This window comes from Salmo trutta, chromosome 19, assembly GCF_901001165.1.
Source record: "Salmo trutta chromosome 19, fSalTru1.1, whole genome shotgun sequence".
Classification (NCBI taxonomy): domain Eukaryota; kingdom Metazoa; phylum Chordata; class Actinopteri; order Salmoniformes; family Salmonidae; genus Salmo; species Salmo trutta.
The window spans coordinates 5,047,352-5,158,754 of NC_042975.1; the positions used below are offsets into that span (position 1 = coordinate 5,047,352).

A 111,403-nucleotide genomic window follows, 5' to 3' on the forward strand; every position below is an offset into this window, starting at 1 on the left:
ATAAATGTTTGTTTTGTTCGATAAAGTCCCTCTTTATGTCCCAAAAACTCAGTTTTGTTGGCGTGTTTTGTTCAGTAATCCACTGGCTCAAAGGCGGTCACGACATGCAGATGAAAACATCCTAATAGTACCTGTAAAGTTTGTAGAAAGTTGTCAAACGATGTTGATAATTAATCCTCAGGTTGTCTATTGTCTAAATAATTGATAATATTTCATTCGGACAATAGCGTCTTCAATAGAAAAAAAAACAACGAACGGCACGCAATCGGTCACGCGCTCAAAACAGCTCTGGTTCATTTAGAGTCCACTGAAAGAATGTTCTCATTCTTCCTCGTTTTTCAGAATACAAGCCTGAAACAATGTCTAAAGACTTTTGACATCTAGTGGAAGCCATAGGAACTGCAATTTGGGTCCTATCCAAATACATACTGTAAAGGCATTCAATAGAAAAGTACCCACATCAAAAATATCCCACTTCCTGGATGGATTTTCCTCAGGTTTTCACCTGCCATATCAGTTCTGTTATACTCACAGACATTATTTTAACAGTTTTGGAAACCTTAGAGTGTTCTCTATCCAATACTGGGCCTGAGTAACAGGCAGTTTACTTTGGGCACATTTGTCATCCAAACTTCTAAATACTGCCCCCTACCCAAGAGAGGTTATTAACATTTAGTGTTTCCTTATGTTATGGTGTGAGTATAATTTTCATGGGCACACAAATAAAAAATGTATGTGATTACAAAATCGAATGCTTCTAACTGATATTTTCTTAACTTTATATTTTAAACCAAAATGGATAGTCATTAACGTGGTTCTTCAATAATTCTGTATAATACTTTTTGGGTGCGCATTTGTCCAGCTGTTTTAATTACGCTGTGATATTTTCACATATCAAATGTATTTTCTGAATGACAGTCAAGTGACAAACAGCTATTGTGATACAGCACTCGATACAACAGCCAAAGTGCAGGGAAAATATTGTTTGCGAGGAATGTCCATAATGTTTTGTTGTCTCCTTCGTTAACCCGATGAAGACCATTGTGCCGTGGTCCATATTAGATCTAACATCCCTAGCAGATGATTGGTGTTGATCATCTGTCTGCTTGATTTACAGCAGGGTCACGTTAGATTGAACAGAGAACGAGTCAAGGTAATGAGTTAAAGTTTTATTGGACAGAGTCGACTGTGAGCAATTGTGTATCATAGACTATTGCTTATGGAAGCATGGCCTTAACTACATATGAGGACACAGAGGTCCGTGTACTTTTTGGCTAATTGATACTTCTTATTACATGACAAGATAAAAAAAATTAGTAAAGGGTTGTTCCTCTTTATTTGATTTGAATCTGAAATCAAACAATTCGTTGGGTTTCTGAGTGGCGCAGCAGTATAAGGCACTGCATCTCAGTGCTAGAGGTGTCATTACAGATCCTGGGCTGTATTTATTTGTACTTTTTTATTTAACCTTTATTTAACTAGGCAAGTCAGTTAAGAACAAATTCTTGTTTACAATGACGGCCTAGGAACAGTGTGTTAACTGCCTTGTTCAGGGGCAGAACGCCAGATTTTTTTACCTTGTCAGCTCGGGGATTCGATCGAGCAACCTTTCGGTTACTGGCCTACCAAAAGGCTAAAGGCCTCCTGCGGGGATGGGGGCTGGATTACATTTTTGTATATATAGGACAAAACACACATCACTACAAGAGAGACAACACTACATAAAGAGAGGCCTAAGACAACAACATAGCAAGGCAGCAACACAGCATGGTAGCAACATAATAACATGGTAGCAACACAATTTGGCAGCAGCACAAAACATGGTACAAACATTATTGGGCACAGACAACAGCACAAAGGGCAAGAAGTTAGAGACAACAATACATCACACAAAGCAGCTACAACTGTCAGTAAGAGTGTCTATGATTGTGTCTTTGAATGAAGAGATTGAGATAAAACTGTCTAGTTTGAGTGTTTGTATCACAACCGGCCGTGATCGGGAGTCCCATAGGGCGGTACACAATTGGCCCAGCTTCGTCAGAGTTAGGGCAGGGTTTGGCCGGGGTAGGGCGTCATTGTAAATAAGAATTTGTCCTTAACTGACTTGCCTGGTTAAATAAAATTAAACGTTTTTGTTTTTTGTCTAAAGGATATATTGAATAATGACCTGATAATGTCAAAAGCCACACTGAAGTCTAACTGAAACAGCTCCAACAATCATCCATTTCTCTCAGCCAATTATCAGTGTAAGTGCCGTACATGTTGAATGTCCTTCCCTCTAAGCGTGCTGAAAGTCTGTTGTCAATTTGTTTACTGTAAATTAGCATTGTATAAAAAAAAATATCCAAAAGTTGACCACGGGTTGGTAACAGGCTGATTGGTCAGCTATTTGAGCCAGTAAGGGGGCTTTACTATTCTTGGGAAGTGGTATGATTTTAGCTTCCCTCCAGGCCTGAGGGCACACAGTTTCTAGTAGGCTTAAATTGAAGATGTGGCAATATCGTCCTCTATTATCCTCAGTCATTTTCCATCCAAGTTGTCAGACCCAAGTGGCTTGTCATCATTGATAGACAACAATTTTCTCACCTCTTCCACACTCACTTTACAGAATTTAAAAATGACTATTCTTGTCTTTCAATAATTTGATCAGATATAATTCTGTGTTAGCATTTGTTGCTGGCATATTATGCCTAAATTTGCTAATCTTTCCAATTAAAAAAATCAATAAAGTAGTTGGTAATATCAGTGGGTCTTGTGATGAATGAGCCATCTGATTCAATGAATGGAGACGAGTTTTTATTGAAGGTGCTTCAAAGCTTTTTACCATCATTCTTTATATCAAATATCTTGCTTTCGTAGCAGTTTATTTTTTATTGTTGAGTCACAATTTTCTCAATTTGCAATACGTTTGCCAATCGGTAATGCAGCCAGACTTATTAGCCGTTCCTTTTTGCCTCATCCCTCTTATTAACCATACAATGTTTTGAATTCCTCATCAATCTGTTGTTGAATGTAATTGTAATGTTTTTTTACATTTGTACAACTTCCTTAATATTGCTGGACCCCAGGAAGAGTAGCTGCTGCCTTGGCAGGAACTAATGGAGATCCATAATAAATACAAATACAGGGATTTAACAGTTTTTACATTTTGTAAATGGGTACCTACTGCCTAGTAACTGGAATATGCAAATTCATAAATATATCAAGTGCAGTGTCTGGTTGCTTTTCATTACACACCACAGACCAGCAAATATTCTTTACATCAACAACATAGGAATCACTACAAAACTTATTGTATGACCTCTTACACACTATATTAGGCCCAGTCTTCGGAACTTTAGTTTTCCTAGATGAACTACAGGAAATTTGGAAAGTTTTCAGACCCCTTGACTTTTTCCACATTTATGACAATTAAATAAGTATTCAGACCCTTTACTCAGTACTTTGTTGATGCACCTTAGGCAGCGATTACAGCCTCGAGTCTTCTTGGGTATGACGCTACAAGCTTGGCGCACCTGTATTTGGCAAGTTTCTCCCATTCTTTTCTGCAGATCCTCTCAAGCTCTGTCAGGCTGGATGGGGAGCGTCGCTGCACAGCTATTTTCAGGTCTCTCCAGAGATGTTCGATGGGGTTCAAGTCCGGGCTCTGGCTGGGCCACTCAAGGAGATTGAGACTTGTCCCAAAGCCACTCCTGCGTTGTCTTGGCTGTGTGCTTAGGGTCGTTGTCCTGTTGGAAGGTGAACCTTCGCCCCAGTCTGAGGTCCTGGGTGCTCTGGAGCAGGTTTTCATCAAGGATCTCCGTACTTTGCTTCGTTCATCTTTCCCTCGATCCTGACTAGTCTCCCAATCCCTGAAGCTGAAAAATATCCCCACAGCATGATTCTGCCAACACCTTTCATCACCATTGGGATGGTGCCAGCTTTTCTCCAGACGTGATGCTTGGCATTCAGGCTAAAGAGTTCAATCTTAGTTTCATCAGACCAGAGAATCTTGTTTCTCATGGTCTGAGAGTCTTTTGGTGCCTTTTGGCAAACACCAAGTGGGCTGTCATGTGTCTTTTACTGAGGAGTGGCTTCCGTCTGCCCCTTTAACCATAAAGGCCTGATTGGGGGAGTGCTGCAGAGATGGTTGTCCTTCTGGAAGATTTTTCCATCTCCACAGAGGAACTCCAGTGCGCTGTCAGAGTGACCATCAGGTTCTTTGTAACCTCCCTGACCAATGCCCTTCTCCCCTGATTGCTCAGTTTTGCTGGGCGGCCAGCTCTAAGAAGAGTCTTGGTGGTTCTAAATGTCTTCCATTTAAGAATGGAGGCAATTGCGTTCTAGTGGACCTTCAATGCTGCAACCATTTTTTGGGTACCCTCCCCCAGATACGTGCCTCGACACAATCCTGTCTCGGAGCTTTACAGACAATTCCTTCGACCTCATGGCTTGGTGTTTGCTCTGACATGCACTGTCAACTGTGGGACCTTATATAGACAGGTGTGTGCCTTTCCAAATCATGTCCAATCAATTGAATTTACCACAGGTGGACTCCAAGTTGTAGAAACATCAAGAATGATCAATCAATTTCGAGTGTCATGGCAAAGGGTCTGAATACTTAAGAGGTTTTAAGTATCGGGCCATTCTTTTCAATTTTTGCCTAAAATGACATACCCAAATCTAACTGCCTGTAGCTCAGAACATGCATATTCTTGATATCATTTGAAAGGAAACCCTTTGACGTTTGTGGAAATGTGACAATGTAGGAGAATAACACATTAGATCTGGTAAAAGGTAACGAAACAAACATGCGTTTGTCTTGTTTTTGTTTCTTTGAAATACAAGAGAAAGGCCATTATCTGAATTAGGACTCCAGGCGCAATTTAGATTTTGGCCACTAGATGGCAGCAGTGTGTGCAACGTTTTAGACTGATCCAATGAACCATTGTATTTCTGTTCAAAATGTGTCAGGTCTGCCCAAATGTGCCTAATTGGTCAATATATATATATATATATATATATATATATATTTAAGTGCATAACTGTGCACTCTCCTCAAACAATAGCATGGTATGTTTTCACTTTAATAGCTACTGTAAGTTGGACAGTGCAATTAGATTAACAAGAATTTAAGCTTTCTGTCCATATAAGACATGTCTATGTCCTGGGAAATTCTTGTTCCTTACATCTTGCTAACCACATTAGTGCACGTTAGCTCAACCGTCCCATGGGTGGGACACCGATCCTGAAGAGATCCTTAAGAGGTAATCCAATTTCAGCAGGGCCGAGCCCTCCTGTTGTTTGACCCTACATGGACTACGGCAGCGTCAGCTCCCGGTACCTGTCGCAGAACGGTCGGAAGTAGGCTTTTTATGTCCTGTACTCATGCTACAAGATATACAAGATAGCACAGGGTTTTTGCCCCAGGAACCAAGATGTTGATTACCATAGACCTGCCAATGACAACAGCTGGTTCTTTCGCCTTGAGTGGTTTCGCAAACCCCTTGTGGACCGAAGGGCGGTGGCGTCCGATGGACCCGAACTAGCTTTACTATCCATTGTGGATGATGAATGACCGGAGTCTTAGCCCCCAGGGAATAAGGCACTTGAACCTCTTGATCTAGGGCGGCAAAGCCATTTCTAGTCCGTGTCCGGCCCGGGCTTAACTTCGCCAAGGTGGGCCCCTGTTGCCAGAGGTCGCTGTTTTCGACTTCCACGGCGAGTGACATCCACCAAGTCATCCAGGAGCATCCTATTAACTCCAGTCTCCAGGGACGGGGGAGACCCCTTTGGAAAGGGATCCCTGCAGAGTTCCCGGCCAGTCAGCTGTGGAAAGCCGACACGGCAGGCAACACTTCCACCAGGTCAGAGCGGCATCCGGCTACTGGGGTAGAAAAGAAAAAAAAGTATGCGGGCATGGATTCCACAGTAGCTTGTGTAGGTTCGCTACTTGTGTGCTAAGAGTAGCCACTTCTCCGCTGTACTCCTCTGCAAAGGAGTATTAGCTCTTGATCCATTAGCCTCATTATCAATATGGGTTTAAATGAAACAAAATGTAACCTAAATTTGTATTAAGCCTTTGTGCTTCATACCAGGACTCTCCAACCTTGTAGCTTGAGAGCTACCGTCCTGTAGGATTTTGCTCCAACCCTAATCTAGAGCTCTCCAGGAACTGCACTGGAGAGCCATGCTCTAAATCAACAAATTTAGACAGGGGTTTGCACAAGAAATGCAGTCAAATATAGATCCTCACAATAATTAGTGGCCTGTAGGCCAAGTCCTCCCTGGGAGATAAATTCCGTAGCGTCAGAGGGGAACAGCCATCAACAGGAAGAAAAAAGGAATTGTGTGGTAGCTCTTACGGGACTGGCCATCTTTCCGAAACCATAGTACAATAAAAATAAAAAAAGGACTAGCATCCATTTATATTGCCATATAGTTATGCAACACTATAGCCCCACCAGGAAGCAGCTCGTCTTTATGACGCTTCAATATATTGTCCATTGGTTCATTGTCTGAATGTCCTGGACCATAGAACAATATAACGAAGTCCAACGTTATGCAATAGTGTTGCTTTCACCCAATTGAGGTGTGTCCTCATCTTATGGAGGGAAGCATCATAGCCATAGGCTTAGTTGTGTTTGTACATGATAGCGTACCTTAATATTGTGCCAATCCCAGAGCTGTCAGCTCTTCCCCTTGTCTGCTGGGCTTGATGTTTATCCTCGAAGAAGTCTTGAGCCTCCTTGACAGTGGAAAACATTGTATTCTGGTAGGTCAAGATGAATGTTGGCAGGTTTAGTTGGAATCTCATATCATTGAAGGTCACCCTGTTTCTACAGCTCAGCACTCAGCTATGTAGATGCTGATCCTCTTCCGTGTATAGGCCAGATCCTCTCATTCTGCTGCGAGATGAACAATTTGCCATTTGACTTCAAAACTGTTGATTTGTACAATCCTATACCGGGGTCCGTTGAGGTCCAGGGCCGTGCAATTTTATTCAGCGGCATGGGAAACATGGCATTCTGACAGAACTCCTGCACTCATGTTGTTGATAAAGTCATTGCTTACCTGACATCCATATAACATTCACAGGATTATTTCACATTCATGCACAAATTAACTGCAGATAAACAAAGACCAGGGTTAAAACCTATTTATTGAAGTTAAAAGAATGACTCTTTTCTATAATCACAGACAAAAACCATCATTACTCGGCAAAACCTCAAAATAAAGCAGAACACGCATGGACAAGAGAAAGGAAAACACACTGCTGCTCATGCTCCCAGGTGATATTTATTTACAACAATGTTTTGAGTCTCAGGTCTTCAGGTATCCATGTCCCAGGTGAGTCCCATATGGGCTACCACACAATTCCTTTCTTCCAGTTGATCACTTCCTGAAACAGGAGGTAAAAAAAAAATAAAATGTATAAGAGTTTAACAATATTAAGATTCAATGTATCAAAATATATGATCATATTATATAATTGTCTACCATACAGAACAAACATTTCAGTAAATCAAAGTCTAAATTACAACCCTCCACAAGCAGGGTCTGTACCATTATTTTACCGTCATGTCAATAGAATTAAAAGAGTCCTAAAAATAAAACCGAGGAACTGCAGTGAGATCTTAAGACCATCAGCAGTAATACGTCAAGTCCTATCAGTCAAGTAGTTGTGGAACCAGTTAAATGCTGCTATACCCAACCCATTACAGGAGTCTACGCAACAAAGAATGATCAACAGTATACAGCTTTAAAGAAATCAATAAAATGATCAGCACAATACGCTCTCTTATCCATAGTATTTACTATATCATTTAAAGCCAGGGCTGCTGCTGAAATTGTGCCTTGAGGATAGTAGAATAAATGGATATGTAAAAAAAATCATTGTTGTTGATCTTTACACTGGCCTCTAGTGGCAGTTCTGTGTCAAGTTACCAGAGCAAGAAAGGAAGCGCTGACCATCTTGGAAACTCCGGCCACGTGGAAGAGAATCTGAAAATGTACGAGTATTGTAAGAGTTAATTCCCATTTTATCACCTTGAACTCAGGTCAAGTCAATAACTCCCACTTGATGTGTTCAGAAAACCGAATATCACCACTAAACAATCTGACGGTAATTCCAGCTATTTTCAGTTTAGTATTTCATCATTACCACACCAGGACGCATAGAGAAACTCACAGCTTAGATAGAGAATAGTTTCATAGATTGTGAAAGTGACTACTCACATGAAGGATAGGTGGGAGCTGGGAATCAGCAAGGGGCGACCAAACAGACGAGGAAGACCGAAAGTAAATAATAATTAGTCGAAAGACATCTAGAGCCGTCCAATTAAAACATGCTCCAATGTTTCACAAAACCAAATGTCACCACTACAGGTAATTCCAGCTATTTTAAGTTTAGTATTCATCATAGCATAAACACAGGCAAGTATTCCTTTCTTCCAGCTGACCAAGCTAAGGTAGTTTGAGCCCAGAGTGAATGTCCTTACCTCAGTCTACATGTCCAGTTCAGGGAGACCTTATAGGGATGTTATTTTAAAGGGACACCACCTGAAAAAGTAGAGAATCTAAGATTACAATATGTGGAAATGTACCAATGTTATATAAGGCAAGTTCAAAGTCACTGCCAGTCATGTTCAGAAAACCGAATGTCACCACTGTACAATCTGACGGTAATTCCAGCTATTTTCAGTTTAGTATTCATCACAACAAGACTAGACAGATACCGAGATAAAATGTCAAAGTGAAGTCTAGGTGAAGTGGGTGTGGTCGTCTTGCCTTCTCAAATCTCCTAGTCATCAACTCATTGGGGCGGTGTCAATCCTGTTCAAAAAACAATCACAGGGGGGGTTATGAGAATCTATATAAACGCAATTATCTCCTGAACATGACTGAAGTTCTCTTAACACAGCTGTTGCTCAGAAGTAGTTGAAATCATCAGTTATTGCATCAAACTCTTCCTATTCAAGCTTTCATCACCGACAGCTGTGGCTATGGTGCCTCTATTCAAAATCATTGATCAGAGGACTAGATAACAATTCGTTTAAAATGATAAACAATCCTCATTCAATTTTCCATTGAATACTCAACTACACATTACAAGTCAGGCCTCAATAGCCAGTTGAATTTACCAGCCATGTGCACAGTCGGTGTATGCGCCGGTTCAATCCACACTGGCCAGGTCCAGATGGACTGGTCTCCCGAATCTAGAACTGATGTACACTTTGGTTAATGCATGAGGACTAACAGGCCTTGCATTTCAAAAAATATGAGGGCTAGCTAGCTTAGCCAACTAAACGCCTCGATTTAAGATAAGAGTTGAGCTGCGACTATGGACGGACTGGAGCTCCGACGCCACAAAATGACGTTTACAGAAAAAAACGACTTACTTCAGCGCCCCCCCAAAAAACAGGCCGCAATTACAAACGACATGTTTCTGTGTAATTTCGGGATATTCTATTGTTGCTGAAATCAGTAGTTGTTAACTTCCATTGTATGTAATGTAGGAGCTCCAGTTCGTCCACACTAGCCGTCCCTCAACTCAATCATAAAGCGTGGAGTTGAGTTTAAATCGGCTAATCGGTTAACTACGCTAATTTCCATTGCGTAAACTGGTTTTCCGTGTTTGTGGATCAGATGAATAGCAAGCAAACTAACAGATGGCTAACAGTTTAGGAATCTTCGTCTTACTAGATCACATCTACAAATTGTCAAAAATCGACCACGTTAGTTATGCATTAGCAATTAATTCAGTAACATCCACGCCAAACAGACTTACCCCCGGCATGGTTTACGTTTCTCCAGTTTCCCACGTGTATGGTTCTGCAAGGCCAAACCCTCCACAACTACCAATCTAGCTACTTGGAGCTAACGTTCATGACCAGTTCAGGAGGGTTGCAAGACTCAAGTGGCTGCAGTGTACCAATAACTAACGTTAAACACGAATGAAGCATTTCTAAGATATAACTTCGACATTGAGAAAGTCGTCATGCGTCTACAGGTCGATCACAAGACTAATCGAATGAGCGAGCATGTGGCTGGTCAGTCCATTGCGTTACATAAACTCTCTTGGTGCATTCAAGAGAACTGGGGACTTGGAAAAAACGAGCTCAGAATGTGGAGAGAAAAAAAATCTCAAAATCGTGAAGTCAGTGACCTATGGGTCAGATAAGTTGGAGTTCTAGGGTGATGGCGCTTTCAAGACAACTGGGAACTCGGAAAAAACGAGGTCAAATCACGAAGTAGAAAGAGTTCCGAGTTGGATGACCATTCAAAATGATTTTTCCCAGTCCGATGTCATTTTATCCAGAGTTCCCAGTTGTTTTGAAAGCGGCATGACGCCCGAGTTTACGACAAGTAATTCCAAGTTGGATGACCGTTCAAAACAGATTTTTCCAGTTAAGGATCGTTTTTGTTATTAGTTCCCAAATGTTTTGAACGCACTAAAGTCGGAGGTTGGAGATTCCCGAGTTCCGATCTAGGTTGAAGTTCCGAAATGTCGAGAACGCACCATTGGTCTCCGGGTATTATACTGAGAGGGCGATGACACGTTCACGTGCTAATCGAAACTCGGACATTTCTGACTTGGAAATTCGTTGAAGAAACATGAACTCCGAGTTTCCCACTTGAAAGTACGAGAATCGACTAATAGTAAGCTCCTCTAGTCTGTAGGTGAGGAAGGTGGTGAGGAAGGTAGGGAGTCTGTAGGCTGGGGAAGGTAGGGAGTCTGTAGGTGAGGAAGGTAGGGAGTCTGTAGCCTGGGGAGGAAGGTAGGGAGTCTGTAGCCTGGGGAGGAAGGTAGGGAGTCTGTAGGCTGGGGAAGGTAGGGAGTCTGTAGGTGAGGAAGGTAGGGAGTCTGTAGCCTGGGGAGGAAGGTAGGGAGTCTGTAGGTGAGGAAGGTAGGGAGTCTGTAGGCTGGGGAAGGTAGGGAGTCTAGCCTGGGGAGGAAGGTAGGGAGTCTGTAGCCTGGGGAGGAAGGTAGGGAGTCTGTAGCCTGGGGAGGAAGGTAGGGAGTGCGATGACACGAGGACATAAGAATGGCGCAAAGTACAGACCCTCATCTCCTGAGTACAAACCAAGTGGAGTTACTTCTCTTGAGAACCGTAAGGATCTCGATGTGGAGTGAGCCGGTAGTAGTGCTCTGAAGTTGAGCCTGACCAAGATGAGGTCGGCCTACCTGTGGCAACAGGTGTGGCGGAGACTTCCTAGCTTTGCCTTGACGAACAAACCAGAAATGATTATGGACCGTTAGGAGTGAGATCTTTGCAGAAAGTGCATCCATGTTTTTTTGGGGGGTCGATACATATTTTTGTGTGAAGCTGGGTGAAGAACAAACTGGGAACTGTTACATTTGTCAAAATCTCGGGAAATGGAATTGTGTTGATTTTGTTTTTGTGCATCGTCCGTCCAGAGGCAGCACGTGCTCCGCATCACGTGATCCGGGGGTCAACCTGGGTCGTGCTTTGGCTCTCCGGAACAGGGCGTCGCTCAAAATAATGATCAGTGGGGTGATAAGATGAGATAGAATATTACTGGTGTTTGTGATGCCCAGCATTTCGTGAGATGCAGAATCTGTGGAAATGGTGAGATGGAGGATACCCTGTTTGTCTCGTTGAGCTTTGATATGGAGTTTCTACCTACTATTTTTTAAATCGGGCAAGTCAGTTAAGAACAAATTCTGATTTACGATGACAGCCTACCCCCGGCCAAACCCAAATCTGGATGACGCTGGGCCAATTGTGCGCCGCCCTATGGGACTCCCAATCACGGCCGGTTGGGATACAGCCTGGAATTGAACCAGGGTCTGTAGTGATGCTTAGACCGCTGCGCCACTCGGTAGCCCTAAAAGTAACTCAGGAGATCAGAAGGGCATAGTCAGAGGGCAGTGTGAAGATGGGGTTGGGAAAGCACTTTGTGTAAACTGTGGAGGGCACACATGCAGCTGGAGATCCGAAGTGCCCTGTACGAGAGAGACAAGTTGAGATTTCCAGAGTTTGAGTGGGGAAGAAGGTTTCATATGCTGAAGCAGTAAGGACAGTAGAGGATAGCCAAAGGGTGAGGGATTCAATCTAAGGCCTGAAGAGAGAGAGCCAGAAGGGATGAGTTTTAGTAAGGTTGGATTTCTTGCGTTTATAGCCATGGTGATCAACTGCACAACTGCACTGATGGAGCGGAAATCACAGAAGATAGATGAGGTAGTTGCAGCAGCAGAGAAACATTTGGGTGTGAGATTTTAGTGCAGGTGATCTACAGGGAGTTTTGAGAGAAGGGGTTCCATCCTTCCAGGCCGACGGAGGATCATTTAGGCCCAAAGTATGGGGTGGTTGTTTTTTTGGGGGGGGATAGTGTATAACACAGGAGGTTGGTGACACCTTAATTGGGGAGAATGGGCTTGTAGTAATGACTGGAATGGAATTAGTGTAATGGTTACGAATACATCAAACATGGTTTCCAGATGTTTGATCCCATTCCATTTGCTCCGTTCCGTGTCATTATTATGAGCCGTTCTCCACTCAGCAGCCTCCTGTTGTGTATAGGTGCAGGGTTAGATGATGGTGCAATTCAAATGTTTCCCCTTTTCTTATAACTAAAATGTGCAATCCACACTCCGACCTGCGAAAGGCAGAAATAAACAACACAGCACCTCGTCTGCCGGAAATTCACACCAAAAAGAAAAAGAAAGAGAAGAGTCTCTAAGCAAATAACTTAAGTTCATTTTAACTCGGATACTCTGAGTTTCCGGTAGGACATGAACGCGGCATGAGATCATCAACGTGCGCACTTACACAGACAATAGGGCCCATTATGACGTGTCTCATTTAGTGTTCGCTGTTCTCTGCTGTAATAATCTAAGGATTTGTGTGCACGGTTACACAGATCAGAAAATAGTGTGTCTTATATATTAAATAATCTTAATATTTCTGAAACTATGGACGCCCCCGAAGAGAAAATTTGTCTTTCTGCTGCGCAAAGAAGAGCAGAAATTCGGAGGCGAAAATTGCTCATGAATTCCGAAGATAGAATGAACAGAATCGTGGGTTTCACCAAAGCTGAAGCTGAAAAGAACGGTAAGGAAAATCTAACTGATGGTAAATGGTTTGCTGGCTGATCAGACAAGCAGATTGCATTGCCTGTTAGTTTATTAGCTTGCAGCTCTACCATCGAAACTGGCAGCTAACGGTAGCTTGTTACCATCTAAATGTTAGCTGCACAGTACACACTTACTGAGCTAGCTAGGGACCATAATGGTCCAGTGAGTTGAAGAGAAACCTTGCGTCAGTGTGGAATGTACTGTAGTCATGACAATTCAGTGCCCGTCTGTAATATATAAAAAGCTTATAAATGTGCATTTATATATATATATATATATATATATATTAGTACCAGTCAAAAGTTTGGACACCTACTCATTCAAGGGTTTTTCATTATTTTACTATTTTCGACATTGTAGAATAATAGTGAAGACATCAAAATGATGAAATAACACATGGAATCGTGTAGTAACCAAAAATCAAAATATATTTGAGATTCTTCAAAGTAGCCACCCTTTGTCTTGATGAGAGCTTTGCACACTCTCAACCAGCTTCATGGTTAATTTGAGGAATTGATTTCCTTAATTCGTTTCAGCTAATCAGTTGTGTTGTGACAAGTTAGGGGTGATCACGTGCATATTATGGAAAGAACAGCTCAAATAAGCAAAGAGAAACGACAGTCCACCTTGACATGAAGGTCAGCTAATGTGGAACATTTGTGCAGTCGCAAAAACCATCAAGCGCTATGATGAAACTGGCTCTCATGAGGACTGCCACAGAAAAGGGAGACCCAGAGTTACCTCTACTGCAGAGGATAAGTTCATTAGAATTACCAGCCTTAAAAATCAGCAAGTAACTGCACCTCAGATTGCAGCCAAAATAAATGCTTCAAAGAGTTCAATTAACAGACACATCTCAACATCTACTGTAAAAACAAGACTGCGTGAATCAGGCCTTCATGGTCGAATTGCTGCAAAGAAACCACTACTAAAGGACACCAATAAGAAGAAGCAACTTGCTTGGGCCAAGAAAAACGAGCAATGGACATTAGACCGGTGGAAATCTGTCCTTTGGTCTGATGAGTCCAAATTTGAGATTTTTGGTTCCATCCGCTGTGTCTTTGTGAGACGCGGTGTGGGTGAACGGATGATCTCCGCATGTGAGTTTCCCACCGTGAAGCATGGAGGAGGAGGTGTGAAGGTGCTTTGCTGGTGACACTGTCTGTGATTTATTTCGAATTCAAGGCACACTTAACCAGCATAGCTACCACAGCATTCTGCAGCGATACGCCATTCTATCTGGTTTGCACTTAGTGGGACTATAGTTTGTTTTCCAACAGGACAATGACCCAACACACCTCCAGGCTGTGTAAGGGCTAATAGACCAAGAAGGGGAGTGCTGCATCAGATGACCTGGCCTCCACAATCACCTGACCTCAACACAATTGAGATGGTTTGGGATGAGTTGGACCGCAGAGTGAAAGAAAAGCATCCACCAAGTGCTCAGCATATGTGGGAACTCCAAGTCTGTTGGAAAAGCATTCCAGGTGAATCTAGTTGAGATAATGCCAAGAGTGTGCAAAGCTGTCAAGACGAAGGGTGTCTACTTTGAAGAATCTAAAATCATCTAAAATATAATTTGATTTCACGCTTTTTTGATTACTACATGATTCCATATGTGTTATTTAATGGTTTTGATGTCTACACTATTATTCTACAATGTAGAAAATAGTAAAAATAAAGAAACTCTTGAATAAGATTCTGGTACTGTGTATATCCATATATAGAATCTCTATGTTTGGATCTCACTTCACAGAGAAGTCAAGTTAGCCTAATCCGTTAAACTGACAATGCCGTCTCATACAGGAGCGTCAAGTCGTGTCACAGAGCCTAGGTTCCATCTGGACTTGGACAGGAACAAGCCGTGGTCAGCATCCTCATCCCCAAGACTGTCTCCATTCCTCCCAGAGGCAGTAGGCAGCAGCCACCCCTACAGCGATCTTCCAGAGAGGAAAGGGTCTCCCCTGCCAGGCAGCAGTGTGGTGCTGGGTGGGGGTGGTGTAGACAAGGATGTGACTCCAGGGGTCCGACATAGGCCACGGGGAGAGGCCCAGCTGGCAGCTGATGAGCCCAGCCATTCCGAATCCCCACGCAGAGGGTTGCAGAAGTATCTGTCCCGCTTTGATGACGCCATGAAGCTCAGAGGCCAACTCGCCAATGAGAGTCAAGCCCAGGATGCGGACGGCTCAGACCCAGAAGAGTTGGACTCCTTCAGGCTCTTCAGGCTTGTCGGCAGTGTCCTCCTCGCCATCTTTGTCAGAGGTTTTGTCTGCAAGTATCTGGTGAGTCGGATCAGAAAAAGTGTTGCATCTTCCCTTGAGGTTTTTGAATTTGTTCAATACCACTGACCTATTCCGTCTTCGATTCAGCTGCACTGATTGTGATATGAGAGTAGACCTGTAACAGTTCACTAACTAGGCTATACTCTTTTTTTTCTTTTCTTTTGCAGTCCATATTTGCACCGTTTCTCACCCTCGAACTGGCCTACATGGGGTTGTACAAGTATTTTCCAAAGGTTTGAGATACATCTACACCGTTACTATGTAGTGAATGGAGCACAGCTATAACAAATGAGTCAAGATGTATGTTGTCATATCCTGTGCAGTATTATTATACATATACGTAAACGTGTAATAACTTTCCACCAGGTTGAGAAGAAGATGCAGACCACAGTGCTGACCGCCGCCCTCCTGCTGTCTGGTATCCCTGCTGAAGTCATCAACCGCTTCATGGACACCTACAGGAAGATGGCTGACGTCTTCGCCGACCTCTGTGTCTACTTCTTCACCTTCATCCTCAGTCACGAGATCCTGCAGTTGGTTAGTTCAGAAGAGACTGATACTCCCTGATGGAATGGAGGTCGCCGTGCTATGGCGCTGTAAATGTCACCCCCTCTGGGTGACAGAGGAGGGCATGACCCCTGATAGTGATCCTTCACCCTACCTCCCGACCATGTCCCATCCTGAGTCAGTACACCCCATAGGGGAGGGTGTTCGAGGTGCAGGGTTCGCAGGTGGATAAGAGAGGATGTAAGAACTAACTGGTTGAACAAGGTAACATAACATGCATTTGTGTTCTGGCCCTCTACTATCCAGTAAAACAACACATTTCACTGCACCTAAAACAACACATTTCACTGCACCTAAAACAACACATTTCACTGCACCTAAAACAACACATTTCACTGCACCTATCTGTTGTATATTAAACATCTTACATATTAATCTTGTCCATAGGAGCTGCTTTAAGTTACTGTTTAAGTAGCTTCCTACAGTGTTTACATAAGGGGTTCAGTTACTTTGCGATTTTGTTTGTTTCAAGTGAATTGATCTATCTCGTATGGAAGACAGGAGAAGCACTTGTCTTTTTTTTTAATGTTTTTTTTTGCACCCTTTTATGCTTAAAGACATGGTTGACTTTATCTATACATGTGCAAGAGGTCAATTGTGTCATCTGAACTAGGAGAATAATTGCTTAGGATTGTCTTTTTGGAAAGTGTGTTTTGTCACTGCTATTCAGTGTTGGGCGGTGGGGTCTTATAAGCTTGTATATTATCTGTGCTGAATATCTCTGATTTGTGGAAATGTCATGTATTGTTCTCCTAGTTATCCCAGCCTCACTGATACTGTCTTTCTGTAGCATGCTACATCATCTGTTAATTAAACAAACAAACAAAAAATGATTTAACAAGGCAAGTCAGTTGAGAACAAATTCTTATTTTCAATGAAGGTCTAGGAACAGTGGGTTAACTGCCTTGTCAACTCGGGGATTCGATCTAGCAACCTTTCGGTTACTAGTCAAACACTCTAACCACTAGGCTACCTGCCTCCCCAAATCCTACATGGCATCCAAATTAATTTATTCAGTTGATGTGAGACTTTATTTTCCTTTCTTTGTATTCATTGGTGTGATCTTTGTTTGTCAGATCGACTTGATTCATTTTCATAATTTTGAAAATTATAATTTTGTTAAGGGTAAATGCTTTATTTATTGTATGTGAAATATTGAAATCAATATCAAAGATAAAGAGATGGGAATGTTGCATCTTATAGTGGTGTTTAAGTTCTGCTAACAACATGCTGTAATGAATATGCTGTGTTAAACAAATAAAACCTTGGAACATTTCACAATTGTTTCTGGTTGATTTTTAGATCAGTCATTAAACTGATCAGTCACAGATCACTGCACCTATACATAGCCCATCTATATACCTACCTCATCCCCATACTGTATTTATTTATGTATTTATCTTGCTTTACCTTTGCACCCCAGTATCTCTACTTGCACATTCATCTTCTGCACATCTATTCCAGTGTTTAATTGCTAAATTGTAATTACTTCGCCACCATGGCCTATTTATTGCCTTAACTTACCTCATTTGCACTCACTGTATATATATACTTTTTATTTTATTTTGTTCTACTGTATTATTGACTGTATGTTTTGTTTATTCCATGTGTAACTCCGTGTTGTTGTGTCTAACTGCTTTGCTTTATCTTGGCCAGGTCGCAGTTGCAAATGAGAACTTGTTCTCAACTAGCCTACCTTGTTAAATAAAGGTGAAATAATAAAATAAATAAACTCCTAGATGTAGGCAGTGACCTTGTACATTTGGGTTTATGTCAACTATGTCTTATGGTGTGTTTATGCACTAGGAGAGTAAATGCTAATATATATTTAAAAAAAAACGTTTTAGTAACAATATTTATACAATATGACGTTAAAATAATCATCCCACCACTTGAGGCGCACACATTCACTGTCGCTCCGTCATCTAAGAAGAACGGTCACTTTTTGATTACGTTCCAGGAAACGGCTAACGTGATCACGCATGAAAACAAATGCACGAAGTTTAACAATAAAATATTGATATTTAATCTCTTTGTGGACTCAACGTAAACATGGGGCGCGAGTCAAGGTAAGTGAGGAGTTTAAGGGTCTCTTGTATTATTTTTATCTGTTTTGAAGGATTAAAAAAACCGAGCTAGCTATCAAATCTGCAACGTTGATCCAACGCGCTAGCTAATAAGCTAGCTAACGTTTACAGACCATTGAATGTGATATCTAGCTAGCTGGCTAGTTAACTTAATAGCCAAAGTAAAAATACTTGATAATGCATTCACAAATGACACAACTATTTCAAATACATTGACCATGTGCTGTGCAGTTGTATATGGTGCTTTCAAGACAACTAGTAACTCGGGGGGGACGAGGTCAAATCATGACGTTCGTGATCTTCGGGTCGGGAAGTTGGAGGCCAAAGATTTGTGCATAGATGGCCGAGTTTCCGACGTGCAATTCTGAATTGGATGAGTGTTCGAAACGATTGTCCCAATCCGATTTTGCTTTTTTCCCCCTCAGAGTTCCCATTTGTCTTGAACGTAATGAAGTCGTACATTTCCGAGTCCCCAGTTGTTCCCAACGCGGCATTACTCTCTCGCACTAACGACGTTTTTAAAACACACACACACACACATATATATATATATATTTTTTTTTTATGTCAGTCGTTTTAGTTAAGTGATTGAAGTTTCTGAAGTGTTTTAAATACTTTTTGTCAATGTTTGTTAGGCATTACAGGAAACGGTCGGCATCGAGGGGTCGGTCCGGGAGTCGATCAAAGAGCCGTTCCCCGGACAAACGCTCCAAGAAGGATGATGGGGCTGCCTCACGAAACCGAGACAGGGACCGCAACAGGCGGGGAGAGAGGTCACGCAGCCGTGACCGCCGCCGATCAAGGTCCAGAGACAGGAAGCGCCCCAGGTGAGCTGTGTGTGAAAGAGTGAGTGATTGATCAAAGTCATCAGAGTAAGGGTGTGTCTTTTGAATGTGAAATAAATACCTGGTCTGATATTGTTATTGAATTGGTCTGATGTTGTTATTGAATTGGTCTGATGTTGTTATTGAATTGGATGTGATCCAGACGCTCTAGGAGTCGGGAGAAGAGGCGCTCCAGAAGCCGTGACAGGAATCGAAGGTCTAGGAGCCGAGGACGCAGATCACAATCCGCAAGTCCCAGCAAAAGCAGGAAAACTGATGAGACGTGAGTTTTCACCAAAGGGTTATATATCCCCCCCCCACCTAAATAAATCTTACTTACACCCGACCATAACTTGTTCTCCTTGGTCTGTTTTGGTTTGCCAGTCTGTCTAAAAGCAAGGAAAAAGATAACCCTGAAGCCTCTGCAGAGAAGAAGAAAATCAAAGAAGAGCAAGAGGAGGTTGTTGAGGATGTGAGTCCTATTCCGCTGTAGATGTTCAGCAATTTGGAAACGCTGACCGAAATATGACAGTTGAATATTTTGCGCATTGTTTATGCGTTGTCCCCACAGCAAGATTTTGACCAGAACAAGCTGGAGGAAGAGATGAGGAAGAGGAAGGAGCGAGTGGAGAAGTGGAGGGAGGACCAAAGGAAGAAGGCCCTAGGGAACATCGAGGAGATCAAGAGAGAGATTGAGGAGATGAAGCAGGGAAAAAAGTGGAGTTTGGAGGATGATGACGGTGAGGAACAAGTTCAGACTTCTACTTTTCATGGTTGTGTTGTGGGTTCATATGTACCTAAATGCAGTAGTTTCCACTTTCAAAGACTGATTTAGATAACTGCCAAACACAGGGTCTCACCAGACTTCTCTTCCTTTCAGATGACGATGAGGAAGGGACAGCTCCCGAGGAAGAGGCTGAAGAAGGCGAGGAGGGTAAGGGGCCGGAGGAGAAGGAGGAAAAGAAAGAGGAGGAGGAGGAAGAGGAAGAGGAGGTTACTCCCATGGAGCAGGAGGCAGAGGATGAGCTGGATACCTTAGACGCCTACATGGAGGAGGTCAAGGAGGAAGTCAAGAAGTTCAACATGGGCCCCCAGTCTAAAGGGAACGACAAGGTAAGTTAGACCATCCCCCAATAGTTTCCTTCACACATACCGTATCTAGCTCATTGGAAACATTGCTGTCAATATGTGCTGCTTTGGTTTTTTTGTGTGTGATGCAATCGCTCTTTTTTTTTTCTTTTTTTTTTGCCCTTCACACAAACAGAAGGGAGGAGTAAACGTATCCAAAGTTGTCACCGTATGCAAAACTAAGAGGGGACCAAATGTCCACAAAAAGAAGGGTGAGCTGATGGAGAATGACCAGGATGCAATGGAGGTAAGCAGTTTTTGTCCTTGTCATGCTCTCATTGTGATCGTTTGTGTAAATGTATAGGGCTCATGGGGTCAAGTGTAGTGCACTATGTAGGGAATAGGGTGCTATAGTAGTGCACTATATAGGGAATAGGGTGCCATTTTGGTACGCAGACCATCTCCCTTGGAAACTTCCAAAAGTCTCAAGAACTTTTCTCAAAGTTTTCTCACCTAAAGAGAGCCGGTTCCTACATGTTGTGTCACTGTCTTCCCAGTACTCATCAGAGGAAGAGGAAGTGGATCTGGCGACAGCCCTGACTGGCTACCAGACCAAACAGAGGAAGGTGTTGGAGCCAGTGGATCACCAGAAGATTGAGTACGAACCGTACCGCAAGGACTTCTATGTAGAGGTGCCAGAGCTGGCCAAGATGTCTCCAGAGGGTGTGTACATGTATTTATAAAAAAAAACAAAAAACACACCCCAAAAAAATCGCTTATTTTTTGAGGAAGGGTCTATTTGCAATGACTGTGATAGTGACGTTTTCCCCGTAAAACTTAGTGCAGTCAACTAACTGTAAAGCTTACCGTATACTTCCCAGTCGAAACAGTTTGCGTGTATATCATGACTACTTTTTGTGACGTTTTTCCCACTTTGGTCTTTGCAAGTTTTTTCCCGGCTGTTTGCGACGTTTTTCCCACTTTGGTCTTTGCAAGTTTTTTCCCGGCTGTTTGCGCACACAAATGTTTTTCTTGAGGCAAGTTGATGTTCGGTAGCCAAAGTCTACGCCCCTTCATCAGTGATTAGTCAACAGTACTAATCCTAGTAGGAGTGAGAACAAGAATTGTTTGTCGTTCAATGAGAGACGATTAGTTTTCATGCACATTTTGAGAAATGCTGCACCAAACCTCTTAGCTAGATGTAAAATTGCGCGACTAAGTCCTTTGCAAAAGACAAAAATGTATCACATTTCTTTATTTATCTTTGATTAATTTTGACTATTTTGAGGAAGTGTATCTGGCTATGTTGTTGCTACGGTGGCTCAAAAGGGACAAACAACACTAATATTGCAAATTATTTTCTAGTTTTTCAAGCAAAAGACTTTGAGGAGAATGAGCACAGATGGTCGCCTAGCCGAGTTCTGCCAAAAGCAAACCGAACCAATGTGTGTGGCAGGGTTTCCATTAGGAAATTGTGGCGCAGGAAATTTGACCAGCAGCATTTTAATTTACTGGACCCATAACCATTGGGTGTGTAACCTGATTAGGGCGTCCAACCACGGTGCTCAGAATGACAAATCACATTTAGATTATGGTAATTAATCTCAACAGATCATACAAATCAAGGATACAACAATTTGTGGTCCTTACTGAATTCCGATGCCCACATTTACTTTTCCTCAGCCAACAAGATGAGTAACGAACAGCAAAATTACTATCCTAAACATTCTGATCTGTTGCATCAGACTCATTTGCTTTTTAACGTTTTATTTTATTTTTATGTAGCCTATGCCTACTGGTTGTATGAATTTTGGATCTATCATCCTGCAACTGTCCCAGAGTGTGTTTTGAAACAGTTTGTTTCTTTCAAACTGACCGATAGAATAGGTAAACCATTTTTTCCTCACATTTATAAGCGCAGCAATGCGCACAAGGCACTAGGCTATGTGCGAATGTTTGTTCCATAATGCAGTTAACCAGAAAACACTGTTGTCAAAGGCGAGCGGTTTCCTGTGACAGAGATTGAAATATCAGTTTTGATATTTAGAAAGAGGGGAGCTATAATGTGCAACAACTAACATGGGTTGCTAATATAACTAGGATTGTGCGTTTTGACTACTGGACAATGAAATAAAGTTGAGATATATATATATATATATATATATATATATATATATATATATATATATATATGCCTTGTGCGCATATATATATATATATATATAGATAGATAGATAGATAAAATAATTGCCTCCACGGATAGGGTCTGATTTTGGCTACATTGAAGCAAGGTAAAACATGCCTCATAATATGTAGTAAAAACATTCAGGTTTCAAACAATTTAAAGTATGTTTTCAAAATGCGTACTGCCTCCAGCTCATTGCAAAGGGTGTGTGACGTGATGAAGCCTGCCTTCCGTTGCCGATGTATTAACTGTTTGAGATGTTGTAGTAGCAGCTCTCATGCTGTCTGACAGATATTCCTCTCAAAATCTCTGTGTGCTGTGTAAATAAGACACATAACAAATATTTACACGGGACAGTTTTTATTTATTTTATTTCACTTTTATTTAACCAGGTTGGCTAGTTGAGAACAAGTTCTCATTTTACAACTGCAACCTGGCCAAGATAAAGCAAAGCAGTGCGACACAAACAACAACACAGAGTTACACAAATGTACAGTCAATAACACAATAGAAAATAATCTATGTACAGTGTGTGCAAATGTAGAAGAGTAGGGAGGTAAGTCAAGTTTAATTCCACTTAGTTTTGCAAATTAACCTGCAGACCGATAAGCTTGACCGGTCAAATGTATTTCCATCCCAATGGGATTTTTTTTCTTCTACCGTCCGGTGCCAATTTAATTTATTGGCTAATACCGGCTCACGGAAACCTTGGTGTGGATATTTTTAGTTGTTTTTGTCTGCTAAATGACAAGTGTCAATGTTGCTCGTTGATGAGCAACTGGACCCCCCCCCCCCCCCAATTGTAGGTCCACGGATCGATCCCCCCCCACACATATACTTTTTTTTTTTTTTACAATTTAGGAACTCGATTGGGGTCTCAAGCTAATGTTGAGAGAATAGTGGAATATACAAAGTGCAATTTCAAAATGTTGTTGTGCATCAGCTGTTTTTCTCTTCTGTCAGTCACTGACAGTCACTCAATTAGCACGTTAGCAAAAAAAATATATGGTAGATTGGTAAATGAGTCTAGTGGACAGCTATCTAAACTTGTAGTAATGATGGTTGAATTTCCAGCTGGGGGTGGCATTGACTTTGTTAGTCAATTTCTCACTCGGAAATCCTATTTTTATTTGCAAATATTTCTCTACGCCCCACGGCAAAATGTGTAGAATTGCAGGAAATTAACGCAGACCTGCGAGCCACTGCAGCCCGTCATGATGAGTTCAGTTTTTGTTTTTGTGTGTCCCCCCCACCCTTATCAAAGTTGCCCATCATTGATCTAACTCGTCTCCTTTTGGTTTTGTTTGGTGAATGCATACAGAGGTGAATGTCCACAGGTTGGACCTGGAGGGAATCGCAGTCAAAGGGAAGGGTTGTCCCAAGCCCATCAAGTCATGGGTTCAGTGTGGCACGTCTATGAAGATTCTAAGTGCACTGAAGAGGTGAGTGTCACAGACAAAGTTTTACATTGTAGCAGATATATAAGTAAGTCACGTATTGGTCCAAATGAATAGGATCTTAACATACATTTTGTTATGTAATCTGCAGTCGGATGAAATCAAATGTTATTTGTCACATGCTTCGTAAACAACAGACTATAGACTAACAGTGAATTGCTTACTTATGGGTCCTTCCCGACAATGCAGAGAAACAAAAAGTAAGAAATAATATTTAAAAAAATTACATATGGAATAAATACACAATGAGTTACGATAACTTTGCCATATACACACGGGTACCAATACCGAGTCGATATGCAGGGGTACGAGGTAATTGAGGTAGATATGTACTATACATATAGGTAGGGATAAAGTGACTAAGCAACAGGATAGATGATATACAGTAACAGCAGCGTATGTGATGAGCCAAAACAGTTGGTGCAAAAAGGGTCAATGCAGATAGTCCGGGTAACTATTGGTTAACTATTTAACTAACTATCTATGGCTTGGGGGTAGTAGCTGTTCAGGGTCCTGTTGGTTCCAGACTTGGTGCATCAGTACCACTTACTGATGCACATCTTCTAGGGCCTTCCTCTAACACCGCCTGGTATAGAGGTCCTGGAACACCACCTGGTATAGAGGTCTTGGATGGCAGGGAGCTCAAGCCCAGTGATGTACTGGGCTGTATGCACTACCCTTTGTAGCGCCTTGCGGTAGGATGCCAAGCAGTAGCCATACCAAGCGGTAATGCAGCCAGTCAAGATGCTCTCAATGGTGCAGTTGTATAACTTTTTTTAAGGATCTGAGAGGCCCATGTCGAATATTTTCAGCCTCCTGAAATGAAGAGGCTCCTCTACAACCCCATCGATGTGGATGGGGGAATTCCCGGCTCTCCGTTTCCTGTAGTCCACGAACAGCTCCTTTTGTCTTGCTGATGCTGAGGGAGAGGCTATTGTTGTCCTGGCATCACACTGTCAGGTCTCTCTCCTCCTCCCTTATAGGCTGTCTCGTCGTTGTTGGTTATCAGGCCTACCACCGTCGTGTCGTCAGCAAACTTAATGATGGTGTTGGAGTCGTGCGTGGCCACGCAGTCGTGGGTGTACAGGAGGGGACTAAGCATGCACCCCTGAGGGGCCCCTGTGTTGAGGATCAGCGTGGCGGCTGTGTTGTTGTCTCCCTTACCACCTTGGGGCGGCCCGTCAGGAAGTCCAGGATCCAGTTGCAGAGGGAGATGCTTAGTCCCAGAGTCTTTTAGCTTAGTGATGAGCTTGGAGGGCACTTTGGTGTTGAACGCTGAACTGTAGTCAATGAATAGCATTCTCACATAAGTGTTCCTTTTGTCCAGGTGGGAAAGGGTAGTGTGGAGTGCAATAGAGATTGTCATCTGTTGGGGCAGTATGCGAATTGGGTCCAGGGTGTCTGGGATGATGGTGTTGATGTGAGCCATGACCAGCTTTACATCTGTAGCCATGAAATGCTTTGAGAGTGTAATGAGACGGTAGTCATTTAGGCAGGTTACTTTGGCATTCTTGGGCACATGGACTAATGTGGTCTGCATGAAACATGTAGGTATTACAGACTGGGTCAGGAAGAGCTTGATAATGTCAGTGAAGACACTTGACAGCTGGTCAGAGCATGCTCTCAGTACTCGTCCTGGTAATCTGTCTGACCCTGCGGCCTTGTGAATGTTAACCTGTTTAAAGGTCTTAGTCACATTGGCTACGGAGAGCGTGATCACACTGTCTTCCGGAACAGCTGGGGCTCTCATGGATGGTTCAGTGTTGCTAGCATTGACACAAGCATAGAAGGTATTTAGCTTGTCTTCTAGGCTTGCGTCACTGGACAGCTCGCGGCTGGGTTTCCATTTGTGATCCGTGATAGTTTGATGCTTTGCCTGTTTGATGCTTCGTCGGAGGGCTTATAGCGTCCGGATTAGTGTCCCGCTCCTTGAAAGCGGCAGCTCTAGCCTTTTAGCTCAGTGCTGATGTCGCCTGTGATTCACTTGCCGTACACTTCTAGATAGGTGTGTTTTAAGTGATGTTGTCTTCACGTCTCCAGACACAGCTATGAGAAGCCCACCCCCATCCAAGCCCAGGCCATTCCAGCCATCATGTCTGGGAGAGATCTCATTGGCATCGCTAAGACCGGCAGTGGAAAGACCATCGCCTTCCTCCTTCCTATGTACCGTCACATCATGGACCAGAGGCCCCTGGAGGAGGCTGAGGGACCCATCGGTAAGGGCCCCTTTGAATAATTTTTTTTTAACTTGTTTTCTGTCATACAACCCCATATCAATTACACCTAAATTAACCTGAACGCTGGCGTCTCTGAGTTCTATGTGTAAATCACAATTTTAATCTGCTGAGCAGAATGGTCCTATCAGACGATGTGAAAGCTGTTCAATGAAGGTGCTGTATTTTGAAAGGGCAAATAAACGACGAGAGTATGTTGTCTGAGTTCTATTTGTCTCTTCCCCATCCCATTCAGCTGTCATCATGACTCCCACTAGAGAGCTGGCTCTGCAGATCACCAAGGAGTGCAAGAAGTTCTCCAAGCCCCTGAACCTGAGGGTGGTGTGTGTATATGGAGGCACTGGGATTAGTGAACAGGTACAACCACTTCCTGTAACGCTGTAGGGTCGGGGGGTTATTGTTAACCAGTACCTCATCATGGGAGTAGTGTTACCTGGTTGTAATTACAATTTACCATGATGGGGGGGAAAAAAAGATTGTACATGGTATTTAAAGAAATCCCGGGTTGTAGGTTTTGAATAATACAGGGCTCGACATACATTTAAAAAAAAATGTTATTTAACTAGGCAGGTCAGTTAAGAACATTCTTATTTACAATGACTGCCTACCAGAAGGTAAAAGGCCTCCTGCGGCATCAGGGGCTGGGATTAAACATAAAATATAGGACAAAACACACATCACGACAAGAGAAACACCATAACACTACATAAAGAGAGACGTAAGACCATAGCGTGGCAGCAACACATGAAAACACAGCATTAATGCTTGTTCTCTTGTCTGGGACAAGTAAAAAAAAAAAAAAAAAAAAAAATGTCGGACAAGAAGAATATAGATTTAAGGTGTCTGAATGGACAATTTTTAAAAACATCACTATCAAACCCAGTTAGCCTACTCCAATCAGAATTGGATCAGAGGCGCCAACATTAGAATAATATTCAAATCTATTTTCCATGTACAAAATATATGTTAAAAGTGTAGCTTATATGCATATTGGCTACAACCTCATGTCCAAACCGATGCTGACGTGAGGGAGGCGCCATAAAATTATGCCAAACTTTGAGACTTTTTAAGTATATAAATATAAACGGTATTCATGTTTGGCTAGTTTAATGAAGGATAAGTAGCGTTAATGTCTTAAGGCTTGATTCTGTCGAACATACTGGAAGCACAGTTCGTCCAGATTAAATGGTCACAAGACCAGGAGAGTGAAGGACAGTGGCTGTTGCACATCGCACGTCACCCACCTTGAATCTGAGCAGAGGCGGTCAGCATAAAAAAAACAACAAAACGATTTAACCATAAACTTAATTGTTTAAAACCTAGACGTTTTTATCATTTTATGAAACATGTCTTTGAAACAAAGTGGCCTAGCCGAAATCTGACAATAGACATGTTGAGGGGAATTATTTTATAAACACTTAAATGCTGGTTGCCATGGCATATTCTCATGTTCTATTGGGTTTCAAATTAACATCATTTTATTGTCCAGCAACCAAATGCATATTTCTAGTCTTATTAGTAACCCATATTCCTAGTCATATTAGCAACCCGTAGTCCTGGTCTTATTAGTAACCCCTAGTCCTGGTCTTATTAGCAACCCGTGCTAGTTTATACATCTTTAGATCTCCTCTTAATTTCTAACAGGATATTTTTATCTGTCACATGAAACCCCTTGAGTGTGCTTTTGAGAACGGGAGTTTCCTGCCAGTTGCATTTAGTTTTCATTTATTTAGTTTTTTAAAACGATGAGGCTGAGGCAACAGATCATACCAGAAATAAAACTCATTTGCTTTTTAAAAATGTTTTAAAGTGAAGTGGTTGAATGAATTTTGGATATGTCGTCCCAGAACTGTCCCAGAGTCTGTTTTTGAACCGTCAACATATATATATATATATATTTTTATATCAACGGTTTCCCCTTAATTTTTGAGCCCCTGGAGGGAATTATTTTAAAAAGACATAAAAAGTATTTGGTTGTAATGTTGCTATATTTGATTGGCCACATTTGGTAGCCTATCATCCTCCAGGAGAGCCTTTTAAAGGGGCAGTGTTGTATTTTGAGAGAGGCTTGAATATGCAGAGAAGCCCAGCAGGCATAGTGTAACCTCCAATTCTGTCAGATTCTCTATGGTAAAAAGATTAGTAATACATTTTATTTTTGTAAAGTTGTTCCTTGCATCACACAAAGATTAACATGGTCTTAAAGACCATTTTGGGGGGGGAAGACAAGTGACCTTGAGCTTTTGGCCAAGTAAATATTAAAAAAAAGTAAATGTCAAGCCCTGTAATCAGTTAGGAAAAAGCAAACAGGATTGTACATTGGTTGAATATGGTTATCTTTTAAATAGTTTGTTTCTTGCTTGTGGTGCAGATTGCTGAGCTGAAGAGGGGAGCAGAGATCATTGTGTGCACACCAGGGCGAATGATTGACATGTTAGGTGCCAACAGCGGTGAGTGACACACCTTGTCTCATTGCTCTCTTGTGTTATTGTATCCCGTTAACATATAATGATAGGGATTTCTGATATGTGATAAACCTGCAGTGTGTGTGTGCAATGTCCAGTGTTATAATTATTTTGACTTAGAAATGTCACTTTCTCACCCTGAAAACACGAGCAGCGCAGGTACTGATAGAAAGTGAGATGTAAATGTCCTGCTTTGCATGAAATGTTTCCGTACGAGAGTCAAGTCAGTACCACTTTTACTAAAACTGTAAACGTTATCTGACCGCCTTGGGAATCATATCCGACCGTTTTTGAAGTGTTCCCTGAAGAATAATGATCAGCTACAAGTAGGTGAAGAGACGATACTGCCTCCGTGGGTGGTCCTCACGTTCAGAGGCGTAAGTCAAGCTTTCAACAAACCTTTATCCCAAGTCAAGTTTCCTTGTTAGTCATGTAAAAAAGTCAGACATTTCACTCATGTATGGATTTGAATAACATTTGAACCTTAAAGTGGAACATGGTTGTCCGACAAGTGTGAATATGTTTACATTCTTATTTAAAAGTCAGTGTTGTTTTTATGACTGTGTAAATGCTACATTTTAAAAATAGAAACGTGTATTGAAATGGGACAGTTTAGCGTTCTATCCTTCCGCACATGCCAGGTAATCTCTCTGTTTCGTTTTGTAGGTGAGAAGGCGGTCACATAGTGCTTGATGTGGCCTCATCTCTTTTATTGTATTGGCTGTTTTCTGACATTTTACACAGGTTCCTCGTGCCCCTGAGATGGTACGCAAGACAAGACAAATATAGAAACCTAATAATCTGGCTGCTTAAAAGTAGGCCTGAACACAATAAATGGCAGTTGTGTGAATTGAAGTGAAGTATTTAATGCCTTAGGAAAAATAAATACTTTTAATTTTTTTGTATTTTTATTTTTTTTAGGCTTGTTGAGGTAAATTTATCAGGAGGTTCAGGAACTTTGTGTGAAAGCTTTGGGTGAGCCCACTTTCCAGAGAGTAACATTGTTTTCCTGTGTCACTATACTTTCCTTGGGTGTGCAGGTCGAGTCACAAACCTGCGGCGAGCCACGTACGTGGTGGTGGACGAGGCGGATAGAATGTTCGACATGGGCTTTGAGCCACAGGTATATATAGACACGTTATTATCATTACTTTATAAATAATTAATCCAAGGGAGGTGTTCTTAAGGAAAATAGACTTGCATCAATTCGTGTTTATAGCAGCTATTTAGACGTGACCCTGGCACCAGAATAATAGGTCATATCCTCTCCTGTAATGTTCCTTCCCCCCAGGTGATGCGTATCATGGACAACGTGCGTCCAGACCGGCAGACGGTCATGTTCTCAGCCACGTTCCCGCGGGCCATGGAGGCACTGGCTAGAAGGATACTGTCCAAGCCCATCGAGGTGCAGGTGGGAGGCAGGAGCGTGGTGTGCTCTGATGTGGAGCAACATGTGGTAAGACTAGCCTTTTTTTTACATTCTCTGTGTGTCCTAAATGTTACCGTTTTATAATGCACTACTTTTGACCAAGGACCATAGAACTCTGGTCAAAGGGAGTGCACTATAAAGGGAATAGTGTGCGTCTTCCATCTCTTTAACTTTTTTTGGTGCCCTGTGGATAGGGCCAGGAGTTGTTCCTGGTCAGTCATGAGATGAGGAAAAACTCCTGTTCTACTCTGGATATTATATCATATGTAAACCATCCCGTCAGAGCAGGGTTACGCAACTGGCCGGTGATATTATTTTGCTCCTAAAGTTTTGTGAGCAAAAACATTTATTTATTTATTTTTGGACATAAGACAGTAAAAACACAAACGCAAATCGGCTCTAGATGAGTTAAAATTTTGGAACTCTGTTCCAGAGTATTCCCACGCATAATACAGATACAGTATATACTGTATGTGATCGTATACCAATGTAAGAACAGTTTGAAATGTGTGTTTTATTCAAATATTATATCTGTTTACAAATTATTTGTAATTATGTTCCGGCCCCCTGAACATCCGCTCAAGGAAAAAAAAGAAGCATTTTCCCCACTAAAGTCAGTTACGATGCCAAACTGCAGTAAAGTCAAGATCCTGGTGAGGACGACGAGCACGCTGATGAACTTCCCTGAGACGGTTTTTCGACAGTTTGTGCAGAAATTCTTTGGTGTTTCAAACCCACAGTTTCATGATGAAACCCACAGTTTCATTAGCTGTCTGTCAAGAAATTAACATTATTTTCTCTGGCAACAGCTCTGGTGGGCATTCCTGCAGTCGGTATGCCAATTGCACGCTCCCGCAAAACTTGAGATATCTGTGGCATTGTGTTTATGGGACAAAACTGCACATTTTAGAGTGGCCTTTAACTGTCCCCAGCGCAACATGCACCTGTGTAATGATCATGCTGTTTAATCAGCTTCTTGATATGCCACACCTGTCAGGTGGATGGATTATCTTGGCAAAGGAGAAATGCTCACTAACAGGGATGTAAACAAATTTGTGCACAACATTTGAGATAAATAAGCTTTTTGTGTAGTATGAACAATTTCTGGGATTTTATTTCAGCTCATGAAACATGGGACCAACACTTTACACGTTTTGCATTTTTAGAAAAAATATTTTTTGTTTGGTGCCTTCAAAAAGTATTCACACCTTTTTTTAGTTATTTCACATTTTTGTGTTAGTCTAAATTTTAAAAATGGGTTAGATTTGGGATGTTGTGGCACTGGCCTACACACAATACCCCATAATGTCAAAGTGGAATTATGTTTTTAGAAAAACAAATTCGAAATAAAAAGTGGAAATGTCTTGAGTCTGTAACTATTCACCATGAATACGAATATATCTCCTATTTTGACAATAGCACCACAATCCATCTTTTACATATTCCATATTGATAATTTGTTAAATTAGTGTTGCTGCCATTTCTCTCTTATCTAGCTGAAGTCACACAGACATCCATGTTTTTCTCCTCCTCATCATGTATTCTCTCCATCTAGCTGGTAATTGAGGAGGACCAGAAGTTCCTGAAGCTGCTAGAGATCCTTGGCCATTACCAGGAGAAGGGCTCGGTCATCATCTTTGTGGACAAACAGGAGCATGCTGACGGGCTGCTCAAAGACCTGATGAAGGCCTCCTACCCCTGCATGTCTCTGCACGGAGGTGATGTCATACAAACACACCAGTGTTCTAGCCTCACTAGTCTTGAGGCTCCACCCACAAAGAATTGGTCCTCTGGTCAAAAGTAGGGCATTAAGTAGCACCTTCAAACTCAACTCTGGTCCTTGAAGACAGTTCCAATCAGGAACTTTTTTTTAAACCTGGGACACCAGGTGTGTGACATTTTTAATTATCAGGTAGAACAGAAAAGCAGCCGGGTGCGGATCTCGTAGGGTAAGAGTTGAATACCCCTGATGTAGAGAATTGGGTGGCATTTTGGACACACATTGAGTTAGTTCAGGGTTTGAAAGTGACCGGGCTGAGCTCATCATCCCCAGCTTACAGTTGGCTCATTCATCCCCCTTCCTCTCCCCTGTAACTATTCCCCAGGTCGTTGCTGTAAATGAGAATGTGTTCTCAGTCAACTTACCTGGTAAAATAAATTGAGTTAGTCCAGGGTTTGAAAGTGACCGGGCTGAGCTCATCATGTCCTAGATCATTTTCCTTATTATATCTTCTAATTAAACCATGTTTATGGCAGATAAACATTTTGTCTCTTATCATGTTAGTTGTTTTGAACTATATCAAGCGTTTGTTTATCTCCGTCCCCTCCCTGTAGGCATTGACCAGTACGACAGAGACAGCGTCATCAATGATTTTAAGAACGGGGCGTGTCGGCTAATGGTGGCCACCTCTGTGGCAGCCAGGGGGCTGGACATCAAACAGTTGATCCTGGTCGTCAACTACAACTGTCCCAACCACTACGAGGACTATGTCCACAGGGCTGGACGTACAGGGAGAGCCGGGAACAAAGTGAGTAGTGGTCCTGTAGGATACACTAGTAGTCCATTAAACTAATTAATTGTTTCTGGTTTATCAAGAATTCCATGAATTCTGATCACTAAAATGGAACAAATCACTGGGGGAAAAATGTATTCTACAACCATATTAGGAAAAAAAGATAGATTTGATTGATTGTTATGTAGAAACCGTTAATTTAAAACTAGGGGTATAACGGTTTTGTATGTATTGCTGGTTTGGGGCCACGGTTCGGTTTAGCTACAGCGGGGAAATGTAATGCCAATAGTTACTGTAGTTTTGAGTTTAAGAAAATACATAGTGTTGGTATTTAAAACTGGATGGTTTTCAGAGATAGATGGGAGGGGTTTTAGCTGAAGGGTGAGACTATAAAAAATAAGAAAGAGCTAATGTAAAATATACCGTGTCCGTAAAATGAATAGCTGGAAGCAGAAGCCTAAGTATTGTTCTCCATTAGTTTACTCCAATTAGGGGAGAGATGGTAAGGTTAAGGGATAATAATAAAGAAGGAAAATATGTATTTATTTTTTATTTAAAAAATGGGTTATTGGAAATTATGCAGACAATTACATTGATAGAACCCACAATCAATCTAAAATATTAACTCTTGATTTTTGCCCCACCAATAAATTCCAAAGTGTTGGTATTCCTGAATTCATATTTAATCATGAGTCATATAACTCCTGATGAGAGCACTATCAGAAATAACCAGCACTTTGGATTTTCTTAAAAGGGGGAGGAAAAAAAACACTTACTCATCAACAAGAACAATAAAATAAAGTGAAATATGCTTGTAAAGTCCATTATGTAAACAATGCTCAGACATTGTATAGGCCTACACTATGTTTCCTTACAAAGAGAAAAATATTCACACTTGTGTGACTATCAAAAAAGGGCCGTGTCTGTAGCATGGTACTTCACATTTCCCAAATCAGGGGGAATTTGATGATGGGCTGTCACTGTTAACTAGCTATGTAGCCCTGTAGTTTCATCCATCTGTAGTTAGCGCAATACAGGGTGCATTGGCCAATTCGGCTTTAGCTTGCTTATTTAGAGCCGGGTACCTCCTGTTTGCTGAAATATGTCAGAGAGGTCGAAGTTCGTAACGTTGCTCGAGCACTTTCACAAGATGCTAAAACTCCCTATTCTTCTCAGCCACCGAGAATGGGTGCATATCCACGGCTATGAACATACATATACACTCTTGTAATTGATTTGGTCAGAATCAGCTACCAAGGGCAGCTTGAAGGCATATATATATATATATATATATTTTTTTTACGTCTTCTTCCGTTGGTACGAATAATGGGGTGATGTCGGCCTAAATGTGTCACCATGTTTGAGCTGTTGGCATCTGCATATGTTATTCTCGTCGAGCAGTGGTGACATATACACTCTCTGGCCATCGCCATTGTAATCTACTTGGAAAGCCAAAAATTTTCCCAAACTGGATATTTAAACGATAATGGAGAATCCTCCTGGTTTATCCAGCCCACCACTCTCCATCGTACAGAACTAGTTCCCCGCTGCGCCTTAAAAAAGAACAGTTTTGAAATGCGACAATTTAAGTCTTGATTTTTGATTACAATGTCTGCATAGGCTTTAGTAGTTTTAACGGGAATAGCCTGATATGTATTTTTATTTATTTATTTTTTTAGCTCATATTTACACGAGGCATGCATCGCCTGCGGAAGACACATTTCAGTGGAAGGCATAGGCCTTGTGTTTTTAATTGTTTACGTATGTTAAGTATTTTTTTTTCAGGGTTCACCGCGAAGACCGAACCCAGGTCCCGTAACAAAACGGTTCAGGAACAAATATGTGTACCGTTAAAACCCTAATTTTAAAACCACCCTGATTTGTTGTGTCCCAGGGCTTTGCCTACACCTTCATCACAGATGAGCAGGCACGCTACGCTGGGGACATCATCAAGGCCCTGGAGCTCTCAGGGTCCCCTGTGCCCAAGGAGCTGGAGCAGCTGTGGCTGTCCTTCAAAAACCAACGGCAAGCGGTAAGAGGAAGTAGTGCTGTTCCGGTGTTGTCATGGAAGCTACCCGGTCGTTGTATGCAGAATGTGTGCCCAGCAAAAAAAAAACTGTGCATTAGAGCTGATGATTTTCAGCGACGAATTACAATATTATATTCTGTGTCCTTAAAAAAAAAAAAATCTTCAACTCCTATTCAACAAGATTAGACCGGTTTAGTCGCTGGCTTACTTCCCATTGCTGCTAGCACTGTGTCATCAGTAGGTGAATGTAACACACCCTCTCTATAACGGCCTTTTCTTTCCCCAGGAGGGTAAAAGCATCAAGAGCAGCAGCGGGTTCTCAGGGAAGGGCTTCAAGTTTGACGAGACTGAGCATGCCCTGGCTAACGAGAGGAAGAAGCTGCAAAAGGCTGCTCTGGGTCTGCAGGACTCTGACGATGAGGATGGAGCCCTGGATGTGAGTACAGGTTCTGATCATGTGACTAGGGCCCTGGATGTGAGTACAGGTTCTGATCATGTGACTAGGGCCCTGGATGTGAGTACAGGTTCTGATCATGTGACTAGGGCCCTGGATGTGAGTACAGGTTCGGATCATGTGACTAGGGCCCTGGATGTGAGTACAGGTTCGGATCATGTGACTAGGGCCCTGGATGTGAGTACAGGTTCTGATCATGTGACTAGGGCCCTGGATGTGAGTACAGGTTCTGATCATGTGACTAGGGCCCTGGATGTGAGTACAGGTTCTGATCATGTGACTAGGGCCCTGGATGTGAGTACAGGTTCTGATCATGTGACTAGGGCCCTGGATGTGAGTACAGGTTCGGATCATGTGACTAGGGCCCTGGATGTGAGTACAGGTTCTGATCATGTGACTAGGGCCCTGGATGTGAGTACAGGTTCCACACTCTCCAAAAGCTTACAGTAGAATGCCAACTGTGGCTTGTATATAGCCTCGCTTCTGTTATTTTACTGCTGCTCTTTAATTTGTTATTTTTATTAAAACATTTTACTTAACACTTATTTTTTTTTAAACTGCATTGTTGGTTAAGGGCTTGTAGGTAACTAGGGCCCAATAGGGTTATGTAGGGAGCCATTTGGGACATACACACTCACCTGGTTCCAGACTAGGGTTATGTAGGGAACACTCACCTGGTTCCAGTCTAGGGTTATGTAGGGAACACTCACCTGGTTCCAGACTAGGGTTATAGAGGGTTATATAGGGAACACTCACCTGGTTCCAGACTAGGGTTATTGAGGGTTATATAGGGAACACTCACCTGGTTCCAGTCGAGGGTTATGTAGGGAACACTCACCTGGTTCCAGTCTAGGGTTATTGAGGGTTATGTAGGGAACACTCACCTTGTTCCAGACTAGGGTTATCGAGGGTTATATAGGGAACACTCACCTGGTTCCAGTCTAGGGTTATCGAGGGTTATGTAGGGAACACTCACCTGGTTCCAGTCTAGGGTTATGTAGGGAACACTCACCTGGTTCCAGTCTAGGGTTATAGAGGGTTATGTAGGGAACACTCACCTGGTTCCAGACTAGGGTTATAGAGGGTTATGTAGGGAACACTCACCTGGTTCCAGACTAGGGTTATGTAGGGAACACTCACTTGGTTCCAGACTAGGGTTATGTAGGGAACACTCACTTGGTTCCAGACTAGGGTTATGTAGGGAACACTCACCTGGTTCCAGACTAGGGTTATGTAGGGAACACTCACCTGGTTCCAGACTAGGGTTATAGAGGGTTATGTAGGGAACACTCACCTGGTTCCACACTAGGGTTATTGAGGGTTATGTAGTGAACACTCACCTGGTTCCAGACTCTTGATAATGTATATCGCATCCCATCAGTTGTGGTCAAACAATACATTTCTAAAACCTCATAGAATACGTACAATATTGACACAATGTCTCACCCTGTCCTTACAGATTGATGAGCAGATCGAGAGCATGTTCAACTCCAAGAAGAGGGTGAAGGATCTGTCGGCTCCAGGGGGTGGGCCACCCAGCGCTGCGGCCGTGGCGGCTGCAGCAGCAGGGGGCCTTGCCAACCTCGGTGCCCCCTCTGCTGGAAACATCCAGAAACTGGAGATGGCCAAGAGACTGGCTCTCAGGATCAACGCCCAGAAGAACTTGGGGGCTGAGGCTCAGGTTGGTCTTTGTTTCTGTGTGAGTTTTAGTAGTCTTCAACCTTCCGTTCCTGACATAATCCATTGCTCTCTCTGGACAGGATGTGATGCAACAGGCCACCAATGCCATCCTGAGAGGAGGCACCATCATGGCCCCCTCCGTCTCGGCTAAGACCATCGCCGAGCAGCTGGCTGAGAAGATCAACGCCAAGCTCAACTACATCCCTGTGGAGAAGCTGGAGGAGGAGAGGCAGGCAGCTGAACAGGCCGAGACCGTCAAGAGATACGAAGAGGAGCTGGAAATCAATGATTTCCCTCAGGTCAGTTTTTATATGGGTTTGTATCCCAAATGCCACCCTATTCCCTATATAGTGCACTACTTTTACCCTATTCCCTAATCCCTAGACAGTGCACTACTGTCTTATGGGCCCAGGTCAATAGTAGTAAAGTACATAGGGAATATGTTGTCATTTGGGACTTAACACTAGGGTGTAGGTGGAGGACTGCTCATTGAATCTCTAAATGAAAGGTATTCACCATTGCTATATGAACTATGCTTTACTTTATCATGCTGATTCTCTTTCAGTTGAACATTGGATGGTCTTTTTACAATGTCTGTTCCTTGACGGGCGGAGCTTACGGTGAAACACTAGCTGGTAGATCTTAATCGTATTCGTGACCGACCGGCTCGATTCGGTTTTATGTAGCAAAATTTGAAATTGTGTTTATTTATTATTATTATTATTATTATTATTTATTTATTTATTTTTTTTTTTAACATTAAAGTAGAGACTCAGAGTTAGAAAATGGTATATCGTACAGTTGAGGAATAAGAGGGAAGTAATTCTGCTTTGAAAGTTGATCAACTTGTTTTGGTACACCTATTGGAGAGCTCTTCTTTGTCTCCACCCATTCAGCCTTGTTCACACCCTCTATAGCCGTAGCCCCACCCATCTTTTTAAGGGTTCACATGTGAGGCTTCACAGAGTGGATACGATTTACATTTACATTTTAGTCATTTAGCAGACGCTCTTATCCAGAGCGACTTACAGTAGTGAATGCATACATTTCATACTTAAAAAAAAAAAAAGTATTTATTTTTCTTCTGTACTGGTCTCCCGTGGGAATCGAACCCACAACCCTGGCGTTGCAAACACCATGCACTACCAACTGAGCCACACGGGAGCTATGATAGTGTACTAAACAACCAAAGATTTCAAGACTAAAGGCTGGTTTATACTACATCTATTGACATGTCTGTAGACGGTTGTCGTAGTGACGTGAACATTCTGTTGTCGTCCGACATCAAACTTGTCGTTATGAAAAAACGTATAAACACAAAAACCATGCATGACATCAGCAGGCTGGCTGGTGGTCCAAAATATCATAACTGTTACATGTTAACACCAATAAACCCATCTGTTTTAAAAAAATGAATTTAGTAAATGTCAATCTAACAAACCAGGCAAGTAAATGCAACTTTCTACACAATGTTTTGGTTTGTTTCTAGCATGTTACTAACATTAAGTTAGATGGCTAGCCTGTTCAAATAATGACCATATCATAGCTGACAACATCATCTTAACTTCAGCAAATTGTTATTCATTATTACAGGAAAATAATCTCATAATGATATTTACAAGTTAATGGCGAGCTAATTACAGAAAATAGCTTACGGTTGTGAGTGTGACGAAATAAAAGCAGGGCCTAACGTTATATCCTAATTTGACTTTGGTGCAGGTCATGTTCTTCACATTACCGTCTCTGGTAAACACACCCTATATCAAATAAAATCAACGTTTTTGTCACATGCACAGGATACAGAAGGTGTGAACGGTACAGTGAAATGGTTACTTGCATAGTGGAGTCTTTTTTTTTGGTTTAGACATGTAGCTAGCTAGCTAAACAATGAACCATAATCCCAACTCATAACGTTACTACCGTGCATGAATCTGCAAGTAGCTAAAGCTAACCAACTAGTTTCAATGTTAGCTAGCTAACATTAGGCTATAACTAGCAATGCAAATGGATTTCTGAGATACAAATAATATTACTACACAGATCAAACGTGTAACATTATCTAACGAGCCAGCCAGCTAACATTAGCTAGCTAGCTAACAGTACCCTTTAACTTGCAATGTAAATGACTTTCTGACTAAATAAGAAACATAATATCTGAAAATGTAGCTAGCTAGACTCTTACCCGTGTACATGGATGAACGCTTCTTGCCCTTAATTTGAAAAGACAAGTTTTTTATACAACAGCCTTCTGTGTGTTCTCTTTTCGACTCCCTCCGCATATTTGCAATCAAACGCCAGAATTTTCCTCATACTCTGCTTCCACCGGGCACGACACTGATTTCTTCCGTGACAACAGCACTGTTGATCCGTGTTTCAGAAGACCACAATGTTTCGTTCAATGAAAACTTTTTGTTGTTGTTGTTGACAAATCAGGGATGTCCTCATCGTCTGATTCATTTTAAGAGTCAGCATAGCACGTTCGTTTTCCAGGAAGTGGAGAGAATTAGCAACACTTTTGCTGTTTTTCATGATGTCTTTCAAAAAATCTGCGTTAGAAAGGAGTATCTACACATACTGAGCAGCTCATGTTATAGACAGAAGTGTGCTATATGGCAGACCAATCCCAACTCATCTCTCGGCATGTCCAGCCCATTCATTATCTCAGCCAATCATGGCTAGCAGGAAGATTCCGGATCTTTTTCCTTGGCTAAACCAACTAGGCTTGTAATTTAACAATTTTATTCGCATTTACAGATGATATAGAAGTGTGTTAAGGCACATGAAAGTTCACATATTCCCTAAGGCATTTCTGCAACAACAAAAAAACGCATTTAGATCAACAACAAAAAAGGTTTACGTTCAAATGCCTCTTCTGTGAAGTAGTGCGTGAACATACGCGTAGTTTCCTGAAACAAGTCACATTTGTTTGACATTTGTTTGTCCTATCAACAAAGTGATTGTGGTTTAAGTAGTTTATCCCACACAAGTGGTAGGTGGAATTGACCTCACAAAGCGTCTCAGAGTAGGAGTGCTGATCTAAGATCTGTCCATATAATATTATTCATTATGATCTAAAAAAAAGGCAAAACAGATCCTAGGTCAGCACTTTTACTCCGAGACGCTTTGTGAATACGGCCTAAGCGAACAGGAAGATGTTAATGTCTGTTTCCTGTGTTCCACCAGACTGCGAGGTGGAAGGTCACGTCTAAGGAGGCCCTCCAGAGGATCGGAGAATACTCCGAGGCAGCCATTACCATCAGAGGAACCTACTTCCCTCCAGGCAAAGAGCCCAAAGAGGGAGAACGCAAGATCTACCTGGCTATTGAGAGTAAGCAGCTATTCTACTTGCAATGATCACTTCAAGTCTTCACCAATGTTGGAGAGTTGCGTGTTAGCAGTAGTGAGTGTTTTTTTGTTGTTGATGGATGTCACTTGTCGTAATATTTTTGACGTATTCGATTGACAGGTGCAAATGAGCTGGCCGTTACGAAGGCCAAGGCTGAAATCACTCGTCTCATCAAGGAGGAGCTTATCAGATTAGTAAGTTCTGTCCATAGAAATAGAATCCATATGTGTGGTTCTGTCCTCTGTCATTTCAGATCTATCCTATCTATTTATTTACTGATGCTAGGCCCTAGGGAATCATTCTATAATCGTTCGTGTCAGTCTACATGTCGGTTGCATCATTGTATGAACACCAGTAATAAACATGGAATGTTTTAAAAGTACTGAAAGTAATTAACTTAGTGGGAAAAAAAATGTATAAAAAAAAATCTCATTGCTCAATAAATGTTCTCTCTCATTTTAGCAAAACTCCTACCAACCCACCAGCAAAGGAAGATACAAGGTTTTGTAGTGACGATGAGATTGGGCTCAGAGGCATTGACTTCTTTCTCCAACATTTCCTCATATTTGTTTCAGAATGTATTAGTATATATATTTTTCACTGTAAGACCAGTGACCTCCAGAAGGGATTGTTCTCGTGAGAGTACTTTCTCTTTTAGACAAAGTTTCCTCTCTGTATTTTAAGTGGAGATTTAGTCGTGATTTTTTTTTTTTTTTTTTTTTTTTTTAGGTTTCACGGCGCAAAATGTATCTGATATCCGTTCTATAATATACCAGCTGAAATGTAACGGGCTCTCTACCGCCATGATTCAAACATTTGCTTATTTTTGTCCTTAAACATTAAGCATAAGTAGTTATAGATCCTGTGTTATTTCTGTGTGTAAAGTAATATTTTGGGTCACTGGTCTGCAGTCATCTGAACAAGTAAGGAATCACAAGTTGATTTTTTTTTTTTTAACAGCCCTTGAATGATGTCATGTGTTTTTACTTCTTTCCCTCTAATAAAACAATGTGTTGGCAAGGAGCATGTTGTCACTGGTCTGTGTTAGATAAATGATATACCAATGGTTTGTGTGTTACATCTGGATTTGATGTTCTATACATTGTAGTGACAATCCTATCGGGCTATGATTTGGGTTTTGAGTGGCTTAAAAAAAAACAGGGCATATTATATGCGAACTACAAGATGAAACCCCTTATTGACAGAATTCAAGCTTAACCATGATGACAATGGAGGTTTGTGTATGTACTGTACCCTTGGTTGCTTAATAATTACGTATAGCCTACTGTGGAAAGAACCAGCAAAACGGATTTTTTTCCTTTGGACTAAATTATTTAGTCTGCAGAAAAAGTAGTTGAAACTATTTCATGGTCCATTGATCAATTTTGCTACTTTCCAAATAGTGTTTCGGGTCTTTGGAGGAATAGTGTATGACGTAGCTTTACTGCGCATGCAAATAATAGAACAAATTGATATTGTGAGGAAATTAGGTGATATTACAATTGCGAATGTATTCAAGAACTGGCGTAAACACGATGAAAAATGTAAGTCATAATTTGCTTGGAGTTGCTGCAATTCCCTTTTGGAGTACCGCGCATGCGCAGTCTGTCCCCTGTACCTTATTAATTTTTAATGGCAATGGCTGCGTTTCTCATCTAAAACCTCTCCTGCAAAACAACAAACCTATAAATACGACCTTTCTTTACACCTCTGACAAAAGGCGTTATCGATTTAGTAATAGTAATCGATCGATTGTGATCTACGAAAAATGGATCGGCTGTAGAATTTGAAGATAGAAGATCTGTCATTTTTAACCCTTTGCATTCCATGATCCACAAACAATCGAGGTACAGTAATTGCTTTGGTTTTATGAATTACTTTAATTTGCCATGTTTTTTTTATGTTATCGAACCATCAATTTCTGAACATATTACTTGTATATGAGCGTGTGGTAAGTGATTTCCTAAATTTGTTGCGAAAACGAAAGCTTTTTTTGTGTGTGTCAGGATTGTCTGCAAAATACAACGAACAACTAACTGATTTAATATATTTCGCTGAGAAAGAGGGTAGGCATTACTAGGCAACTGTGATGTGGGAAAGGCTAGTCATTTTAACTCCCATTGTAACATTGAGTCTTTATCATGACGAGCTGCACCACCCCTGCACGTTCAACGAAGCTAGCATTGGATGTTGACAATAGACCATTACAAGAGTCAAGATATTCTATACTTTTATAGTTTTAATAATTCATTATGGGTGCAGTACAGAAGTTGTCTGTCATTTGAAGTGTTCTACACCAGCATTGATTTGTAACAGAACAGCCGAAACACAATATGCCACTACTGACTAGCCAACTAGTTTGTGGATGAGACTGGAATAGGATTCCTGTGTCTACTCTAACTTGCGTTAGCGTTAGTCCTGTAAAAAAAAGATTATTCATTACATTTGAAGTAGTTTTGCATTTTCTCAACAATACATCTCGTCTATCCCATTGTTTTCTCCAGCAGAAGATGATGCGTCAGGTGACCAACAACAATGACTATTGCATGAGTGGCAGGCCGTCATGCCTGGCAGAGGATGGCCGACACCCCACCAGTCACTTTGACCTATGCACTGCCCAATCCAACAAGTTCTACCAAGCTTCCCCACCCCCTCCCTTGCAAATGACCTTGCCCCCTCTACCCCTGCCACCCCAGAACACCCTGAAAACCATGCCCTGTCAGAGGCAGAATGGCCTCAGTGAACCTCACCCCCAAGCTGTTGGAATCACGAACAATGAAAAGCCAGAGGACTCCAAGAAAAAGAAAAATCCGGGGAGGTCTGGAAGGAGAGGAAGACCTTCGGGGACCACTAAATCAGCAGGTTACAGGACCAGCACAGGGAGGCCTCTAGGAACCACCAAGGCTGCCGGGTTCAAGACCAGCCCAGGGAGGCCCCTGGGAACGACCAAGGCAGCGGGATATAAGGTCAGCCCTGGTAGACCCCCTGGCAGTATCAAGACCCTGTCTCGCCTCAACAAACTAGGCTATGGTACGTGTAGCGCCGCAGCATTCCCCTACACTATGATGAACAAAGGCAGCCTCTGCGAACCCTCGTGCAAGGAAAAGGAGACCAACGAGTAAAGTCCTACTTTTCTCATGGCTTGTTGGAGAAATAAAAGGCCGCATGTCCTAAGTGCTGTCAAATAGAGGGGTTGTTTGTACCGTTTCCCTGGTTGAGTGTACAGATGTACTATTACTGGCATGTGCCTCCTCAGTGTGCATGCTTCTATCCAAACCGGATTTCTTTGTAATATAGAGTATAGCTTATACACTACACTGAGTGGACAAAACATAAGGAACACCTTCCTATTATTGAGTTGCCCCCCCCCCCCCCTCCCTTTTGCCCTCAGAACAGCCTCAATTCATCTGGGGCATGGACTCTACAAGGTGTCGAAAGCGTTCCACGGGGATGCTGGCCCATGTTGACTCCGATGCTTCCCACAGTTGTGTCAAGTTGGCTGGATGTCCTTTGGGTGTTGTACCATTCTTGATACACACAGGAAACTGTTGAGTGTGAAAAACAGCAGCGTTGCAGTTCTTGATACAAACCGGTGTGCCTGGCACCTACTACCATACCCCGTTCAAAGGCACTTTGTCTTGGCCTATCACCCTCTGAATGGCACACATACACAATCCATGTCTCAATTGTCTCAAGACTTTAAAATCCTTCTTTAACCCGTCTCCTCCCATTCATCTACACTGATTTGAAGTGGATTTAACAAGTGACACCAATAAGGAATCATAGCTTTCACCTGGATTCACCTGGTCAGTCTACGTCATGGAAAGAGCAGGTGTTCTTAATGTTTTGTTTATTCTCAGTGTATGTGATATAGGTATAGCTTATACATTATGTGATGAAGAAATGCGGGTGTACAGTACACTAGAGTAGTTATTGTTTGACATGAGAAAGTGAACATATTATTTCCCACTGAACTTCTTCCACAGAACTGTAATTCACCTAAGAAAATGATTCCTGTTAATCCAATCTCTATTGTTTGCAGTGTCTTTTCTCAATTAACTAATACAGTATGAATTTTATGCTGACGTTAACAGTAAAAATACAGAACTATCCCTTAATTAGGATGTTATGAGTCTACACAAATGAATTTATATTTGAATTTGAACATGGGGTATAACATTGTTGATACAAATCACAGCAGATGGTCAGTCTTTGTTGTTACTGTCAGAATGGCTACGTATTGAGGCTGTCCTACTATGAAGTCTCTGTAGATAGTTTTGTACTGTTTAAATGGCTATTGTTTTTAAATCAACAGATCCTGAAGGTGCTATGTATCTCAGAATGTATTGACATAGTTTCTATTACGGCTGCAGAGCAAACTATTGTTTCATATCAACCACTCTATTAATAGGTCCACACGTGACTAACATGGCCCGGGGGTGCGTTCAGCAGGACTTTGTTCAACGTTCAGATAGAAAAACAGCATGTAGAACAAACACGCCTCTCTGACATGTAGAATAAGGCCTTGTGTCAGCTCTATTTCTATCTGCTCGGTCCCAGAACGTTTTATTTTTATCTGCTAGGTTCCCTAACATTTTATTTCTATCTGCTAGGTTCCAGAACATTTTATTTCTATCTGCTAGGTTCCAGAACGTTTTGACTACTGAATGTGACCTGTTGCTGGTGTCACAGTGGTGTCTGTATGTGTTGGTCTAGTACTACACCAAATATGCCAGCACAATTCCTCACAGGAAGAGATCCTCCAGTCCGTTTCGTTGGGTTCCCTTCGTACTAAAACACAACATTTTACACCATTTGAATTATTATTTGCCTTATAATTTGAATATCAGACAATCAGAAACTAGTGTCTCTATAGGTGCGGAGTGTTGTTTACCTGTTACGTTTGATTTACTTTTGGAATTATTGATCATTTTTGATAGCTATGAAGAATACACATCAATATAGTACATGTCACTGTAATCCCAATTACATATGAACATTTCCATGCAGTTAAAATAATAGAGGCATACTTGCTTCATAGTTTTTTTGTGTGCTGTAATTTCTGAGGGGAACCCATGGGATGTTTTGGAGAGTCAAGGTATTTTTGAGTAGGGTATATTTTGGGGGGGCTTCTTATGGGAATGGCTGGGTTATTGTGTTTTGTAAATACCTGAAACACTTCCTCTAACTTGGTATTTTTTCCCCTGTTTTACCTCGGAGCAAGGATAGTGTCAGCTGTCCTGTGTTGTCAATTTTCAGTGCAATGTTTTGTGTTATGATTTATTCTCTATCACCATCTTGAAGAAGAATAATAATAACAACTTGTATAGTGCTTTTCAATACAAGTTACAAATTGCTTTACATCATAAAATAATACTATTCTTTCAAATATGATCATGTTTATTATTGAATTGTGTACAGCACTTGAGGCCTTCTCATTGAAGACCCACACAATAATTGATGCTTTGTCCATTGGAGAGATTAGTTGCATTTGGATGTAAAATAAATTATTCCTTTTTTATTGAATAATGATGACATAGGGTACTACTATGTTCAAATCAATCTACAGTGTTGTATCATCTTAACCAAAGAATCAGATGTTTTCTGCCTTCCAGTTTGAGATGTTTAAGTGAATGCATGCTAAAGTAGCCCATAACAACTAATCAGATCTTTTGGACAAATATAAAAATGAATCCTCTTAACATATAAAATTCTGTAACTTGTATTTTGGAGAACCCCCCCCCCCCCCCCCCCCACGTATTTAAATCTGATATATATACTACAGGTATAATCAGTACAATTGCTACTCAATTTCTGTTTGAAGTTGTATACAGTACGAACCCTGCGCATCAAAGTACATGCATTATAGTTTTTGAACACAGAAACAATAGTTGCGTAACTAGTCAAAAAGCGAAGAGCTTTTCATTTTGCATTGCAAAACATTCAAAAGCCTTTTAGGTAGTGCTTATGTAGCAATGTTTTATATTACATTCACTGTTGATTGCCATACAGTATTTCACAATATTATAATGTTCTACTGTGTTATTACATGTATTGTAACATACCATTCCCTTTACTGCGATGGGTTAGGTATTAACATTATAAAAACTAATGTTTGGTAAGAAATATAAATATATTAGTTCAAGTTCACAATGTTATTTTATGGTAAAATGGGGGGGGGGGAATTGTACATTCTGCTTTGGTGTTTTGTGAATATTCTTGTTATTCATGCATAGGTTACACCCATGTCTACATAAATGCAGGTTACATAAGAGTATACTTGATTTCTATACCAGAGTCCTCTATTTGAAATACTTGCTTCATCACTCTGCTTGAAATATGTTTGTGAACACAAAGTTTTATCCACATGGGGTATTCATTTTATTGCATTCTGTCTGCATCAAATGCAATAATGCATTGATAACATTGAGTTAGTTGCACTTCAGTTATAGGACATTTTGAACATTTATCTTGTCAACCTTAATCTTGTATATTTATCTGAACCTTTATCTTGTATCATTAGAGGCAATCATTTACTTGTAATTACTTAGGCCTATCACTGCATCCAATCAGTCCAAAATATGAAACGGACATTTTTTTTTTAGATGAAAAAAAAAACATGAATGGCTGGGAAGATTTGTTTTACCCATTTGGAAATTGATGATCATTATTAATCATTTCTATGTCAAACTGTTTACATGGGGTTCTCCTTTACTGTATTTTTTTCCCTGACACAGTTTCTGCTAGATACCCGTGGATCTGTTGCAATATCTTCTAGCAACTTATTGCGACGACAAACTTCCTTCTCAGAACGTTTTACTTCCTTCTGAGAACATTTTATTTCCTTCTCAGAACGTTTTATTTCCTTCTCAGAACGTTTTACTTCCTTCTCAGAACGTTTTATTTCCTTCTGAGAACGTTTTACTTCCTTCTCAGAACGTTTTATTTCCTTCTGAGAACGTTTTACTTCCTTCTCAGAACGTTTTATTTCCTTCTCAGAACGTTTTACTTCCTTCTCAGAACGTTTTATTTCCTTCTGAGAACGTTTTACTTCCTTCTCAGAACGTTTTATTTCCTTCTCAGAACGTTTTACTTCCTTCTCAGAACGTTTTACTTCCTTCTCAGAACGTTTTATTTCCTTCTGAGAACGTTTTACTTCCTTCTCAGAACGTTTTATTTCCTTCTGAGAACGTTTTACTTCCTTCTCAGAACGTTTTATTTCCTTCTGAGAACATTTTACTTCCTTCTCAGAACAATTTACTTCCTTCTCAGAACATTTTATTTCCTTCTGAGAACATTTTACTTCCTTCTCAGAACGTTTTACTTCCTTCTCAGAACGTTTTATTTCCTTCTGAGAACATTTAAGTATTTATTTCAATGGAATTGTAAGGCCCATGCTACGAACACATTGTAATCACTATGATAGGAATTTGTATTAATTGTTTTACTATCCCTGCATGATTGTTGAGTGTTGAAAGTTGTGTAATAAACTAATTATAAATATATTTATTGAATGATAGGCTGTCATTAGATGTATCGTGCTTCGCAATACAGCCTACATTGGGTGTGTATACTAGATTATGCTTTACAATATGATATAAACATTTCAAAATTATTCTGATTTCAAACACAGCCCAGTATTGACAAAATGTCTTCTTCCTCTGTGGTATTGACCAATTCCAAAGCATAGAAATAGAATACTTAGAACAGACATCCCCTTTCAAGTCAATGACGGCACAAGGGACTCCCTAAAAACACGGCACTTTGATTAAGCTACGACCGGAAGTGACTTTTCGTAGCATGTTAGGAGAGCATTTTCCCTAACCATTTCCCTAACCTTCACTTAATTATCCTAACCTGCTACATTAATTCTCCGAATGGGTCAACGGGCGGCCATTGTGAGAGTACCTATAGCAATGCTGGTGGATAAAGGCAGATAGTTCACTCATGCCGTTTACCATTAAAAATGGTCAGTTCCGGTCTACTTAACGGGGTGGGTCTCCCATAGACACCAATGCAATAGCAGCTGGGTCTGGTCTACTTAGTTAATTGACTTTCATTGAATCAGAAAAAAACAGTGAGTGGGTTGTCGCTTCCTGTTCTGTCGCTGCCCATACTTTTATTTTTATTTATTTTATTTCACCTTTATTTAACCAGGTAGGCAAGTTGAGAACAAGTTCTCATTTACAATTACGACCTGGCCAAGATAAAGCAAAGCAGTTCGACACATACAGCAACACAGAGTTACACATGGAGTAAAACAAACATACAGTCAATAATACAGTAGAAAAATAAGTCTATATACAATGTGAGCAAATGAGGTGAGATAAGGGAGGTAAAAGCAAAAAAAGGCCATGGTGGCAAAGTAAATACAATATAGCAAGTAAAACACTGGAATGGTAGATTTGTAGTGGAAGAAAGTGCAAAGCAGAAATAGAAATAATGGGGTGCAAAGGAGCAAAATAAATAAATAAATAAAATACAGTAGGGGAAGAGGTAGTTGTTTGGGCTAAATTATAGATGGGCTATGTACAGGTGCAGTGATCTGTGAGCTGCTCTGACAGCTGGTGCTTAAAGCAGGTGAGGGAGATAAGTGTTTCCAGTTCCAGAGATTTTTGTCGTTCCAGTCATTGGCAGCAGAGAACTGGAAGGAGAGACGGCCAAAGGAGGAATTGGCTTTGGGGGTGACCAAAGACCATGGTGCTTGCCTACGGAGCTGTGAGGGGAACGGCACCTCCATACCTTCAGGCTCTGATCAGGCCCTACACCCAAACAAGGGCACTGCGTTCATCCACCTCTGGCCTGCTGGCCCCCCTACCTCTGAGGAAGCACGGTTCCCGCTCAGCCCAGTCCAAACTGTTCGCTGCTCTGGCACCCCAATGGTGGAACAAGCTCCCTCACGACGCCAGGACAGCGGAGTCAATCACCACCTTCCGGAGACACCTGAAACCCCACCTCTTTAAGGAATACCTGGGATAGGATAAAGTAATCCTTCTAACCCCCCCCCCCCCCTTAAAAGATTTAGATGCACTATTGTAAAGTGGTTGTTCCACTGGATATCATAAGGTGAATGCACCAATTTGTAAGTCGCTCTGGATAAGAGCGTCTGCTAAATGACTTAAATGTAAATGCAAAGAGATATACCTGCTGGAGTGCTTGCTACGGGTCGGTGCTGCTATGGTGACCACTGAGCTGAGAGATAAGGGGGGACTTTACCTAGCAGGGTCTTGTAGATGACCTGGAGCCAGTAGGTTTACGAGCAAAGCACGATGTAAAAGCAGGAAGTGTACCCATCAATCTGTGCTGTGATTTTTTGAAACAACTCAACTGACATTGCAAAAAAATACATTCCGTTGCATAAGCCACATCAGTTAGCATCATTTAAATGAACATTCTACATTACCATGGAAATTATTGCATTACAATACCAAGCAGACATTGTGAATAGACCCATGAGTTTAACAGTCAAATTGCCAGGGTTAGAGGTTCCAAGGCCATTCTATTCATTCTATTTCTATGGTCCGACGATGGCATGATAACGAATGCATCGCTATATATTTCCCGTTATGGTGTGTAGCGCCACTGATGCCATCTCCATTTTGAAGTAGTCCATTTTCTTCACAATTGGCTGATCCCTCCTGATGACCGAGTTGGACATGACTCTATCAGGTTGGATCAGCAAATGAAGTTGGGAGTCCCACCCAGTTGACGACATTTCATGGTGGAAGCCCTCAATGGCGCTGCCCGTGTTAATACCACAGATAGAACAATCAGGGTTAGTTTTAAAAAGTATTTGCTAATACCACACCCAATACGGTATTTTGGCCACTAGAGGCCTTTTTCATTCTCTGTGAGTCAGAAACATACAGTCATTTGTCAGAACTTGTCATTGGCAATATTCGAGAGCATCAAACCCGTGATGAAACATGGGAAAATTGTGACTGACTGATCTACAAATCATATTGAGTAATTATTTACGATGCAAGGTGATTTGCAGATCAGTCAGTCTCGACTCGCCTTTCAAATCGGCTACAATATCAAACGTGCACAATCTCTATGTATTGACCCGGACGTTTTTACAGTAGTGCATCGCTTGACATTCCGACAGCGACTCACAACATTAGTTCCACTTATTATAAATGCCCGTAACTTATATATATTGTTGTAGCTAATAGTAATTATGTCCAGAATATCAAATAGGCTCATGTTGACATGTATTGTATGGTTTACGATTTATGTTTCTGAAATAAAGAAAGCATCGTCAGTAACAGCTCAAGGTAAGAGAAGGGGACGCCAGCGGTTAGGTAGTGTTAGCTGATGTAGCTAGTTAGCGAGCAAGCTATAACGTTAACTGTTTAGTTTCAACTATAAAGCCAGCAAAGTTGACAGGTGACAGGCTAACTATCTTACTACTTGCTCTTGTGTAAAGGAGTCCAAAATGTTACCTGGTCACATAACTCTAGCTATATTTTTGTTTGTTACATAGTTAGGTACATGTTTACCCCCCAGTATCTTGTGCAGGTCAAAAATGTTCTAACGTTAGTTGGTTGTCAGAGAGGGAGAGGCGAAACATATTCCAAAATGTCTGGTCGTATTTGACAAGCAAGCACATGCAAGCTGGATCAGTGGTATATATGTGTATGATGGCTCTTATTCGTTCTACCTCGTCTACCGTGATGGTGTATTCATCTGTTTTAATAGCCTAATTATTAGAACCAACTGAACACATCTAGTAGGTTGATTTCATAATGTTGTTTCTACAGTTACAACTTCTGAAATAATGTAATAATATTTACCTGTTTTATTTACAGAGAATGATGAAATACCAGAATTCAAGTTCTCTGAGGACATGGGCTCTGATATGGAAAATATTCCCAAATTTGTGGGAATGGAGGACCTTGAGTCTCAGCCAAAGAGGCAGTACAAGACTGCAGAGATCGCAGACGCGGTAATGGGAACCGAACTACCTGTCGACCCAGCAGGAATCGAGTCACTGATCCCCAAGAATGTGAAAGACTTTCAGACGGGGTTCTCGCCACTCTGTGACGATGAGGCAAAATGTCCCTCACCTTTGACCCAAGAGGAGTCCAAGAATGCAGAACCCATGGAACCAGTCATTTTGGGGATGGTCCACGTAGACGCCATGGCAAATGAAGAACCGAACTCCACAGAAACTACAAAGACTTACAAAGTCAATTGTGATAAAAGGAACATAACAGGGATGGACAACTTCACAGTGCAGGTCCTAAATGCCTCACAGGTAATCATATATCTGGGTTTGTTTAACTATATGGAAGTGTGCCTGAAATAGTAGGTCCCACTGCCTTGATACTCCCTAGACCGGGGTGTCTGAAACACAGTCCCGCGGTGTCTGAAACACAGTCCCGGGGTGTCTGAAACACACTCCCGGGGTGTCTGAAACACACTCCCGCGGTGTCTGAAACACAGTCCCGCGGTGTCTGAAACACACTCCCGGGGTGTCTGAAACACACTCCCGGGGTGTCTGAAACACACTCCCGGGGTGTCTGAAACACACTCCCGGGGTGTCTGAAACACAGTCCCGGGGTGTCTGAAACACAGTCCCGGGGTGTCTGAAACACACTCCCGGGGTGTCTGAAACACACTCCCGGGGTGTCTGAAACACAGTCCCGGGGTGTCTGAAACACACTCCCGGGGTGTCTGAAACACAGTCCTGGGGTGTCTGAAACACACTCCCGGGGTGCAACAGTTTGTGTAGGTTTTTGTTCTAGCTAAGCTTGATTTAACTAATCATGGTGTGGTCCAGACTGGAACAAAGGCCTGGCACGCACTGCAGCCATTCAGGATCTGGTAGAGACACCCCTGCCGTAGACCTCAAAGATAACTTATCTATGTCCAATGGGATTCCCCCCCCCCCCCCCCCTACAGGACTTGATGGAGTTCCTGAATGTAAACGGCACAGAGTGCTCTCTGGTATTGTTCTTCACTACCTGGTGCCAGTTCTCTGCCAATCTGGCACCTCACTTCAACGCATTGCCCCGTGTCTTCCCTGGCATGCACTTCTTGGCACTGGACGCCTCCCAGCATAGCAGGTAAACTACCAAAGTACTTTACACCGGTGCAGGGCTCTCCAACCCTGTTCCTGGAGCGCTAGTCCTGTAGGTTTTCACTCCAACCTTAAACTAGCCCACCTGATTCTAACAATTTAGCAGGCTGATAAACTGAACCAGGTTAGTTACAGCTGGGGTTGGAGCAAAAACCCTACAGGAGGGTAGCTCTGCACCAGTGTATCAATATGTCTTCATTTGTATCCAACACAATGAGAAAGGTCACGTTCGTTTTCTGTCGGTGTGTTGAGCGTAACAACAACATGTTTTCTTTCTGTAACGCGTTTCTCTCCAGTCTCTCCACAAGGTTTGGAACTGTAGCAGTTCCCAACATCCTCCTGTTTCAAGGTGTGAAACCAATGGCCAGATTCAATCAGACTGACAGAACCCTGGAGACTCTGGTGTCTTTCATAGCTAATCAGACAGGTATGTAAACCAAGGCAACGAGGCATCAGTCCCCGATCATTTAGTATTGGATGTATAATATTTCAAAATTAAAGACAGTGCAGGATAAGACCTATATAGTAGGCGGTGTTAGAGGAAGGCCCAAAAAATTGTCAAAGACTCCAGTCACCCAAGTCATAGACTGTTCTCTCTGCTTCTGCACGACAAGCAGTACCGAGTGCCAAGTCTAGGTCCAAAAGTCTCATTAACAGCTTTTACCCCCAAGCCATAAGACTGTTGAACAATTAATCAAATGGCCACCCGGACTATTTACATTTACCCCCCCCCCCCCCCTTTGTTTTTACACTGCTGCTACTCACTGTTTATTATCGATGCTTAGTCACTTTACCCCTACATGTACAAATTACCTTCGCTAACCTGTACCCTCGAACATTGACTCGGTACCGGTACCCGCTGTATATATAGCCTCGTTATTGTTTTGTAACCTTAATGTGTTTTAATTTAATTTTTTACTTTAGTTTATTTTGCAAATATTTTTTTAACTCTGTATTTCTTGAACTACATTGTTGGTTAAGGGCTTGTAAGTAAGCATTTCACGGTGAGGTCTACACCTGTTGTATTCGGCGGATGTGACAAATACAATTTGATTTGGTGTTGTAAGCCGTAAAGCCCCCATGCAGTCTTTGTAATTTTATTTTATAAATCATTGCTAATGAATCATTGTTTTATTTAATGAAAATAACTCCAAAATATATTTTATCATTTATTTTAATCAGCCAAATTTGGCCCTTGTGAAATGCTCAGTCTGATTGTGTGGGCGTTGGGAAACACATTTGAAGGTATTTACAGCCCTGATCGGCTGATAGGATTGTCTAGAGCCCACCCCTTACCCAGATGAACAGTCATTGGTCTATTATAATCAACCACATTGTGACATCATGATGTGGGCCAAAAGTTCCATCCCACCTGAACAGTCTGAAATTCCAGGCATTTTCAAACAGCTTTTACACAAAAAGGAAATTATCATAATTTTCACAATTTTAGAGTGCTATTTCGACCTCCATAAATCAAATCACAGTGTGGAAATATCATAAAAAAAACAGGAAAATCTAGTTTTTAACTGCACTGCCCATCTAAACTTGGGGACTCATCTGCTTGTTCTTGTCACTGATGTGAAATCGCTAGCTAGTTAGCGGCGTGCGAGCTAATAGCGCTTCAAGCGGTGATGTCACTCGCTCTGAGACCTTGAAGTAGTTGCTCCCCTTGCTCTGCAAGGGCCGTGGATTTTGTGGAGCGATTGGTAACGATGCTTCGTGGGTGTCAGTTGTTGATGTGTGCAGAGGGTCCCTGGTTCGAGCCCAGATAGGGGTGAGGAGAGGGATGGAAGCTATACTGTTACATTCTCATAAATGTACTTCCAATATTTGAAAGACAGGTCATTGGAATTCATTAAAACTGTTTTTCAATCTGTCTCTTGAGGTTTCGAAGTGAGCCCAGATCAGAATGTAACAGAGGAGGATTTATCTGGACCTCTTCCCAATGTCCCAGTGAAGAGTATTGATTGGCTGCTGGTGTTCTCCATCTTGTTCATCTCCGGCTTTACCACCTATGCCATCCTACGGACTGACAGCATCCGCTGGCTCATCCCAGGCCAAGAGCATGAGCACCAGGACTAATATACAACCCAGAGACTGTAAGCCCTGTGAATAAAGTTCCTCTCAACGTGAGAGTTGTTGGACATAAGTGTGGTAAATCTGGACATGTATTCAGAAAGTGTCTCAGATAAGGAGCGCTGATCTAGAATCATTTTTGTCTCCGCTCATAATGAATAAAATTGGAACAACCTGATCCTAGATCAGCACTCATACACTTGAGACCCTTTACGAATACGGACCCAGATTTTGGAGACAGCCCAAGACACAGTGCCATGATGGTTGTCGCTGTTAACTGCTGGCTTCGCTGTAACATAGCTACTGTGATATGGATATACATAATTGTTTGCAGAATGAATTACCCCTTGGATGTTTGAACACACATGTCCAATGAGTCAGAGTGACATGCTTTTTATTTGCAACTGTTTTGATGGTGTTGTGATTAAAAGTGTCAAATTAAACATGTTTTAAATGCAGGGTTTAACCTAGCCCTTGATCATGACTTTTCATTACATTACACATAAGAGTCATTGGACTTAGTCGTATTCTGTTAAGAGTCCCAATCTGTCACTCATACCATCAGTCACCTAATCACCCCCAGTTTACAATTGGCTCATTCATCACCCTCCTCCCCTGTAACTGTTACCCAGGTTGTTGCTGTAAACGAGAATGTGTTCTTCGTCAATTTACCCGCTAAAATAAGGGTTTCAATTAAATAAGAGCCCAGATGCTCGGTCTGAACATTAACACGCAGCGCTTGCGTTAAGGTTTTGGAAGCATAAGGACCATATCTTTTATATCAGATGCTAAAAAAAAAACCTAAAGGTTAAATTAATACAACTTTTTTTTTTTAATAGGATTAGTGTTCTCATATCTCCATAATACAGCGCGTTTACGGAAGACACCTGTGCTAATTAGCTGTCTAGCATGCTGCTAACGCCTGTGTGTATTGGAAGGCCGCCAGAAACGTGTTGTCACTGAAAAACGTTGGCTGCAACTATGATAAAAGCCGGTTAAAAACAGTGTACACAGTAGCTTTATATTTAGCATTTGTAAAAATGATTTTTGATGTTACTAGAACCGTATTGCAATTGTGAATCGATTCTGAGTATTTTGCTGTTTTGGCTGCAAAAACCAGTCTAACCCCTGAAAATAACATATAAGATCCTTGGACGTTCAGGAGTAAACGTAGACTCCTTAAGAGTACTTCTTGGGCTAACTTTAACCAGGTTATACATGTGAAGGTAGGGGCACAGTAACTTGAAATAACCTGGATTTTGAAGAGGACTTGGACATTAAAGTTGATTTTTTAAAATTTTAAATCAGGCAACTTCACAGGCAGCCACTGTTTTAAATGGTCGCCACTAGTTACCACAGCCACAAAGTCATAAACCCCGCCTATTTCTGCAAATTATTTTCTTGATGTCATTTTAAACCTTTAAACCCTAATCTTAACCACGCTGCTAACCGTATGCCTAACCATAACCTTAAATTAAGAACAAAAAGATACATTTTAGTTTTTATAATTATTGACGATATAGCCAATTATGACTTTGTGGCTGTGCTATCTAGTGGAACATGATTAAAAATGCTACATTGACTACTTGTGAGCGGGGACAGATCTGTTGACCAAACGGTATGCATGGGTTAATGTTTACTCTCAGGGCTAGCAGTGTATGGCCGTGTGCATACCAGAGACTGGGCAACGTACTACTGTCCAGATATATATCTAAAATGGTAAGTGCTGTTGGCTGGGACGATAAAATTAATACTAATTTAGTAGTCGTTGAGTACATTGCAGCAAATAGCATCGTTAGACTTGCAACGTGACAGCTGCATCTGGCCCAATACTATTTCAATGAGAACCGTGATAGCGTTTTATGTGTCATTGTGCAACCGTTTCCCCCAAAACATTGTCAACAATATATCTTTATCGTGAAAGAGCTTGACTATCACTATGTTTCAACAGTGTAACACTTTTCACCTTTGTTGCAAAATACTGTACGCCATGAAGAAGGGGGAGGGGCTAAAGGCACGCAGGGGGAGTAGCTAAAGGCACGTAAGGGGAGTGGCTAAAGGCACGTAGGGGGAATGGCTAAAGGCACGTCATACTTTATTTTCTCCAGCAGGTGGAGTAGTGACATTGCTGAGCGGTACATTGCTGAGCGCTACATTGTTGAGTGGTACATTGCTGAGCGCTACATTGTTGAGTGGTACATTGCTGAGCGCTACATTGCTGAGTTACATTTATGGGTCTTTCTCATGCAACCTGTTGCACTGCTAAATAGTAGTAGCTATATTTCCCATAATGTCATTGAATATACACTGGCTGGTACAAACTACTCAAAGATTAGGGAATGTACAGGGGAGAACGGTTATAACCATATCTTATACCTCTCAGCTGGTAGATGGCAGACGTATTAAACCAACCATTATCTGATCATTTTCACCAGTGGTGGAAAAAGTACCCTACAATCATACTGGAGTAAAAGTAAAGATACCTTAATAGAAAATGACTCAAGTAAAAGTCACACAGTAAAAATCTACTTGTATAAAAGTATTTGGTTTAAAATATACTTAAGTATCAAAAGTAAAAGTATAAATCATTTCATATTCCTTATATTAAGCATACCAGATGGCATCATTTCCATGATTATTTTTTATTTTTACAGAAAACCATGGGTACACCCCAACATTCAGACATAATTTACAAACGAAGCATGTGTGCTTAGTTAGTCCGCCAGATCAGAGGCAGTAGGGACGACCAGGGATGTTCTGTTGATTAGTGTGAATTTGACTATTTTCCTGCCCTGCTAAGCATTCAAAATGTAACGAGTACTTTTGGGTGTCAAGGAAAATGTATGGAGTAAAAAGTACAACATTTTCTTAAGGATTGTAGTAAAATAAAAGTAAGTCAAAAATATAAATAGTAAAGTACAGATAACCCCAAAAAACTACTTAGGTAGTACTTTAAAGTATTTTTACTTCAGTACTTTACACCACTGATTTTCACCTAATGAAATCGGTCAGACCAGAGTCCAGGGGTGTACTTCGTAACAGAATGCTCATATCATTTATTTTTTTATTATTTAAATTTCACCTTTATTTAACTAGGCAAGTCAGTTAAGAACAAATTCATATTTACATTGACAGCCTACTGGAGACCCCCACTGGCCGTATAGAATGTATTGTGTTGAACTGATGTGTCTGTTCGTTACATTTCTATAGGCAATGTTGTGAACATTTTAACTTCACTGAATGCACCCAAGAGGTCACTTTTAAAAGGGATGTCGTTTTACACATTTATTCTATATACAGCCATTGTGTTTTCTCTCTGTTGTCCCTTCAGTCTGGTGACCCCAACTGGCTGCCCCCAGCTGACAGAGAACAGCTGCTAATGGAGCTGAAGGCTACTGGTTGGGTAGAGGTAGAGGAGCGGGATGCCATCTACAAAGAGCTCCACTTCAAAACCTTTAATCAGGTGTGTGTGTGTGTGTGTGTGTGTGTGTGACCCCTGACCTCTAACCCCCCCATCACCCCCCCCCCCCATCCAATATCCTCATCCTCTTAACAATAAAGTTAACACCTAATTCTGACCCCCAAGCCCAGTTTTAGGTCAGTATGTTTGACAGAACAGGGTTAATATTTTTACAGCTCTGCCAGCGTACATCTTCTCCCCCCCTATCCATTGCAGTGAATGTCCCATTGCAGCGAATGTCCCATTGCAGCGAATGTCCCATTGCAGCGAATGTCCCATTGCAGCGAATGTCCCATTGCATGGAGCAGGATGTAAACCTTTTTTTGTTCTGTTATTATTTCCATGATCCACTGTTGTCACTATGTATGTATGTATGTATGTATGTATGTATGTATGTATGTATGTATGTATGTGTGTGTGTATGTGTATATATATAATATGTATGTATATATATGTGTGTGTGTATGTATGTATGTATGTATGTATGTATGTATGTATATATGGCCCTGCGTTTCCGTAGGGAAGGGTAAACTGGCAGCTACCCTTACAGCCAATGGAATAGCACTATCTCACCGTGCTATTGCAGGTGACACCCGTTGCTACACCTGGAGTCTATTCCCCCTGCCAGTAGAAGTTAATAAAAGTCATGGTTACACCTTCCATGGCATTCGTAGTAGAGGAGCTCTGTAGAGACAGTTGGAGTGCGATATCCCGCATAGTTTGGTACAGGGTGTGTGTGTGTGTGTGTGTGTGTGGGTGGTGTGTGGGTGGTGTGTGTGTGGTGTGTGTGTGTGTGGTGTGTGTCTCCCTCCACTAAAGGTAGTGACTTCCTAGTCCTGTTATACTGCTCATTTGGGACTGGTGGACTTCAGACTTGTTACATGAGGATCAGGAGAAAGACAGCTGGAATAGTTACTATCGGAAACGGACAAATTCATGTGTATTTTGTAGCTGATTGGTTGCAGGTGCAGTGAGAGAGGGACAGGTTTTTGGACCCCCCCCCATTTCAATCAGTCCTGTCTGGAGTATGTAATCCCTTAGAGAATTATTATATATCTTTTTAATTTAACCTTTATTTAACTAGGCAAGTCAGTTAAAAACAAATTCTTATTTACAATGACGGGCCTACAGGTGTGTGAGCTACTTTTGTGTAATAATACTATCCTATTTCCAACCTCATACTAGATAAGTAGTCTCCGTTCTTAATTTGTTTTACACCTTGAGTCAGCATTTTCTCAATGAGTAAGGAGTGAATTTAGAAGTATTTTGAGCAGTGCAAATGCATGTATCTCAATCAGCAGAGTGACCTTAAAATCCATCAGCCCCTTTCCAACAAGGACAAGACAAGAAAATGGAAATGTGAAGTTGTGTTTTCACAAGGTCCATGTTTTACCGTTTTTGTAAATTTGTCTCTTTTTGTTCTTCCAGATGTAAAGTGCAGCATCTCAAGGCCACTTAGCGGACGTTGATCCAGTGGTTAGCTGTTTTAGCCCCTAACATATTCTGTTTTTACACTTTGCTGCGTTTGAAGTCACAGGCTGGGCTCTGACCTCCGCCGTCTCCCTCTCTGGCTCTAAAGCCTCTCCTCTTACCTCCACATGTCACAACACATTAACATGAGGCAGACCAGAGGGGCATTTGGCAGCAATTGAGATTTTGATCAGAATTATTTCTTTCACAAACAATCAAATTGGTTAAAATGTTTCATCTGCTTCAGAAACCACTAACAATCCCACCATTCCTCCTCACAATCCCGCTTTGGAACTTTCCCTCCGTCCATGTTCCTTGTTTGTGCCCCATGGTGAATGGGGGCGAGCTTCAGTTGTTCCAATTTGACATCTCGTCCATTTTTCCTCCCTTGTTCTCCCTCCTTTCTTTTATATATTTTCACAATTTGTGTTGTTCGTTTTTTATAGTTGTTCTTTAGGGCCTTTTACCAGAGGGGGGATGGAGATGAAGAGTGACATGCTGGCTGATTTCCATTTGCCACTTATCTCCAAGTGATGGGCTTGACGAAATCAGATCCCCATGAGTTTTTAATGAGTCACACATCCCTTTCCATAAAGGGATCCCTTCCACACTTGTCCTCTGGGGGGAGCTAGTATTTTACCCATCAATTCATGTGTAAAACAGAGCGGATGGAGAGTGGAGCACAGTGAAGGCTGTATGCCACTCACAGTTGCCAATCAGGAATAAACAAGACAGTTGGGTTTTAGTTTTCATGTTTATTACTTTGATTACAGCAGCAAGTGGAAGTCTTGTCATAAATAATGCTGTAACCAAACCAGTAGTAATTTATCTGCAGAGAGTGGGGTATAGCACATTCTTATTTGTAATAGTCAGAGAAGTAAATGTGAGTTATTTTCCTTGTCAAGCGGAGAAAAATGTAATCAGTTTGAACGTTGAAATCCCTTTTCTGGACCAGTGCTTGTTGACTGGCATCCAAACAGTCTCATGTGGAAATGTCTCTTGTTATATTTCTATGCTCAGATAATTGTTTATACAGTTATGTACGTTTTTAAAAATTTTTTTTTATAGCTGTAGTCATTAATATTTAGAAATCTAAACTCCTTGATTTGATTTAAAAAAAAAATAATAATTTAACAGTCATCTGTTTTTCATAGAGGAGTGGGAAGCAGATGGATACATATGACAGTATTTTAATGTCTGAATTTAAGAGGCAACATAGGCAGTAGCTGTATCGTTTTGTTCCATGACCTGTGACCTGGAGGTAAATCAATGACACATTCCATCAACCTCTTAACATTCTTTCATCCACCAAGGAGAAAAGTCTAAGCTTTTATCTCCGAGCCTTGATAAAAGTCCAAGCTTACATCTCAAATAGGCACCCTATTCCCTATTTAGTGCACTACTATAGCACCCTATTCCCTATTTAGTGCACTACTTTTCCCCAGAGCTCTGGGAGGGAATCAGGTGCCATATGGGACATGACCCCAGAATCTCTCTATAAAAGCTGTAACCACGCATTAAAGCCAAATGGATGTTATTTTCAAACTTACAAGGTGGCTGGTGATGATTCTCTCTCTTCAGAAGGAGCTGCTGCCAAACCGCTAAGGAATGAGAAATCTTCTCTCTTTATTTTCAGCCAATGAGACAAAGTTCAAAGTTCACAAACTTTTTTTTTTTTTTTTTGTATGTGTTTGTCAACAAGGCGGTGCCATTGGTAAAGGTTTAAATCACTGGCATGTCTAGACGCTTCTATGTAATATCAGGGAGGCCTAGCCACCTGGTTGTCCCGTAGGGTTGTCTCCATAGAGATACAGCTATCTATCTCTGGCCTGGCTGGTCTAACACACGTCTACAGTGTTGGCGTAGGTTCAAATCCGGCCTACTGCCCATTGACCCAACCTCGCTGTCTTTCTCCACAGTCAGCCTCTTATCTGTTCAATAAAATCAGAAAATACCTTAAAAATAGTTTGTTTGTCTCTATGGTTGTCCTGGGTCACAGACATGAGCTGTGAGTGGAAGACATTTGCATTTCAGTTCCAGAGGATATTATCTGTCTATCTGCACAGCTCCCTCAATATCCCCCAGATCCACTCTGTACGAGGCTGATAACTCCCTCAATATCCCCCAGATCCACTCTATACGAGGCTGAGATTTCCCCCAGATCCACTCTGTACGAGGCTGAGATATCCCCCAGATCCACTCTGTACGAGGCTGAGATTTCCCCCAGATCCACTCTGTACGAGGCTGAGATTTCCCCCAGATCCACTCTGTACGAGGCTGAGATTTCCCCCAGATCCACTCTGTACGAGGCTGAGATTTCCCCCAGATCCACTCTGTACGAGGCTGAGATTTCCCCCAGATCCACTCTGTACGAGGCTGAGATTTCCCCCAGATCCACTCTGTACGAGGCTGAGATTTCCCCCAGATCCACTCTGTACGAGGCTGAGATTTCCCCCAGATCCACTCTGTACGAGGCTGAGCTATCCCCCAGATCCACTCTGTACGAGGCTGAGCTATCCCCCAGATCCACTCTGTACGAGGCTGAGATTTCCCCCAGATCCACTCTGTACGAGGCTGAGATTTCCCCCAGATCCACTCTGTACGAGGCTGAGATTTCCCCCAGATCCACTCTGTACGAGGCTGAGATTTCCCCCAGATCCACTCTGTACGAGGCTGAGATTTCCCCCAGATCCACTCTGTACGAGGCTGAGATTTCCCCCAGATCCACTCTGTACGAGGCTGAGATTTCCCCCAGATCCACTCTGTACGAGGCTGAGATTTCCCCCAGATCCACTCTGTACGAGGCTGAGATTTCCCCCAGAGCCACTCTGTACGAGGCTGAGATATCCCCCAGATCCACTCTGTACGAGGCTGAGATTTCCCCCAGATCCACTCTGTACGAGGCTGAGATATCCCCCAGATCCACTCTGTACGAGGCTGAGATTTCCCCCAGATCCACTCTGTACGAGGCTGAGATTTCCCCCAGATCCACTCTGTACGAGGCTGAGATATCCCCCAGATCCACTCTGTACGAGGCTGAGATTTCCCCCAGATCCACTCTGTACGAAGCTGATCCCCTGTCTTTATATTCTGAGAGGGGCTCCCTGCCTCCCTCTCATTAAGGGCTCTGTTTGTATTCAGTAAGTTTTCGTACAACTAAACCAGCTTAATCTGCTCAGTGGAGTACAGTCCCCCCCCCCCCCCCCTTCGTGTCGTCTGGAAAATGAAATGGCACTTTCCCTGGGAACTGAAGGCAGTCTTCCATTGATCTGATATGAGCTGCTTGTGTTGTGAAATGGCTGGAGGGGACCTGCGAGGTGTGGCGCCCAAGCGGAGGTGGTTAGATAATCGGCCTATCAATCTTGGTAAGACAAGATGGCCATGACGTTTGCTGTCTATTGAGGTGGAGCCAATGACTTTTTAGTTATGGAGCGTCTGGTAACCCTGCAGTACATAAATAGGAGTTGACGTTTTTTTTTTTATGAACATTTGTTCCATATGATATTTGCTTTACCAATTTTTTTGTTTTTGTTTCATAGGGTCATAGATATGCTGCACCTTTTGTCAGTGCGATAGAATTACGTTTATTTTCATGAAATATTCAAGTTCGATGTTATGAACGTTAATCCCAGGGGATAAGTACGGATCATGTGTCCTTTGAAAGTCTTGATTACAACACAATGTTGATGCACTACTGTACCATAGAGAGAGCCAATGTGAAGCCAATTATGAGGCAATGGAATGTATCTTCCGACCTAGAGGAGGGGAAATGTAAGGTGGTGTGGTCATCAGCACCATCATTCCGTTTGTGACCTCTCTCTCTGTCTCTCTCTGTCTCTCTGTCGCTGTCTCTCGCTCTCTCAGTGTCTGTCTGTCTATGTGTGTGTGGAGTTCTGAACATTTTGAAGCTAGCGTTAGTGTTGATGGGTCTTGGATGGTAATGTAATCACCAGAGAGAGCGAGAGAGAGAGAGAGTAGAGGAGCGGGTGGGGAGGGGAGGGGAGGGGGGGTCAGTGGCACAATCTGCATGCACTTACTCCTGGCAGAGAGTCCAGGCGTCCCTAAGCCTTGGACCGCGAGGCGGTGGAAAACGATCTGTAAATGTCAGGCACATGTGTTTGAAGCTAGAGCTGTGTTTCAGCCCCGGCCGCAACGAGGGAAAAGCTCTCCGACGTCAAATGGTCTCATCCAGTGTTTTATGACAATCACGGCGGTAATAGCCCAAAAATGCCAGTCAAAAAGCGGTACGTGGGGAACCAGGGTCTACTGGCCCGTCTGTTGGGTGTTTCTGATTATTTGAGATGGTGGTCTGTGCTGTGTCACGTCAAATTAGCAGACACTGACAGCTCGTATGTATGCTGTAGTAGTGTGGCCAACGGGCCGGTGCGTTGTGTGTCCCAATGGTAGGCTTCACGATAGGTAAACACACAGTCCGGAGCGGGAGAGTCCTTGACCTCTGACCTTTTGGTGTCAGTCGAGAGCTGAGGGTTGTGCCTTCTCTTGTCTGAGGAGTGTTGGGATGACCTCTGGGTGACCTTGGTTAAACCACACTGGGCTGTGTCTCTATGTACCCTATGTAGTAGAGGAACCCTATCGCTCTGGTCAATAGTAGTGCACTATACAAGGAAAAAGGGTGCTCTTTGGGACGCACACTTATTTTACTGCCCTAAGAGACCTCCCTCCTTGCCACAGAAGTTACAACATACATTTTACACACATAGGCCAAATTCTATAGCCTACAAAAAGGTTGCGTATTTTAAATATAAAATATATTTAAAATATAATCGCAATATGCAACAATTTCAAAGATTTTTACTGAGTTACAGTTCATATAAGGAAATCAGTCAATTGAACAATTCATTAGGACCTAATCTATGAATTTCACTTGAATGGGCAGGGGTGCAGCCATGGGTGGGCCTTTGAGGACATAGCCAATCAGAATGAGTTTTTCCCCACAAAAAGGGCTTTATTACAGAGAGAAATACTCCTCAGCACCCCCCCCCCCAGACGATCCCGCAGGTGAAGAAGCCAGATGTGGAGGTCCTGGGCTGCCGTGGTTACATGAGGTCTGCAGTTGTGAGGCCAGTTGGACGTAATGCCAAATTCTCTAAAACAACGTTGGAGGCAGCTTATGCTAGAGAAATTAACATTCAAATCTCTGGCAACAGCTCTGGTGGACATTCCTGCAGTCAACATGCCAATTCCACGCTCCCTCAAAACTTGAGACATCTATGGCATTGTGTTGTATGACAAAACTGCATATTTTAGAGTGGTCTTTTATTGTCCCCAGCACAAGGTGCACCCTTGTTAATGATCATGCTTCTTGATATGCTACATCTGTCAGGTGGATTGATTATCTTGGCAAGGAACAAATGCTCACTAACATGGATGTAAACAAATTTGTGCACAATTTTAGATAAGCTTTTTCTGCATATGGAAAATGTCTGGAATTGTTTTACATTTCAGCTCATGAAACATGGGACTGACATTTTACATGTTGCATTTATATTTTTGTTCAGTGTAAGTAGTCCACTGTGTGAATGTCATTGAAAGGAACACTAGACTTAGTTAAGTAATAATTAACATGATCACGGTTGACTGTATACTTGTCAGTCACTAGTCGGGAAAACCCGACCCTGGGCAACACAGTGACTAAGATCTGGTTTCAATGATGGACTGTTTTGGCATAGAGGAACTACAGTACGTCACCGTCTACGTCGATGAGGGAAAAAACAATTCTAGAGAGTCTCCCAACAAATCATGAGGCAGACATGCCAAAACGTTGCGATTCGAAACCAAAGTTTGCAGGACAAAACCTTGCAGTGAAGGTAGTTGATGCAAACTAGCCACCTGTGAAATACACTCTGTAGATAATATAAACTCCATCTTGCTAGCTACTATTTAGTATTTCATTCAAGCGGATAAGGTGGTGAAGTAGGTAGTGACGTAGTTTCTCTATGCCAAAAGAGTCCGTCATTGAAACCAGACCCTAGTCACTGTTGCCCAGAGTCGGGTTTTGGAGACTAGTCAGTCAGTCACAGGGTGCAGATTAGTTCTGGTTAGCACAGGGAGGGAAATATTTAGACAACACCTGACCTGGCAGCGGGCCTATTTAATAATCTCCATTATTGCCAATGAGAGTTGACAAAAAGCAGACTGACTGCAAACCTAAATTGGTGCCAAGGGGTCAAGTTGCAGGAATATGCCAATTACTTAAATTGATCAGGAGATGGTTTCCTTGATAACCAATTTGATCAAGTTCGCCGATCGTGTTACATCATGCCGGGGAGAAAAAGGAGGTCTCCAAATTGGTTACAACACACTAAAGACTAAACGTGACTTCCTCTCTCTGATTCTGCTTAGTCGGATGCCTCCCAAATGGCACCCTATTCCCTATATAGTGCACTACTTTAGACCAGGGCCCCTATTCCCTATATAATGCATCACTTTTGACCAGAGCCATATTCCCTATATATAGTGCACTACTTTTAACCAAGGCCCCTATTCCCTATATAGTACACTACTTTTGACCAGGGCCCTATTCCCTACATAGTGCACTACTTTTGACCAGGGCCCATAAGAAATAGGGTGTCATTTGAGACACACCTGTCATGTCAGTAGGTGGGTGGAGCTACAGATTTGGCTGCAGAGATGGCCTGTAAACAATGGCGTTTCAGTTTATGTAATTAACTGAGGAGGAAGTATTTAGGGGCTTAATTGAGATTGCAGTGGGAAATTGCTCTGAAATGGCTCTGCCTGATTTATTCACAGTGGGAACACGGTGCAGAGCGAGGGATTGTACCCTTCTTTGTAGATTAGAAAAACCAGAATCACTCCCTTCATGCCTGACTCTGATTGGAGTGCACACATCCCACCAGAAATATGGAGAAAGATGTAGAGAGAGAGACCGTGTATGTGTGTGTGTGTGTGTGTGTGTGTGCGCGCGTGTGTGTGTGTGTGTGTGTGTGTGTGCGTGTGTACGCGTGTGTGTGCGCGTGCGTGCATGCGTGCGTGTGTGTGTGTACGCGTGTTGGTGGTGTAGGTTCTTCCTGCATTTCAGAAAGCATGAGGCCAGCAGCTTACTGACTCTGTTTTCTCCTGGTTCCCTCACCTAGGCCTTTGGCTTCATGTCCCGAGTGGCTTTGCAAGCAGAGAAGATGAACCACCATCCAGAGTGGTTCAACGTTTATAACAAGGTAGTAACAACTCTGCTGTTGCCTTATTTTAAGAGTTGAACTGCTGAATACGAATTTTATATTAGCTATGGTTTGATATCCTTCACAAACTGGCATTTGCTAGAGTTGAATTTGCCATGTGAAACAATTGTTAGGCTACAGGGAGGGCTTTCTTATGTTTCAGGGGCCATCGCGCACAAGTCAAACTGATGAGCAGGGGGAAAGCAGTAGCTTTCAACAGTAATTCAGACATTTTCTTGAGAAAATCTCAGCTAATAAGTGTATTTTCCCCCACTTAGAAATAAGTCACGGTTGATATGACAAAACAGTGCCCCTGAAAATCTCTCAGCATTAAGCTTTAGCCACTGAGTTACTGTGTGGCGGACCAACTGCGCTGAGAAGAATTCAACATTAATCCTCTCTTTATTAAAGTGTCTACAGGTTTTTTGGGCCTTCACAATACTTTCCACTGTGCTCTGAAAAATAAAATAAAAAACACATGATATGACTTGAATACGTAGTCTGATATGGATGTGTAGGTTATTATTTTAACCTTTATTTAAACTAGGCAAGTCAGTTAAGAATAAATTCTTATTTACAATGACGGCCTACACCGGCCAAACCCTAACTAGGACGATGCTGAGCCAATTGTGCACCGCCCTATAAGACTCCCGATCACAGCCCGGGATCGAACCAGGGTCTGTAGTGACGCTTCTAGCACTGTAATGCAGTGCCTTAGACCGCTGCGCCACTGTGTAGGCTGATATGGATGTGTAGGCTGTGATATGGATGTGTAGGCTGTGATATGGATGTGTAGGCTGTGATATGGATGTGTAGGCGGTGATATGGATGTGTTGTAACTATGATCTTGTTTAGAGGAACATTTTTAGTTGTTTTGTTTTCATATGTCATTCTTCATACTTTGTTTTTTTTTCCCACTCTCTCTTGTTTTCAGGTCCAGATAACATTAACTACTCATGACTGTGGAGGATTGTCCAAACGGGATATCAAGATGGCCAAGTTTATTGACAAAGTGACATTGTCCATGTAGATGTTTCTCCTGTATATGTCACATGATTTTTGTACAACCTTTTATTTCAAATAAAATGTATTCATTATAATGTGTAGGGCTAATCATTTTTATGAAATGCACCATCATGATATGGTTCTATCTTACAGTTGGAATTTATCATTAAATAGAGCACTGCCTAGGCCAGGGGTTCTCAAAGTGGGGTCCGCGGACCACTGCAGGTCCCTGGAGGTAGTGCAGGGTGTCTGCGGCCAGCTCCAAAAATATTTGTATAGCTTTACATTTATTTTTTTAAAGAATGTTACTACCAGATTAAATGACTTTTGGCCAAGCAATCCCTGTAATAAGTTGGTGTGTAATACAGTGTAATATTGTTAATGTACTTAACCCTAGGCATCATGGGCCTGGGAAGCCAACAGGGATATTGGTATCCACAGTACTCCACCAATTATACATTTTTCAACTCAAACCTATTCCCCTCAAAGTATACAACTAGCCTACAGCTAGACACCAATATCACTAGACAGCTAGTCTACAGCTAGACACCAATATCACTAGCCTACAGCTAGACACCAATATCACTAGACACCAATTCACATCCAAGTTACATTTACATTTTAGTCATTTAGCAGACACTCTTATCCAGAGTAACTTACAGTAGTGAATGCATACATTTCATTTCATGCATTTTTTTTTTTTTGTACTAGCCCCCCGTGGGAATCAAACCCACAACCCTGGCGTTGCACACACCACACTGGTGTTGCAAACACCATGCTCTACCAGCTGAGCCACAGGGAAGACTATCCAACAAGTAGGCTATACATTAATGACAGTAGGCCTATAAGGTGATTATTTCTGTTAGAAGAGGTTAACGTTCAGTTACAAGCATTTGATTTTGCAATGGCATAGGCCTACATTATTTGGGAGATTTTTGTTCCCATGACAACTGTTTTCACTGCAAAACATATTGAAATGTTACGTTGGCATAGCTACACATACAGTGCAGTTTCCCGAGATCTCCAAGATCCATGATTAGTACAGGGTTTAAGTTCAATCTTCAAATTGAATTGTTAAATGCTAATAATTACAAATAACATTGTAATTAATGTATGCAAAGAAAGGTAGTGTTTTATGTCACACGATCTGTGAAAGACTCTAATCATTATCTCGTGAATTGTGGACAACTCATGAACTAGGGTGTAAAACATGTTTTGATTCAACTCATGTATTAATAAAATTGAATGTAGGCTGCCTGTTCTGCGTGTGTTCAGGTGTGTAAAATTGCCTTGGTTTGAGAGGGTAGACTACTGGCAGTGGTGTACGCCTAGTGGAGGGGACGTTTTCCCACCTTGAAAACAATTACATTGGATGTATAAGGCGCATTATTTATTTTTACCGCGACCGGCAATCAGAGTTTATCCACTTTTCTTTTCTTTACCACTACATCACGTGCTACCGGTAGACCTATTCGATGTTCATGGTAATACACATTGTAGCCTGGTCTAGTAAATTGACCTGTGTCTTAGGGTGACCATCCCACTTTTCCTGGTACACTTTCAGCCACATTTCAGGTATCTTGACTTTTCAGGGAACAAAAAAAAAGTTCAATTTTGTCGGCAAGACGCATCAATTTGTAGGCCTAATCAATGTAGACCTAATCGATATAGACATAATCAATGGCAATCGCTGAATGTCATTAGGCACACCTTTGGGTGTTTTGTAACAGATGTCTATTTCCATTCATCAAATGGTTAGAGCATAGGCCTACATGCAGTTTGGATGCTGGAATTATTTCAGAGTGGACAAACATGCACAGGTAGCCTACTTTTTGAAGTGATTTGTTTGACAATCATATGAAAATATCATGACTGGTTGTGTTTCTGCCACATTAAAAGGTCATTCATTTTTACTGTTTAAATGATGGCTTTATTATTGGGTCTATAAAAAAGATTAGTGCATGCAATCCTCCCAAATATCATGGTGTAATTCTGTAATTTGCACTCTGTATGCAAATATAAGTATATTACCTTGAAAACAAAGGTTGGACATCTTGGAAGCAGTCTCCAGTTTCTTATTAGACCTCAGGGGTGTCACCTTGTTAAAGTCCGGAAGTTGTGTCACAGGCTCACTTTCCATTTCTCCTGAAAACCGGAACATCCGGTTGTTGGGACTCGTAAGAGGCTAATAGGCTAGAGATTTTGCACTCCAACGGAGCGCTGCGATTGGTTGCCCAAAATGATTAGGCGGGGCTTAGCGAAGTGTTAATTGTGATGTGTAAACAAGAACGTTTTTATTTAATTTATACGTTCCATTTCATTGTGATGTGTAAACAAGAACGTTTTTATTTAATTTATACGTTCCATTTCATTGTGATGTGTAAACAAGAACGTTTTTATTTAATTTATACGTTCCATTTCATTGTGATGACATTGTTGTTGAGTGCTACCTGGTTATTTTCCCTTTTCCAAGGAGTTCGACGAGAGTCAATGCTTTTACCTCAGGATTTTGGTACTGAAGATGGAGCAAAATGCCGATGTCAAAGAAAGTGGAAGCGGATATTTTAGATTCATCATTCAAAAGGGAGCAAGTCAGATAGCGCTCCGAAGATTCTCTGACTGGGACGCTGTTGGGAGAGCAGCAGCAACAGCGGCGGGTTCGAATGTGTAGGATAAAGAAAAAACACTTTTTTTGTTGTTGTTCAGTTTAAACGTTAGATGTCATAACTCTTTATCGGACACACACACACACACTTGTCTGACTCTGAGGCTTGTTTACCCGTCAATGCAGCTGGCCCACTTAAAATGTGTTTTTTTGCAGATGTTTCTGACTAATTCATTTGCAATGTAGAGTTGTTATTAGCTAGGCTACTGTGCTTTTTTAAAAATATGTTTTTTTGTATTCAGGAGAAAAGATACCGAATTCTACGATTACATTGCCAACATTACTGAAAGAACACTGTTCGATGGCTTGATTATGGTCACGATTGTCCTCAACGCTCTGTTCATGGCTTTGGAGACGGACTATGATTTGAAATACAAACTCTTTGGATTCTTTGCGGTGGGTAATTTGCTGATTGTAATTAGCAAAACTGCGAACACTGACATAGAAGCATACACAATTACGTTTAGGGAAAATGTAACAGTTCCAAAGCCTAAGTTGTTGTATGCAAATATGTCCTCTACTCAAATCCAGTCCTCCCTTCACTCTATTTTCATCAAACAGATTGCAGACGAATTCTTCATGGCCATTTACACCATGGAGTTCTTGATGAAGGTGTACGTTAACCCCGGGGTTTACTGGAAAAATGGCTACAATGTTTTCGACGCTATAATTTTGGTCATTTCATTCGTTCCCATGTTCGCTGATGGAGGGGATTCCAGTGCAATGGGGACCATGCGCATCGTCCGCGCATTTCGCTCTTTGCGCGTGCTGAAGACGGTGTCGTTCATTCGGGGCCTGCAGGTGAAAATGACGTCATTAGGCCTACAATACTAGGCCATACACATGTGTCTGTTACGTTGGTCTTTGGATACCTTTTTACAGTTGATGGTGGATAATAAATGTTAGTCAGTTATCTCTTGGGGTCACTCAGATGTCAGGTTTGTTGAGATTTTTGTGTTCTCTCTCTTTTGTTGTGTGTTTTTTGTTTTTGTTTTGTTTGATTGACAGGCATTGGTTGTAGCTCTGTTCAAGACCATGAAGAGTGTGGTCTATGTACTGGGCCTGATGTTTCTCCTCATGTTCATCTTTGCCATAATTGGATATTACTACTTTGGAGACCCTAACACTGGAGACCCTGAGAACTGGGGAGACCTGGGCTGTGCGCTCTTCACACTTTTCAGTTTAGTGACAGTGAGTATGAGTTAGAATAACCTCCCTATCCCTGGTGGAAATCTTACTTAAGGTACCCCGGGGGGGGGGGGGGGTCATGAGCTTGGGTCCCAGGCAAAACAGTGCATTTCTCATTTGGGTTCCAGGCTGAAAAAGAACCCCTGCACTAGACTGTCAGTTCAGTCTGGCATAGGCAGAACCAAATGTCCTCTGTCTGTCCACCGGTAGACCTAAACATTTACATGTGTTGTTTTTTTTGACAGTCGTATTCTTACGTCAGTGCCATTTTTGTTGTGCCGCCATGTATGAAATATGTCAACGTTATGTTCCTACAACAGCATCTTTCATCGCAATATCCCAACATGCTGTCTGTTTAGTGCGCATGTTGAGGAAACATGCATAATTAACATCTAGGGTTACAAAATTCTGGTAATTTCCCCCAAATTCCCAGGTTTTCCATATTCCCTTCTGATTCCAGGAATCATCCAACTGTGATTTCTGGGAAAACTTGGGCATTTTGGGAAAACTACTGGAATTTTTCAACTCTTATCCCATTGTCTACGCCCTCCTCAGGTAGATGGTTGGACTGATCTGCAGCAGAACCTCGATGACCTGGGGATGAACTCCAGCCGTATCTTCACCATCGTCTTCATCCTTATCGGCTACTTCATCTTCTTCAACATGTTCATCGGCGTGGTCATCATGGAGATCCAGGTACGTACTATACTGGACTACCACCGTTGTTGTTACTACTACTGAGGTTGAAGCCCTCTGCCCCCTGTCCTCATGGGAGTCCCAAATGGCATTGCACCCTATTCCCATACATAGTGTACGCTGCCTGGTCAAAAGTAGTGCCCTGTATTGGGAATAGGGTTCCATTTTGTATGTGTCCTGTCTTCCTGGGCTAAAGCCAGCTCAGCTCAGTGCTGTACTGTCTCTTTGGGGTTTAGTCAGATGTGATGTCCGGACGGCGGCTCTCAGGCTGGGCTACATGTGAACCTTCATATAATTATGCACAGCTGACGCCCTGGAGAGAGAATGCGACCAGGCCACCTCTTTAAAATCAAATCAAAGTTTACACAGTTTAGCAGATGTTGTAGCGGGGTCAGCGAAATGCTTATGTTACTAGCTCCTAACAACGGAGTAAAAAGTCAAATAAGTACACAAATAATCACTAAAAAAATATATACGAAATCAAGAAATGTCGGAACGAATCCAAGTAGTCCTTTCCTGCAGTCAAGTGACCTAGTGGCTTCATGGGTGGAATGTTATTAATATGCTTCAGAATTTCATAATTATTAAACATATTTTTTAAACAGCTGAAAATCCAGTGTTTCTATGTCAAATGGTTTTGTTATATTTCAGTCTTCTGTGATGTGTATATAAAATGTAATATTTGGATGCAAACTCAATGTAATACATTTCCACTCTATATCTGACTTGGTACAGGTGTCTTATTTTTGTTAAACCCCTAACCGTGTATGAGATGTATTCATTTTTGTTTCAAAGTAGATTTGTTTAAGACTACCAAAAAACACTGTGTGACGCTGATTAACTCACTACAGTAAAGGTTAACAACCCAAATAGCACTGTAACAGTAATCCAAATGCAACCTATATGTACAGTATCGACACCGGATGAATTTACAGAAGATATACTAAGAATGATATGTACAGCAGTAGATATACTAGGAATTATATGTACAGCAGTAGTTATTAAACTAGGAATGATATGTACAGCAGTAGTTATTAAACTAGGAATGATATGTACAGCAGTAGTTATTAAACTAGGAATTATATGTACAGCAGTAGTTATTAAACTAGGAATTATATGTACAGCAGTAGATATACTAGGAATGATATGTACAGCAGTAGTTATTAAACTAGGAATGATATGTACAGCAGTAGATATACTAGGAATTATATGTACAGCCGTAGATATAATAAGGATATGAACAGCCATATACAGTTGAAGTCGGAAGTTTACATAAACTTAGGTTGGAGTCATTAAACCTCGTTTTTCAACCACTCCACAAATTTCTTGTTAACAAACTATATTTTGGCAAGTCGGTTAGGACATCTACTTTGTGCATGACACAAGTAATTTTTCCAACAATTGTTTACAGACAGATTATTTCACTTATAATTCACTGTATCACAATTCCAGTGGTTCAGAAGTTTACATACACTAAGTTGACTGTGCCTTTAAACAACTTGGGAAATTCCAGAAAATGATGTCATGGCTTTAGAAGCTTCTGATAGGCTAATTGACATCATTTTAGTCAATTCGAGGTGTACCTGTGAATCTATTTCAAGGCCTACCTTCAAACTCAGTGCCTCTTTGCTTGACATCATGGGAAAATCAAAAGAAATCAGCCAAGACCTCAGAAAAAAAATTGTAGACCTCCACAAGTCTGGTTCATCCTTGGGAGCAATTTCCAAACGCCTGAAGGTACCACGTTCATCTGTACAAACAATAGTATGCAAGTATAAACACCATGGGACCACGCAGCAGTCATACCACTCAGGAAGGAGACACGTTCTGTCTCCTAGAGATGAACGTACTTTGGTGCGAAAAGTGCAAATCAATCCCAGAACAACAGCAAAGGGCCTTGTGAAGATGCTGGAGGTACAAAAGTATCTATATCCACAGTAAAACGAGTCCTATATCGACATAACCTGAAAGGCCGCTCAGCAAGGAAGAAGCCAATGCTTCAAAACCGCCATAAAAAAGCCAGACTACGGTTTGCAACTGCACATGGGGACAAAGATCATACTTTTTGGAGAAATGTCCTCTGGTCTGATGAAACAAAAATAGTACTGTTTGGCCATAATGACCATCGTTATGTTTGGAGGAAGAAGGGTGAGGCTTGCAAGCCAAAGAACACCACCCCAACCGTGAAGCACGGGGGTGGCAGCATCATGTTGTGGGGGTGCTTTGCTGCAGAAAGGACTGGTGCACTTCTCATGATGCCATCTATTTTGTGGAAGGAAAATGTATGTGGATATATTGAAGCAACATCTCAAGACATCAGACAGGAAGTTAAAGCTTGGTCACAAATGGGTCTTCCAAATGGACAATGACCCCAAGTATACTTCCAAAGTTATGGCTTAAGGACAACAAAGTCAAGGTATTGGAGTGGCCATCACAAAGCCCTGACCTCAATCCTATAGAAAATGTGCAGACAGAACTGAAAAAGCGTGTGCGAGCAAGGAGGCCTACAAACCTGACTCAGTTACACCAGCTCTGTCAGGAAGAATGGGCCAAAATTCACCCAACTTATTGTAGGAAGTTTGTGGAAGGCTACCCAAAACGTTTGACCCAAGTTAAACAATTTAAAGGCAGTGCTACCAAATACTAATTGAGTGTATGTAAACTTCTGACCCACTGGGAATGTGATGAAAGAAATAAAATCTGAACTAAATCATTCTCTCTACTATTATTCTGACATTTCACATTCTTAAAATAAAGTGGTGATCCTATCTGACCTAAGACAGGGAATTTTTACTAGGATTAAATGTCAGGAATTGTGAAAAACTGAGTTTAAATATATTTGGCAAAGGTGTATGTAAACTTCCGACTTCAACTGTGTATGTATGTATGTATGTATGTATGTATGTATGTATGTATGTATGTATGTATGTGGGTGTGTGTATGTATGTATGTATGTATGTATGTATGTATGTATGTATGTATGTATGTATGTATGTATGTATGTATGTCAAATCAAAAATTTTGGGCCAGTATATAAATAAATATATCCAGTATATAAATCCAGTATATAAATAAATAAGCTGTGTGTATAAACAGTGTAACTAAAATGTAATGCACAATAGTATAAATATTAGAATGCGCTATTTTAAATACAAAATCCCATAGCAAAATGGATAGAATTGCATGGAATTAGCTTCTGGATCAGAGTCCGGAATATATGTCTTTAAACCAAATCCAAAATTTTGGGCCAAATACACACATTTAGCAGATGTTATTGCTAGTGTAATGAAATGCTTGTGTTCCCAACTAACAATTCGCAATACACACAACTCTAAAAGTAAAAGAATGGAATTAAGAAATGTATAAATATTAGGACGAGCAATGTCAGAGTGGCAATGACTAAAATACAGTAGAATAGAATGCAGTACATACATATGAAATGAGTAAAGCAGTATGTAAACATTATTAAAGTGACTAGTGTTCCAGTTTTAATGTGACCAGTGATTCCATGTCTATGTACATGGGGCAGCAGCCTCTAAAGTGCAGGGTTGAGTAACAGGGTGGTAGCCGGCTAGTGATGGCTATTTAACAGTCTGATGGCCTTGAGATAGAAGCTGTTTTTCAGTCTCTCTGTCCCAGCTTTGATGCACCTGTACTGACCTCGCCTTCTGGATGGTAGCGGGGTGAATAGGCTGTGGCTTGGGCTGAGCACGCACCCTTGTGGGGCCCCTGTGTTGAGGATCAGTGAAATGGAGGTGTTGTTTCCTACCTTCACCACCTGGGCTCGGCCCGTCAGCAAGTCCAGAACTCAGTTGCACAGGGCGGGGTTCAGACCCAGGGCCCCGAGCTTAATGATGAGCTTGGAGGGTACTATGGTGTTGAAGGCTGAGCTATAGTCAATGAACAGCATTCTTACATATGTATTCCTCTTGTCCAGATGGGATAGTGCAGTGCGATTGCATTGTCTGTGGATCTATTGGGGCGGTATGCAAATTGAAGTGGGTCTAGGGTGTCGGGTAAGGTGGAGGTGATATGATTTTTAACTAGCCTCTCAAAGCACTTCATGATGACAGAAGTGAGTGCTACGTGGCGATAGTCATTGAGTTCAGTTACCGTTTTCTTTCTTGTGTCCAGGAATAATGGTGGACATCTTGAAGCAACACACTCAAACTGGTGCGCCTGGCACCTACTACCATACCCCATATAAAAGGCACTTACATATTTTGTCTTGCCCATTCACCCTCTGAATGGCACACATACACAATCTATGTCTCAATTGTCTTAAGGCTTAAAATCCTACTTTAACCTAAGAGCTCAGTTTTTATTTGTTTGAAAAGTTTGTTGTTTGAAAGTGTATTGGAAGGTTCTTGGTAGCTATCTAGCTTCTTAGTTTGGAACCAGCAACGCAGTTGGAATCAGTTGCTGGGACCGCTTGTATCTTTCCAGTGATCCTGCCGACCAAGGACGGGTCTGAGGAGCTATTTGGCTTCGCAGCTAGCCTAGCTGCTAGCTAGCTGCATATCAAGCTAGCTGGATTTTCTTGAACGCAGCCTGCGATGTGGTTAACCTCTCTAGGGTATGTGGGACGAAATCGTCCCACCTACTCAACAGCCAGTGGAATCCTGTGGCGCGATATTCAAATACCTTAGAAATGCTATTACTTCAATTTCTCAAACATATGACTATTTAACACCATTTTAAAGACAAGACTCTCATTAATCTAATCACACTGTCCGATTTCAAAAAGGCTTTACAACGAAAGCAAAACATTAGATTATGTCAGCAGAGTACCCAGCCAGAAATAATCAGACACCCATTTTTCAAGCTAGCATATTATGTCACATAAATCCAAACCACAGCTAAATGTAGCACTAACCTTTGATGATCTTCATCAGATGACACTCCTAGGACATTATGTTATACAATACATGCATGTTTTGTTCAATCAAGTTCATATTTATATCAAAAACCAGCTTTTTACATTAGCATGTGACGTTCAGAACTAGCATACCCACCGCAAACTTCCGGTGAATTTACTAAATTACTCACGATAAACGTTCACAAAAAACATAACAATTATTTTAAGAATTATAGATACAGAACTCCTTTATGCAATCGCTATGTCCGATTTTAAAATAGCTTTTCGGCAAAAGCACATTTTGCAATTTTCTGAGTAGATAGCTCGCCATCACGGGCTAGCTATTTTGACACCCACCAAGTTTGGCACTCACCAAACTCAGATTTACTATAAGAAAAATTGGATTACCTTTGCTGTTCTTCGTCAGAATGCACTCCCAGGACTTCTACTTCAATAACAAATGTTGGTTTGGTTCAAAATAATCCATAGTTATGTTCAAATATCCTCTGTTTTGTTCATGCGTTCAAGACACTATCCGAAGGGTAACGAAGGGTGACGCGCCCGGCGCGTATCGTGACAAAACATTTCTAAATATTCCATTACCGTACTTCGAAGCATGTCAACCGCTGTTTAAAATCGATTTTTCTCGTAAAAAAGCGATAATATTCCGACAGGAAACCCTGTTTTCGTTCAAAGACTAAAAATCTAAAATGGACTCTTCACGTGCACACGCGCCCCCGTCTCATTGTTCTCAGATCGACCACTTACCAAATGCGCTACTGTTTTTCAGCCATGGCCTACAAAGTCATCATTCAACGTTCTAGCGCCCTGTGAGAGCCTATGGGAGCCGTAGGAAGTGTCACGTTACAGCAGACATCCTCAGTTTTCAATAAAGAGAGTGTAGAAGGCCAAGAAATGGTCAGAGAGGGCACTTCCTGTTTGGAATCTTCTCAGGTTTTGGCCTGCCATATGAGTTCTGCTATACTCACAGACACCATTCAAACAGTTTTAGAAACTTAGGGTGTTTTCTATCCAAATCAAACAATTATATGCATATTCTAGTTTCTGGGCAGTAGTAATAACCAGATTAAATCGGGTACGTTTTTTTATCCGGCCGTGCAAATACTACCCCCTACCCTAGAGAGGTTAACAATTGTGGCTGGCACCGCGGATTGTTTTGGGTTTGTGGCTGTCTAGATCCCTGCTGTTTGTTGTTTTCAATCTTCCCTGTGACCTGCCCTGTCTGGAACGGCGAGGCGTAACAGGGTAACCAACGTTGCTAGCTACCATGACAAAGACCACAGCCGGTGGGAGTACCGTTGAGGACAGTGGTGTCTCTCTATCACAGGTGAAGGATCTTTTAAACAAACAAATAGAGACCTATAAGCAACAACAAGAAAATAGATTCAAGTGTTTTGTCCAAATACTCGTGGATTCTACTAATAAAATAATGGATGACCTGACCAGAGAGGTCCAGGACCTGAAGAACAGTTTGCAGTTCTCCCATGGTCAGCTCAATGAGTTGAAACAGGAGAAGGGCAAGATAACAGCAGTCTGTAAGTCATTGAGAGAGGACATCAGTTCTGTGTGTGAATCCATGATAACAATGACAGATAAATCAGATCATCTCAAGGGACAATCAAGGCAGAACAACATGTTTGTGGATGGAATTGCAGAATCTCCACATGAGACCTGGACAGAGTCTGAGGACAAAGTGAGAGAAATGATCTCTGAGAAATTGTAGATGAACCAAAGGAAGATTGAGGTGCAGCGCCCGCCCACAGGACTGGAAAACCCACCCCCGGCCCAGATGATAGGCCCATAGAACTGGAAAACCCACCCCCGGCCCAGGTGATAGGCCCACAGGACTGGAAAACCCACCCCCGTCCCAGGTGATAGGCCCACAGGACTGGAAAACCCACCCCCGGCCCAGGTGATAGGCCCACAGGACTGGAAAACCCACCACCGGCCCAGGTGATAGGCTCACAGGACTGGAAAACCCACCCCCCGGCCCAGGTGACAGGCCCACAGGACTGGAAAACCCACCCCCGGCCCAGGTGATAGGCCCACAGGACTGGAAAACCCACCCCCGGCCCAGGTGATAGGCCCACAGGACTGGAAAACCCACCACCGGCCCAGGTGACAGGCCCACAGGACTGGAAAACCCACCACCGGCCCAGGTGACAGGCCCACAGGACTGGAAAACCCACCACCGGCCCAGGTGACAGGCCAAGGCCAATAGTGGTCAAGTTCCTGAGGTTCAAGGACAAGGTAGCTGTTCTGGAAAGAGCCAAGAACTTGAGAGGAACGTATATCTTCCTCAATGAGGACTATCCTGAAGCTGTGAGCCAGAAGAGGAAAGAACTGATCCCAGCCATGAAATCTGCCAGAGCTCGTGGGGACATTGCTTACATCTGCTATGACAGGCTCATTGTTCACCCTCCCTCCCAGAAGCCTGGAAGGGATGAGAGAGCCAAGCCTTTGGGTTCATAGCTTCAACCCTACAGCACACACACACACACCAATTGATTAATGGACTGCTGAATGTATTTTCTTTCTCTTGCTTTGTTTGCTCTTTTCAGTAGTATGTCTATCTCTGATAAGCTACCCAGGAAAGGGATGAAAATGGCCCATATTAATATATTTAGCCTTAGAAATAAGGTTCATGAAATCAATTAATTGCTAACGTCAGATAACATTCATATATTAGCCACTTACTTAGATAATTCATTTGATGATACAACAGTAGCAATACAAGGATATAACATTTATAGAAGGGACAGAAATGCTTATGGGGGAGAAGTTGCTGTATATATTCAGAGCCATAACCCTGTAATGCTTAGAGAAGATGTCAAGTGTTATTGAAGTGTTGTAGTTGCAGGTTCACTTGGCACATCTAAAGCCTTTTCTTTTGGGGTGTTGCTATAGGCCACCAAGTGCTAACAGTCAGTATGTAAATAATATATCTGAAATGCTTGTTAGTGTATGTGATGTAAACAGAGAGGTCTACTTTCTTGGGGACCTGAATATTGACTGGTTTTCATCAAGCTGTCCGCTCAAGAGGAAACGTCTTACTGTAATCTGGTGCCTGTAATCTGGTTATTAATCAACCTACCAGGGTGTTTTTACAAACACTAAAGGAACAAGATCATCCACATGTATCGATCACATTTTTACTAATGCTGTAGAACTTTGTTCTAAATCTGTATCCGTACCCATTGGATGCAGTGATCACAATATAGTGTCTATATCCAGGAAAGCCAAAGTTCCAACAGCTGGGCCTAAAATAGTCTATAAAAGAACATACAAAAGATTTTGCTGTGACTCTTATGTGGATGATGTTAAATATATTTGTTGGTGTGATGTGATTAATGAGGAGCATCCAGATGCTGCACTTGATTCATTTATGAAATTGCTTCTTCCAATTATTGATAAACATGCACCTGTTAAGAAACAGACTGTTAGAACTGTTAAGGCTCCATGGATTGATGAGGAACTGACCGTTAGAACTGTTAAGGCTCCATGGATTGATGAGGAATTGAAAAACTGTATGGTTGAAAGAGATGGGGCAAAAGGAGTGGCTAATAAGTCTGGCTGTACATCTGACTTACTGCAAATTGAGAAATCATATGACTAAACTCAACAAAAAGAAGAAGAAACTGTATTATGAAACCAAGATCAATGATATAAAGAATGATGGGGGAAAAAAAACTTTGGAGTACTTTAAATTAAATTATGGGCAGAAAGACAAATTCAACTCAATTTTTCATTGAATGAGATGGCTTATTCATCACAAAACCATTTGATGTTGCCAATTATTTCATGATTTGTTTCAAAGTGGGCAAACTTAGGCAGGAAATGCCAACGACGAACAGCGAGCAATTATATTCATGCATAAAAAAACTAATAATGAAAGAAAAGCAGTGCAAATTAGAGTTTTGTAAAGTTAGTGTGGGAGAGATGGTACAATTGTTAATGATCAATAATGACAAACCTCCTGGCATTGACAATTTAGATGGAAAGCTACTGAGGATGGTAGCTGACTTTATAGCCACTCCTATCTGTCATATCTTTAATCTGAGCCTAGAGGAAAGTAATTTGTCCTCAGGCCTGGAGAGAAGCAAAAGTAATTCTGCTACCCAAGAGTGGTAAAGTGGCCTTTACTGGTTCTAACAGCAGACCTAAACTCAGCAACAAAAAAAAGAAACGTCCCTTTTTCAGGACCCTGTCTTTCAAAGATAATTCGTAAAAATCCAAATAAGGAAGGAATGAACGTTACCCCTAGGCCTGTACTCTGGAGCTGCCATGGCCAGCGAAGAGCCCGGATCTCAATCCTTTTGAGCACGTCTGGGACCTGTTGGATCGGAGTGTGAGGGCTAGGACCATTCTCCCTCCCCCAGAAATGTCTGGGAACTTGCAGGTGACTTGGCGGAAGAGTGGGGTAACATCTCACAGCAATAACTGGCAAATCTGATGCAGTCCATGAGGAGGAGATGCACTGCAGTACTTAATGCAGCTGGTGGCCACTGACTGTTACTTTTGATTTTGACCCAGGCACACATTATTCCATTTCTGTTAGTCACACGTCTGTGGAACTTGTTCAGTTTGTCTCAGTTGTTGAATCTTGTTATGTTCATGCAAATATTTACACGTTAAATTTGGTGAAAATAAATGCAGTTGATAGTAAGAGGACGTTTCTTTTTTTGCTGAGTTTATCAGCTTGCTGCCAGCTCTTAGCAAACTGTTGGGAAAAATGGTGTTTGACCAAATTCAATGCTTCTCTGTAAACAAATTAACAACAGACTTTCAGCATGTTTTATAGAGAAGGGCACTCAACATGTACTGCACTGACACAAATGACTGATGATTGGTTGAAAGACATTGATAATAAGAAGATTGTGGGAGCTGTACTGTTAGATTTCAGTGCTGCCTTTGATTGTATTGACCATGACTTGTTATGGCTTTTCAACCTCAGCTCTGAATCCACGATATGGCAATCTATCTAATAGATCTGAGTTTTTTTTTTTTTTTTATGGACGCTTCCCTAATGTCAAACATGTAAAGTGTGGTGTAACATACAGCAGCTCTCTAGGCCCTCTACTCTTTTCTATTTTTACCAATGACCTGCCACTGGCATTAAACAAAGCATGCGTGTCCATGTATGCTGATGATTCAACCATATACGCATCAGCAACCACAGCTAATGAAGTCACTGAAACCTTTAACAAAGAGTTGCAGTCAGTTTTGGAATGGGTGGCCAGTAATAAACTGGTCCTGAACATCTCTAAAACTAAGAGCGTTTGTATTTGGTACAAATCATTCCCTAAATGCTAGACCTCAGCTGAGTATGGTAATGAATGGTGTGGCTGTTGAACAAGTTGAGGAGACTAAATTACTTGGCGTTACCTTAGATTGTAAACTGTCATGGTCAAAACATATAGATTCAATGGTTGTAAAGATGGGGAGAGGTCTGTCTGAAATAAAGAGATGCTCTGCTTTTTTGACACCACACTCCACAAAGCAAGTCCTGCAGGCTCTAGTTTATTCTAATCGTGATTATTGTCCAGTCTTGTGGTCCAGTGCTGCAACGAAATACCTAATTATGCTGCAGCTGGCCCAGAACAGAGCAGCACGTTTTGCTCTTAATTGTAATCAGAGGGCTGATATAAATACTATGCATGCCAGTCTCTCTTGGCTAAGAGTTGAGGAGAGACTGACTGCATCACTTCTTGTTGGAAATCCCAAATTGTTTGCATAGTCAACTTACACACAGCTCTGACACACACACTTATCCCACCAGACATGCCAACAGGGGTCTTTTCGCAGTCCCCAAATCCAGAACAAATTCAAGAAAACATTCCATATTATACAGAGCCCTTATTGCATGGAACTTCCTTCCATCTCATATTGCTCAAATAAACAGTGAACTTGGTTTTAATAAACGGATAAAGCAACACCTCGCGGCACAACGCCTCTCCCCTATTAGACCTAGATAGTGTGTGCATTGATATGTAGGCTACGTGTGCCTTTATAAAAAAAAATGTATGTCATTCTGTCCTTGAGCTGTTCTTGTCTATTGATGTTCTGTATTACGTCATTCTGTATTATGTTTCATGTTCTGTGTGGAACCCCAGGAAGAGTAGCTGCTGCTTTTGCAACAGCTAATGGGGATCCTAATCAAATACCAAAAAATAAATAAAAAAATACCTGGTGGGGACAGCCGATGCATATGAATGGGTGTGTATGTGAATAGAAAATGTGTTTACTGCAGTAGTTATATAGGATGAGCCATGACTAGAAAACAGTCTAGGCATACAGTATAAAGTGGGTAAAACAGTATGGAAAATTAAATGGAAAATGCTAAACGCTGCTGTAGCCTAGCGGTTAGAGCGTTGGGCCAGTAACTGAAAGGTTGCTGGCTCGAATCCCTGAGCTGACAAGGTAATAAATCTGTCGCTGACAAGGCAGTTAACCCACTGTTCCCTGGGTGCTGTAGATGTTGATTAAGGCAGCCCTCTCTGATTCAGAGGGGTTGGGTTAAATGTGGAAGCCACGTTTCAGTTGAATGCGTTCATGCTCCCAGGTGATTTTTTTTATTTTTTTATTGTTACAACGTTTCCACCCTCAGGTCTTTATGCATCCATATCCCAGGTAGGGGTGGATGGTCCTATATATAGGGGCAGTACTCAGTGAACAGTATGTAAACATTTAAAGTGTCCAGTGTTTAATGACTCTTATGTACATTGGGCAGCAGTCTCTAAGTTGCAGGGTAGATTACTGGCTGGTATCTGACTAGTGACAATGTCTAAGGTTCAGGGAAGAATACTGGGCGAAGGCCAGCTAGTGATGACTGTTTAACAATCTGATGACCTGGAGATAAACAGATTCTATCAGTCTGGTCCCAGCTTTGATGCCACCTGTACTGTCTCCGCCTTCTGGATGATAGCGGGGTGAACAGGCCGTGGCTCGGGTGGCTGAGGTCCTTGATGATCTTCTTGTCCTTCCTGTGACACCGGGTGCTGTAGATGTCCTGGAGGGCAGGCAGTGTGCACTGGATGATGTGTTGGGCTGACCGCACCACCCTCTGGAGAGCCCTGTGGTGCAGTTGCTGTACCAGGCGTTGTTAAAGCCCGACAGGATGGTGCATCTGTAGAAGTTTGTGAGGGTCTTAGGGGCCAAGCCAAATTTCTTCAGCCTCCTGAGGTTGAAGAGGTGCTGTTGCGCCTTCTTCACCACGCTGTCGTCTGAGGGAGAGGTTATTTTCCTGGAATCTCATCGTTGTTGGTAATCGGCTGTACCACTGTTGTCGTCAGCAAACGTGATGATTGAGTTGGAGACGTGCGTGGCCACACAGTCATGGGTGAACAAGGGAGTACAGGAGGGGGCTGAGAACACACCCTTGTGGGGCCCCCATGTTGAGGATCAGTGTGGCGGAGGTGTTATTGCCTACCTTCAGCACCCGAGGTCGGCCTGTCAGGAAGTCCAGGACCCAGTTGCAAAGGGAGGGGTTCAGACCCAGGGCCCAGAGCTTAGTGATGAACTTGGAGAGCACTATGGTGTTAAATGCTGAGCTGTAGTCTATGAACAGAATTCTTACATATATATTCCTCTTGTCCAGGTGGGATAGGGCAGTGTGCAGTGCAATGGAGATTACGTTGTCCGTGGATCTGTTGGGGCCGTATGCAAATTGTATTGGGTCTAGGGTGTCAGGTAAGGTGGAGGTGATATGAACCTTAACTAGTCTCTCAAAGCACTTCATGATGACAGAAGTGAGTAATACTAGGGGATAGTCATTTAGTTCAGTTACATATTGTTTTCTTGGGTACATGAACAATGGTTGGCATCTTGAAGCAAGTGGGGACAACAGACTGGTATAGGTAGAGATTGAATATGTCCGTAAACACTCCAGCCAGCTGGTCTGTACATGCAATGAGGACGCGACTTGGGATGCCATCTGGGCTGGCAGCCTTGCAAGGGTTAACAAGATTGAATTTCTTACGTCAACCACGGAACGGAGATCGGGAGCACACATTCCTCGTGAGCGATGGGGGCAAACGTCGGCTGCTCTATGTTGTTTTCCTCGAAGTGGGAGAAGGTGTTAAGCTTGTCCAGGAGAGAGGCGTCAGTGTCTGCGACTTGGCTTGCTATCCCTTTATAATCTATGATTGTCTGGAGTCCCTGGCACATGGGTCTCGTGTCTGAGCTGTTGAATTGCGACTCAAATAATCTCTGTACTGTTGTTTTGCCTCTTTGATCGCCTTACGGAGGTCATAGCTGGTCTGTTTGTCCATGTTCCCAGTCACCTTGCGTGTTTTAAATGTGGTGGTTCGCGCTTTAAGTTTTGTACGAATGCTACCATCTATCCACGGGTTTTTGTTTTGGATAAGTTCTAATCATCAGGGGGACAACATCTTCTATGCGCTTCCTGATGAACCGAGTCCTACTATATTATTCTCAGAGGCGACCCGGAATATTTCCCAGTCCGTGTGATCAAAACCGTCCTGAAGCATAGATTCTGATTGGTCAGATCAACGTTGAACAGACCTTACCACTGGTGCTTCCTGCTTAAGTTTCTGCCTATAGGAGGGGAGGTGCAAGATGGAGCGTGATCTGATTTGCCAGAGCGAGTGCGGGGGGAGGGCCTTGTAGCCGTCCCGGAGGGGAGAGTAACAATTGTCAAGCGTATGCTCTCCGCGTGTAGGACAGGCGATGTGTTGATAGAATTTCAGGAGGAAATTCGGAAAGTCCCCAGCTACAATGAATGCGGCCTCAGGATATAATTTGTTCACTCCCTACAACTTCAGCTTCACATAGCACTGCACCGCCAGCACTCTGCAGTCTAAATACCCCAGAGAGTGTGTGTGTGTGTGTGTGTGTGTGTGTGTGTGTGTGTGTGTGTGTGTGTGTGTGTGTGTGTGTGTGTGTGTGTGTGTGTGTGTGTGTGTGTGTGTGTGTGTGTGTGTGTGTGTGTGTGTGTGTGTGTGTGAATGAGAAGAAGGAGAGAAGAGGTAGAGGACGGCAGTGGCAGGGGAGTTAACATTGTCCACCTTCTTTTATTCCTCTACATAGAAAAATAATAATTCTCTAAAGCATAAAATGTCCAGTGAACTTCCTGGTTGTGAGACATGGCTGGTTGCATCTCAAATAGCCCCCTATTCCCTTTATAATGCACTACTTTTCAAACAGGGCCGATAGATAGATAGATAGATAGATAGATATATAGATAGATAGATAGATAGATAGATAGATAGATAGATAGATAGATAGATCTATAGATAGATAATAGATAGATAGATAGATAGATAGATAGATAGATAGATAGATAGATAGATCTATAGATAGATAATAGATAGATAGATAGATAATAGATAGATAGATAGATAGATAGATAGATAGATAGATAGATAGATAGATAGATAGATAGATAGATAGATAGATCCCGCTGTATATATATATACAGCGGGATCCAAAATTACTGGCACCCCTGACTGGCAATGCACAAACAATGCTTAAACAAATATAAACAATATAATTATAGAGAAACTCAAAATACCAACATGTGAGAAATACTGGTTGGTTTCAATGGAACCAACCAAAATTATTTATTGATTTAATTAAAAATCAATGTTCTCCAAATCAAGGTTTCACAATTAATGGCACCCTTAAAGATTATTGTAAATAACATCTACCAAAATGAAACCACAAATTAAATTCCACTTATTTAAGTTTATCTAAGTCTTAAGGAACTATATTGAGCCATTACATCACTTTCTGTTTCACTAGGGTATAAAAATGAGGTAACACACATGCAATATCCCGCTGTCATCCAACACCATGAAGAAAACAAAATAGCTGGCAGTTCAAAAGGGACAGATGGTCGTAGAACCTTCATAAATCTGGTATTGGCTACAAAAAGATACACAAACGATTGAATATATGACTGAGCTCTGTCAGGGCAATTATTAAAACATTCAGAAGATAAGGAACAGTTGAAAACCTCACGGATAGAGGACGCAAATACATTTTGCCCCCCCAGGATAGGGAGGAGAATGGTGAGAGAAGCAACAAAATCCCCAAGAATCACTGTGAAAGAATTGCAGGCCTTGGTGGCGTCTTGGGGTCACCAGGTTTCATAAAGCACCATTATACACCACTACGCCCCCTCCACAACCACAGTCTCTTTGGAAAGGTTTCCAGAAGAAAGCCCTTTCTGACCCCAAGACACAGACGCAAGCGCTAGGAGTTTGCCAAATGTCATTTCAATTATGACTGGAAGAAGGTGCTCTGGTCAGATGAGACCAAAATTGAACGTTTTGGTCAGATACAGCATCGGCATGTTTGACGTCGAAACAGAGATGCATACAAGGAGAGGAACCTCATACCCACAGTGAAATATGGAGGGGTGTCAGTGATGTTTTGGGGCTGTTTTAATTCCAGAGGTCCAGAGGCACTGGTTAAGATTGATGGCATAATGAATTCCACCAAGTATCAGGCAATTGTGGCTGACAATCTGGTTGCCTCTGCCAGAAGGCTGGGACTTGGCCGTAGGTGGACTTTCCAACAAGACAATGATCCAAAACATACCTCAAGATCCACACAGAAATGGTTCTGTGACAACAAAATCAATGTTCTGCCATGGCCATCTCAGTTGCCGGACCTTCATCCAATAGAAAACCTGTGGGCTGAGTGGAAGAGGGCAGTTGATAAGCGCAAACCCAAGAATGTGAAGGATCTTGAAAGGATCTGCATAGAGGAATGGTCCAAAATCCCTCCAAATGTGTTCCTTAACCTTGTCAAACATTACAGGAAGAGACTCCATGCTGTTATCCCTGCCAGAGGTGGTGGCACTAAGTACTAAATGAGGAGTGCCAATAATTATGAAACCTTTTGGTGAAATGTATTTTGTATTAAATAATTGTATGATTTTGGTTGGTTCCATTGAAACATTAATAAAGTACAGTATTTCTCACATGTTGGTATTTTGAGTTCATCTCTATAATTATATTGTTTATATTTTTTTTAAGTATTGTTTGTGCATTGTCAGTCAGGGGTGCCAGTAATTTTAGAGCCCACTGTATATATCACACACACATCCAGGCTGTTTCACATCCGGTTGTGATTGGGAGTCCCATAGGGCGGCGCACAATTGGCCCAGCGTCGTCCGGGTTTGGCCGTTGTAGGTCGTCATTGTAAATAAGAATTTGTTCTTAACTGACTTTCCTTGTTAAATAAAAATAAAAAAATACAGTGCTTTCGGAAAGTATTCAGACCCCTCGACTTTTTCCACATTTTGTTACGTTACAGCCTTATTCTACAATGAATTAAATAGCATTTTTTCCCCCTTCATCGTTCTACACACAATACACCAATATGACAAAGCCAAAACAGGTTTTCAGACATTTTTGCAAATGTATTGAAAATATTTACGTAAGTATTCATACCCTTTCCTCAGTACTTTGTTGAAGCACCTTTGGCAGCGATTACAGCCTCGAGTCTTCTTGGGTATGACGCTACAAGCTTGGCACCCCTGTATTTAAGGAGTTTCTCCCATTCTTCTCTGAAGATCCTCTCAAGCTTTGTCAGGTTGGATGGGGAGCGTCGCTGCACAGCTATTTTCATGTCTCCAGAGATGTTCGATGGGGTTCAAGTCAGGGCTCTGGCTGGACCACTCAAGGAAATTCATAGTCTTGTCCTGAAGCCACTCCTGTGTTGTCTCTGCTGCGTGCTTATAGTCGTTGTCCTGTTGGAAGGTGAACCTTCGCCCCAGTCTGAGGTCTGGAGCAGGTTTTCATCAAGGATCTCACTGTACTTTGCTCTGTTCATCTTTCCCTTGATCCTGACTAGTCTCCCAGTCCTTCCTGCTGAAAAACATCACCACAGCATGATGCTGCCACCACCATGCTTCACCATAGGGATGGTGCCAGGTTTACTCCAGATGTGAAGCTTGGCATCAGACCAGAGAATCTTGTTTCTCATGGTCTGACAGACCTTTAGGTGCCTTTTGGCAAACTCCAAGCGGGCTGTCATGTGCCTTTTACTGAGGAGTGGCTTCCGTCTTGCCACTCTACCATAAAGGCCTGATTGGTGGAGTGCTGCGGAGATGGTTGTCCTTCTGGAAGTTTCTCACATCTCCACAGAGGAGCTCTGTCAGTGACCATCGGGTTCTTGGTCACCTCCCTGAACAAGGTCCTTCTCCCCGATTGCTCAGTTTGGTCTGGCGGCAAGCTCTAGGAAGAGTCTTGGTGGTTCCAAACTTCTTCCATTTAACAATGATGGAGGCTACTGTGTTCTTGGGGACCTTCAATGCTGCAGAATATTTTTGGTACCCTTCCCCAGATCTGTGCCTTGACACAATCCTGTCTCGGACATTTCCATTGACCTCACAGCTTGGTTTTTGCTCTGACATGCACTGTCAACTGTGGGACCATTTACATAGACAGGTGTGTGCCTTTCCAAATCATGTCGATTCAATTGAATTTACCACAGGTGGACTCCAATCAAGTTGTAGAAACATCTCAAGGATGATCAATGGAAACAGGATCCACCTGAGCTCAATTTTCGAGTCTCATAGCAAATGGTCTGAATACTTATGTAAATAAGGTATTTCTGTTTATTTTAATACATTTGCAAAATATATGTCTGTAGATTGATGAGGAAAAATTGTTATTTAGTCCATTTTAGAATAAGGCTGTAACAAAATGTTTAAAATGGAAAGAGGTCTTAATACTTTCCGAATGCACTGTGTACATATATACATACAGTACCAGTCAAGTTTGGACTGATTCTAGGGTTTGTCTTTATTTGTACTATTTTCTACATTGTAGAATAATAGTGAAGACATCAAAACTATGAAATAACACATATGGAATCATGTAGAAACCAAAAAAGTGTTAAACAAATCAAAATATATTTGAGATTCTTCAAAGTAGCCACCCTTTGCCTTGATGACAGCTTTGCACACTCTTGGCATTCTCTCAACCAGCTTCAGATGGAATGTTTTTCCAACAGTCTTGAAGGAGTTCCCACATATGCTGAGTACTTGTTGGCTGCTTTTCCTTCACTCTGTGGTCCAACTCATCCCAAACCATCTCAATTGGGATGAGGTCGGGTGATTGTGGAGGCCAGGTCATCTGATGCAGCACTCCATCACTCTCCTTCTTGGTCAAATAGCCCTTACACAGCCTGGAGGTGTGTTGGGTCATTGTCCTGTTGGAAAAACAAATGATGGGATGGCGTATCGCTGCAGAATGCTGTGGTAGCCATGCTGGTTAAGTGTGCCTTTGTAACAGTGTAGGTTCCGTCCCTCTCTTCGCCCCAACCCGGGCTCGAACCAGGGACCCTTGCACACATCAACAACTGACACCCCACGAAGCATCGTTACCCATCGCGCCACAAAAGCCGCGGGGTAATTGCAAGGGGTAATCCTACTTCAAGTCTCAGAGCGAGTGACGTCACCGACTGAAACGCTATTAGCGCGCACCACCGCTAACTAACTAGCCATTTCACATCGGTTACACCTTGAATTCTAAATAAATCACAGTGTCACCAGCAAAGCACAATCACACCTCTTCCTCCATGCTTCACGGTGGGAACCATACATGCGGAGATCATCTGTTCACCTACTCTGCGTCTCACAAAGACACAGCGGATGGAACCAAAAATCTCAAATTTGGACTCATCAGACCGGTGGACAGATTTCCACTAGGCTAATGTCCATTGCTCGTGTTTCTTTGCCCAAGCAAGTCTCTTCTTCTTATTGGTGTCCTTTAGTAGTCATTTCTTTGCAGCAATTCGACCATGAAGGCCTGATTCACGCAGTCTCCTGTGAACAGTTGATGTTGAGATGTGTCTGTTACTTGAACTCTGAAGTGTTTATGTGTGCTGCAATCTGAGGCTGGTACCTAATGAACTTATCTTCTGCAGCAGAGGTAACTCTGGGTCTTCCTTTCCTGTGGCGGTCCTCATGAGAACCAGTTTCATCATTGCGCTTGATGTTTTTGTGACTGCACTTGAAGAAACTGAAAGTTCTTGGAAGTTTTTGCATTGACTGACCTTCATGTCTTAAAGTAATGATGGACTGTCGTTTCTCTTTGATTATTTGAGCTGTTCTTGCCACAATCTTCTGTATACCACCCCTACCTTGTCACAACACAACTGATTGGCTCAAATGCATTAATTTGTGGAGTATTTCCTTCCCTTTTAACAAGGGACACCTGTTAATTGAATTGAAATGCATTCCAGTTGACTAACTCATGAAGCTGGTTGAGAGAATGCCAAGAGTGTGCAAAGCTGTCAAGGCAAAGGGTGGCTACTTTGAAGAATCTCAAATATAAAATATTTTGATTTGTTTAACACTTTTTTAGAAAATAGTAAAAATAAAGAAACCTTTGAATAAGTAGGTGTGTCCAATCTTTTGACGTGCGTGCGTGTGTGTGTGTGTGAGTGAGTGAATAGGGTGCCGTTTGGGACACATCCAGAGTGATGGGAGGGGATGGATGGATAGGGAGACCCTCTGGGTTTCCTTTGGGTAGCTGCTATAACGTGATAATGTAACCTATTTCTTAGCTAGTGTGTGAAGTGTTATTTCCGTCCTCTAACATGGGGGGGGGGGGGGGGTGCTGGTAGTAATGGATCTCTGAATAAACATTACAAGGTAATAGAAAATAAATACAGATCTTAGCCTCTGCTCCTAAACTCCATGAACGGCTTTTAGCAACTGGTTTAAGGAAAAAGCTTCCAGTTTTTATAGAGGAAAAAGTTCTTAAATGCAAAAAAAAAACAAAGACAATTTGTATTTCAAATAATGTTGTAATTCATGTACGTGTTGGTCTTAATATGAACTATGACACACCCGTGCATTAAAAGTGCAATCGACTTTTAGGGGTTAATATACAGTGCACTGGGAATTATGCATTTACAGATTTGAAAACCAGTTGTAAAAATCATAGCTAGGAATCCAATACTTTTTCATGTGTTTTTTCTTCAGCATGCAACGAAGCGTTTCGAGAATGAGGTACAAAGTGAACGGGAGGCTTCGCTGACCCAGAAGAAACACGCCATCATCCAGAGACAGAAGAATGAGATCAGGAATCTGATCCAGAGCCAGGTGACACTCACTCTGTCCCCTCCCTATACTGTAGGAATTTGGTCAAAAGGAGTGCACTATAAAGGGAGGTATTTGGGACATGCAGGTTAGGTTTATTGGTTAGACTATTTAATTTTTTATTTAACTAGGCAAGTCAGTTAAGAACAAATTCTTATTTACAATGACGACCTACCTCGGCCAAACCTTAACCCGGACAACGATGGGCCAATTGTGCACCACCCTATGGGACTCCCAATCACAGCCAGTTGTGATACAGCCTGGAATCGAACCAGGGTATGTAGTGCCGATACCCTAGCACTGAGATGCAGTGTTGACTTGATTCTTGACTTTTTCACCCTGTGTGCCCACCTCCTGGAGCACTAGCCATTTTGTGATGATTGTGGGGATTGACACCACTAGCCATTTTGTGGTGATTGACACCACTAGCCATTTTGTGGTGATTGACACCACTAGCCATTTTGTGGTGATTGACACCACTATCCATTTCGTGGTGATTGACACCACTAGCCATTTTGTGAATGATTGACACCACTAGCCATTTTGTGGTGATTGACACCACTCGCCATTTTGTGGTGATTGACACCACTAGCCATTTTGTGGTGATTGACACCACTAGCCATTTCGTGGTGATTGACACCACTAGCCATTTCGTGGTGATTGACACCACTAGCCATTTCGTGGTGATTGACACCACTAGCCATTTTGTGGTGATTGACACCACTAGCTGTTTTGTGGTGATTGACACCACTAGCCGTTTTGTGGTGATTGACACCACTAGCCATTTTGTGGTGATTGACACCACTAGCCATTTTGTGGAGAATTAACACCACTAGCCATTTTGTGAATGATTGACACCACTAGCCATTTTGTGAATGATTGACACCACTAGCCGTTTTGTGGTGATTGACACCACTAGCCATTTTGTGGTGATTGTGGTGATTGACACCACTAGCCATTTTGTGGTGATTGACACCACTAGCCATTTTGTGGTGATTGACACCACTAGCCATTTTGTGGTGATTGACACCACTAGCCATTTTGTGAATGATTGACACCACTAGCCATTTTATGGTGATTGACACCGCTAGCCATTTTGTGGTGATTGTGGTGATTGACACCACTAGCCATTTTGTGGTGATTGTGGTGATTGACACCACTAGCCATTTTGTGAATGATTGACACCGCTAGCCATTTTGTGGTGATTGACACCGCTAGCCATTTTGTGGTGATTGACACCACTAGCCATTTTGTGGTGATTGACACCACAAGCCATTTTGTGGTGATTGACACCACTAGCCATTTTGTGGTGATTGACACCACTAGTCATTTTGTGGTGATTGACACCACTAGCCATTTTGTGGTGATTGACACCGCTAGCCATTTTGTGGTGATTGACACCACTAGCCATTTTGTGAATGATTGACACCACTAGCTATTTTGTGGTGATTGACACCACTAGCCATTTTGTGGTGATTGACACCACTAGCCATTTTGTTGTGATTGACACCACTAGCCATTTTGTGGTGATTGACACCACTAGCCATTTTGTGAATGACACCACTAGCCATTTTGTGGTGATTGACACCACTAGCCATTTTGTGGTGATTGTGGTGATTGACACCACTAGCCATTTTGTGGTGATTGTGGTGATTGACACCACTAGCCATTTTGTGGTGATTGACACCGCTAGCCATTTTGTGGTGATTGTGGTGATTGACACCACTAGCCATTTTGTGAATGATTGACACCACTAGCTATTTTGTGGTGATTGACACCACTAGCCATTTTGTGGTGATTGACACCACTAGCCATTTTGTTGTGATTGACACCACTAGCCATTTTGTGGTGATTGACACCACTAGCCATTTTGTGGTGATTGACACCACTAGCCATTTTGTGGTGATTGACACCACTAGCCATTTTGTGGTGATTGACACCACTAGCCATTTTGTGGTGATTGACACCACTAGCCATTTTGAGGTGACTGACACCACTAGCCATTTTCAGGTGATTGACACCGCTAGCCATTTTGTGAATGACACCGCTAGCCATTTTGTGGTGATTGACACCACTAGCCATTTTGTGGTGATTGACACCACTAGCCATTTTCAGGTGATTGACACCACTAGCCATTTTGTGGTGATTGACACCACTAGCCATTTTGTGGTGATTGACACCACTAGCCATTTTGTGGTGATTGACACCACTAGCCATTTTCAGGTGATTGACACCACTAGCCATTTTGTGGTGATTGACACCACTAGCCATTTTGTGGTGATTGTGGTGATTGACACCACTAGCCATTTTGTGGTGATTGACACCACTAGCCATTTTGTGGTGATTGACACCACTAGCCATTTTGTGGTGATTGTGGTGATTGACACCACTAGCCATTTTGTGGTGATTGACACCACTAGCCATTTTGTGAATGACACTTGCGACAGACATCCAAACATGACCTACTTCTCCAGACCTGGGTTCAAAAACGATTTGAAATAATTTCAAATACTTAATCTGGGCTTGATTGAGCATGCCTGGCGCAATGGAACCAATATAATTAGTCACAGGCTAAAGGAAATACTAAAGCTATTTTAAAGATTTGGAATAGCGTTTGAACCCCGGTCTGCTCTCCTCCCTCCATACAGACAGGCAACTTCACCAAGCTAGTGGAACAGTTCAACAAGTCTCTGCGTCACACTGATTACACTGTGATGGAGGACCTGTGTACCAGCATGTCCTTCATAGACATCTACCTGACCACCCTGGATCACCAGGACACCACTGCCAACAAGTAGGAACCCTACAGCACCTTACAGTCTGAACAAGTAGGAATCCCTACAGCACCTTACAGTCTGAACAAGTAGGAACCCTACAGCACCTTACAGTCTGAACAAGTAGGAACCCCACAGCACCTTACAGTCTGAACAAGTTGGATCCCTACAGCACCTTACAGTCTGAACAAGTAGGAACCCTACAGCACCTTACAGTCTGAACAAGTAGGAACCCCACAGCACCTTACAGTCTGAACAAGTAGGATCCCTACAGCACCTTACAGTCTGAACAAGTAGGATCCCTACAGCACCCTACAGCACCTTACAGTCTGAACAAGTAGGATCCCTACAGCACCTTACAGTCTGAACAAGTAGGATCCCCACAGCACCTTACAGTCTGAACAAGTAGGAATCCCTACAGCACCTTACAGTCTGAACAAGTAGGAATCCCACAGCACCTTACAGTCTGAACAAGTAGGATCCCTACAGCACCTTACAGTCTGAACAAGTAGGAATCCCACAGCACCTTACAGTCTGAACAAGTAGGATCCCTACAGCACCTTACAGTCTGAACAAGTAGGATCCCTACAGCACCTTACAGTCTGAACAAGTAGGAATCCCTACAGCACCCTACAATCTTAACAAGTAGGCACCCTACAATATCCTACAATCTTAACAAGTAGGCACCCTACAGCACCCTACAATGTTAACAAGTAGGCACACTACAGTCTGAACAAGTAGCCCTATGGCACCCTATTCCCTATATAGTGCACTACTATAGACCAGAGCCCTATGGCACCCTATTCTCTATATAGTGCATGATGGAATTTGGGACCCAGTACACCAAGCACTAAATGTATTGTTAACTGAGCTAGCTAACCACCAAACGTCTGTCTCAGAGACATTTTATGTAGACACACACACACACACACACACACAATCAGAGTCCTATCTGGGTCACAGCCAAACAGACTCTCTCCTATAAAGGGTTAATGATTCTTCTGTGAGGGGCAAACAGACAGTAAACGAGAGTTATAAAGACAGATAGATGTTGTTGTTTTTTTTTTTTTACTCAATTGAGTGTTTGTGCAAAGTAGGAAAAGAGAATAGGGTTTGAGAGAGAGGTTTATGACAGCCATGAAGTGGAGATAGAGTGATCCCAAATAACATTCCACATGTCCGTTTAAAAACTCTGTTTGAATTGCTGTTGTTGACTTTCTTCTTCAATACATGGACCGGAGTCACTTTTCAAATCAAAACTATGTTTTTTTTTGTCTTATGCTAGAAACCTGGATGTTATGGAAACATTTCTAAGCTGTTTTTCTAGAATATCCAGTTTAGAAATGGATACATCTAATGATGTGAATTTTGCATAATGAAGTTTCATGTTTTTCTAAGCTTCATCCTGACCATAGTAGACTTGGTGCCATAATCCTTAAATGAATGTCACGTGTCAACTTCGTCAAAAATTATGTTTGACGCAAAGATGATGATTTGGGTAATTACTACATTTTTTTTCCTCTGGACCTGCGTGATTATAGTAGTTTTGTCGGTGTAGGGCTTGTAACAACATGCACCATCGTTATCCAGTCTTCTATACGTTTTTACCATCCAAACAACCAACAGTTTTGGTTGTCATTTTGTTTCAGGTTCAAATCATGAAACCACATCCTAAGAAATCTACAACTAAATGACTATACTATAGACCATAAATCTGTACACACGGTTTATGTCTTTTATAGTAAAAACACTTTCAGTTGATATAAGGCCTTGATAAAGCTGCTTTATGTATTCTCAAATGAAAGGGTGATATCTCATTTGTAAAGAAAACGTGTGTGTGTGTGTGTGTGTGTGTGTGCGATGATATCTAGCTACTGTAATGACTAAGTTACGGGTCATTCTAGAGGCTATAATTATGAAAAGTAAGGTAACTAAAGTGTGATGAAGAGAGATATACAATAAAAAAAGAACGTCCCTCTTGCAGGCTGCAGCAGCTGTACTCTGAGGCCATTCTGATTCTGAGTGACTTACTGGAAGAAGACTTGATTGAAATGGAACAGAAAGCACTGAGAGAGAGGAACATCAAAATGAGGGCGTAACAGGTACAGGAACAGGGATCCGACTGAGAGCTACTGAGAGCTGAAATCCTTGTTCATTTGCATACTGGTATTCAAATTAAAAAGAGGACATATGTTGGCACGTTTATAAAGCTGTCTGTCAGGGTTTTTGTCTTTGTTGTGGGTTGGCTATGGTGATGTCCAGTCCATTAGCCTAGAGCTGGCAGAGAATGGTCTTCAAAATGTCTCCAGGATCCATCCCAAATGCCACTCTATTCCCTAGATAGTGCGTTACTTTTTGACCAGAGCCCCAAGGACCGTGTTTAAATAAGTGCACTAAGTAGGGAATGGGTGCCGTTTGGGATGCACCACCCCAGACCAGGCTGTCAGCCAGGCAGGGAGAGTCCAGTCCAGATGGCCCACATAGTGATGTCTGTACTGAGGTTTGGGGCCACTGTGAGGTAAACTACTATCTGTAGAATCTGGAGGCCCACGTAACCCCTCTGTCTACTGGTGAACAGCCACAGACAGGCACAACACGTCATCTGTTACACAGGGACTTTATATGGAGTTCTGGATGATTCATTCTCCCAACTCAATACATGGGTCATGAACTATAGGCCCACTGTAGCTCAGTTGGTAGAGCATGGCGCTTGCAACGCCAGGGTTGTGGGTTCGATTCCCATGGGGGACCAGTATTTTAAAAAATAATGTAATACAAATGTATGCATTCTACTGTAAGTCGCTCTGGATAAGAGCGTCTGCTAAATGACTAAAATTTAAACTATCTTCTCACTAGTTGCAAACCTGTTTGGTACAAGCATTGGTTGTCAATGCATTTCTCCCTGTTTTGGAGTAGTAAGACACTATTGCTATAAGACATGTTCGGAGGGGAGTAGACTCCCCAGTAATAGGCTTCCCATTATGCATAGAAATACCTGTTTGAATATTTACAGGCTATAAAAATTAAAACCTTAGCATTTGCTCTTCAATGATATACAAAGACTGGGGTGTGGGGCTAATTCGGGGAAAATATATGATTGTTTTTGACAGTGTCTTGTTTTTATTATGACGTCATGAACAACGTAACAAACAACGGGCGTATGAATCTCCCATTGACATCAGTGCTTGGTTTACACGCTTTGAGTTAGGAAAGCGTTTGTCAAGGGTTAGGCCCATGGGTGTTATCTGATCGTCAAACACTTGATCAGCCCTTAGCAAACTCTGCCAATATGTAATTTGTTGTATCTTGATTTATTTGTATAATATTTTACATAAGTTATTTGATTCTTTATATATAGCCTATTGCATTCAAAAGAATACATTGATTGTTTGTGACCAGTGACATAAAAGTAGAATATTAATATACTTATTTTTAAATGAAGAAAGACTAAAACGCAATGACCCCTGTAAAAGGCATATTATCAATAATTGAAAGTACATAAACATTGTAGTTACAGCATAGTTATGGCGTGAATAGCATCCTAATGGGACAGTACTATAGTTATGGGATTGGCTGAAGGTGTGAACCTGGGAGATATCGTATTGGTTCCTCTCGTGATAACTGTCAAGAGAAAAAAACATCTCGCTTGACAACTGCAAACACTCATAGTCGTTGTAAAATCTCGCTGATTATTCGCGTTATCACAGTTATTCAGCGATGCGGTTTAATTTTGCTATATTGTTAGGGGCCTGTATTAAAGTGTGTTAGGCTTATGAGCTGGAATTGGATATTGTGAGAATTTGGCCTCACAATATCCAATTCCAGCACGTAAGCCTAACAGTATGAGTGTATATCCCCGCTGAAGCATTTTCTCGACAGTAAAAACAAAAAAAAGTCTAAAAACGAACAGCCTAGGCTGAAAAATAAATGATGAAGAAACCAAGCTGGAAGGGGGGGGGGGAAATGCCAAGTCGCTCGCCAGTAGCAAGTCTCAGCTTTTCATCATAGCGAGTTTGATTACTTAAAGGAGTTGCCTGGTCTAAATGCTCTTGCAGTAGCCTGCTTCTCATCTGTGGTTCAGCCCACATCATTCAAACCACAACGCATTGTCAACAGAATACGATCTGTAATGTGAAATATCCAGTCGAACGAAAAGCACAGACAGCAGTCGTCGGTATGCTCATTGACTGGCAGAATATGGATGTTAACTGTGTTAAACAGGTCAAGATTGGTCTGAGTTGTCATCAATTAAATAATGTATTCTAAGCCGGTATAGGCTATTTACTAGCATGAGTCATGACTCCCTGCCAAAATAAAGGTTAAATAAAAAAATACTACCAACTCCCAGTTTATTCCATAAACTTGGAAAATGTTTGTGTTCGTTTATACCTTTTCCCTTTATTAAATAGATACCTGAAATAAACTACTATCTGCTTTATTGTATTCAAACAGATCATAAACACATGAAGTTACTTTTCAATCACCTTTTGTATACAGTATAATGGACTTTGCTTTATCTTACATAATTATCAACTTGTACAAAACACGTTGCACTGAAGTTAAAGCATGCGGGATTTCTATTTTCAGCACATAAAAAAAATGAGAAAATACTCCAGACAAAGCAGGCTATAAAATGAAATTCACGCTAAAAAAAAAAGAATGGACACGTAACCGGGCCCGTGGCACCCCCTGCATAGACGGTAAAGCACACATGAGCAATATAAGCTATGTACAATATAATTATTTTTCTACCGAGTCTGGATACGCCTTTTTGTTGCACTTCTTGTTCCTAATCCAAGACCAGGAGTATATAGGCCTAGGCCTATACAAGTCACGTTTAAAATTGGTTTGAGTTCTCAAAGCAAGCAAGCGAAAATACACAAAAGTTCCTTTGTCTGTTGCAATGTAACACGTCTTCATCACTTTTAAATCAAAAAAAAAAAAAAAGCATTTAAATTGTTGTGCAAGTTCAATGGTAAACACATACAACCCGCATAATCCATTTGAAAAAATGATTGCAACTCAGTCCAGTTTAGTTGTCTTTCGCCCCATTCGCAGGTAGGCCCACTAGGCCCACAGCTGTCGGCAAATTATTTTCATCGCGTCTGATCGGTCAACTGTTGTATTGGCAGGCGTTAAGGCTAGACCCGGGACTTTGTAACCCGCTGTATCCAAAGGTGGGGTGCTGTTTCGATTTCAGTCTCAGAGTCGCCAGGCTAGAGTTACATGTGTCTCTGTATACGCTGTAAGGGGAACCGGGAGGTCCATACGGACATGCGGAGGAGGACATGGCTGAGTTCATTGTAGAGGTGCCGATGCCGTTAAGATTACTGATGTTGTTCAGGCCAGCAGTCGGCATCCCCGGTACAGCGGAGTGGCCCATACCTCCGGCCATAGTCATAGAAGAGATGGAGTTAGGAGCCGAGAACATTGACTGGGATGTGAGTGGGCTCATTGAGTTGAAGAAGGTGAAGTTCTTTGTGGACAGAGGGGCCGGGGTCAGTCCTTTGTTGGTCCAGTTGTTGTAGGTGTAGGCGGGATACATGTCGTCGTAGGGCTGCATGAGCCCACTGAACTGGGGAAGGTAGCTGTTCTTGCACAGGTCCATTTGCTGGTTGCGTTCACGCTTCCTCCATTTGGCTCTGCGATTTTTGAACCACACCTAAATATCAAAGGGGGGGAAGAAAAAAAATATATTCAACATATCTATAACAATAATGTAATTTAATTTAATGATAATAATACTTGTATTATTATTTGCCACATGCACAATACATTCCATAACAGTCCGATGTAAAATATATAGCTAGGCATAACGAGGCTATGAATGATGGAAAACATAGAATATCAATATTGACAAAATTGTCTCTGTTTGTCTAATAAGAAACACCTCGTAATTACTTTACAATGGGAACATCCGGTGTATTATATATTTAAAAAATAATTTATAGATTTTTTGTTGTCGGTTTTTTGGGGGGTGCCGCGGCTATGTTCCGGGGTACACGGTTGTAGGCTAATGATAAATTGTCGGTGGCTATATAATTAGAAACGTCTTCTCGTCATTGTCTTTTAGGTGTAGGCCTTATATGTCAAAAATAAACCAGATTTTAGGCATATTAACTAAGGCTACTAGTCGAATTATCACATTCATTATTATCAACAGTTGTATTATCAATACGTTGTTTTTTTTTGCACGGCCCCTTCGCGAGACCACTGAATTAAAAACATATGATGTTAAGCGTCTATTGAGTGTGTGAGTAAATCCGTACTGTTGGCTAATAAAGTCAACGATACAAGTATGATAATCGACTGCAATTGGGCGTCAGTTAACAGTTTGTGATCTTCTTCAAAATGTTTAAAAGTATTATACAGACGTAGGCTGTGGATAATAGTAATATTATCTTCTTGCCATCGAAAAACGAAATGAACATCTCTTATTGGGTTTTGAAATCATGTCGACTTGTTGCTAACTGGGGGTGCATTGTTGTTTGGATATGTAGGCTTGAAAATATTGATACATGTACACATGGACATACGCCTAATTGTAAGCCTAGGACACAAACTCAAGCTTATCTTGTTTCTTGCCTATATTGCAATTAAAACACCCGATTTGTTTATGGGGGTTTAGGTTGAATTTTGCAAAAAGGGTTTCCAATAGACCTACTGTGAAATTATACTCACAAGAGCAGTGTATATGTATAGTAAGTATGTCAATTACTCATTGCACTTCACTAAACATTTTGTTGCTGTAAAAAAGTTTCTAGAGTAACACGTTTACAGTGGAGTGTAGTCGAACAATACACATTACAGCACTAATAATACCTGTAAGTAAACTGTTAACCGAAATAAATATTTATAAATGGATTGGCGCAGTATATATAGGGTACAGGCTACAGGCTATACTTAAATCATAGTAGATGCAAAGTCACAAAAAGTGGACACATTTGTGTTCATTTGTCGTCCCCCCCCCCCCCCCCCCCGAAAATGTAATTGGTGGGAGAACCAGTTAGTTTGAGTGGGGATCACAATGAGCAACTTTAAAACGCTCGAGGGAGGAGAATTATGGCGTCAGTTCCACGTCATAACGTTAAGTAATCACTGGTAATTATTGCGACGAAATCATCCAAGTGATATTCGAGTGTAGGCTTGAAGTAAAGTAATAAAACTCCGAACAAGTTTCAACGGAAAAGTTTTTACTGTAGAATCCGTTCATTCACATCTTTATGGTTTCCCTCTGAATAGACTTTATGTATGTTTTACACACCGCCCCCCCGCCTAGAGTCTTACCCTGACTCTGGCCTCGGTGAGGTTGGTCCACACGGCTATCTCCTCTCTTGTGCTCATGTCCGGGTAGCGGTTCCTCTGAAAGGTGGCCTCGAGCTCTTGCAGCTGCTGGCTGGTGAAATGAGTCCTCTGCCGTCTCGCTTTCTTCTTTTTGGGGTCGTCTGCGTTGCCATCGTCACTTCTGTGTTCTATGATCCTCTCTTTCTCTGCAAAAAAATAAATATATATATATAAATTATGATTATTGTAATGTAGCGTATACTGAGCCAAACATTCTTACATTTTTACATAGAGGGGTGCCCCCCCCATGTGGTTCTGTACAATCTCAGTCCAACTCAACTCCTTAGTTTAGATAGGCCAACAACAACAAAAAAAGCATGTACAATTTTGTACAAACTACAAAATAGTTTAGTTCTGCAGCAGAAACGCATAACAGGCCGTACCTGGCAGGATAATCCTAGCAGTGTTTGAAGTGTCTATAAATCACTAAAGTAAATGACCAGTTTCAAAAGCCTATTAAAAAACACCACAAGTATCACGTGCTCGTGGTCGTCAAACATTTACGGATTTGCTCCTGGTTCAATATCGATTATTTTAGAAGCTCCAGTAAACATTTATCGGCCTCTACCTGCATAAACCAACACTCCCTTTTGTTGCAACGTTTGTCCAGTCTTATCCAACGTCCATTATCTTGCCAATGCTTGTTTTTACACGTTAGCGCCTTTGTTTTTATACCTTGAAAATAGCTAGATGTAAGAAGGACAATACTTTAAGAAGAAAGGGGTCAGTTCAAAACAAAACTCGCCATATTTTAATAGCTGACTGTATTGGTTAGCGCTATTCTCCTTAGGCCTACGTCCTCATCATCTCTTTAGTATGACTGATGAAGAGGTAGGATAAAGACACACACCGTCCTGCAGCAGGTAAAAAACTAATCAACCCGTAGGCTATTTCCTGTTATCCTGTGGAAAGTGTTAAAACACTAAAAAGTATTTATTTGAGAATATGCTCGATAATGTTTTAATAGCATGGCGGTGATATAGGCAAACACTTCAGCAAAGCGTTTTAGACACGACATTTAGTCTACGGAAATGAAAAATGAAATGAATAAAATGACGCTGAAGAATTCCCATTCATTCATATTGGGTCAAATGCACATTCTAGCTGCAAGTTTTTACAAATAAAACCATAGTTTGTTTTAACAGTGGGACACTTCACTTTCATCTAGCCTATGGTCTATGTGTGTTTTAGTCCAAAACTCAATGCATTGGGCACGTTGCATGCTACATATCTACGTTTATTTTTTATCGAAAACCTTACGCACAGAAGTTTAACAGGAAAAGCCGTGTTTTAATTATACCTAGCGATAATGATAGTAGGTAGGCCTAATGCAATGCTATTGCACCGTAAATGTACCTGCTAATTCAGTATCGGATGACTCGCTGCTCGAGTTCTCTAAGGTTTCTCGAGTGTTGTTCGAAGTTCTCGGCAAGTGAAGCGTAGAAGCCTGCATGTCGCGTGTCGGTGGGGGTCTCACGGTCTCTGCAATTCTGTCCAAATTCATTCCACCTTGAAAAGAATGATGCCGTATTAAAAATAAATATTCAATCCTGTATATTCGAGCTTTCTCAATCTTCAACACGAATGCTTAGATTTCCATCCGTAGCAAAACACTTGCCATTGCAAAAAAAATTAAAACAGATTTCCACGAATTTATTCTCCGGAAAAACAAACCCACTTTTCGTCGCAGCAGTGACAGTGCGTTATGCTTTCAGTTTCCGCTGGTGCGGATATGCCCGGTGTGACCGAATGGAAGCGCTCGCAGCAGAACCAAGGGATGTGACCCACCCATCTTCTGCGTTAAAACCTCCCCGAAATAAGGAGTCCCTCCCACCCACAAAGAGCATTCAATCTGACTACAGGAGAGGATTTTTTTTGGTGGGGATTTATCTCAGGGGAGCGCATGAGGCAACGGCGAGTTGAGTTGCATTGGAAAGTTTGGAAGAATATGGGCCCTTTATTCAGACATGTTTGAAATATGCTCCAACGCAATGGAACGGCCCGACAGCTGGGTGCGCTTATATACACACGCACACAATGTATGTCTCGGATATGAAAGGAGCTGAATAAACATTGAATATAGACCTGCCCATGTTATTTTCAAGGCCAAATATAAATGGAAAGTACCTAATTTATACTTAAGTATGTATATGAAAGAAGCTTAATGCAGCAGCAGTGTATTGTGTACCGTAATAGTCTACAAATTCATGTATGGGGCACTTTTAATGACCTATCTTTTTTTTTTACAGGTCTTCTAAACAATCACGGATTAAAAGCAAGTGAGGTGGACCTTGTGTCAAAAGAATGAAGTGGTGTGTTTGTGTGTGTGCGTGTGTGCGCGCGCGTGTCACTGCACTGATTCAGGCATCTTCACGTGTAGCCTTTTACAATAATCTCTCGCTACTTGTAACTATCAAAGATAAGACAAATAATCTGAACTATGAAAATTACAACCTCATGAGAAATGACTGCATAAAGTAGGCTACAAATGGTGATGATGATGCGTGTAGGACCTTTATATTTATTTGAGGCTTTAATTTTGTACACTTTGATTGAACTATTATTTATAGTTTTATAACAACTTGCATATACTAACTACACAGCTATGTCTTAAGCAATTATTTGTTTTTAGATGTTAATGAAAAAAAATGGCAGCACTATCAATCTTTTAGTTGGTCCTTCTAAATACAACACTGAATGAACAAACATGACACATGACATTTCTCAGCGGATAAAGCCCTCAAAAAACTGAAATTATAATCTTTTACATACAAATGTACTAAAATATTTGCATAAACTTTTTTACTGGAAATATTCTCGTTTACTCGACCGATTTGTGCTACTTACAACAGTAACGGTAGCCTATGGCATTCAGATACCCTAGGCCATAGGCCTCTACACATAAATTCGTCTCGTGACAGTTTCCAGCTTTATTAAATTTGTTGGAACTAACGATTGATATTTTGCATTCAGATAGACTAGCCTTATGTCACTTGATATAAAAAAAAAACACATTGCCTAAATAATGGCATCGAGTTTGAGTTGCTTGAGTTTAGAGAGTGTTTTGGACAATCATACAGGCCAACTGTAAATCAGCGGCGCCTGCTGGTAAGACATGACTGAGATGAAAACGTCACCGGCCACTTGAATTGATTTTCTGTGAATCATTTCAATATATTTTAAATAAAAAATAAAAAAAATTTTTTTTAAATAAATATATAGACTAGGCCAGGGTTCCCCAACTGGCGGCCCTTATTTGGCCCCCCAAAATATTTATATTTATTTTTGGCCATAAAAGACTCTAAAAACATCAGCAAATCAGCTCCAAGTGGTTTTAATTCTGAAAGTCTGTTCCAAAGTATTACAACGCATAATTGAGAGATATACAGTTTGTGATCATAAAAAACATGTAAGCAATGTTTGACATGATTCTGTTTTAGTTCAATATTATTTATCCGTTTGGGCTTCTTGCGGTCAATTTGCAGTTTTACAAATGATTTGTAATTACGTTCCGGCCCCCTGACCATCTGCTCAAGGAAAAATCGTCCCGCGGCTGAATCTAGTTGATGATCCCTGGCCTAGGCCTATAAACAGCATATATTCGTCTGTCCTTTAAGCGAAATGTATGTCACTGCTGCAGCGTTACAATAAATAGAAAATAGTAAAACAATACTGGGAAATCAACACCATTATCAATCACCTGTCACTGTAGTTATCAACACAATATGCAATAACAATACAAACTTCGTTTTTAAGTTGATAGCCGAGTAAATGTAAAGGAATGAAGACGAGGCAAGGCGCGCCGCCCTGTTGTGTCAACCTGGATTGGCCTAAAACATAAGCCTATATCTGCATTCATTATTTATTTTGGAATTATTTTATGGATTCAACGTTTTATCATCGTCAATAAAAAATAAATAATAATGAGTAACGGATGTTAGGCCTGTTTTATTCCATGCTTCCAAATGGTCCCAATAACAATGCAGTATTATAATGACTTTGGCCAGGTAGTGTATGTAGCTTCCGCTGTGCACCGTCTCCAAGCCATGTCGCCGGCGCCAATCCTAAGCGCTTTAGGTCATTGTATGACATTAACTTTTAACATGAGAACCCCGTCGAACTGTAAAGCTTTCCTTCAGGGCCTTTCAGAAGGCAATTGTGCAACCTCTCAACAATCACTTTCTTTCTTCATTCATTTGTGCTGTTTCCTCGCAAGAGTAATGTAATATTGTTTTTATGTTATTGAACCGCTTTGTAAAATGAGTTTTCTTGAGCACTTGAATGCACGCCATGCTGTCACACGAAATAACGCCTACAGGCCTACCCATTCCTAGAACTAGAATAATATAAACCAACAAAGTGGTTTGGTATTTGCTTTCCTTATTGGTTCATGCACTCTTGGCTGTGTGTCTTGGTCAACTGCATTTAAACTAATCCAGATGCAAACCAAAGATGTTCAATTAATGTTGCTATTGAGTTTTAACTCTCCCGAGTTGACTGGAACGTGGATGGAAAGGATTCGATCCTGGTAATAGTGAAGAACTGAGATAGGAACAGCCCTCAAACACCATTTGACACACAAGCGTCTCAGCGAATGAAGACATGTAAGCTAATGACAAACTAATCTCTACTACTTAAAGTAGTAGGTTCCTACTATCTAATAGTTTTGAGGGCACCTAAAAAGCCCAATTAAAGTGCCCTTGGGGGTGACATAATTGGCCTACAATACGCGCAATTACGCACAACCCAAATGAAGATGCTCGTCATAGTGAATAACCAATAGAGATGTTGTCAGCATCCCTTTGTGCTTTGGCTCGTATGTTAGAGGCGAGACTGGACTGGTGCTGTTACCTCCTTGACAATCTATGTCATAGGCCTACTAGATCTGTTGATCTCATGCATATACGGTGAAAGAGGGACAATCATGTCAATTTTGTCCTTTAGCGTTCATATTGGACTGCGGCATTGTTGGCTCGGCGTGGTCTGATAATGCGTTTTCAAATATAAGGCACTTGCGTGACGGATAGTTTACAGAAGTTTTTTTTCTCCTTCACCAAGACGGGTTACAGGGCAGAGGCAAGATAAACAGTCATATTTTCTCGGAGGACTGAAAATAAACTCAACGACCGTCGTTAATCATCACAAACAAAACAAAAAATAAAAAATGGAATTCAAGCAAGGCCTAGTGTTTTTTTTCTTCATTTTTATTATTTGTCGTACCCAAAACAAACTTCCGAAGGGGAAACGAAAACAGAAAATGAAACGTTGCCTTAGATTCAAAGGGAATAAATAAATGGGGTTTGAATGTAATTGGACAGGCTGCGTCATTGGAAAAGGTATGGATATAAAGACATTATTACTTCAGTGATCGTCATATCTTGGCCATCTACAGTGGAAACTTGGTCAAAGGTCTGCGTGACCAGTTCCCGATAACCACCCTGACATCTGAACAAGTGTTTCAGTCGAAATGTCTCCATCATTTCACCTACGAATGAATGGATATTAGAATGAATGGATTTTAGAATGAATGGATATTAGAATGAATGAATATTAGAATGAATCGATATTAGAATGAATGAATATTAGAATGAATGGATATTAGAATGAATGGATATTAGAATGAATGGATATTAGAATGAATGAATATTAGAATGAATGGATATTAGAATGAATGGATACTAGGCTACTTTGTACCATATTGGTTCATAATAGCTTGAGGTGCATTGAGGTTATATCACTATTGCCACATGTTCTCTTCAACAGTCCATAGGCCAATTAAAAAGTGAAGTCCTCATCAGTATAGGTAGGCTACAAGATCAATTTCTTTATAAAATATAGCCTAACCCATTGATTGCGTAAATGCAAATTACATCGTTCTAATTAAATTCCAGGGTCAGCGTTACCTTATAGATTGGATAGGCTAAGTATTGATCAAAAATGCCTGTTTGAATTTATTCGTGTGGTTTGCACAGCCTACAGATTAAAGGTCTGTGTCAAATAGCCTTTTATATGGAATATCAGTTAAGGCTATCCGTTAAAGGGTATTCGTTTTTCACATTCACCGCCTTATTACACATACACGACAGAAACCAATGAAAGATCCTAGATCTCTAAACGTTATTTTTGTGGTATTTTTAGGTTGTTATGCCAACATGCTTTCAACAAGTTTATTTAAGCTACGGTTAGGCAAACAATAAAAGTAGCCTATATTTTTTTGCGTAATAAAGGTATAACAAAGCAAATAACAAATCCTTCATAACCAAGCATGAACTATTCAGATGCAACAAGCTTACACAAATATAATATGTAGCCGACGGGCATAATAAAGGCTTTATTATGCATTTATAAGCTGTCAATGGTGCATAAAAAACCCCAACTAGGCATACGTTCTCAAACACCGTGTTCGTTTATAATCTGCTTGTGTACTGACAATGCATTAATTTAGCCTTAACCACGTCTTTATGAATGCAGAATAAACCACGTTTGACCAGTAAATTGTTACCAAAGTCTGAAAGAAGTAGTGAAGCATGCATACCTGGATCTCCGCAGGAGATTACATTCTTTGACAAATTAAGTTCCATTTCAGATGCCTGAAAAAAACAAAATAACAACGGTGCATTCAACATCATTCACTTTTATGCAGGTTCGTCATTGTAACCTTCCTACCTCTATTGATAAATCATTTTAAAGCAGGCATAAAACAGACATAAAGCAGGCATAAAACAGGCCTATATTGGCCCAAGTGAATAGCGTGCACGCACTTGCCCCTTTGCTTAGGCTACATGGAAATATAACGAAAGAAATGCGTGCGCAACTTAACGTTCAATAATAGTCATTTTTTGGCGGCACTTATTAACCAATGGGAATTATGTTGACCTTTCCGTTCAGAGATACCGTTGCCTAAAAGTCTTTATCGTGATGTATACACACAACCTCTCTTATCTTCAGGAATCCCTTTGCTCGCTTTATGTCCATAATAAATCGTGACGTAATACATGGTTCCCATTCTTCACACCGATGTCACTCACACACACACACACACACACACACACACACACACACACACACACACACACACACACACACACTCACACACACAGTTGTGATATGTCAGATTAGTAACATATTCAAGAGCACATACACAAAATATATTAATTAAGAGGCTTTTGAGAAGTAAACATGTGTATTACATCTAATGATACGAGGGCGCACTACTTCTGTCGTTTTACCTCTCATGCGATATCGTTCTTTTTCAGACGGTCATAGCCTAAAGTCTTCTCATCCATGCACTTATGAAAATATCATCAAATGTAACATTTTTTATTTCAATATCCAACAACACCTGATATACCCTGCCAAGGTTGTTCTTCTGCAACAGTCAGGTAACCACCCTGAACGCGGTGTCATGACAATGCGTAATACTCGAAGCCTCGATGTATCTATCCACTTGACACGGACAGGAGAGGCTACACAATGTCCACCAATGTGTTAAGACTGCGTTATTGCTAGACCGTTTGGATGGTTATGTTCAGCGATCTCGCAGACTATCTAATGCCATTTGTAAAACACAACTGTCTACTCTATAGAACTGCCGCGCAAACACAAACGCTCTCAATGCATATCGCTCCAGACGCTCACAGCCAGATCGTTCGTTCTTATAGTAAACACATTGAAAGGCATATATTTTCCACACAACTCGAATAGCCTACTCACCAGTTAATTCCCAGCAAAGACAGAAAAAAAATGAGTCGTTAATATGTCCACATGCAGGTGTGAAACATATCCACATAAGTGCTGGCATATGCTGTGTCCAAATATGCGCTTTGATAGCTTCTCCGCGTCGCTCCGGGTTTTTCTTCTGGAGACCTTTCGCGTGTCTCGGTGACGTCACGCCAGCGAATCCTCGACAGCAACTCGATACAGGATGCGCATGTGACGTGAGGGGGGTGTACCAGCAAACCGGTCTTTTGGAAGGCTGAGAACAGCCTAAATAAATGGTTAAGAATATTAATATGTTTAGTGGAATATATGATGACATTTTTTTGTATTTTTGTTTATTTTTTTTACATTTATGGTGAAAAAGATATAGGCTAGAAATTTCGGCGTGTGTAAAATATTTAGGGGTTTTTACTTTCTATTTTATATAGTAGTCTGCTCTACATGTTGGACAAAATATTATGCGATACTAACAATATAGCCTATGCAAGCTGTTACAATTAATTTTGGAAAGATAATACAATAACAATAATTTAAAAAAAAGTGTTTTAGGTGTTTTGGTTTGGGTAGGCATATAGCTATCATTAGAATTCCTCAATAAAGCACAAATCTCACTTAAAAGCAATTCTGCTTGGAGCAGATACGCATATTGCTTAATTTTTCAGTTGCATATATTTAAACAAAACGCTATTAGACAATATTTACCCTCTGTTTCAAACCACACACTGTATACCGCTGATAAATACGTTATTTAATTTGATTAAACTTGTTCAAAACGCAACATTTCATAATTTATGCTAGCAGCTCAGTTTTTATAGGCCTTAATCTAAAATTAGCCAATGGTATTTGTGTTTATGTGACTTTACGCTCAACATTGCTTTAGTTGCAGCCCGTTCTTGTTTTAGCCCCATAAACAAGTAATAGGTCTAGCCTAGAAAATAAACGTTTGCTGAGCATTAATACTTTAAATATCCTATAGCCTTAATGAAGTACACGAAGCTCGGCTTGGCTATTGTCAAGCTACGTAAACATATTCACTTTCTGCATCAAATGTTTTCTACCAGAAACATTTAAATACATGATTCTGTTTGTTACTATACATTTTCAAAGTATTTAAAAAACAAACAAACAAAAAAAACAGATTAACTGTAGCCCAATTAAATGTAGCCTAACTAGTTTATTTATTAGTCATAAACAGCAGGAACATTTCTTCTACATTTTATATTTTGAATTGTATTTCCTATGCTTTCCCAATTTAGCTATTCGTATTCAAATTATTGTTGCCTGTTGGAAATAAACATTCGATATACAGACGCGTGAGAAAAATATACAGTAACGTATGGATAGAGTACAGGCCTACTTCATGATTCCTACTGATTGCATCTACAGGCTAATTGGACACAGTGTCTTCTGTTGAGACTAATAATCACAACCGAAAGAATATCCAACAAACAGTTTCTAAGGAATGTTGAATAGGTATAAACACATTGACTTCCGTCATTTTACTGTCGCTTATTTGGTCAGTAGAGCTTGTTACTCCAAATAGGATTTTCTGGTGACATCATTTATTCCCTGTAATGTGGTTATTTTGTTGTATTTTGTCCTATTTATTAATAGGCCTAATCTATTACCCCTGCCAAAGTGTCAATTAGTAGGCCTAAATAAACAAGAGCACAATATAGAAGCCCATTTTTTTTTTGTAATTTAACTAGGCAAGTCCGTTAAGAACCAGTTCTTATTTTCAATGACGGCCTAGGAACATAACTGCCTTGTTCAGGAGCCGAACGACACATTTGTACCTTGGGGATTCGATCTTGCAACCTTCCGGTTACTAGTCCAACGCGCTAATTATAGGCTAATTGCCGCCCCTATTAAGCCTAATAGGAATGCCTAAGTGGAGCAGGACTACAAATACAACAAAAACTATGACAAAGACAAAAACAACTAGGTCTACGCCACTTATCAAGGTTGTATTTTACGCTTCCTCATTCGCAAATCGAAAATATATTGGAGCAATCCAAACTCAAATGTGTACATTTATACCAACGATAACCTGGGCTGCTAGA

At 41.5% G+C, this 111,403-nt stretch overlaps 7 protein-coding genes, 2 long non-coding RNA genes and 4 other non-coding genes across 22 annotated transcripts; 6 read left to right on the forward strand and 7 right to left on the reverse strand.

The window, feature by feature from the left end:
* Positions 1-7,123: 7,123 nt before the first annotated feature.
* Positions 7,124-8,543, reverse strand: LOC115153870 (uncharacterized). Of its 2 annotated transcripts, XR_003867778.1 has the most exons (4): positions 8,481-8,543; positions 8,218-8,235; positions 7,927-7,983; positions 7,124-7,381 (listed from the first exon to the last, which is right to left on the reverse strand). It is a non-coding gene; the product is annotated as an uncharacterized LOC115153870 (long non-coding RNA). The 2 variants fall into 2 exon arrangements; XR_003867777.1 differs by having other exon boundaries at positions 7,927-8,537.
* LOC115155126 (small nucleolar RNA SNORD65) lies at positions 8,067-8,142 on the reverse strand. The gene has a single exon (XR_003868018.1). It is a non-coding gene; the product is annotated as a small nucleolar RNA SNORD65 (small nucleolar RNA).
* On the reverse strand, positions 8,339-8,404 carry LOC115155130 (small nucleolar RNA SNORD65). Its single transcript, XR_003868020.1, has one exon. It is a non-coding gene; the product is annotated as a small nucleolar RNA SNORD65 (small nucleolar RNA).
* An 82-nt stretch (positions 8,544-8,625) lies between the features above and the next one.
* LOC115155129 (small nucleolar RNA SNORD65) lies at positions 8,626-8,700 on the reverse strand. Its single transcript, XR_003868019.1, has one exon. It is a non-coding gene; the product is annotated as a small nucleolar RNA SNORD65 (small nucleolar RNA).
* Positions 8,701-8,767: 67 nt separating this feature from the next.
* On the reverse strand, positions 8,768-10,507 carry LOC115153871 (uncharacterized). Its single transcript, XR_003867779.1, has 3 exons — positions 9,770-10,507; positions 9,123-9,203; positions 8,768-8,814 (listed from the first exon to the last, which is right to left on the reverse strand). It is a non-coding gene; the product is annotated as an uncharacterized LOC115153871 (long non-coding RNA).
* Positions 8,908-8,974, reverse strand: LOC115155116 (small nucleolar RNA SNORD49). The gene has a single exon (XR_003868010.1). It is a non-coding gene; the product is annotated as a small nucleolar RNA SNORD49 (small nucleolar RNA).
* Positions 10,508-12,777: 2,270 nt separating the features above from the next.
* LOC115153872 (calcium signal-modulating cyclophilin ligand) lies at positions 12,778-17,208 on the forward strand. Its single transcript, XM_029699500.1, has 4 exons — positions 12,778-13,058; positions 14,888-15,363; positions 15,531-15,596; positions 15,730-17,208. The coding sequence occupies exons 1-4, from the start codon at positions 12,920-12,922 to the stop codon at positions 15,928-15,930; spliced, it is 882 nt and encodes a 293-aa protein (XP_029555360.1). The 5' UTR covers positions 12,778-12,919; the 3' UTR covers positions 15,931-17,208.
* Positions 17,209-17,866: 658 nt separating this feature from the next.
* Positions 17,867-40,724, forward strand: ddx46 (DEAD (Asp-Glu-Ala-Asp) box polypeptide 46). Its single transcript, XM_029699501.1, has 23 exons — positions 17,867-17,999; positions 18,653-18,844; positions 19,005-19,124; positions 19,226-19,313; positions 19,413-19,581; positions 19,722-19,954; positions 20,106-20,216; positions 20,467-20,632; positions 23,416-23,536; positions 25,592-25,767; positions 26,021-26,142; positions 28,157-28,235; positions 29,291-29,373; positions 29,542-29,706; positions 31,235-31,397; positions 32,014-32,207; positions 34,087-34,224; positions 34,508-34,657; positions 36,135-36,356; positions 36,436-36,654; positions 39,539-39,683; positions 39,822-39,895; positions 40,164-40,724. The coding sequence occupies exons 1-23, from the start codon at positions 17,983-17,985 to the stop codon at positions 40,209-40,211; spliced, it is 3,195 nt and encodes a 1,064-aa protein (XP_029555361.1). The 5' UTR covers positions 17,867-17,982; the 3' UTR covers positions 40,212-40,724.
* An 84-nt stretch (positions 40,725-40,808) lies between these two features.
* LOC115153874 (UPF0461 protein C5orf24 homolog) lies at positions 40,809-42,872 on the forward strand. Of its 4 annotated transcripts, none has more exons than XM_029699503.1 (2): positions 40,809-40,936; positions 42,206-42,872. In XM_029699503.1, exons 1-2 carry the CDS (start codon positions 40,922-40,924, stop codon positions 42,821-42,823), a joined length of 633 nt encoding a protein of 210 aa, XP_029555363.1. In that variant the 5' UTR covers positions 40,809-40,921; the 3' UTR covers positions 42,824-42,872. The 4 variants fall into 4 exon arrangements, with proteins under 4 accessions (XP_029555363.1, XP_029555365.1, XP_029555364.1 ...); XM_029699505.1 differs by lacking the exon at positions 40,809-40,936 and adding an exon at positions 41,018-41,548; XM_029699504.1 differs by lacking the exon at positions 40,809-40,936 and adding an exon at positions 41,022-41,548 and having other exon boundaries at positions 42,209-42,872.
* Positions 42,873-49,779: 6,907 nt separating this feature from the next.
* Positions 49,780-54,332, forward strand: txndc15 (thioredoxin domain containing 15). Its single transcript, XM_029699507.1, has 5 exons — positions 49,780-49,978; positions 50,513-50,961; positions 51,609-51,772; positions 52,083-52,213; positions 53,672-54,332. The coding sequence occupies exons 1-5, from the start codon at positions 49,882-49,884 to the stop codon at positions 53,866-53,868; spliced, it is 1,038 nt and encodes a 345-aa protein (XP_029555367.1). The 5' UTR covers positions 49,780-49,881; the 3' UTR covers positions 53,869-54,332.
* Positions 54,333-55,284: 952 nt separating this feature from the next.
* Positions 55,285-67,088, forward strand: LOC115153876 (pterin-4-alpha-carbinolamine dehydratase 2). 2 transcript variants are annotated; one of them, XM_029699508.1, is made up of 4 exons: positions 55,285-55,581; positions 57,194-57,325; positions 65,908-65,988; positions 66,923-67,088. In XM_029699508.1, the coding sequence occupies exons 1-4, from the start codon at positions 55,483-55,485 to the stop codon at positions 67,016-67,018; spliced, it is 408 nt and encodes a 135-aa protein (XP_029555368.1). In that variant the 5' UTR covers positions 55,285-55,482; the 3' UTR covers positions 67,019-67,088. The 2 variants fall into 2 exon arrangements, with proteins under 2 accessions (XP_029555368.1, XP_029555369.1); XM_029699509.1 differs by having other exon boundaries at positions 55,434-55,480.
* A 2,293-nt stretch (positions 67,089-69,381) lies between these two features.
* On the forward strand, positions 69,382-96,486 carry LOC115153877 (cation channel sperm-associated protein 3). 2 transcript variants are annotated; one of them, XM_029699511.1, is made up of 8 exons: positions 69,382-69,660; positions 69,901-70,054; positions 70,220-70,459; positions 70,667-70,849; positions 71,402-71,542; positions 91,387-91,506; positions 94,152-94,297; positions 96,262-96,486. In XM_029699511.1, the coding sequence occupies exons 1-8, from the start codon at positions 69,515-69,517 to the stop codon at positions 96,374-96,376; spliced, it is 1,245 nt and encodes a 414-aa protein (XP_029555371.1). In that variant the 5' UTR covers positions 69,382-69,514; the 3' UTR covers positions 96,377-96,486. The 2 variants fall into 2 exon arrangements, with proteins under 2 accessions (XP_029555371.1, XP_029555370.1); XM_029699510.1 differs by having other exon boundaries at positions 69,901-70,459.
* A 2,163-nt stretch (positions 96,487-98,649) lies between these two features.
* On the reverse strand, positions 98,650-109,493 carry pitx1 (paired-like homeodomain 1). 4 transcript variants are annotated; one of them, XM_029699512.1, is made up of 5 exons: positions 109,335-109,490; positions 108,157-108,211; positions 102,978-103,130; positions 101,565-101,767; positions 98,650-99,939 (listed from the first exon to the last, which is right to left on the reverse strand). In XM_029699512.1, the coding sequence occupies exons 2-5, from the start codon at positions 108,200-108,202 to the stop codon at positions 99,391-99,393; spliced, it is 951 nt and encodes a 316-aa protein (XP_029555372.1). In that variant the 5' UTR covers positions 108,203-108,211; positions 109,335-109,490; the 3' UTR covers positions 98,650-99,390. The 4 variants fall into 4 exon arrangements, with proteins under 4 accessions (XP_029555372.1, XP_029555374.1, XP_029555376.1 ...); XM_029699514.1 differs by lacking the exon at positions 102,978-103,130 and having other exon boundaries at positions 109,335-109,493; XM_029699516.1 differs by lacking the exons at positions 102,978-103,130; positions 109,335-109,490 and adding an exon at positions 108,383-108,699.
* Between the last annotated feature and the right edge of the window lie 1,910 nt (positions 109,494-111,403).

Excerpts from the sequence above, each read along its gene's own strand:
- LOC115153872 (XM_029699500.1), top strand. The coding sequence starts at position 12,920 with ATGGACGCCCCCGAAGAGAAAATTTGTCTTTCTGCTGCGCAAAGAAGA. Across the intron at positions 13,059-14,887 it reads AGCTGAAGCTGAAAAGAACG|GAGCGTCAAGTCGTGTCACA; the intron begins GTAAGGAAAATC and ends CGTCTCATACAG. Across the intron at positions 15,597-15,729 it reads TGTACAAGTATTTTCCAAAG|GTTGAGAAGAAGATGCAGAC; the intron begins GTTTGAGATACA and ends ACTTTCCACCAG.
- ddx46 (XM_029699501.1), top strand. Across the intron at positions 19,125-19,225 it reads AGCAGGAAAACTGATGAGAC|TCTGTCTAAAAGCAAGGAAA; the intron begins GTGAGTTTTCAC and ends TTGGTTTGCCAG. Across the intron at positions 25,768-26,020 it reads GGAGGCTGAGGGACCCATCG|CTGTCATCATGACTCCCACT; the intron begins GTAAGGGCCCCT and ends CATCCCATTCAG.
- LOC115153874 (XM_029699502.1), top strand. The coding sequence starts at position 41,602 with ATGTTATCGAACCATCAATTTCTGAACATATTACTTGTATATGAGCGT. Across the intron at positions 41,653-42,205 it reads TACTTGTATATGAGCGTGTG|CAGAAGATGATGCGTCAGGT; the intron begins GTAAGTGATTTC and ends TGTTTTCTCCAG.
- txndc15 (XM_029699507.1), top strand. The coding sequence starts at position 49,882 with ATGTCCAGAATATCAAATAGGCTCATGTTGACATGTATTGTATGGTTT. Across the intron at positions 49,979-50,512 it reads ATCGTCAGTAACAGCTCAAG|AGAATGATGAAATACCAGAA; the intron begins GTAAGAGAAGGG and ends TTTTATTTACAG. Across the intron at positions 50,962-51,608 it reads AGGTCCTAAATGCCTCACAG|GACTTGATGGAGTTCCTGAA; the intron begins GTAATCATATAT and ends CCCCCCCTACAG.
- LOC115153876 (XM_029699508.1), top strand. The coding sequence starts at position 55,483 with ATGCATGGGTTAATGTTTACTCTCAGGGCTAGCAGTGTATGGCCGTGT. Across the intron at positions 55,582-57,193 it reads CCAGATATATATCTAAAATG|TCTGGTGACCCCAACTGGCT; the intron begins GTAAGTGCTGTT and ends TTGTCCCTTCAG. Across the intron at positions 57,326-65,907 it reads ACTTCAAAACCTTTAATCAG|GCCTTTGGCTTCATGTCCCG; the intron begins GTGTGTGTGTGT and ends TCCCTCACCTAG.
- LOC115153877 (XM_029699510.1), top strand. The coding sequence starts at position 69,515 with ATGGAGCAAAATGCCGATGTCAAAGAAAGTGGAAGCGGATATTTTAGA. Across the intron at positions 69,661-69,900 it reads ACAGCGGCGGGTTCGAATGT|GAGAAAAGATACCGAATTCT; the intron begins GTAGGATAAAGA and ends TTTTGTATTCAG. Across the intron at positions 70,460-70,666 it reads CGTTCATTCGGGGCCTGCAG|GCATTGGTTGTAGCTCTGTT; the intron begins GTGAAAATGACG and ends TTTGATTGACAG.
- pitx1 (XM_029699512.1), bottom strand. The coding sequence starts at position 108,202 with ATGGAACTTAATTTGTCAAAGAATGTAATCTCCTGCGGAGATCCAG. Across the intron at positions 101,768-102,977 it reads ATCCGATACTGAATTAGCAG|AGAAAGAGAGGATCATAGAA; the intron begins GTACATTTACGG and ends ATTTTTTTGCAG. Across the intron at positions 99,940-101,564 it reads TCACCGAGGCCAGAGTCAGG|GTGTGGTTCAAAAATCGCAG; the intron begins GTAAGACTCTAG and ends TTTGATATTTAG.